The 144179-nt window shown below is 40.9% G+C and overlaps 1 protein-coding gene across 7 annotated transcripts; it reads left to right on the top strand.

The window, feature by feature from the left end:
- The first annotated feature begins 34676 nt into the window (after positions 1–34676).
- On the top strand, positions 34677–137925 carry arid3a (AT rich interactive domain 3A (BRIGHT-like)). Of its 7 annotated transcripts, none has more exons than XM_041204628.1 (7): positions 34677–35527; positions 89419–89491; positions 93099–93282; positions 94597–94841; positions 104463–104744; positions 126347–126433; positions 131474–137925. In XM_041204628.1, exons 1-7 carry the CDS (start codon positions 34730–34732, stop codon positions 131626–131628), a joined length of 1824 nt encoding a protein of 607 aa, XP_041060562.1. In that variant the 5' UTR covers positions 34677–34729; the 3' UTR covers positions 131629–137925. The 7 variants fall into 7 exon arrangements, with proteins under 7 accessions (XP_041060562.1, XP_041060561.1, XP_041060563.1 ...); XM_041204627.1 differs by having other exon boundaries at positions 126344–126433; XM_041204629.1 differs by lacking the exons at positions 126347–126433; positions 131474–137925 and adding an exon at positions 115807–116978.
- Positions 137926–144179: the final 6254 nt, after the last annotated feature.

The raw sequence follows: 144179 nt of genomic DNA, 5'->3' as shown, positions 1-144179 counted from the left end.
GTCAAACTCTTTACTGGAAATATCTGCAAAACATGTTACTAACTTATACTCTTTACATGACAACATGGAGTTAGGTGTGCTCAGTAGCCTTGGAGGATTTTCTGTAATTGTTTCTCAAAATGAGAGGGCTGCCTTCATTGGTAGTGCCAAAGCATGATGGTCTCTCCAACTATGCACGTATCTCAGTGTCTGCTAAAAGTTTCTCATTAAGGTGATGGCGACTGCATCAAGTCCTTTGACACAGCATTTGCGCTGTTGTACCGACTTTCACTTCCCAGAGTGCACAGACACAGGGTTTGCTACTGACCTTTCTAAAGATTAGAGGCTGGTGAATCATGAGGGTTATAGGTGCAAGTCCGAATGCTGAACTTGCTCTCAGTGTCACTGATTCTAAAGGCCTTTCAGTGCATTGGCATGGCACTAAGGGACAGTAAAAATGTGGCTGTGTTCTGTTGCCTGCATTTTACTCTTCCTGGAATCTTGTGGCTATCAGCGTGGCATAGGCATGTCTTCACATCATGCTTCTTTGATGGCATCCTCATGTGAAAGCTGACCCTCATCTTCCAATTCGATTTCTTGCCCTTGTCATTCTTCATCGTTCAAGGGGCCTCCTCCATGTCCCCCTCTGGCAAGGGAGCCCTCTTTAAAGTGCCTGGTTGTGAAGGGCGCAACAGACCATGATCATGTAGGACACCCTCTGTGGAGAGCACTACATAACCCCATCTGAGCTGTCCAAACATTGGAAGTGCATCTTCAGGGTGTCAATGGTCTGCTCAATGATGGATTGTGTTGACCTATGCGCCACGTTGTATCTCTCCTCCAAGGCACTCAGAGGAAGATGCAGGAGTATCATGAGCTATCAATTGAGTAGGTACCCCTTAACTCCAATGTTATGATCCCAGCTGAGGTTACCCTTGGACAAACCTGATCCCAGAATTGAACCCAGATTGATAGATCCTTACTTTTACTTGTTTGTTTAGATTTGTGGAGAGTAGCTACTGATAAAAGTCACAGGAATCAGCTGATGAAATTTTAACAAAAGAATAAAACATTTATTAAACAAGAAAAGATGAACTATAATACAATACTCCTTCACATACAACTATACCTTTATAGATATATACGGATTTGTAAGGATAACACACGTTACAAAAGCAATCTTATACTCTAAGTACACAGTCTATGCACCAATTGGCACCCTGTGGTCAGGCACACCACTTTGAAACCAAGTGACAGATGCCACCTCAACCAGATGCTATGGATCTCTCCTCAACTCCCCCCAGATGCTTGCCACAAGATGAGCCAACCGATCCCACTATACTCTGCCTTTCATATGAGGGTTTCCAATCTCCACTCACCACCCTCCAAGACCTTGCCTTGGAATCTTTTCCTAAACTGACACTTTCTCTCAGACACCTTCCACAAGGGTTCACCTCCAAGGTTTCGAACTCTCCTTCTGATGTTCCTCTTCCCTGGGTCACCACATGCATTCAAGCTGTCTTCCACACACACTCTCTCACCGACTCAGCCATCAACAGTACCATTGCTTCACATGCCCATAGCAAAGAGTTACAGACCTTCAGTTGTTTCTTTGGACCTTCTTGCCTCTTGCAAGCTGTTCTCACTTTAAATCTGCTTTCAGCGGCTTTTGTCTCTTTAAATCTGAAGCTTGGAGCCTTCCTCTCTACCCCTCACTCTTAACTTCATTAACAGGACCTTTTCCAGGTTCCTGTCCTTCCCTTGACTAGAAGGTCTGCTTTGGACTTTCACCTTTTCTAATCCCCTGTTTTGGGAGTTTTTTCTTTAGTTTGGGACTGGATATCTGTCTCCTTTGCTCCAGTCTCTCTCTGGCAGCTACTTTCAAAACCAACTATAAGACCATGACTGAGTATGGAACGTCGTGGCTGAAAAGGGGGATCAATTTATATGCCAGGTTAACTTATACACCGTGATCTACAGTGATTTATTTTTTTGGTGAAAAGCAAGACTATATTGATAAAATGTGATATATATATATATGCATTTCAGAAAATGACAAGATAGGCAGCCTGTGGTCAGGCACACCACTCTGAAACCAAGTGACAGATGCCACCTCAACCAGATACTATGGATATCTCCTTAACTCCCCCATGATGCTTGTCACATCATGAGCCAACCGGTCTCACTACACTCTGTCTTTCACATGAGGGTTTCCAATCTCCACTCACCACCCTCCAAGATCTTGCCAAGACCTTTGACAAGATAGCACATTATGAAAATCAAGGCAATGGTTTTAAATGAAGTGTAGCCACATGGATAAGGGGTTGCCATAAGGATAAAAACAAAGTGTAGGGGTAAGCAGATGTTTGGATTAGTGGGCTGTGGATAGTAGTATGCCTCTGGAATTTGTATGGGGGCCTCTTTTCTTTCCACTTATATAAATGATTTCAGCATAGACACAAGAGGAGGAATTATATTAAGATGTGCTAATGATACAAAACGAAGGGCATAGCTAACTGTGAAGATGAATGTAAGATTGTTCAGATGGACACAGATTGGTGGGCTGGGCAGACAGGTGGCAGATGCAGTTCAATGCATTAGTACATTTTGGGGGGAATGGAACAATGAAAGGATTTTTTTATTAAATGATAAGACTTTTAACGGAATTGAAGAAGAGATATCTAATGATGCAGATGTGTAAAGGTAGAGTCACAAGAAGTTATGGAATAAAATCAACTGAGATGCTGGTTTTCACATGTAGGGTATTGATCATAAAAGTAAGAAAATTATATTTAATTTGTGTGAGACATTAGTTAGACAGTTAGGGTATCACAGAGTTCTGGCCATTCAATTCTAAGAAGGACATTAGAGTCATGGAGAGTGAAGTTTGATCAGAATGATATCAGAAATGAGAGATTAGAATTCTGAAAAAAAGATAAATAATGATTAAATGTTTCTTCCAATATAAAATAAAATAAGGGGTCGTGAAATTTGAGTGAAATTGTTTTAAGCAACAAGCAAATTGTTATAGACTGATAATTTTCCCTTAAAAAATGAAGACGGATGTTGTTAAAAAAAATCACACAAGCTATTGGAACTGGAATGCTTTATCATGCAACTAAGACAGAGATGATGATCTAATTTAAAAAGGAACTGGATAATACTTAAAAAAGAATAAGATAAAGGATACAGCAAGGGGCGAGGAAATATGATTTAAGTGGGCAATTTCAATTGAAAAGATAGCATCAGGGGGACCTAATAGCATGTTTCTATGATAGTGATGTGATTACCCTGAATCTAGCTTGTAGTGGTTACAATAATTAAAGCTTACAATCTACATATGATAAAATGCCATGTACCATGGGCTGGATTATACTGAGGGTGAACTTCCTGCACACCAGTGTAAATTTTGGGGATAACCCTGCCTCTACACATGGCCAGCACACCCCACTTTAATTTTCTGGGTGACGGCCCTTTTATTAGTATGAGGCAAGGCTTGCCTCTATCTCCAGGAAGGAGTCCTGCTTCATAGAACTGCTGGCCAATTGAATGTGTCACGCCAGGATTGGTGGCCACTGCTTGAACGAGACTTGAAAGAGATCCAGGAGGAATAGAAACCATGGATGCCCCCAAACCCGGCTAAGCCCGGGATCTCGCTGGGGCTAGGTTGGCAGGCCCTGGCGAGTGGAGTAGGGAGGCATGCTGGACTGGGCAGGGGAGGGAAAGTGGACACTGGGAGGCAAAAGTATGTGTGCGGTGGGAGGTCCTCTGATTGGCACAGGAAGGAGGCACCCACCTATTCACTGACCAACAGCCCGCAGGGTGAAGTGAGCTGGGTTACACATTGGACTCAGGCTTCTCCAGCTGTCCATTAAATCAGGGCGATGGCAGGATGAGGACTTTAATTGGGCATTAATTGCACACTTTAAGGACCTCAACTGGGCCACGGGTGGGTGGCCCAGCCGACACCTCCAGCACCGCCTCCCTGCTGCCCATAAAATCATGGCGGTGGGCGGGCCAGCAACGGACATGCTGCTGATGGCACAGCACCCTAATTTACAGATCCACCAACCTGTTTTCCTGCCCGTGGGTGGCTCGTAAATTTCAGCCCCATGTTACTGTGATATAAGAGTAGATTGTGATATCTAAACTCTATGATAATCACATAGTCTTTGTCCCAGAATTGTATTTCCAGATTTAATCATGATAGTTGAACAGAAAAGGGTTTAGAGATAATTGTAGGAAGGTTTTATCATTTAAGGAAAGAAAATATATTACCAGGAAAGTTTAACAGAATTAATAACATTAAGAACTAGTAAGAAAAATAGATAACTTTTTAAAACATAATTATAGTAACAATTTATATTGCATGTTCCTACTGGCAGTTAACCACTGGAACTGGAGTTTTATCTACATTTACAGACAGTTATCTAACCACAAAACTACAATTTGCTTATCAGAGGAGAAGGCTTACAAAATGCCAGATAGCACTTAGGTGATTTCATCATATTACATGAAGATATTATAACGACTAGAAGGATTTGGCAGGTCATTTGTCTGCAATAAAATCAACCTAATCAACCTAACTTAATCATAGGGACCACTTGTCTGTGAGATTAATTTTTAAGTAATCGTTTTGGTGACTATACATAGAAACACATTACTGCATTTACAGCAGATTCTTGCCTCTTTGGATATTGTGCTAATTAACTGGTTTTTATTTACTGCAATAATCTATTGTTCACAGTCACTTTGTGATTCTGCTTCATGATAACTTGTTTTCGAAGGCAAATAACATGTCCTAGTAACAATCAACTGACTCCACTATCACATATAAATTCATTACCTTTTTAACTGACGTAGTTGCAGAGAGAAGTGGCATGAATAACGATACTGTATCTCATTCCAGTTAGTTTATTTGTTTTAATTCAATTATCTGTTTGAAATTCATTCCAAATATTCATTTAGATATGACAGCATCTGCGGAGAGGAACACAGTTAACGTTTCGAGTCCGTATGACTCTTCAACAGAACTAAGGAAAAATAGAAAAGAGGTGAAATATAAACTGGTTTAAGGGGGGGTAGGACAAGTAGAGCTGGAAAGAGGGCCAGTGGTAGGTGGAGATAACCAGAAGATGTCATAGACAAAAGGACAAAGAGGTGTTGAAGCTGGTGATATTATCTAAGGAATGTGATAATAAAGGTACAGATAGCCCTAGTGGGGGTGGGGTGGGGGGAAGGGATCGAAATAGGCTAAAAGGCAAAGATAAAACAATGGATGGAAATACATCTAAAAATAATGGAAATAGGTGTGAAAAGAAAAACCTATATAAATTATTGGAAAAAAGGGGGATCAGAAAGGGGATTTCTCCTGTACATCGATGATTGCTTCGGCGCTGCTTCATGCTCTCAACTGGACCTGGAAAAATTTATTAATTTTGCTTCCAATTTCCACCCCTCCATCATTTTCACATGGTCTATCCCTGACACTTCCCTTCCCTTCCTTGACCTCTCTGTCTCAATTTCTGGTGATAGACTGTCCACCAATATTCATTACAAGTCTACTGACTCCCACAGCTACCTCGACTACAGCTCCTCACACCCCGCTTCCTGTAAGGACTCCATCCCATTCTCTCAGTTTCTTCGCCTCCGTCGCATCTGTTCTGATGATGCCACTTTCAAAAACAGTTCCTCTGACATGTCTTCCTTCTTCCTTAACCGAGGTTTTCCATCCACGGTGGTGGACAGGACCCTCAACCGTGTCCGGCCCATCTCCTGTGCATCTGCCCTCACACCTTCCTCTCTCTCTCAGAACCATGATAGGGTCCCCCTTGTCCTCAATTATCACCCCACCAGCCTCCGCATTCAAAGGATCATCCTCCGCCATTTCTGCCAATTCCAGCATGATGCCATCACCAAACACATCTTCCTTTCACCCCCCCCCCCGGTGGCATTCCGCAGGGATCGTTCCCTCTGGGACACCCTGGTCCACTCCTCCATCACCCCCTACACCTCAACCCCCCCCCATGGCACCTTCCCATGCAACCACAGAAGGTGCAACACCTGCCCCTTTACTTCCCCTCTCCTCATCGTCCAAGGGCCCAAACACTCTTTTCAAGTGAAGCAACATTTCACTTGCACTTCCCTCAATTTAGTCTACTGCATTCGCTGCTCCCAATGCGTTTTCCTCTACGTTGGAGAGACCAAATGCAGACTGAGTGACCACTTTGCTGAACACATTCGGTCTGTCCACAAGCATGACCCAGACCTCCCTGTCGCTTGCCATTTCAACACTCCACCCTGCTCTCATGTCTACATGTCCGTCCTTGACCTGCTGCATTGTTCCAGTGAAGCTCAACGCAAACTGGAGGAACAGCACCTCATCTTCCGACTAGGCACTTTACAGCCTTTGGGACTGAATATTGAGTTCAACAATTTTAGATCAGGAACTCTCTCCTCCATCCCCATGCCCTTTTTCCCAATAATTTATATAGATTTTTCTTTTCCCATCTATTTCCATTATTTTTAGATGTATTTCCATTATTGTTTTATCTTTGCCTTTTAGCCTATTTCGATCCCTTCCCCCCACCCCACCCCCACTAGGGCTATCTGTACCTTTAGTATCACATTTCTTAGATACTATCACCAGCTTCAACACCTCTTTGTCCTTTTATCTATGACATCTTTTGGTTATCTCCACCTATCACTGGCCCTCTTTCCAGCTCTACTTGTCCCACCCCCCTTAAACTAGCTTATATTTCATCTTTTTTCTATTTTTCCTTAGTTCTGTTGAAGAGTCATACGGACTCGAAACATTAACTGTGTTCCTCTCCGCAGATGCTGTCAGACCTACTGAGTTTTTCCAGGTATTTTTGTTTTTATTTTGGATTTCCAGCATCCGCAGTTTTTTGCTTTTATTCATTTAGATATGTTTATCTAATTTATCAGCATGTTCTTGATAAAGCTGCTTCATGTTTGTGACACTGTGCATCATAAACTGTTGTCCCAGGTCATGCGATGTGAAAGTCTTTGAAACAATCATACCAAGGATTTGTGGGAGAAACCTAGACAAATAATAGTGATTAAACACCATTTGCCAGATTTTGCAGTGGCAGGTCATCTCATGATATCTGCCATTAGTAATGTTGCAGAGGGAAATAAGGCATCTGAGGCCTGAGTGAACAGGGCAAGCAACTTTGTATCTCATTACCTATCAGACTGAAGGATTGGGACATAAACAGTGCAAGGGCAGAGAAGGAAGAGTGAATTAGAGTGGGTTAATTCAGTGTCAAATCAGGTATGTAAAGAGAAATAAAGAAAAGGAAGGAAGAATTAGCTTAAGAGAAAGAGAGACAGAAAGGAATAGTTAAAAAACGTTAATTTAATTTTTTTAAACGCCAACAACAATTAAAACCAGAAAGAATGAGGCTTCATGCTTATAAACAAAAAGACTGATATTTATGTAGCACTTTTCAAGACCATGGCATGTCCCAAAATGCTTTACAACCAATTAAGTAATTTTGAAGTGTAGTCCCTATTGCAATAGAAAATGCGACAGTCAATTTGCACACAACAAGCTCCCATAAACAGTAATGTGATAATGATCAGATAATCTGTTTTTGTGATGTTGATTATGGGATAAATATTGACCAGGACATTAAGGTCCCCTGCTCTTCTTAAAAATGGTTCTGTGGGATCTTTTACATCTACATAAGAGGGTAGGCAGAGCCTCGGTTTAAAGCGTCATCTGAAAGACAGCACCTCTGCCAATATAGCACTCCTTCAGTACCGCACTAGATTGTCAGCTTTTTGATTTTTGTGCTTAAGTCTTGGAGTGAGATTTAAACCTACAACCTCCTAATTCAGAGGCAAGAGTGCTATCAACTGAGCCATAGCTGAAGAATAGTTAACGTTTAATGCCTGAGAGGTTGATTGGCAGTAATTAATACTTATCACATTTTTAAAGGGTACTAACACTTCAAATAACTAGGCTTAACTTTCTATGGGGAGGTTACTTTATATCTACCATGCAATTACAGCAATTACATGCCATTAAAAGCAATTCAATGATGAGGCAGGCACTATGGTGCTATTTTTGTGAAGTTAATGGCAGAGCTCTAACCGGACATCTATCCCTCACATGAAATTGCTGTACCATTTGTACATAAATAACAGTAGGTGCCATTAGTCTCACCTTATTTTGACAGCAAATTCCGAAACCATTATAGCTTCCTTTCATCTTCACTTTTGCAATAATGTATTTAACAGTGATGTAATAGTATAGCCAAGTGTAATAAATATGTTGTGGAATTTTTGTTTGATTACTTATGTGGATCAGGAAGAAATAATGCAGCATGTTCCCTCGTGTGATTAAATAAGTAGTGTGGAGGTCATGATAGGGTCCATTATAAAAAAATAAAGTGCCGCGGATGCTGGAAATACTCAGCATTCTGACAGCATCTGGGGAGAGAAAAAAAGAGTTACTGTTTCAGGTCGATTACGCTTCATTGTAGAGTTAGGAGGAGAGGGTTAATGTTTCAGGTTTGATAAGGCTTCTGCAAAATGTCATGTTATTTAAATAAAATCAAAATGCTGCAGATGCTGGAAATCTGAAATAAAACAGAAAATGCTGGAAAAACTCAGCAGGTCTGGCAGCATCTGTGGAGAGAGAAACAGAGTTAACATTTCAAGTACCATATGATTTTTCTTCAGAACTGAAAAGAGGTAGGAATGTGATGGATTTTATACTGTGGAAGAGGTGGAGCAATATAGAAGGTCAGGGATAGGCGGGAGCTCAGAAGAAATTTGACAAAGATATCATGGACACAAGACAAAGGGAGTGCTAATGATAGACAAAAACAAAAATTGCTGGAAAAACTCAGCAAGTCTGACAGCATCTGTGGAGAGAAAGACAGAGTTAATGTTTCGAGACCGAATGACTTTTCTTCAGTGCTCATGATAGTGTTAATGACTAAGGGAGGTGCTAATAGTGGCCTAAAGGTCAGATGGCAGAATGTATTAATAGCAGAACAAGGGTCAGTGCTCTCTGAAACCAAAACATAAGAACAAGTTACAGGCTGGCCCTGGGGAGGTGGGGGGAGGGGTGTTGGGGGGAAAAAAGAAAAACATTTTTTTTAAATGATCAAAATGGAGGATAGAGCTCATGGTTTAAAGTTATAGAACTCAATGTTAAGGCCAGAAGGCTGTAAAATGCCTAATTGGAAGATGAGGTGCTGTTTGAGTTGGGCTTCACTGGAGCATTGCAGCAGGCCAAGGACAGATATGTGAGCATGAGAGCAAGATGGTGAATTGAAATGGCAAGCCAACAGGAAGGTCAGGGGCTTGCTTGCGACTGAGCAAAGGTGTTCTGCAAAGCAATCACCCAGTCTGTGTTTAGTCTCCCCGATGATATCTAACCCCATCTTGCCATGAATGTTGTCTATTCTGTTCAGATTTCCATCTTTTTATGTTTTTACAATAAAAATAGATAAAAGAAAGTTTGGAGATCTCAAACAGCTTGATTTCATATTTAGATAGCACAGAGCTCTGCATATGATGCATGTTAAAACAACATTTCAAAGTAGACTAATTGGTTCAGTAATTTGAAATTTAGTACTTCACTTCTAAGAAATGGGCTCAGATACTGCTGATGGAATGAAATTCTTCTGTTTCTACTGGCTATAGAGTTAAATGAAATAGCTTCAACCTAACATGTTCCCCATAATTGGTAGAAAATTGGAAGTCAATCTCAGAGAAGTCACAAGGATGTCTGAAAAGCAAACCATATAAATGCTATTAGCATTGTTCTGAAGACCTGTTCAGTCATCTTATCATGTATGCCAAGGTAGGAAACCCCACCCTAATTGAGGTGCATAGAGCATGACTTGTATCCTTGCCTTCACACGTTCTAAAAGTATCTTGAAATTATTTAATTTTTTACCACTATAAAGCAAGTCCTTTGCTGTCTTTTCTGTCCTTTTCTTTTGCATTAAAGCATCTTCTTCTGACATTGCTCTTCCTCCTGACAATTCTTCAATCTACTGGAAGACCGGTGAATTTTGAATTTTTGAAATACTGATGACATTAGTCCGCTTGCTACAGGAGTTGGTGGATCGTCTTGACCAAGTTAACACAGTCTTTTGACAAGAGAAAGGTGATGGGGATGGGTGGAAAGACCTAAAAGATTCTGATCAACAGTTCAGCTTGAACAGTTTGATACCTGCCGCTATCTTGGGTCATTCATTACACAAGATGCAGAATCTACCAAAAAAATTCGAGCTAAAATTATCAAGGGTCATGGCATTGTGAACTTAGTTAAAAGCTACACATCTTGATTAAAATGAAAACTTGTCTTTTGAAAGCCCTTGTGTGGCCAATGACAATGCATAGCTGTGAAGGCTGGATCATCAGGAAGAGCAATGAGTCTCAAATAAGAGCACTTGAAATGAAATGAATCAAATGGACGGTCAAATGGACAAATGGATGGGTGCTTGAGAAAGCTGGTGTTAAGAGGAACTTGTCTGAGGCAGTGATATCAGGGAAGCTCACATATTTGGATATGTGATGCAAGCAGAGTGGGGTATTTGGAAAAAAGGGGTAATGCTGGGCAAAACACCTGGGAAGCGTGCACAAGGAAGACCCAAGATAGCATAGTTGGATAATATCAGAACGTGGACTAGCCTCTCTATGGGAGAGGCAGTGAGGGAAGTGGAGAATAGAAAGCAGTGGCAAAAGATAGTTAATAGTGCAGTCAACCCTTGGACCCTTGGAATGACGATGGATGAAAGACAAGGCAGGACAAGACTTGAACAGCATTTTACTTATTCCTGTAATCATATAATCTGTAGACAACAAGCAAACACATAGATATGATTAAACACCCCTTTGTCAAGTCAATAATTGAACTTCTTGCAGGAGGAGACTGCTCATGATAAGAGGCAGACAACTGAACAGGAGGACCACCCTCAAACTCCAACCTCTGACACTTATCAAGATGTTCAAGACAGAGGATTGAATTAGCAGGAAATAACTGCATGTGTAAGAAAATGTATAGTGCTAGGTTGGGTCCTACCTGCAGTTGTGTTGTCTTAGCTCAAGCTTATGAAGATTATTGAATATCGCCGTCACAAATTTCTTTGACACTGAGAATGTTGAGCAAGCACTAGCTTAGGAGTAGAGTGCAACAGTTAGACTGTAGAAGGAAATACTGGGATGATAAATAGTGGTGAAAAACAAACCCAGGGAAATAAAACTACAGCATTTCATCTGCATTACATCCAGGGTGTTTCTATAATGTTATTGCATATTGCAATATCAGGTGAGGAAAATGATCTGCTTGACAGTTGGTAAGCAACAGGTCCATGGAGACTACAAATAATATCCTGTTTCTTTCAATTGTATTAAATATTACATAAAATTAACTAATTGAATTATCAACGGAACAGGTAAATTCCAATCAGTGATGCTATTTATTCAGATTTGCCTCCTTCTTTAACTTAATTACCTTTTTTTGCTTACTTTACCTCATCTGTTCCAATATACATATACATATTTTTATCCTATATTGCTATCCTGCCACGATGGTTCGTTCTTAACAAGCAGAATGAGATGTAATGAGCTCCAGAGATATCAGCGATGATACTTAAAAAATCTATTGATAAGTTAATTTTGTAGCAAAGGATTAGAAGCCCAGCATTTTACAGCTGGGAACACCTGATAATCCCAGAATAGTTTTCACTTAATAAAAATATGGGGCAGAATCGTCCCAGATTTGCACTAAGTGCAGTAGCAGGCAGGTAAAATGATGTTTTACCCACAATGGCGGCTTCTCATGCCATATCATCCCAAACCTGCCGCATTAATAATGCATTTCTAGGAAACACGCCGTTTCCATGGTGTCACGTCACCGCTTCATCACGCCGGGCACCACATTTAAAGTACATCTGCGTGCACACCTCTCAGTGCCTGCAGCCCAGGACTGCTGCAAATACGACATAGCCCCGAAAGCCAAGAAGACTGCAATCCCGAGGTTTATTGATACCACCGTGATGTCCTCTAACCCCGCTCTGGCTGCAGGAGGGGCAATAGCAGTGGTGATCAGTGCCAATGCTGCACAGAAGAGGTTGGCCATCCAATGCAGATAGAGAATGATCTCATCCATGCAGCCAGGGTAAGACAACAATCTTATCACTCTAAACTCACACACTCAAGCCCATCACACATTCACTGGCATCTCACTCACTGCCAGCTCAAGGGACATCACCACTCACTCTTTCACACACACCCTCACATCTCCATCTGCTCTGAAGACTGCCTCCTTAGCCCTCACCATCTGATAACTGTGAGTCTGCCTGAAGCAAGATAGGCAAACAAACCTCGAAGTTCCGAGCAAAGTGCGGCTCACCAGGTGCACATCACTTATCTGCAGTTGTGAAACACATCGGCGTGGCAGACGATCCAGCGTGGGAGGATGAGTGTGGCAGGCTGGTCTTATAAATATAAGTAGATGTATTACAATGAGGTTCCCGAAGTCTGATGGTGGGAAACGCAGCCCACCATCGATGGGTTGAGCGGATGATCACAAACTGGTTTCACGAGATCATGAAACCAATTTTTAGTCTTCTCGTCATATTGTCCACCCACGCTGCCGAGCACGGCCAACGCCAGCGGGCACAGACAATTCTGTCCATAGGCTTTGACATGTAATATGATCAACCACAAAATAATGTACAATTGTCATGCTGTATTACTAATTTACATATTTCTTTTATAAAAATAATGCAGCAGATAATTGTCATTCGATAATGGTGATAAAGCATCAGGAGATTATGTTATCTAAGGTTTTTTCCTTTGATTAATTGTGAACTTTGATAAAATCATGGTTGATAGTTAGGAAAGGACTTAAGGCTTGCCTTAATTAATCATTTGCCACAAAGAAACTTATATTTTGAGGGCAATTCAGCAATATCATGATTAACAATATGACTCGGTAAGTTTTATGATTATATCTACATTTGCTAATGTGACACTATTAGCAGCTAACTACAGTGCCCAGGCCTTTATCAGAATTTATAGGCAGTTATCTCTTATCTAACCACCAAACATTTTGCATATCCAATGATAAAATTTATGAAATATCAGTGATATCTTTTGATCCAAACACCAGAGGCTATGTCATCATCCTTGGTAGACCTTTTATGTTTACCAGTTCCATGCAAATTCTTTGTAAATAAGAAAATGAATTCCTAAGGTTAATATTTGGATGAATTGGTCTTACATTTTAATTTTGGTATCATATTTATTGCATTTGCAAAAGACCTTGTCATCTATATTGTTTTTTATATTTACCACATAACCTGCTCTTAACTGTCATCTGCGATTTCAGTAATCAGGTAATATTTTTGTCGTAATATGTTATTAAATGCATCAACAAATCTCATTTCCACTTTAAAGTCATAAACCTTGGCAAATGAAACTTACAAGAAATGACTTGGTAATTTGGAAATTTTATGTAATTAAGACCATAGAGTCATGAAATCACAATTAATGGCGCAGGAGACTACTTGGACCATTGAGTCCATGCCAGTTCCTGGGGAGCAATCCAGTTAGTTCCACTTCCCCATTTGATCCTCATAGTTTTGCAGGTTTATTCCTTCAAGTGCCATTCAATTCCCTTTTGAAATCATTCATTGTTTCTGCTTCCATCACCCTTGTGAGCAGCGAATTCCAGGTCATTACCAATTGCTATATAAAAAGTTCTTCCTTACGTTCTCCTTGCATCTCTTGCCCAAAATTTTAAACCTGTGTCCCCTAGTCCTTGTACAATCAGCTAATGGGAAGAGTTTTTTTTCTTGTTTACCTTATCTAAGCCTGTCATAATCATGGACACCTTTATCAAATTTCCTCTCAGTATCCTTTACTCCAACAAGAACAAGGCTTTCCAACCTAACCTTGTAACTAAAATCCCCCATTCCTTGAACCATTCTGGTAAAACTCCTCTGCACCCTCTTGAAATCTTCACATCTTTCATAAAGTGTGGTGACTTGAACTGGATGTAGTACTCTAGTTGGGGCCTAACCAGAGCTTTACAAAGGTTCAGCAAGTTATGCCTGTTTTTGCACTCAATGGCCAGGATTTTCTGCACCTGATCGAGATGGGCATGTTTGGTGGCAAGATCGAAGAATCTTGCGAGAAGGCCTTACCTGTCTTTCCCGGCAACGTAAATCCAGGACACGGCTGTCCCAGCCCCCACCCCCCTTCAATGGCGGATGGTGTTTCCTGCCATTGAATGTCGGGAATTTAATTTTAATAAATTTACATTTCACTATGGTGGTCACTCACCAGAATCATACCCTCATGTCAAATTTAAATCCCACGACGGTGTGATTTCATAACGGTGTGAGTTACAACTGCCTTTAAAAGGCATGCACCTGGTGACTTCAACTGCGAAGGGAATTCAGAGCTGAGTGCGCAGAACTTTGCACGGTGCTCACGATGACCCCAGCAGCTCCGCGGATTCAGAGGAGTCACAGGTAAGCTCTCCAAAGCGGCTTCTTTGTGGCTGGCTTGTGGGGCCGAGGCAAGGGTGACAGTGCAAGGAGGGAAGGGGGAGAAGGCAACCGCAGGGCAAGGGCAACAGTGCAAGAGGAGAAGGGGGAGAAAGCAACCGCAGGGCAAGAGCAATAATACTGGGGGAGTCATGGCAGCAGTGACTGAAGTTTAAACACAAACACGCATGAGGGGTGGGGCCGGAGGTAGAAAACTGCAGCGCTAATGGCAAAACATGTCAGAGATGAGCACTCCGTTGCAGCCGAGAGTGTTTAGCTTGAGCTCAATTGACATGTTTGGAGTCAGCCTAGTCAATTAATTGTGCCCACTCAACCAGCACTAATTCCTCACAATGCCAGTGATTGCTCCTCTGCTGTCAACATCTCGCGTGCAGTTCAAACTCAAATGAGTGCTATGGTGCTGCAGAACCATTGCACGACTGGGCAAGCCTGATGATCCTGTTGGGAAAGGTGGCCATCAAACACTGATGCACTCCTAGTCCCTTGCATTATGTTTCAGTTGACATTGAAAAGTCACTGTCATGGTACAAGGAAACCAGAAAGCCTTGGAGTCCAGTTAGGAAAATGCCTGCGCCTGAGATGAGAGTTCAGGATGCAGTCAAGTGGCTGAAGCCACCGCTATCGGTTATGTGGTGTGGGCATGGTGAGCCATCATGTGCATTATACGCTAAGCATTCGTTTGATGGCCTGGACTCTCTGGCATGCGTTAAGGGGCCTTGAGAGGCAGCTACAGGCGATGATTTGACCAACAATGGTCCTTAGGAGACAATTGTGACCCTTGCATCTCTTTGATACTGCAGTGAGGAGACCATCAGGAACATGGAATCTGGTGATCTCGCTGTCTGCCTGATTGCTTATAGGCAGGAGAGAAGGAGAAGAATGCAATGGAGGCGTCTGGCTTGCCAAAGGGAGGAGCAGAACGCTGAAGACCAATCGGCAGCACGGCCTCCTTCGCATACAAAGAATGAATCCCACAGAGCCGTCGTTCATAGGCATATCGCTAGACCAAGGGTCTACAGACGGCACTACCTGCAGATGAGAACCGGGTGCCTGTGCATGTCAAAGGGACTGGTCATGCACATATTCCACCTTCTGCAGGATTTGGCACCACAGGGATTCGGAGGGCATCCACTGCCAATGGCAGTTAAATTTACCACCGTGCACAATATCTCACAAATGTGTCCGGGAGGACACGGGCACCCTTTTTGTTGAGGCACACAACTTTGTCAATTTTGACAGGGATCAAACAAGCCAGGAAGCAAGATGCTGGGATTTGCTGAGATTTTCAGATCCCCATGGGTGCAGGTTGCCATCAATCGCACCATGTACCTTTTAAATTTCCCTGGCAACAAGCAGTTCAGTATGTGAACCGCAAAGGCTTCCACCCACTTACTGTTCAGCTGGTCTGTGACCAGAACAAATGGATTATGCAGGTGTGTACAAGATACGCCAGAAGTGTCCAAGACTCGTACATTCTCTGCAGGTCTCAGATCCCTGAAATCTTCCAGAGACCACATAGGATGCAGGGTTGGCTCCTTGTGGACAAGGACTAACCTCAAAGGATGTGGCTGATGACACTCGTGCGGTGGCCTTGGACTTCTGGTGAGAGAAGGTATAACCAGGCTCATGCCGCAACCCAGAGTTTGGTTAAGCACGCCATTGGCATCCTGAAGATCAGTACACTCCCCCAGGGGGTGTCACGCATCATAGTGGCTTGCTGCGTGCTATACAGCTTGCTGATGCAAAGCGGGGAGGACCTAGATGATGAGGAGATACAAGAGCTGCACGTTTCCTCTGATGAGGATGAAGTCGAAGAGGATAAGCCTGATGAGGTCCTGGAAGGCGAGGATGTAGGCGGTAACGCCTTTGCACTGGCCAGAGGAGGCAGGCCCAGAAGTCAAAAACAGTTTGGTCCTGTACACTTATTTCCCAGTTTTTACTGGTATTCCATATTAAGGTTTACAAGACCAGTTGGGACTAGTACTCTTATTTCCCAGTTTTTACTGTTTTTTCCTTCTGGGGCATAGCCATGAGGCCCTCATTGCCACGAGATTCCAGGTGGATGATGATGAGATACCGTGAGGACACTCCTGAGATCTTCACATTGCATCTGAGAACATCTGACACCTGTCTGGCTGAGGGCAGTGCCTATATGCTCTGTGAAGAGGCTCATTTCATCGAGATGCTGCTGAGAAACAGTGGCCACATGGTCTTTAAGACAACTTGATCCTTTGGCAGGCTTCATCACCTGTTCCCTTCAGCACACCTTCGCCTGTCAGGAATGGTGTCGTGGTGGGGGGATGGGGCAGACCGCCTTAAAGGTGCAGATAGCACACAGAGAACATCACGGAACTCAGTGATGCTTGGGTATGAGATTCTTGCAGCAAATACAAGCCACATGGAGGAGTGCACGCATCACTCATTGACTTTGAAGCCGGACAATCACTGTGCTCTGTACAGGGGCGATGCCCTGGACTGTGACAGTAGCCTTCGTTTTGTGCAGGAAGCAAATTTTTGCATCTGATTGATACAAACACTGCTCAACATAACAAGGAACCATAGACAAGGTATAACTGAGTCCAGAGGCTCATTATCCAATTCAGACTCAGTAGATTTCTGGCCTCCAGCGGCCCCCCAAGTCCCTGCCTCAGCCAGTTGTGGATCAGACATTGCAATACACTCACCAGATTGTGACCCGAGACTACTCTAGAAGTAGGTCCCACTAAGGTGTGTGTCTCTGTGCTGGTGGAGGGCGTGATGAGTCTTCAATGTTGGTGTCTGAGGATTCCTCTTCTGTGGTGTCCTCAGGGTTGGAGTTGAGGACCTGGCTTGTGGAAACCCTTGGCTGCTTCCCAGATGTGCCTGTGAAAGTAAGGAGAGATAATTAGTGCATGGCAGGGGACAGTGGAACAGGGTCCTCACTCACAGCATGGTTGGCCGATGGGTGTTGCACTGTTGAATCCTCACTTGGTTGAGTGCCACCGACCTCAGTCAGCACAGGAGCTTTCCAGATTGTCGCCAGCCAGCAGGATTGCTCTATTTTCAAAGTCTAAGAAGACCTTAATGTTGGACATTCCTCCACCAGTCTGAGACATCTCCCTTTTGTTGCGTGCCAGCTTGTCCTTCATGAATACAGATGGAGAGGATGCTTGGCATGTGTGGGTGCTGACTGGTGCTATGGATAGGATGAGGACATGATCCGAAGGGCAGATGAAGATCTGTGTGGGAGAGTGAATGGCAATGTCCCTTGAATTGGTAGTGAGTGAGATCTTTGCGGATGTGTGATGGGTTTGTGAGTGTGCGAGTTAAGAGTGATGAGAAGAGTGGCTTACCCTGGTGGAACGGAGGAGATCATTCATCCTCTTTCAACACTTGGTGGCTGTCCTCTTTTGTAGGGTGTTGGTGCTGACCACTGCCTCCCATGCTGGATTGGTGGCCTTGCTTGCTGGTCTTTGCCCAGAGTGGGGATAGAGGACATCGTGGCGGGCCTCCACGTCCAGTAAGCGCTTGAGGGAGGCATTGCTAAACTTGGGGGTAGTATCTTTCCTCCCTTTGGCAGTAATGACTTTCCAGCAGCTTTCCCTTATAGAGTGTTAGCTTTGTGCAGGGGTGGTCTTTAAACATGGCACCTGGATTACTAAAGCCCTGAGGCTATGGTGGGGTGGGTGAATCAGAGGCTACCCCACCAGTGATTCGATGTGAAACCCACGCCTCTGCATTTTTTCAATAAAATGCCACACGATATGGTGGAAAAAGCCTCATTGCTGTAAGCAGGCCGAATGCTGCTTTCCTCGCCCGATATTGGACTTTGCTGATTTCTGGGACGATTCTGCCCAACGCCTCTATTTATGAAGCCCAAGGTCATATATGCTTTGCTAGCCACCCTCTTAATGTGTCCTACCACCTTCAAAGATTGATATATTATGCACCCATTAATTGTATAAAATATGGTTAAGTGTCAACAGATGGGGGTACTCATTGGATAATTATTTGTGCATTTATAAAGGGACCCTCCTGAAACACCTTTTAAATTTCATTTTGATAAATTTCCTTTGTAGCTTTGTTTTAGTTACAGTACCCCTCTAAGGGCTGTTCGTTTGGTTATTTATTCATTTGTTTCTCATTTACTGGAGCCCAAGTGGCTCACTTGCTAGCTCTCCTGCCTTGAATCAGAAGGTTCTATGTTCAAGTCCTACTCCTGGTGTTATTGACCATGGACAGCAATGTTCCCGTGGCTCAGTGAAGGCTGTTAAGCAGCCTGGAAACTGCTTCCAACATTCTATACCATGTGTCAAGGGTGAACAGTATGTGAAGTTAGGTATAAAAAGACACTTATTGACACTGATGGTGGGTTGTAGAGCTGGGTGCTATACATTTATAAAGGACCATTTTGTGAATAAATCTAAAACCGAGGCGCAGATTTTCACTCCTGGGTATGGTGCGCAGTGACAAGAGAATTCCCGGCACTGCAAACCTGACTTCTAAAAATAACTGCCCAAATTTCTGATTTTAGGTCCAGGAGAGCGGGCCAGAATAGGGTCGGTTCGGGGTGGGTGACCCCTGAAGTAATGAGTGGTCAGAGGCGAGCCCGGGACAACTCGAGCACAGATAAAAGGCCTTCTGAAAGGCTCATTTGAGAGGTAAGTTGTCAATGGTGCAGTCCCTGTGCCTCAGAGGAATGTCATTTCCTCGTCAGGTGAGTGTCCAAGCTGTAAATGTTGTCCAACTGTTAATTGACCTTGAAATGGCTGTCCCATTATGGGCTTCCCCTATGGGAAAATTGTCATCATTGCTGCCTAATCAAAGTGTACTCTAGTGAACCACTGAAAGCATGGAGTAGATTCTCAACACACCTTGGAGATGGCATCATCTTGACACCACTATTTGGTATAGTCATGTAGTTAGCTGCCAAGACTCAGTTGGTAGATGAATGATGAACAGTGCCATGCTCATTATTCCACCTGCTTGTCCTCTTGCTACCTATCTGTCAGCATGTGCCCACTGTTAAGTAATGGGAACTTAACTGGTTCTGGATGGACGCCGAGGACTCCATTTCCCAGCAGGATCAAGAGTTCCAGGCATGCACGGAGTGCAGCAGGGTGACAGGCTGCACGTGCTCCAATCTATTTTGTATTTTTTTTTAGTTAAAGGTCTCGGCCATCCGGGACATTGGGAGTGCACCTACATAGCTTGAAAATAACGATCACAAGACCCACTTTTGGTGTGATAACTAGGGGAATCCCAGGACCGAGAGAGAGAGAACGCAGGGGGTGAACCCAGGGAGAGGTCCCAGAGAGGAGAGAGGACCCAGGAGACCACTAGGGAAGGAGCCATCATGAGGAGACCACCGGGAAAAGACCATCAGGGAGATAAACCACTGTGGAGAGAAGCAAGGAAAGAGGCTCCAAGCAACAAAAGTGCTACTGCCAGCAGGCTCCAGGTAATGAGGGCTCAGGAGAAACCCTGGAGAGCTGAAGGCAACAGAATGTTGTTGACTCTGTGCTGCAGGATGTTGGGGCAAAGGTAGCCCTTCGGAGATGTGGTGGTTTGTTCTACGTGGCTAAAGAGTTGGAGTTTTGCCCATGAGTCAGTGCTGGTGTGCAGCCTTGGGAACATTGTTTCAGGAAAAAAGATTAAACCATCAGGAGGTGAGCGTCGTTGAGGCAGTCCAAGTCAGAGAAATTTTTGGAGTGAATTCAGAGGTTAGATCTTCGAAAGACCTTGTGAGGGAGACAGAGTTTTAATGAAATTGTGTAACTCACAGTAGACACTGATGTCTGGGTGGGCTGCTGAGACATCCATGGGATCTGCCTTGGTCGCATCTGCCATTTATGTGCAATGTAGTGTGTTCGACCACAGTTTGCCTGGTAATTCACATGTAGCTCATGTTAATTCTGAATGTTAGAGTATAAGACAGATATTGTAAATTGTTTTACTTTTCTGACTTTGTATAGTAAAGCTTATTTAGTTTCTTTAAAAACTGTGGAATCTTATGGCTTTATTCTCTTAGCAAGTACCTGGGATCTCAGAATTTGTCTACTTTAAAAAAGTTACTGCTTCCTAACAGGATTGTAACACCACACTGTCGACCCTAGGCCAGGTCCCTCACAGCTGCACATTGACAAGGCATAACAGTGCGACTAAGAGGAAGGAAACCAGTAGGGCTGTCAGTAGTCATGGAGCATAGCATGCTACCTTAAAGTCACAACTGCAACATACATGGCACCATACATTTGCACAGACCCAGTTTCTCCACCACGCTTTACCAGTAATCATTGATGATATGGTAAAAATGGTTAGTGCATGTAAGAATACAAAATTCAATGAGAGCATTGTAATCTGAAACAAACCTTTTCATCTTACATTTTTATTCACAGAATGTCACACAGAGGAGACATGGAGAAAAGGATGGGTTCAGTTGCCCCACGCTTTTCTGACCAGGACCTTCACGTTTTGGTGCAAGAGGAGGCCAGTCCTCTACTGAGTTGACCACCTTAATGCCCCTGCAGCAACCATGAAAGCCTGGACTCAAATAGCGGCTGTGGTGAACACAGCAGGAGACGATCAGCGCTCATGGATTCAATGCAGGAAAAGGTTCAATGACCTGCTGCGTTCCAGCAAGGTGAGTAGCTTGGCTCTCCCACACAGAACTCCAAGGGAATGGTCATGTCTGCATGCTGCAGTTAAGGTATGAGACATGGTACATACCTCTACTTCAGCACTGTGGCTTGTAACTCTTTCGAGTTAAAACCAATTAAACCAAATTAACAAAATTGGGATAAATCAGGCACAGCCCCTAATATAGGTCAGCTGTAAAACAAAGAGCAAAATTTAAAGGAAACTTACAAACATTAAACCAAAATGTGATTAAAGGGGTCAACAAAACACCCCAGTCCCCGCGGTGCCCGCCGGGCATGGAAGGCCTCGAGAGTGCCAGCAAACACCGCGTGCTCCCTCTCCAAAGACACCCGGCTGTGAACGTAGCCGCGGAAGAGGGACAAACAATCGGGCAGGACTCCCCCGTCGATCGCCCGCTGCCTAGACCTGTTAATAGCCAACTTGGCCAGGCCCAGGAGCAGGTTCACGAGGAGGTCCTCCTCCTTCCTGACCCCCTTCCGCACCGGGTGTCCATAGATCAGGAGCGTGGGGCTGAAGTGCAAACAAAATATTAATAACAGGTTCTTTAAATAACTGAAAAGGGAATGCAGCCTACCACACTCTATATATATGCATGGTCCACGGACTCCACAAGACCACAAAGAGGGCAGGTGTCCTGGGAGGCCGTGAACCTATGCATTCTACGATTATAGGGGACTGCCATATGCAACACCCTCCAACTCAGGTCCCCGATATAAAGGGGGAGGACACCTCCGTAGAGGGCCTCCCAACTTTTTTTTGTTGCAGTCAGAAAGGGTAAACAATGCCACGGACATGGCTCTGACAGGGGGCAAGTCAGCCTATCTTCATGTCCTCTGAGGCAATACAGGGGGCACTTCATAGGAGTGTGCAAGAGCCAAGGGGGCCGTCTCGTCTAGAGCACTATTGGGTTCACCGTGGTTAGACTTTCCCCGTTGTATATAGCACATTTAAGCATTTCTTGAATATATTTACACTACACTTGTACATGACTTGGTGTGTGTTTGTATGAAAGAATGGTAACATTATGAAGGTAGTTCTTACCAGTAATAACGTGGGAAGCGTGCTGAGGTCCATCTCGGCATATTGTCAACAGAATCAAGATTGTTGGCTGATTTTTTTTCCCCCTTTATTCTTTCATTGGCTATGGACATCGTTAGCAAGGGCCATCCCCGATTAACTTTGAGCTGAGTGGCTTACTAGGCCATTTCAGAGGGCAAGATAAGGATCAACAACATTGCTGTGGGCCTGGAGTCACAGGTAGGCCAGACCAGGTAAGGATGGCAGATTTCCTTCCCTCAAAGACATTAGCAAAGCACATAGGTTTTTGCAACAATTGACGATAGTGTTCATGACGCCTTAAAGAAACTGGCTTTATCTTCCAGATTTATTAACTGAATTTAAATTCCACCAGCTGCTGTGGTAGGATTTGAACCCATGTGCCCAGACCATTAGCCTGGCCCTGGATTACTAGTGTTCCCAGTGACATTAAAACTATGCCCCCATCTCTTCTTTGTAATGCTTTGCAAGGCTTCTTCCTGCCCTGCTGTATCACATAAGATTCCAGTGTTCAAAGGCTCAAGCACTGAAATGTTCCTTGTACCTTTCATTATCCATCCAAATTTGACTTTAAGGGAGGCTCAATGATCAGACTCCATGAATAGATGCAGGGAAGCAGGCGTATCCTAAGTATGGGTGCTGGGTACAAGGCATTTGCCTGCAGTGAAAGAGTGGTTTCAGTGCGGGAGAGGCAGTGAGGGTGCAGCTGCAACGAGGAAAGACAGTGAAGGAGTGGCTGCAAGGAGGGCGAGATGGTGAGGGAGTGGCGGCAGGGGGGAAAGATGGCAAGGAAGTGGCTGCAGGGGAGCGGAGAGGCAGTGAGGAAGCAGCTGCAGGGGAGCAGAGACGCAGCCCAGAAGTGGCTGCTGTGGGAGAGGAAACAAGGAAGTGGCTACGGGGTGGGGAGACAGAGTGAGTGGCTGCAACTGGGGAGAGGAGGCGAGGGGAAAGGTGCCTCTCAAAGTAGGTATGCCACAAACTGTACTCCTCTTTGTAATATCCATGAAAAGTGAGGTGTTTCATCAGATGACAGCTAAAGCTCCCAATCACTTGAACTGGTAAACTGGAAACAGAGCTGGAAAATTCTTGCAGCAAATCATTAAAATTGCTGAATTAATGAAGCAGTGTAGAACATATGATCTTGAAGGTAAACTTTTAAAAAAAGGAATGCAAATTTTTTGAGTACATTTTTCTGCAAAGGTCACAGTAACACACATGTGTGTTTACTTTTTAATGATCACATTTGGATGCCTTTTTGTGTGATATTGCACTGCAACAAGACATCTGAGAGTTGTGCTGCTCATATTTTGAGGTGGCTGCATCTTCACATCTGCCTTAATTGTTTCTGGCAATTTGTTAATGAAATCTAAGGATCAACATTATTGTCTATTAAGGAAGTTGGGCAATTCAGTTATTTAGTGGAATGGGTATGATCCAATTCAAGCACTATAGCCAGCAGATTTGGTTAAGTTTTTTTTGATTGTACAATTGTGTATTTCTTCAGAACTTAATCACCCTCCTGTTTATTTATTTGGCCCTTTAAGATTGGGGGTACCGCATTTTGATACTAATTGTCAACATCAAGGAGTTCCAAGCTTGGATACAATGGAGTGAAGAGTATTTTATGTTTTATGTGACATGAATGGAGTTCTAATGTGGCTAGTTTCACATACTGTGAATTACTTGAGGTGCAGCGACCATGTTAGAGACAAACATGTAACTATTTTGTGTATATTAAGATCCCAAACAGTAATGAACGACTTGCATTTTTGTAATGCTTTTTATGACCTTAGGATGTTCAAATGTGCTTGACAGTCAACAAAATATTTTGCAAGTGTAGTCACTTAATTGATGAAGGGAATGTAATGAGATAAATGATCAATTAATTTAGGGGAATCTAGGACTAGGAAGCATAATCTAAAAATAGGAACCAGATCTTCCAGGAGTGGAATTAAACAATACTTCTGTGTTGTGGTTTTAAGTTTAATGAAGGGGTGATGATTATTGAGGATCTTGATGAATTCTTCTAACCCTGTTTCTGTGCCAGATCAAATACCCCATGTTAATACAAATGCAGTAACGTAGTAACTGCATCATCTAATAAAGTAGTTAGAGAGATTAAAAAAGAAGCCCCAAAATCCAAAATGTAGCCCTAAAAGCCAAAAAGTAGCCCTCAAAAAAATTTCAATAGTGGCCCTCAAATATAAAGAAAACCTTGGCTCCTGCTTGTAGCACCCCAAAAAGAGGCACAAAAGACACAATCTTTTCAGTAGCAGTGCTCAAAATTGAAGAACAGCTACTTGGAAAAGGTATCAGTGGATTGTCATCAGCCACAGAGCTGTACACAAGCATAGGTCACTGACTTCAGAAGAGGAGTAAATGGAGAAAAATAGAGAATCATTACTACAGCCTAATACTGAGGACACCTTTGAGATGCAAGATTCTAGTAAATCTCCTCTGCACCCTCTCTAAAGATTTGGTGTCCTTCCCAAAGTGTGGTGCACAGAATACTCCAGCTGCAGCCCAACCATGATTAAAAAGATTTCGCATTACCTCCTTGCTTTTGTACTCTATGCCTCTGTTCATAAATCCAAGGATCCCTTATGCTAATTGTATAAATTAGGGTTAAGTGTGTACAGGTGGGAGGCACTCATTGGATAATTACTTGTGCAGATATAAAGAGACACTTAGTGACACTGGTGGAATTTATAGAGTTAGGACTAATACATTTGTAATGTCTCACTTAATGTATAAATCTAAAAAATTAATAAAGATTGACTTCTGGTCTCCTCCTTCATCAACTGGCTTTAAGAAACTTAACATGGTAACAGAGAATGGTTGCCTAAAGATGAAGGTTGGAAACTAGGGTTTTTTTTTCAAAGACAAAAGGTTACAATCAGAGTGGCTTTTGTGATGAATGGCAGAAAGCAAGGGTAAATTGTCAGGGTATGATTACTCACCAACGCTCTCAAAGTCTAAACCTTATGACTGGTGGAGGAAATGAAGTGGATATATGGTCATGGGTTATGTCTCTACCAAAGAGAAAACAAGGTATGGCTTTGGCATTGTCGCTTCCTAACAAAAGTAAAATCAGAAGCAAAGTGTTTTGTGAGCAAGATGTCCATCAGTTGATACTGAGGAAGGTTTAGCTCTTCTATTTGGTTTCATGAATGAAATTTACCAGAAAAATGATCTACTGGATGCCTACAAGGCATGGTCAGACTTTGATTTTGGAAGGTGGACGATCATTCCATGGAGGACTGTATAAAAAATTGCAGGAACTCAATTTGGAGATTCCTTGTTCAGTGCTCACATTTAAATTGCTGAATTATGCTAAGGTGTCACATATGGACAGGCTTTTAACTAGAGTTGTTCTCCGAAAGAAGCTTGTTTTTGGAGCAGATGTCTGTTACCTTAAATAAATTCCTGCGGAAGCAGTCCTTTGCAGCAGCCACGAATGCACAAATGGGACATTCCACATTGTCACAAAGGATGGAGAACTCGATGATTGTGGCATTTTGAGATCGTCCAGATATGGGACACAGGTGTCAGTACAAAGGAAGAGTTATTGATGGAAGGAATGAGAATGAAAGAACTTTTAGCAGATCTGGATACCGCATCAGATGACAGGATTAGGGCAGCAACAGTCAACGAATGAACTCCAGGAATGCCCAGGCAACAGTTAACAGGTGCTTCAGGTGTGACTCAAAATATCATTGTGATGAACTGTCCAAACTGGAGCAGCAGGGTTCTCGAAGTGACGCATGGATTCAGAGGTTGAAGATGATGATGATAATGATCAACCTGAACATTGGTAAAAAGAGAGACATGTTGTTGAAGCTTTTCATCTTCCGCTCATCAGGACGAACACAAGAATGTCAAATTTTGGCCAATCACCACATTTTATAACATAGGAGAAAGGGTGCTGATTGCTAATTGGCAATTAATCTCATGAACTTCATTTTGCTAATATATTTAAATGCCTTTTGAAAGTTCATAAACATTAATTGCACCACCCTCCTCAACGTTTCCAGTACTTTATCAAAGAACTCTTCTATCTTAACAAATCCCTTTATTATTTTTGACAACTCAGTTAGATCACCCCTCAATATTCAAAATTCAGGTGAATACAAACCAATTTTATGCAACTTGTCCTCATTATTTATTTCTTTAAGCCATGGTATAATTTTGGAAACATGTACTATACACTCCAAGGCCAATATATAGTTTTTGAGGTTCAATACTGTATTCTATATAGCTCTGACCTGGGTTCTGTACGATAGGAGCATCAATTTCTCACTTTTGTATTGCAACCCATTTGAAATAAAGACCTGGGATCTGTATTGGAGTCTTCACTTATTTTATATAGAATATATAAATAAAATATCATTGACTGGATTGTGAAATAGACTTGTATATTCAAGTTTGCAGATGACAGTGTTAGGAAACACAAGAAATTGTATAGATTAAATTACAAAGGGACATAGACGTTCCAAGTGATTGGGCAAAACTATGGCAGATGGATTTCAATGTGGAGAAATGTGAGATCATCCACTTTCAGTCAAACTTTTTCAGTTTTTTTGTGCCTGTTATGCTAGCTTTTAGCACTTTATGTACATGGATACCCCAATCTCTGGCTCCTCCACAGTGTCTGTTCTCTCACCATTAAGTAAATATTCCAATTGGTCTTTCTTGGATTCAGATTATATGATTTTACACTTTCCCACATTGAACTCCATCTGCCTGGTTATTAAATTAAATAGTAGTGATCAGAAGTTGCTTCATCTAAGTTTCACAAGCTCGGATATTTTAGAAGAGTATAATAAAAATAGATTTTTTTTCTTGGTGGCTTATATTTTTAAAAATTATTTGTTGATGGGATGTGGGTGTTATTGGCCAGGCGAGCGTTTATTGCCCATTCCTTCTACGTCTACATGAATATCTACATCTAAAAATCTATGTATGTATGTGCTTCCTGTCAATTTTTCCATTATAAATTCCAATAATTGCATTAATAATGGGAACTTTCAATGCACACTTGTCATGCTATAATTACATCCTCTCCCTCCTCTGGAAGTGTAGCAACGCCACCACTGACAGGAGATTGCATACACAGTGAAGGTTTACATTACCAGCCTCTAGTATAAATATAGAAGTAGCAATTTACAATGCAAATAAAAAATTAAGGATGAACTATATGATTTAAGGCTGCATATCCTGGTCCAAATCTCTGCTGGGTTTTAACCATGCTTCACCTGAATAATACACTTGGTCTTGTGCATGTATCTATTTAGTAACTCAAAAGTTTGCATTAAAAATATTTTAAACTAAAATGTATTAAAGTATCCAGAATTGGAGATAATGTGCTTAAAACAGAAAATGAAGATTGCAACATAACATCACCTAATTAATGTTTGCTCAACAGAGTTAAGATAGTGTTTAGAGTAAAGTGGCTTTATACATTAAGTTGTAATTATATAACAATGCAAAAGCATTTTACTTTAAAAAGTTCCCCTTTGGCTATCTATGAAAATTAGTCCTTTTTGTAATTTTATCCTTTAATAACAGTTAACTATTTAGAACTATTTAGCCCGTGTTATTGTCACATATCAAAATGACATTGTTAGTTTAATATTTGATTTAATGGGCAATTCTATCATCAAAGGGAAAAACATTCTTAAAGCAAGGCAGTCTCTTCTGAGTGTGTTGGAAGAATTCTATAATGAAAGTCTATATTAGGTACATCACGCATGGGAGATCTCATTAATCCAAGAGACATTGCTGGTTTTGAGATTAACAGATTGTTTGTTTCATTAATCTACAGAAGCGTGTTTCAACTGGAGGAAAAGTAGTGTTATGAGGCTATGATCCTTTATTTTTGAAAATATGATTTTTCAACTTTCAACTGACTGGGACTTTTGCAATTTGAACCGAGACAGAGCAAACTGCTTAAAAATGCAAGGCCACATTCCATGGTGGAGGTGAAGAACAAACAAATCACCTTCAGGGGAGTGTGAAGAGAAAGACATTTCCTATGATCCAGACACCCATTGACACTCATAACTGCCACAGACCCACCCAAAACCTCTTGGAAATACAAAATGGGTGAAGTATTTCAAGGCAAGGCTGCCAATCACTAGAGAGAAATTGTGAGTGACACAGGAGGTGTCCAGAAAGCCTCCTGCAAAGGAACCAGGTTGGGGGACTGCTTGCTCTTTCCCTCTCTCTCTCTTTTCAAATAAGTGTGTCGCCAGGTTCGAGAAGCCAACTCTATCAGAAGCTTACCAGTGAACCAAGATCTCGTAATAATTGCAACATCTTCTACATCCGACCTAACCTAAATCAGCTGCAATGTTTAAAATCTACACCTCAAGGACAATCAAAGGACATAACTGTATGTTCTTTTACCTTTGTTTTATTGGACTCTAACTCCCCTCATTTCTGATACCTGTGTGTGTTAGTCCTAACGTCTGCATGCTTGACATTGTGTTTTTATTATTTTTCTCAGGTTTAGAGGTTAATAAATTTGCTCTTTGACTCAAGAAAACCTTGTTTGATTGGTTCCTGTTGCTCAAGGCTTAAATAGTTATATGCATTCTGATTTGAAGAAGGGCATATCCTCATGAGGAAGAAACCTAAACCTTTGTTGTAACCAACTGAGGAGTTTGAATAGAGGAGAGCAGTTCACCCCTTCTCACCTGGTCACAACGGTAGTCAATGCTGATTAAATGGTCTACGTTTATATTATATATATTATGCCATGCATTTTGTTTTTCACAGTTACTACTGGTATTTGTGTAAATTAATAGTACAGTGATTTGGATGTAAATAGATATAATAGTTGGTCCAGAATGTGGTTTATCTGCAATCAATTCAATCTGGTTGGGGTCTTTTTTAAATTTCAATGCAGAATGTTATTCAAAATTAATGAAATTGTAAACCCTAAACCACAGGAACATAGAACAGGATAGGCTATTCAGCACATCAAGCCTGATCATGGATGATCATCCACTTCTATGCCTTTTTCCCACACTATTCCCATATCTCTTTGTCACTGGTATTTAGAAATCTGTCTATCTGTGCTTTAAATATACACAATGACTGAGCTTCCACAGCCCTCTGGGTAGGGAATTCCAAAAATTCCACAAACCTCTGAGTAAAAAATTATCTCCTCATTTCAGACCTAGGTGGCTTCCCCCTTAATTTGAAATTATGTCTCTTGGTTCTAGACTTCCCAACCAGGGGAAACCTAACCTGTGCACTTCAACATTACAAGGGATGTGCTTCATTTGTGGGATATTGGAGGTTGAAGGGCAAACAATATTAAAAAGTCTGAATAATAGCAGAAGGGAAGAACGAGAAACACAAGGGGACTTTAGTACCCGGTTCCCAATCCCACTGTTGGGGTGAAATGTAGTCAGGAACCCGGAAATGCTGGCGGTGGGAGCTTGAGGGAAATTTTGTAGCAGGCGGTCAATTAAGGACGGTGGTTTGGCTCCACAGTCAGGAGGGCCAATCAAAGCGGCCAAGGATCTGGGTGGCTGGCAGGCCTATTGGGAGAGGTGAACAGTGCCAATATAGTTGGGTGAATGAGAGGGCGCCTCAAAATGTGGCATCCTTTTGAAAGTTTTAGAAAGTTTAAAAATGAAATGTGGCCACAGCTGCCAGACTGCCATTGTGCAAGGGGAACTCCCACCGGGTACTTTTCCAAACTGGCCATTCTTCATTGATGAGATTAGATTGAATTTTAGTGGCATCACAGCTGATCTTGTGTCCTCATCTAATGCCCACACATGTGCACCTCATGGAACATCATTGGATAGCATTGATTAACTGCTCCCCCCCCCCAATCGCCACACCCTTCTTAAGTCATAGCTAGCACAAAGTAAGATGGTTGTGGTTGTTGGAGGCCAATTATCTCAGCCCCAGGACATTGCTGCAGGAGTTCCTCAGGGTAGTGTCCCAAGCCCAAACATCTTGAGCTGCTTCATCAATGACCTTCCCTCCATCATAAGTTCAGAACTGGGGATGTTCTCCAATGATTGCATAATGTTCAGAATGATTCACAACTCCTCAGATATTGAAGATGCCCACCACCAAAGCCAACAAGACGTAGACAACATTCAGGCTTGGGCTGATAAGTGGCAAATAACATTTGCACCACATAAGTGCCAAATAATAACCATCTCCACTTGACATCCAAAAGCATCCCCATCATCACTGAATCCCCTGCCATCAACATCCTGGGGATTACCATTGACTAAAAACTTAAGTGGGCTAGCCATATAAATACTGTGGCGACAAGAGCCGGTCAAAGACTGTGTCGGGTAACTCATCTCTTGACTTCCTGAAGTCTGTCTACCATCAACAAAGAACAAGTCAGGAGTGTGATGAAATACTCTCCATGTATTAAGAGTGCGGCTCCAATCAACATTCAAGAAGCTCGAACACAATCCAGGATAAAGTAGCCCACTTGATCAGCACCCCATTCACCACCTTAAACATTCACTGTCTCCACCAGCAATGCACATTAGTAGCAGTGAGTACCTTATACAAAATGTACAGCAGCAACAGATCAAGGCTTCTTAGCAGCACCTTCCAAATGAGCGACATCTACTATCTAGAAGGACAAGGGAACACCACTGCCTGCAAGTTTCCCTCCAAGTTACACAATATCTTGACTTGGAATTATAACGCCATTCCTTCACTGTCGCTGGGTCAAAATCCTGGAACTCTCTTTCTAACACCTGGGTTGATGTGCCCAAACAAGATGCAGCAGTTCAAGATGGTTCACCACCATCATTTTCTCAAGGACAATTAGGGGTGAGCAACAAATGCAGGCCTTGCCAGGAAGGCTTACATCCCATGAAAGGATTTAAAAAAAGGCGCACAGGTCCTTTGAGGCATCTCAGTTGCTGTCTCTGCTGAGATTAAATGCAGTCTGCCTATCAAATCAAAACTGCTTAATTCAAATTTTATAATGATTCAATGCTTTAAGCATTTAATACCCACTTGCTGTGTTATTTACATTGCTTAATATGAATTGTTGAATAATTCATTTTTTAATGCAAAATCATTTTTGCATTATCAGGAGTAGACTTAACTTAGCATAGACCAGGATTGGGGTAAATGGATACAGAACAGACACCTCAAGGAGGTCACTTTCTTGCAACTTCTACCCCATCATTCTATAAGAGCATTGTTGAACTCTGGGAGCAGTCTGACAGCTTGTTGTGTTGAGACCTAAAGATGGAATGTGAAACAATACAAAAGATCTTTTAACAAAAAGGAATATTATTGATCATTTAGTGATTGAATGAATATTATGATTGATTTCTGCCTTGCCTTATTTTTTTCCTCTTTAGTCCCTTTCCTTCACTGTTGTCACCTTTCCTTCACTGTTGTCACATTTATCTGGGAAGAGAGAACCATCTTTATCACTCAATAATTCTGTAGATCAGTCACAAAGCAATGTACTTCAGCACAATGCAGGTCTTTCACTTTGAGATCACAGTGGTCTGCTGCTGTGCAGTATGCCATCTAGTGGTCTAATTAAGAAGTGTTGCCATTTTCCCTTCAAGGGCTTCGGTCATGAACATGATAGAAATTCATGATTCTATGGGTGCCAGCCCTGTAGTCCTGTCATAGGAAGAATTAACCTAATTATTATTTATTGATGTTTCAATATTTAGCTTACTATCTCAAAGTATTAATTTTCTGTTGATAACTAAATGCTTCTGAAAAGGTAGAAAGTAAGGATCTGATCATTCTTGATAGTTCTTTCAGTTAATTCTCCCACTATTTTATGGTGCAAATTAAATTGTTGGTTTTATTGTGCCATAATATATCTGGCGCAACGTTAACATGTTATTTTGCAGAACACAAGTATTTTTCCCTACTCTCCCTGAAGGTGCTGACTGATGCAGCAGTATTGTTTTATTGGTGCTGATTGGCCTCTGATCTTTACCAAACTTTATCAAAATGCCCATTCTTCATGTGAAACCTGACCATGTGTTTTGGCAAATATTTGATCCTGGAAAGATTCCCAGCCTATAAGCGAAAGGGTGTAAACAAACTTACAAGTCAGCAATGTAAGGTCTATGGAAAATAAACAACGCATGAGTTACAAGTCCAGTGTCACTTCAGAGATTTGAGCCTTATAATCAAGGCTGACACTTACAGAGAACTATTGATGGAGTGCTGCATTGTCAAAGGTGACGTCTTATGGATGAAATTTTAAGTCAAGGACCCATCTGCCTTCTCGGTGGACATGAAAAAGAACTTTATGGAAAGGCTCTGCTCTATGAAAAGGTTAGAATAGCCAAAACATTATACGCTATTTATAAGGTCATTATGCCTGCTGGAAAGTTTATTCTATCTGATGTAATGGAATACTTTTCTGTGCTGTGCTTTTTTCAGCAAAACTTTTTTTAATCTTAACTGATTTTATGCTTGAAGTGGGATTATGGTGTCACTTTGCACTTGGTGATTTAATTGCATAGAGAACTGACAAAACGTAAAATTATGTTGCTTTTATTTTAAATAAGACAATCACACTCTTTTAATACATTATCTTCCGACGGTACACACAGTTAATGTTGAGAAGAATTGGAATTGAAATTGCTGTGATTAAAAATTTGTCATGTTAGTTCATACTTCATGAGCTTTATGCTCAGTGTTCCTAAGTAGTTGATTTTCTATAAACTATTTTCAATGACTAGCTTTTTACAAACCATTAGGTTCATTCATATTTCATGGGCCATGGACCAAAAATTATCAATTAACTCCTAAGAGGAACAGATGACTTTTGATACTTTAGATTGATCATTGCTTTTAGATGAGATAGCACAACCAAACTACTGAGGAAGAAACCTTATGGCTTTACTTAGTTGCCCAGATTTTACTTAGTTGCCCAGAATATTAACTCAGTTTAAAAACAAGATTGGCATTTATATATTGTTTTTCACAACCTCAGGGCATCCCAAAGCATTTTACAGCAAATTAAGTATTTTTGAATTGTAGTTACTATTATAATGTAGGAAATGCAGCAGCTGATTTATGGACAAGTTCCCAAAAACAACAATATGACAGTGACCAGATAATCTGGTTTTTTTAGTGATGTGATTGAGGGGTAGATATTGGCCAGGACACAGGGGATAACTCCCCTGCCCTTCTTTGAAATAGTGTCATGGGATCTTTCACATCCATCTGAGAGAACAGACCAGGCCTCAGTTTAACATCTCATCTGAAAAATGGCACCTCCAACTGATGTATCAATGGAGATTTTTGTGCTCAAGGCTCTACAGTGGGACATGAACCCACAACCTTCTGACTGAGAGATGAGAGTGCTACTCACTGAACCACAACTGACACAAATTTGGAGGCACAAAATTGGATTTACTAGTCCTGGGCAAACTTCTATTGTTTCTGACCCTGAATGCTCTCCAATCACCCACTCCCTGGGAACGTGTGCCAAAAGTACTGCAGATGCTGGAAATCTGAAATAAAAACAAAAAATGCAAGAAATACTCAGTAGGTCAGGCAGCATCTGTATAGAGAATGAGTTAATGTTTCAGGTCTAGGTGACTTTTTGTTTTCATATATAATAGAAACTGGTCTTTGCTTGTACCATCAAAACAGACAATAGCAAACTGATAGACCATTTTACACCATAACCAATTTTTTTTCAATGGATGGAGTTAAAGGAAAACAAAATCGGGCATAGTGGAAAATGGGTTGCAGATTCACTACCACCCACTGGCAAAGACCAATTTTACTCCCAATATCTTGCTCCATATAAGAGGAATGACCATTTGGGCAAAGCGTCAGTGATTGACAGTGGAACTCTTCATTGTTCCAACAAGAATCATCACAATAGTAGAAGGGAAAATGACCAAAAATAAAGAACTCAAGGTTTGGAGTAAAAACAGGAAATGCTAGAAATATGTAATCCTTGGAAATCCATAAAGGGAAGATGGGTTAGATATTCTTTGCTTTCCTTTCCCTGTTCTGATAAAGAATCTCTACTTGAAACATTAATTTATCTTTTCTGTTGACATACATGCTATGTTATTTCCTACACTTCTATTTTAATTTTATACTTCACCAGTTGCAGTTCTTTGTTCCTACTTCATTTTCTGTCATGTATAATTTGTTGTTTACTGCATTCAAGGTTATATGGTACAGGCAATCATCTCAAGAAGCAGAATATAATTACGTACCTTTTCCCAAGAGATTTTGAATTCCTTGCCACCCAGCCATTAAAAAAAATCGGTTAACATTTATCTCTACCACGGATGTGAAATGTTGTCTTACAACATTTCTTCTAACGGCTTTTTCCGCCTCAGGGACAGTTGAACACCTGAATGCCAATCTATATGAAAAGTTGCGGAATCTCTCTGACCTACCACCCCTCCCCCTTCCAGTTGTAGAGACTCTTAAGTAGTGACTTGAGTCTATTAGTCCCCGCTCGTTGATTGTTACTCCTTATGAACATCACCCCCTCAAACTGTTTGACAGAGCGAAAGCAAAGGATACTTAACAGCGGCCAGAGGAAGAGAGAGAGAGAGAGGGGGCGAAGGGCTGAGGGAGCCATGAAGTTGCAGGCGGTGATGGAAAACCTGCAGAGGCAGCAGCGTGCGCGGCTCGAGCTCGAGGCCCGGCAGCAACAGCACGAGCAGCATCATTACCACCACCAGCAGTCTCCGCGCGCGCGGCTCCAGGCCCAGCCACAGCAAATTCAAATGGAGCAACGCGAGCCCCGCAGACCAACGGCCGAGACTTCCAACGACAACAAAATCCTGGCAAATGCGCAGCAGCAAATCGCTGCACAACAAACCGCAGCACTGGCCGCCATGAGAGCAGCGGCAGCTGCCGCGGGGGCTGACGCTTCGGCCCAACGCGGCCACGACGAAGACGACGAAGAGGAACTGGGTATGGAACGAGGCGAGAGCCCGAGGCTTTCCGAGAGCAGCGAGGCCTTATCTGGGGGAGAAGAGATGGAGCGGGGAGAGGAAGAGGAGGAGGCGTCGGAGCAGCGTTATCCTGATCCTCTAGGGTCCGAGGAAGACATGGCTGCTGAGGAAGGGGAGGAGGAATTCGAGGACGAGATGGCCGAGGAAGAGGGGAGCGGAGTAAAGGAGGAGAGGGGGATGCACCACTGTACTGAGGTGCATCGTCTGCCCGGACAGCGGCGCCCTGTAACCGGGCTCCCTTACCAGCCACACCCGCAGATGCAGCAAGTCCAGGATCAGGCCGAGTGGACGTATGAGGAACAGTTTAAACAGGTATTTACATTTAGACTAACAAAATGTAAAATATTTTGAAAGTCATTGTATTTTGTTCGATTACCTCATGCGACTGAAGTCTTAAGTGCACATGCATTTAAAAAGAGCGAAGGAATGGATACCATCACATTTATTAAAATTATATTTTTGCATTTTGCAATAAAATGATCCAAAGATGAGTTCAATTTTGATTTCAACCATATAAACGTACTGTGGATCTTTAAATGTTGAAAGCGGGCGAAGGGAGATGAGAAGGAAGAGTTGCCCATTGATATTTGGCCCCAGACGATGTAACGTCTGTACAATAAATGCATGCACGACTACATCTAGAATGACATCCCTAGATGGCATTTGGTGATATGCTGGATGGTAAATGCTTTCTTCCCCTTGTTTGGATGAAATATTTCGGACACATAATCAGCGCAAATGATTTGGTTTGCAAGAAGTTATGATAGAAAATATTTAGTAGAAACTTGTGATAAATACGGGGTTGCTGAGGTGAAACTTGATATATTTACTGAGAACTATGTTTTAATGCTTCTCACACAGATAATGAGAAAAATGTTTGTGAAAGTAATTAGCAGGCGTACATGTAATTACTGCCACTTTTAAAATTATTAATTTTTCCCCAATTTTACATTTTCTCCAATTTATGTGTAAGTTCCATTAGATTGTGTAACTAGGGTAATTTGATTAATGTATTCCACTTGATTTGTGAAACCTGTTGTTGATTTATCCTCTTAACTAAACCAAAACAAACCTTTACTGAGGTGTATCTGATAAGTGCTATATATTGGTCAATTTTATCTTGGTTAATACTGTTAAAATCCATTTAATTGTAACATATATATGTTGAGAGTTGGGAATATTGTACCACTTTAGGTACTTAACGTATTGAAGCATAATATAATTTTAGCTTCTGCATACTATAGGAAATTTCAAATGCAGTTGGCTTTTGGCAAAAGATCAAAAGTGGAGTTTGCTGGGTTTTTTTGGAAACAGTCCAAACCATTTAGTGGTTTGTATGTTTGGCAGCATTTAAGCAAATGTTACGGAATAAATTTAAAGTTTAGGAGATTATTTTTATGACTGCGGCAAGAATGTAAATATAAGGTGGACCCTTGCCAAACATTCAAGACAGTTTGCACTGTTCTATAGCTAAAGTCATAAACCCAGTGTAGTTGAACTTAAGCCAAAAGATCTGAGTGATTCTGGTATGATTTCAAGAGCTTCCTGTGGACCTTAAGTTAAAATATGATATTTGTGTCTGTAACTCTGGGTAAACACTGCTAACCTAGGCAGTCTATGATTTGTACAATAGTGTGTTTTGTGATGTATACTTTTTCATATAACTATGATTGTGAATGGGCATTAGAATGTTGATCACAAACAGTTGTATAACTGCTGATAGGTTGAGAGGTTGAGATTTAAAAAGAGAATAGATGAATTGTGAGTTAATAATAAAACAATTGAATTATTGTCAAAATTCAAATCTTAACAACACTAGAAGTTTGAACTTTTGTATTTACTCAAATTTGCTTTGTTATTTCAGTTGGTTCTGTGTAAATTAAAACAGGAGTACACAGTTAAATTGTGACTGTCAATATGACAATATTGTGGAATGTTGTTTGTTTTTTTTCACTTAACTAATTTCCAGACTGGCTTAGAAACTTGTTCCCTGTCACTCCATTATTTAAGACCAGGGAGGAAGGAAAAAATCCAGAAACTACATTTCTTGGTCCATTTAATATCAGTTGTAGGCACGTTATTTGAATTTATCATTAGGGCTAGAGTAATTGAATATTTGAACAGGTATAAACTGATCAAAGAGAGACAGCGTGGATTTGTAACAGATAGTTCTTATATGTCAAATCTAGTTGAATTTTTTGAGGTCTGTCTCAAAGTCTATTGCCAGTCTATGGATGTTGCCTTTAAGGGCTTCCAGAAAACATTCTATGTGGGTCCATACTAGAAAATATTACAAAAATAAATGTGCATGGAATTGGTGGTAACCTTGAGATTGAGTGCTGAGAGACTAGAAACTATTGAAGAGTAAATTGAAATGACTTAACAGTTGAGCGCAGGTATATTTTTTAAAAAATCAAAAAGGCTAATAAAACTTTGGCCTTAATCTTAAGATTTAGAATGCAAAAGGGAGGAAATGACTCTTCAGTTATAAAGAGCCGTGGTCAGACCCCATCTGGAGTATTGTGTCCAGAACTGAACACTATCTCTGGATATATTGGCCTTAGAAGGGGATGCAGCATGAAATTATTACTTGAAATTATTTCAAAAGTTAAATAATTTTGACAGGCTTCATAAGGGTTGTATTTCCTTGAGCTTAGAAGGTTGAGGGGTGATCTCATTGCAGTGTTGAAATTATATATAAGGCACAGCGGCAGTATGGGATGTTGATGCAGGTATGACAAAATATTTAAGAGTGAGGACAGCCATTTAGTCCATCTTAACTAATTAACCCAGGAAGAGGTTACATGTCTCCTATCTAATCGTTTCTTAATTGTTTCTAGGGCTTTTGCTTCCACCACTGTTCAGAATGTTGATCATGCTTTGTGTGAAAGATGTCTTGATATTAGCCATACCTTTAGCTAGTTTGCATCTATGTCCTCTTGTCCTAATCTCAGTTGAATTTGTAGGATTCTAGTTTATCTTTTTTGTTCCTTTAACTGCCTTAGACAACTCTTTTAAAAAGTCACCACTTGGTGACTATTTTCCAATTTGTTAAGTCCAGGTGTCTCTAGTTTTTCCTCTTAGCTGAAATCCCTAATACTAGAGATTAATCTCTTCCCTAGTGCTTGGATCCTTCCCATGTTTCTTTGTGACCAGAGCTGCACACTATAGTCAAGGTACGGTCTGACCAGAGTGCTTTATATTTTGAACATAATTTCTTCTGACTTGTATTTTATTGTTTTAACTATAGTTCAGATTCTGTTAGCTTTGGTTGTATACAGTATAGTTATTTCAACACTTCATGAGTTGCTATTTCTCCTTCCTATGTAAGATACTTTCCATTTATTTTGCATTGTTTTACCCACTCGTACATTTTGTTTAAACTTCCATTGATTTGATTTTTGCATATTTGACCAGTTTATATTATGTTTGAGTCCAAGTCAATGATGTAAAGTAACAGTATTGATCCCCACACTGAGCCTTTGTGCATCCTATTCAGTCCTCCAGTCATCCAAACGTGACCCATCAGCCAATTTCTCATCCACTCCCAAATTTTATTCTTGAACCCCACAATTTGGAACTTAAATAGTAATCTTTCATGTGGAACTTAATCAAAGGCATTTTAGAAGTTTAAGCACACTATGTTGGAAGATAATCCACTTAGGTTGTTAATTCCTCAAAGAAATCAAGGAGGTTAGATAGGAAAGGTCTTCTAAAGTTTTATGCTGTTTGCTAGATTGTTCCATAGTCTTCAATTTCCTCCTGATAATTGATTTCATTAACTTTGCAAAATTAAAGTGAGAGAGAGTGTCTATTTTACAATTTCTGAATATGGGCACCATAGCATGCTTCCAGATTACAATTGGCTCCCCAGTGTTGACTCCTTCATAATTTAGCGATTCTGATGTCTCCCAGCACTCTGAATAAATACTATCAAACCCTGATACTTATTTGTTTTAAGTCCCTTCAGCTCTAGGACTTTTATCTCATTTGTGTTGAAGTTATGAATTTTGCCTTGGCAACTTTTTTGGGGAGGGCTATTGTTCAATTTTTCCCTTCTGAATACTTTGAAGAAGCAATCATTCAGAATATTTTGTGTTTCATGCTCACCATAAAGTTTCAGGTCTGTTTGCATCTCTTATTGCCCTTTTCTCTGACAACCCTTTACGCTATTGTAATTCGGAGGAAATATTATGTTTTAGCCCTGTAGCTATGCTTTTTTACTTGGTTTCCTTGCTCCTCTGATCAACCTTATGGCATGTTTCTGCATGCCCCTTTTGTACATCACATAAACCCATCTTCCCTGCAAGATTTGTGAGACCATTTTACCTCTATTTCATATTTAAATTGCTGGTTAATCCATATTTAGGATTAAGTTTACTGATCATAAGAATGTATTTATTCTAGATGCTCAGCATTATTCCTTTTTTAAAGGTGTTCCGTTTGTCCTTTTATTGGAGTGTTAGAAAGCATCCCCTCCAATCCATTTGCTTTAGTTGTTCTCTAATTTTATTTTAAATTCGGCCTTTTTAAACTGTTTCCCTGACTCCTGATCTTTGTTATATGTGAAGCAACGGATCACATTGTATTTGATCTTTGTGGTTGCTGTCCCCAGGGTTGCTACAACTTTCATTTCCTGTGGATTATTCGTCTTTGGACAGAGTGCCTGTACAAATTGGCTGTCACATTTCCTACATTATAATAGTGACTACACTTTTTAAAAGTACTTAATTGGCTTTGGTATGTCCTGAGTGATATAAAAGCAAGCCATCTTACTTCCCAAACCAAAGAAAGAATGAATTGTGCTACACCTTTCTCTTTCAGTCAGATTTAGAATTGCACCCTGGTTCAATCATGTCTATCTTTGTGCTGTATCATAAAATTACTATATAACCTGGCATCTTGATCAGTCTGAAGCATAATTTTTATCTCTACTTAAAACTTCTGTAAATCCACAATTAGATTTGCTAAACGTAACTTTGTCAAAAAGAAGCATAGGCTTCCATCTTTGTGCTGTTCCAGCATTTACTACTTGAACTGTCTCTGATGCCCCTGTGAATTTTCCTTTCCAATCTCTTCATCCCTAATAGCATACTTTCTAGCTCTCTTACAGAGAAAGATGAAATTTTTGGTTCACTTTCCTTTCACACTTCAAGATTGATACTGGTTATAAAAAAAATCTCTGCATTGTTCCATTTTGTTTAATTATTGAAATTGACATCTTACTCCTAACCATCATTCCTTCTCTTTGCAAATTGGTTGTGAATACCCAATTACTAGGAAAGATAGCCTCTCTCTTACACTTCCAACTGTGGTCCTGTTGGATTTACATCACTATTTCCTAAAGCATTGTAAGTGATACTCTCAAATTATCTATTGTTTTAAAAATTATGGCTTAACCTATGATTGCCAGTGATGGTTTAGTGGTTATAGTCGTTCCACTGGTTATCTTGTTACCTCTATTACTCTGCTCTTGAATATTTCAGGGAATCATTGGCGATCGTTGGATATTTTCAAAAATCTCTGACTTTGTATGACTGTGCATTTCTAAACAGATGGCCATCATTAACTAGTGAAATTAATATATGTTTGAAGCAAAGTTTCATTTATTCAAAGTATGATTTCTTAAACAATGTAAAGTACTTTCAATAAAGCAAACTTAGTCGGGTAAACTATATCTCTTGTTATAATTCTTCCTAGGTTGACTCCAAATGCCTGTTGCAGTATGCTTATCGTTGCATGCAAGTTTCTTATGAAAATATTCTTTTACGGCATATCCAGCATGATCTGATTATGCTTAGTGCACATGCATCTTTACGTTTTTTAGCTAGTGTACAAGATACAATGTTTCTATTCAAATGGATGAAGCTGACTCAACCTTCAGTTATCCAACTGTACACTTTTCAACTTGCTAAAGTAGGTTCTTTTTCCTTTTGAGGTCTCCAGACCATTCTTTACTTGCATTTTAATGAGGTTAGAAATGTGTAGTACCAAATGAGGATATTTTCAAAGTTCAGAAAATAAGGTGAAATTTGCCTTTCAATATTGATGATTGGGGAGAGAATTGAATCTTCTGACTACATTTGTCTGCTGTTTATTCTATCGGAGTCAGCATTCTACATTTTATCCCTCTTCACCCATGTCATCATACTAAAGCTATATTCGGGGCAATCTAATTCTTTAACCCTTTCTATTCACTTGGAAGCAGTTTTCTCTGACTCTCTACCTTTTTCAAATCAATGCCTTCCCCCAATAATCATCTAATCCGACCCACTTTTTCTGAAGTTGATTCTACTCTTGATTCATCAACTCCCTTCAGGTTGCTCCTCTGCCAAATTATCCAGCCCATTAAAAGTGCAATGGTTGAACCTTTACCTTTTGAACCTCTTCATTGCTTTTAATGGGCCTTTGAAAATCTTGTTCTCTAGTTGTTTAAAGATAGTTTCTTTGTGCCTCTTGTAATTCTGACATAGAGCTACCATTTCTTATCTTTGATTCTACCCTCAGTCTGTTTTTTATTTGCTCATGGCATGAGAGAGTCATTGGCAAGGCCAATATTTATTGCCCATTCATAATTGCGCTTGAGAAGGTGGTGGTGAGCTGCCTCCTTGAACAGCTGCAATCCACATAGCCCCTCTTAAGGTGCTATTAGGGAGGGATTTCCAAGATTTTGACCTAGACAGTGAAGGAGTGTCGTGGATGGTGTGTGAATTGGAGGGAAACTTGCAAGTAGTGGTGTTCCCAGGAGTCTGTTGTCCTTGTCCTTCTAGGTGGTAGGGTCACTGGTTTAGAAGGAGCCTTTGTGAGTTGCTGCATTGCATCTTGTAGATGGTACACACTGTTATGACTGTGTGCTGGTGATGGAGTGTATGAATGTTGAAGGTGGTGTATGAGATGCTGATTAAGCTGGTTGCTTTGTCCTGTTGACATTGAGCTTCTTGAGTGTTGTTGGAGCTGCACTTATCCAGGCAAGTGGGGAATGTTCCATCGCACTCCTGACCTGTGCCTTATAGATGGTGGGCAGGCTTTGAGAGTCAGTAGGTGAGTTACTCACTGCAGAATTCCCAGCCCCTGACCTGCTCTTGTAGCCACAGCATTTTATATAGCTGGTTGAATTAAATTTCTGGTCAATAGTAAGCCCCAGGATGTTGACAATGGGATTCCGCGATGATAATTTAATGTCATGGGGAGTTGGTTAGATTACCTCTTGTTGGAGATGGTCATTACCTGGCGCTTGTGTGGTATGAATGTTACCTGCCACTTATCAGCTCAAGCCTGTATGTTGTCCACTTCTTGATGCATATGGTCATGGATTGCTTCAGTATCTGAGGAGTCATGAATGGTACTGAACACTGCAATCGTTAGTGAAGATCCCCACTTCTGACCTTATGATGGAAAGAAGGCCTTTGAAGCAACTGAAGATGGTTGGCCCCAGGACACTACCTGAGGAACTCCTGCAGTGGTGTCCTGGGGCTGAGATGGTAGGATTCCTTTGTGCAATATATGAATCCAACCAGTGGAGAGCTTTACCCCTGGTTCCCATTGATTTCAGTTTCAAAAGTGTGACTCTGATGCTGTACTTCTACGAATGCTGTCTTGTAGTCAAGTGTAAGTTGTTCTCATTTCAGCTCTGGAATTCAGCTCATGGTTGGATCAAGGCTTTAATGAGATCTGGAATCAATGGCCCTGATGGAACCCAAACTGAACATCAATGAGAATTTTTTTTGCTGAATAAATGCAGCTTGATAGCACTGTCGACTCTCTTTATCTGCCATTTTTTATGGTCTCATTATCTCCTCTGGCATATTGAACTCCTTGAACCATATAGCTACAGCAGCTGCCAGTTATCTTGGTTTGTTATTTTAACAACTCTTAAAGCGCTTAAATTCTGGACAGGCTTCGGATTTAAAATATCATAACAGGGACCTATCATATTCCTGGTCAGGATAAAATTTTAAAAATCTGATAAACACCCCTTTTTATATCCATTTCACGGTTTTGCTTGAGGATGATCTATTTCTGTTAGGTTAGGGCATCAAAGTAAAGAACATCACATTGTGTGTTGAGCACTAAGGAGAAACTGTCTCCCTTTGATCACAAAAATTTTTTTTTCTTTCACGGGGTTTAGGCATCACTGGCTAGGCCAGCGTTTGTTGCCTATCCCTAATTGTCCACGAGAAAGTGGTGGTCAACCACCTTCTTGAACCACTGCGGTCCATGTGGTGTAGGTACAACCACAGTGCTGTTAGGAAGGGAGTTCTAGGATATTGACCCAGCGACAGTGAAGGAATGGCGATTTTTAGTCCAAGTCAGGATGGTGTGTGGCTTGGAAGGAACTTGCAGGTGGTGCAGTTCCCATGTGTCTGCTGCCCTTGTGCCTCTAGGTAGTACAGATTGCATATTTGGAAGGCGATATCAAAGGAACGAATGAAGTTGTCAAGATCAGAACCCAGATGTGATTTTTAAAAAATTCATTCTTGGGATGTGGGCTTCCCTGGCTTGGCCAGCATTTATTGCCCATCCCTAGTTGCCCTTCAGAAGGTGTAGTGGGCTGCCTTCTTGAACTGCTGCAGTCCGCAGGATGTAGATACAACCACAGTGCTGTTAGGAAGGGAGCTGCAGGATTTTGACCCGGTGACAATGAAGGAACGGTGATATATTCCCAATTCAGGATGGTGAGTGGTTTGGAGGGGAGCTTCCAGGAAGCAGTGTTCCCATCTATCTGCTGCCCTTCTGCTTCTGAATGGTAGTGGTCTGGGTTTGGAAGGTGCTGTTGAAGGACCCTTGGTGAATTCCTGCAGTGCATCTTGTAGATGGTACACACTGCGGTTACTGTGCGTCGGTGGTGGAGGGATTGAATGTTTGTGGATGTTTTGCCAATCAAGCGGGCTGCCTTGTCCTGAACGGTGTCAAGCTTCTTGACTGTTGCACTCATCCACGCAAGTGGAGCGTATTCCGTCACGCTCCTGGCTTGTGCCTTGTAGGTGGCAGACAGGCTTTAGGGAGTCAGGAAGTGAGTTACTCGTCGCAGGATTCCTAGCCTCTGACCTGCCCTTGTAGCCACAGTATTTATATGGCTCTTCCAGTTCAGTTTCTGGTCAATGGTACCTCAAGGATGTTGACAGTGGGGGATTCAGCAATAGTAATGCTATTGAACATCAAGGGACGATGGTTGGATTCTCTCTCGTTGGAGGTGATCATTGCCCAGCACTTGTGTGGTGCAAATGTTACTTGCCACTTGTCAGCCTGCTTGGATATTGTCCGGCTCTTGCTGCGTTTGGACATGGACTGCTTCAGTATCTGAGGAGTCGCGAATGGTGCTAAATATTGTGCAATCGTCAGTGAACGTCCCCACTTCTGACCTTAACGATGGAAGGAAGGTCATTGATGAAGCAGCTGAAGATGGTTGGGCTGAGGACACTACCCTGCGGAATTCCTGCAGTGATGTCCTGGATCTGAGAAGATTGACCTCCAACAACCACAACCATTTTCCTTTGTGCTAGGTATGACTCCAACCAGCGGGGAGTTTTCCCGCTGATTCCCATTGACTCCAGTTTTGCTAGGGCTCCTTGATGCCACACTCTGTCAAATGCTGCCTCAATGTCAAGGACAGTCACACTCACCTTGCCTCAGGAGTTCAGTTCTTTTGTCCATGTTTGAACCAAGGCTGTAATAGGGTCAGGAGCTGAGTGGCCCTGACGGAACCCAAACTGGGCGTCAGTGAAACAGGATAGTGTTAAGCAAGTGCCATTTGATAGCACAGTTGATGACCCCTTCTATTACTTTACTGATAATTGAGAGTAGACTGATGGGGCGGTAATTGGCTGGATTGGATTTGTCCGGCTTTTTGTGTACAGGACATACCTGGGCAATTTTCACACAGCCAGGTAGATGCCAGTGTTGTAGCTGTACTGGAACAGCTTGGCTAGGGGTGCAGCAAGTTCTGGAGCACATGTCTTCAGTACTATTGTTGGAATGTTGTCAGCGTCCATAGCCATTGCAGTATCCAGTGCTTCAGTCATTTCTTGATATCATTTGGAATGAATAGGATTGGCTGAAGACTGGCATTGGTGATGCTGGGGACCTCCAGAGGAGGCAGAGATGGATCATCCACTCAGCACTTCTGGCTGAAGATTGTAGCAAATGCGTCAGCCTTATCTTTTGCACTAATGTGCTGGGCTCCTCCATCATTGAGAATGGAGATTTTTGTGGATCCGCCTTCTCCAGTGAGTTGTTAATTGCCCACCACCGTTCACAACTGGATGTGGCAGGACTGCAGAGCTTAGATCTGATCTGTTGGTTGTGGAATCGCTTAGCCCTGCCTATCACTTGCTGTTTAACATGCAAGTAGTCCTGTGTAATAGCTTCACCAGGTTAACACCTCATTTTTATGTATGCCTGGTGTTGCTCCGGGCATGCCCTCCTGCACTTTTCATTAATGGTAATGGTAGAGTGGGGAATGTGTTGGGCCATGAGGTTACAGATTGTGTTTGAGTACAATGCTGCTGCTGGTGGCCCACAGCGCCTCATGGATGCCCAGACTTGAGTTGCTAGATCTGTTCAAAATCTATTCCATTTAGTACGGTGGTAGTGCCACACAACACTATGGAGGTATTCTCAGTGTGAAGGCAGGACTTTGTCTCCACAATGACGGGCACGCCTACCGATACTGTCATGGACAGATGCATCTGTAGCAGGCAGGTTGGTGAGGATGAGATCAAGTATGTTTTTCCTTCTTGGTTCCCTCACCACCTACTGCAGACCCAGTCCAGCAGCTATGTCATTTAGGGCTCAGTCACTGGTGGTGCTTCTGAGCCAATCTTGGTGATGGACATTGAAGTCCCCCACCCAGAGTACAGCCTGAGCACTTGCCACCCTCAGTGTTTCCTCCAAGTGGTGTTCAACGTGGAGGAACATTGGTTCATCAGCTGAGGGACATGGTAATCAGCAGGAGGCTTCATGGGATCCGGAGTCGATGTTGAGGACTCCCAGGGCAACTCCCTCCTGACTGTATACCACTGTTCCGCTACCACTGCTGGGCACAGGACATACCCAAGAATGGTGGTTGTGGTGTCTGGGACATTATCTGTAAAGTATGGTTCCCTGATGACTAGTCTGTGAAACAGCTCTCCCAATTTCACCAGCCCCCAGATGTTGATAAGGACTTTGCAGGGTTGAGATTGCTGTTGCCATTTCCAGGTCAATGCCAGGTGGTCTGTCTGGTTTCATTCCTTTTTTTGTGACCTTGTAGCAGTTTGTTACTGCTGAGTGGCTTGCTAGAGGGCATTTCAGTGGGCATTTAAGAGTCAACCACATTGCTGTGGGTCTGGAATCATGTGTAGACCAGACCAGTTAAGAACAACAGATTTCTTTCCTAAAGGACATTAGTGAACCAGATGGGATTTTATAACAATCGACAATGGTTCCATGGTCATCATTAGAATTTAAATTCCAGATTTTTATTGAATTCAAATTCCACTGTCTGCCATGGCAGGATTCGAACCCAGGTCCCCAGAGCATTACCCTGGGTCTCTGGATAGTCCAGTGACCATACCACTATGCCATTGCCTCCCCAAAGATAGGGTTTAAATATCTGTAGCTATTTAACCAGTCATTTGTATTGCCCACTGCCAGGGAAGTTGCCAAGAGGTTTGGGTGTCCCCAACAAAGCGTGAAGCGAAAATTTGCATTTATCACCTAAAGTAACAACACTAAGGAAGCTTGACACCATCCAGGGCAAAGCAGCCTACTTAATTGGCACCCTTTCCACAAACATTCACTCTTTCCATCACCAAACAGTGGCAGCAGTGTGTACCATCTACAAGATGCAATGCAGAAACTCAACAGGGGTCCATGAGCAGCACCTTCCAAACCCACATCTGCTACTATCTAGAAGGACAAGGGCAGCAGATACATGGGTACACCGCCTCCTGGAAGTTCCCCTCCAAGCCACTCACCATCCTGACTTGAAATATATTAATATATTACCATTCCTTCACTGTCGCTGGGTCAAAGTTGCTGGATCTCTTTCCCTAACAGCACTGTGGGTGTACCTACACCACAGGGACTGCAGTGGTTCAAGAAAGCAGCTCACACCACTTTCTCAAGGGGGAAGTGGTAGCGTAGTGGTATTGTCGCTGGACTATCCAGAGACCCAGGTAATGCTGTGGGGACCAGGGTTCAAATCTCACCATGGCAGATGGTGGAATTTGAATTCAACAAAAACCTGGAATTAAAACTCTAATGGTGACATAAAAAAAACCCCATTGTCGATCTGGTTCACTTTAGGGAAATCTACCGCCTTTTCCTTGCTGTGGGTCTGACTCCAGTGGTTAATTCTTAAATGGCATTTAAGGATGGGCAATAAATGCCTAGCCCAAACACTTTTGAACAAATAAAAAGAAACTAGGGATGGGCAATAAATGCAGGCCTAGCAACTGCAAATGAATAAAAAAATGAATCATATAATAGTTGCTACACCCACAGGCCATTTGGCCATTAAGTCTACACCAGCTTTTTTGAAGAACAATCCAGTTAGTTTCAGTCGCCTACTATTTTCCCTCATCCAATTTCCTTTTGAAGGCTCCTGTTGCATTCATATCCACCATTCTAAATCCCAGCCACTTGTACTAAAGGAAAGTATTTCCTCATATCATGGACACAATACTTCAACTGGGCTGAACAAATTTTTAGCATAACTTCATGGCTTTTATATTTTGTGTTTCTATTTTATAAAACCTTTATTAATCTCTCCTTATTACTTCAAGATTTGTGATGTAGTTGAGGCCCCAGAAGTAAAATAGCAAGAAAGAAAATTCTAATTGCTGCAGAAAATGTAAAGAAATATCCAAAATTCTATCAAATTAATCAGAACTTCAGATTACCTTTTAACCATTTCAACCTTTTTCAACATTCCCTGGCATTTATTTTAATGGATATCATGTCGTATATCAGCTATATGTATGTAACTGCTGATTTTTAGTGAAGAATTTTAAGCCGCCTCCTTTCATTTTTTTCATCTTCTATAGCTGAGGCCCTGATAAGTACAAATCCTTTTCCTCACTCAATTTCAATGAACCTATTATTGGATAGGAGCAATCCTCCAAACAGTACTAAACAGGAGTAAATAACCCTTTAGCATATTCTATGGGAAGTGCAGCCTCAATAGTATGACCCTTTTATGTTAGTTTGAGTACTAAGTAAGTTTCCTACTTTAAAATGCAATGTAATATAAATTTATAATTTCAAATTCATCACACACTGTAACATACTTTTTAAAAGCATGGGAAAATAAAGAATAGAACCATAAAATCCATTCCTGGTTAGAAAAAACACTTCTAAGACCAAATGGCCATAAAAATAACATTAATAGTTCATAGTCGTTTGGTAGCTGAAACAGGCACAGGGTATGTACATGTTCTTTCTGTCTGCAAAGAACAAGGCCCTGTGTATTAATATATGTAGCTTCCAGTACACGCAAACGCGCCACATTTTGAGCCCAACTGACCATCTTCAATCGGTTGTCAGCGTAATTCTTAGCACATTGAGGATTATTTAGTAAATGTTGTCCAATCACGGAATCACATCTAATGTTGGACACTGTTTTGAGTTTTGCAGCATGGGCTAGTTGGTACAGTGTGTACCCTGGCCGTTACAAACAGCCACTGGCAGTCTTTGGAATGTACGGCCTACATACCTAGCATCACACTGAAATTCATATACATATTACTCATTTGTGTGATAGTCAGAACATCTTTTTGGCTCGATGGCAGCATCCTGTTAGTGGCAAATACCACTCATGTTGCTACTGCATAGTAGCAGCGTGAAACAGCAAGCTTCATCTGTTGCTCAAATATTTGAGATACCTTGCCCTTGCAGGATAATCTGCAGTAGACTGGGCACTTTTCAGGGCCAAAAGTGACGGCCTTAGGCCCATTCATGAGTTTGCATGGTATATAGTGTGAAATGATCTGATCGGGGTAGGGTAACCATTATCCTGCAGCATGCCTTTGATGCGCCCTATTTCAGCATCAAGCTTGCATGGTTTGCTCAGGGCCTTATCTCCAAGGTTTCCAATAAGATCAATCTTATGGCATGTGGAACTGTAAGAACCCCAACGTGCATATTGGCCAGTCAAGGTAGGCTTGCAGTAGACTGGTAGAGAATCCCCTGGCAGATTTCTCGACTAGTATGTCAAGGAAGGGGAGTTCATTTGACTGCTCCATTTGGAAGGTGAATTTGAGCATAGGATGGAGCCTATTAAGACATGTAAGGAAATTGTTACATGCAGCTTTGGATGTAAATATAGCAAACTTATTATCCATGTATTGGAAATATGCGAGGGGTAGGAGGTTAGGTGTCATTCCGTCGAAGACCCGTGTCTCATGGGACCAAAGATGTTTGAGAGTTGGGCCTAGAGGGGATCCCATGGCAACTCCAACTATTTTCTATTATGAATTGTCAATGACTTATGCATGGATTTGGGATACAGCCTGTACAAACTATTATAATTTTCATATGAGCAATTTGCACATTTAAATTGAATATGTTCAAAGAAGCTTAAACTCCTCTTGTATAGAAGTAAGTTCCTGCATCCCACTGAGGAAAATCATTTTTAGGGATTTTCTGATTTGGTAGTGCTTGATTATGGGAGCCAAATTAAATGGGCAAAGTAAGTGTACCATTGCTCATATAATCAAAATGTACCATTTAAGCAATTTTGATGTACATAAAATTTCCCAACATTTATGTTTGTGTTACATTGCTCAAAATGTCATTTTTCTGCAATAACTACACACAGTTTTTATTAGATAATGAATTTCCAGTGGTACTGGTCATGATAAGGACAGATACACTTTAATGATATATTGTGTTTTTTATACAATAATGTATGCATCCCTTTAAGTCTGTATGTAAACACTCCTGAGTTTGCTCAGGTACCAGTAAGAATGCAGACATCCCATGCTGGCTTGGGCATTTGGCGTTCTGTAGAGTTTCTTTATTTCTTTACGACATTCTTTGTATGATAAGAAATTGAGTGTGATGGATAGGAAATTTGTGACGCATCATTTTAATAATCATAGATATGGTTTTATCTCTTTTTTAAAAAAAAAATCTGTAAACCCATTATTACTACTCCTGAAATTTTCACTATTTTTGTTCTGAGCTTGAAATTTTCTGTTTTATTTCCTCTTCATTGCATAACCCTATGTTAAAATCAAGAGCCTATATCATTTGCTTCCCAGAACCCCTATGTAATTCTTTACCGTACTTATTATTTCCTTATTCCATTCAAATTGTTAATAACTATTGAGCATCAGTGATTTATTTCATGGATAACTGTCCTTGCTCAAAGATCTCACAGAACCGACTGTCTGTTTTGACTCAATCACATTAGCTAAAAATGCTTTAAGATATTTTCAGGCTTATACCAGCAATCTTCAGTGATGCCTCTCAGCATTTTCTCCGTCATTTTCCACTAGATAAATATAGGCACGCTTCAGAAGTATGTAGATGAGCCTTAATTTAAAAACTTGTATTTATATAGCACCTTTCATGATTCATGGACATCCTAAACTGCTTTACAGCCAATTAAGCATTTTTGACGTGTAGTAGCTGTTGTAATATAAGAAATGTGGCAGCCAATTTGTGCACAGAAAGCTCTCACAGCCAGCAATGTGACTATGATTGGACAACATGTTTTTTGTGATTGAGGAATAACTATTAATCAGGACACCAGAGATAATTCTCCCCCCCCCCCCCCCCGACATCCTTCTTTGAATTAGTATCATGGGACCCTTTACATTTGCCATTACAGGGAAGAAAGGCCCTTGATTTAACATCTCATCTGGTTGGCAGCATCTCTGACACAGCAGCATTCCGTCAGTACTGCACCAGAATGTCAGCATAGATTTTTGTGCTCAGGTCTATTGGGACTTGAACCCACAACCTTCTGACTTAGTACTATGAATTGAGCCACGACTGAAGAAGAAATTTCTTTTTCCTCATCATTGAACAAAAGAAGGGGAAAAAAACTGCAGAAAAAAGACTTGAGTGCCCAATTAATTATGACATTCAAATTAAATACCAGCATTAAAAATGACAACTCAGTGAACTTTATTACCATGCTATCATTTACAATCTAGTAGTTTGCAAAAAGTGTCAAGTGTTCTACGAGTAGATGGTATTACTCCTATTACTCTTTTTTTTCTCTCATTTTTAAACAATTTCCTGCTGGCATTTGCAATTAAGTGCTAAATATCTGGCTTTCTGTCAGCGCTGTATGATGCCCAGACTCTTTTGAGCATTTGTTTAAGCTGACATTGTTTTATAACATAAATGTTCACTACTCTATTTGCATACAGTGGATGAAGTTAATACAGCCTTGCACATTGAAACATGTTAAGGCTTTGCTTCAACCGCTGGTCATTTATTCTATCCAGTCACATAGAGAAAATAAAAAGAACTAAACTCACTCCAGACAAATGTAACAGACTTGAGATCTACTTGCTGGTGACTTCAAGCAAACTTTCATGATGCAAAGTGTGCATAAATCAACATCCCTTTGGATGCACATAGTTGAACTTTTTTTTTTGTCTTTCTGGGGCACTTGGCTATGGAACCTAGAACACCATATATATTAAGTTTAAATCAGTGACCCCCATTAATTTTAATTTTTAAGTTTCATTGGTGTCTTCTACCTGGTTTATAACTATATTCTAATATAGGATGAATTCAGCAATAAGGGAACATAACTAAAAACAGCTGGTTTCAAACCTCCAGGTTTGTGAAAATAAAACATAACAGACCAGTGGGAAAGAAACATAAACATAAGTTGAACTGAATTGCTCGGGCTTTGTCGTAGTCATTGGGGTGCAGAAGCAGGCCATTTGGACCATCACGTCTAAATCGACTCTCTGCAGAGCAGGCTTGTCCAACATAGTGCCCAAGGTCCACAATCCAGCCTGTGGACTCACTGTTCAAAGCATGGGTAAGTTAATTGAAAGACTCGCAAGTATCTGCTCCTTCAGTCACAGGCCACTGGTGAGTCTATCAGCAGCAAATTCAGGAGAGAAGCATGTCTCTAATTAGAGAAGCAGCGAGCAACATGAAAGTGAGTGGCTTCTCTCGCTGTCTTTCTCTCTCGCCCTCTCGCCGTCTGTGTCTCTCGCCCTCTCGCCGTCTGTGTCTCTCGCCCTCTCGCCGTCTGTGTCTCTCGCCCTCTCGCCGTCTGTGTCTCTCGCCCTCTCGCCGTCTGTGTCTCTCGCCCTCTCGCCGTCTGTGTCTCTCGCCCTCTCGCCGTCTGTGTCTCTCGCCCTCTCGCCGTCTGTGTCTCTCGCCCTCTCGCCGTCTGTGTCTCTCGCCCTCTCGCCGTCTGTGTCTCTCGCCCTCTCGCCGTCTGTGTCTCTCGCCCTCTCGCCGTCTGTGTCTCTCGCCCTCTCGCCGTCTGTGTCTCTCGCCCTCTCGCCGTCTGTGTCTCTCGCCCTCTCGCCGTCTGTGTCTCTCGCCCTCTCGCCGTCTGTGTCTCTCGCCCTCTCGCCGTCTGTGTCTCTCGCCCTCTCGCCGTCTGTGTCTCTCGCCCTCTCGCCGTCTGTGTCTCTCGCCCTCTCGCCGTCTGTGTCTCTCGCCCTCTCGCCGTCTGTGTCTCTCGCCCTCTCGCCGTCTGTGTCTCTCGCCCTCTCGCCGTCTGTGTCTCTCGCCCTCTCGCCGTCTGTGTCTCTCGCCCTCTCGCCGTCTGTGTCTCTCGCCCTCTCGCCGTCTGTGTCTCTCGCCCTCTCGCCGTCTGTGTCTCTCGCCCTCTCGCCGTCTGTGTCTCTCGCCCTCTCGCCGTCTGTGTCTCTCGCCCTCTCGCCGTCTGTGTCTCTCGCCCTCTCGCCGTCTGTGTCTCTCGCCCTCTCGCCGTCTGTGTCTCTCGCCCTCTCGCCGTCTGTGTCTCTCGCCCTCTCGCCGTCTGTGTCTCTCGCCCTCTCGCCGTCTGTGTCTCTCGCCCTCTCGCCGTCTGTGTCTCTCGCCGTCTGTGTCTCTCGCCCCGAAGCCCATAGCAATAACACCCACCTCTGGGCCGAGTGAGGAATTGCATCTCCTCACAGTGTGGTGAATACCTCCTCAATGGTAAGATGTCCAAACCCCCCCAAGGCTCTTGTGGGTAGTGAGTGAGTTGGTATGGGTGAGCGTGAGAACCTTGAGACTGGGAGAGAGCTGGATGTGCACACACCCTTACCATCCTCCTCACCTCTCCCCAAAAACCTATTCGTAGGAGAGGAGGAAAACCCAGGTTGAAAGCAGCACACTTTCGGCTTCCATTTTTGTATGAATTCTGCCAAGGCTAGCACGGAGTGTGCGCCATCAGAGGTGAACACAAAGTGAACTCTTTTCTTCTCCGCCGATGCTGCCAGACCTGCTGAGTTTTTCCAGGTAATTCTGTTTTTGTTTTGGATTTCCAGCATCCGCAGTTTTTTTGTTTTTATATTTTTTTGTTTTTAACACAAAGTGAGTGTTAGTCACACTCAACTCCTTAACACAGCCTCAGTCCCTATCTCTTCCTTGGTGCCCAGAACACAGGGCCTAGTTAGTGTCTTTAGCTCTGCTTCTTAAACAGAGAGGCAAAAAAAATGTTTTATTGGCTAGCTGTGCTACTTGGTGTTTTTTAATAGTCATTTTTTTAATTACTCCTTTAAAAAAATCTATCTCTTGCTTTAATATTGTTTTTGTTGTGAAATTCATGTTTTATATTATGCCTTATCTTGCCAAAATTTGCTCATCAGCCCCTTGAGTGAGTAAAAAGATGAAATGTGCCCCCCCCCCCCCGCCATGTGAAAAGGTTGGACAGTCCTGCTGTAGAGCAATCCTGTCATTTCCATTCACTTGTTCTATCCTGTAGCCCTGCGAGTTTATTTCCTCAGGTTTCAATCTCTGTTTGGAATCATTGATTATCTCCAGTTCCATTACCTTCGTAGGCAGTGACCTCTTGAGTATTATCACCCACTGTGTAAAGACAGTTGTTCCTCACATCCTCCCTGTTATTACTTGTCTAAAATCTCCAATTGGTGTCCCCTAATCCTTGCACCATGAGCTAATGGGAGCAGCTTTCCTTTGTCTGCCTTATCTGTCATAATCTTGTACACCTCTATGAAATCTCCTTTGCATGGAGAACATTCCCAACTTCTCCAACCTAACCTTATACCTAAAATGGCTCATCCCCGGAGCCATTCTGGTAGATCTCCTCTGCACCCCCTAAAAGCTTGAGGCCAAACATGGCTCATGGCATGTAGTTAGACACATGCTTTGCACAGCTTGCATTGTTTTTTTTAAGTGTACTGGTGACTGAAAATCAACTACTGTATTGTTGAACAAAGTAAGATACAGGGCCAAGTCACATAATTAAGGACACCAGTAATAGATAAGTCAGAAAACGGTGATTAGGTGATGCTGTATTTAATTTCAAAAACTTGAAGATTGTTAAAAGAAGAAAAAACTGTAGAAAAACTTGCAATTTAATTTTGGATAATCTAGGTTTGCTCAGCAAGCAGGAATTTACAAATCTTGCAGACCATGGTTGAACCATGCTGCCTGCTCAATTTGAAGAACTTTCCAGATGTACCAAACCTAATAGGAACCTTCACGTTCTGATCTATTGTAGCAACATTTGTTACTACTGAAAAGCTTGGTGCAAGAGCACAGACCTGCTTAATCCTATTGTCCAGAGGAAGTGTGCACTTCTGGGCAATTGTCGTGAAAACCCTTACCTGGGAACTTCCCACAGGGATTCTCCAGTGCATCTTTGGGGTACCCCCCATATCAGATGCTGGGGAGCTCAGAGGTTAAAGTGGTTTTACTGTGTCACAAATATATTGACAAAACATTAAAATACTCGGTTTAAATGTTATTTCTATTATGTTGGTAGCCCTTTGCTTAATGAGCCTTGTGATAATCTTGATCAATAATAGATTGACGGGAACGTGAGCTTTATGGTATGTCTTTGTGCCTGAGAGAATCTGGTTTTGTGATTAAAATCAAGACAAGCAGCTGTTTCTCCCTTCAGCATATTCATACAAACAGTATGGATAGCAATCAACCTTCATTTAAACTTTTATATTTGTGACCTAATAAATATTATTATTGGAATGCTTGAGAAAATGCTGCAAGCTGTGAAGAGTATTTTTATGACTGGGTGAGCTGAGCAAGAAAACAGCTGGTACCTTCTACTGCAGAAGCCAGCAGAAAAATGTTGACGTATAATTTACTGCATGGATAGACAGAAGCATGTTAAAGCAGGGGGGATTGTGTTTCCAGAGTTCACAGTACTTGTTTGCGAGGCACTTGGAGAAAATCTGTCTTTGTTCTCTATCAATGTGCAAACATGCTTAAGTTCCTCTCTTCAAAGAATTATAATGATGGATAAAAACAATTATAATGATGGGTTAGCTGTGAAGAATGATAGACTTTCTTCTTCCTTATCATATTGAGTAAAGTTGAATGAGGAAATTGACTGCTGGCTAGTATACAATTAAATTCCTTTCATTTTTAAAAAAACTTTTCCATGACTCATATGGAGTAATTTGAACAAAATTATGATATTACTATTAGCTATTTGTATAATAAGGATTTTTTAGTTGATATTGCAGTAAAGATCATGTGATATAGGTCAATGATTTGTTTCCCTGCCTCCATTAGTATTTTAAGTGATCAGTTTGAAGAAAGGAACAAGCGTGGCTGAGAATGTTGCATGGGAGTTGCAGAATTTAAGGATACTATATTGGAAACTGGGCTGGCTAATTTATTCAGATCTTTAGTACCCTGAATGGAAATATTTCTTAATTATATTTTTCATGCTGCAGGAGTATACATAGCAGGACTAATCATGTTTGGATAGGGAATTGGTGTTCTGGGGAACAAAGCTTGAGGGCCTGGTTAGACTATAGTCAATAGATCTTGCATAGTTATTGAGAAACTCTGTAGTGATCTGAAGTCACAGAACAAGTGTTGATATCAGGATTATTATGCTGAGTTGAGGGTTATTCATGTTAGTCAGATCACATTACGCTGAATTAAGTTATACACTGAAAGAGGTAACGAGGGTTTGAGATCAAACAAGTTGGAAAATTGTTGCTACAGGGCTAGTTTAAAGATAATTCTAGTCACTCAATTAATTCACTAAAATAATCTAAAGCAATTAGGTAATTCATTTTTGTCACTAATTACAATTTATTTTTATGGTGATGTCACTGTTGCTCCTCCCTTGAAAAATAATTTTTATTTTTTATAGTTGCTTATATCAGTTTGCTAAGCTGTTTTATGGGGGATTAAGAGTAAATCATGTTTTGGTATGTGACTGGAATCATAAAGGCTGGACCTTTATTTCACTAATTTTTTTCTCTTTCTGAGAATAAATAAATAATTTTACTGTTCGTCTTTTAATAGTAACTGCATGCACAGTAAAATTTAGTTAAAGTTAAAATGTAATTTTTCATATCAATATGTAAATCTGTTAATCCTATTTTCTCAAGTTCCTAAATTCATATTTGACCTATTGGCGTTTAGTCAACTTTCACAAAACTTTACAGATCTCCAGAAAAGATAAATCATCCTAAACTACACAATATTTGAAATTGGATAATGTGCCCTATGGTATAAGAATAAATATGCTTAAAACAATGAAGAAAAGCAGTACAATTTGTGAAGAGGGCACTTGTGTGTACTAAAACGTTAACTTGTAGATTTAGCCTTTAAAGTTCCTGCTATGGGCTTTATTACCTATTTCTGAATTTTGTTTTCCTTTGCAATCTTGTTGATATTAAAGGGAGGGCAGCTGGTAGAGGACAGTTGTGGGTCAGGATAGGTTAAATACAAATTAATTCTTGCATTGATTTGTCTCTTGTGAAGTGCATTAGCATCATCTTTACAACGTAGATATTAAGTTTGTGTTTATAATATTACAGAAAAAACAATTCATTCTTTAGTTTAAGTTCGCCCCTCATGCTTTTCTACTGTAAGATTTTCCCCTAAACGACTGACCAGTAAGTAGAATATATTAAAATGCTGACCATTGCCGTAGCCTTAGCAGATCGCACACCAACTAGGAGTTTTTTGTCAGTGATTTTTCACAGCTAGTTTCTAGGATATACATAAGAACAATTAGAGACGAATTATCTTCTGATTACCCGAACAGTAATTGATGCTTCAATACACAATGCCAAATACAGTTTCAAATAATACATCATGTCAGTGAAATTGCAGATTCTTTAAGGGCACGTACCATATGGTAAATTCTAATGAAATCTAAATTTGTTCACTTAAAAATATTTAAATTGAAATGGGTCTACCATGGAAAATCATGGAGTAAGTGTTGCATTTAACCCTTGTCTGTGTGACCATCACTTTCAATATAAACATTAACACGCTTGAGTAAGCTTAATATCAATCCTTATTAAAGGCAATTGAATAGAAAGAGGTAGGGCAAATGTTGCCTTTTGTAAGCACACAATTTGTAGAATTGTTTGGAGTTATCTAGAATATAATGTGTGAAGCATACAGTTCCAAGTCTTAGAGCGCTTCAGGTGCAGGGTCGACAGGGCCGAGATTGCTGTTGTCGTTTCCAGTGCCTAGGTCGACGCCAAGTGGTCCATCCGGTTTCATTCTTTTTTTGTAACTTTCCCTAAAGTACATTAGTGAACCAGATGGGTTTTCACAACAATCAACAATGATTTCATGGTCATCATCAGACTTTTAATTCAATTCCAGATTTTTACTGAATTCAAATTCCACCATCTGCCATGGCGAGATTCAAACCTGGGTCCCCAGAGCATTACCCTGGGTCTCTGGATTACTAGTCCAGCGACAATACACTATGCCATCGCCTCCCCACCTGTCTCATTGGAATGTATATATTCTGTGTATTCTGAAATATCCCTTTAACTGTCTGCCACTGAACCTCTATTAGCCTATCCCTTAACCTCATTTGCCAGTTTACTTTAGCTATGTCCACTTTTGTGCCCTCACAATTGCCCTTAAGTTTAAAATACTAGTCTTGGACACACTCATTTCTCACTGCCCCATCAGCAATGGAAGGGGTCATCAACAGTGCTATCAAGTGGCACTTTTTTGTAATAATCTGCTCACTGACCCCCAGTTTGGGTTCCACCAGGGCTGCTCCGCTCCTGACCTCATGACAGCCTTGGTTCAAACATGGACAAAAGAGCTGAACTCCCAAGGTGAGGTGAGAGTGACTGTGCTTGACATAAAGGCCACGTTTGATGTAGCATCAAGGAACCCTAGCAAAACTGGAGAATTGGGGAAAAGTCTCTGCTGGTTGGAGTTATACCTAGCACAAAGGAAGATGGTTGTGGTTATTGGAGGTCAGTCATCTCAGCTCCAGGACATCACTGCAGGGGTTCCTCAGGGTAGTGTCCTCAGCCCAACCACCTTCAGCTGCTTCATTAGTGACCTTCCATCATAAGGTCAGAAGTGGGGTTGTTTGCTGATGATTGCACGATATTCAGTACCATTCACAACTCCTCAGATACTGAAGCAGTCCATGTCCAAATGCAGCAAGACTTGGACAATATCCAGGCTTGGGCTTACAATTGGCAAGTAACCTTCACGCCACACGTGTTAGGCAATGACCATCTCCAACGAGAGAGAATCCAACCATCGTCCCTTGTGGTTCAGTGGCATTACCATCACTGAATCCCCCACTATCAACATCCTTGGGGTTACCATTGACCAGAAACTGAACTGGAATAGCCATATAAATACTGTGGCTACAAGAACTGTCAGAGGCTAGGAATTGTGCGACGAGTTACCCACGTCCTGACTCCCCAAAGCCTGTCCACCACCTACAAGGCACAAGTCAGGAGTGTGATGGAATACTCCCCACTTGCCTGGATGAGTGCAGCTCCCACAATAGTCAAGAAGCTTAACACCGTTCAAACCAAAGCAGTCCCCTTTATTGGCACCACATCCACAAACATTCACACTCATCATCACCACCATCACCAACACACAGTAGCAGCAGAGTGTACCATCTACAAGATTCATTGCAGGAATTCACCAAGGCTCCTTCTACAGCACCTTCCAAACCCATGACCACTACCATCTAGAAGGACAAAGGCAGCAGACAGATCAGAGCACCACCACCTGGAAGTTCCCCTTCTAACCACTCCCCATCCTGACTTGGAAATATATCACCGTTCCTTCACTGTTGCTGGGTCAAAATCCTGGAACTCCCTTCCTAACAGCACTGTGGGTGTACTTTCACCACAGGGACTGCAGTGGTTCAAGAAGGCAGCTCACCACCATCTTCTCCAGGGCACCTAGGGATGGGCAATAAATGCCCACATCCCATGAATGAATTTTAAAAAAAAAAGAAAATTACAAAAGCCCAACATCCTTGGTTAACCTAATAAAAAAGGTAAACACGGTATCAGATATAAAGAAAAAGCATATAATTGCACAAAGACGGGTGGCAGGTTAGAAAATTGGAAAGGATATAAAGAACAGCAAAGAATCACAAAAAAGATTAATAAGATGGGGGGGGGGGGAATTAGAGTATGAGAGAAAGCTAGCTAGTAATATAAAGGCGGATAGTAAGAGTTTCTTTAGATATTTAAATAAGAGTTAACAGAGTGAGTGTTGGTCTTATAGAAAGTGGGTCTGAGGTATTGACAATGGAAAGTAGGGAGATGGTGGATGAATTAAACGGGTATTTTGCTCAGGTTTTCACTATAGAGGACACAAGTAACAATCCAGAAATAGCTGTAAATCAGGAAATGGAAGGGAGGGAGGAACTCAGAGAAAATTATAATCACCACAGAAGTGGTCTTGAGTAAATTGTTGGGGCTGTGGGCTAGCTTCACTCTGAGGTCTTGGCTAATGAGATAGTTGATGCATTGGTTTTAATTTTCCAAAATTCCCTAGATTCCGGGAAGGTTCCAATAGATTGGAAAGTAGCAAATGTAACTCCTTTATTCAAAAAGGGAGACAGAAAGCAGGAAGCTAAAGGCTTAACACCTATAATTGGGAAAATTTTAGAAGCTATTATTAAAAATATTATAGCAGGGCACAGAAAAATTCAAGGCACTCAGGCAGAGTCAGCATGGTTTTGTGAAAGGGAAATCATATTTAACCAATTTATTAGAGTTCTTTGAAGAAGTCACATTTGCTGTGGATAAAGGAAAACCAATGGATGTAGAGTACTTTGATTTCCAGAAGGCATTTGATAAAGTGCCACATTGAGAGATTATTGTGGATAATGAAAGCTCATGGTTTAGGGGTTAATATATTGGCATGGATGGAAGATTGGCTAGCTAACAGTATGCAGAGAGTTGGTCTTTTTCTGGTTGGCAGGGTGTGCCGAGTATGTTGCCACAGGGATCAGTGCTGGGGCCTCAACTTTTTACAATTTATATAAATGACTTGGATAAAGGGACTGAAGAAATGGTTGCTAAATTTGCTGATGACACAGAGAGGTAGGAAAGTAAATTGTGAAGCGGATATAAGGAGGCTACAAAATGACAGGTTAAGTGTCTGGGCAAAGATTGGGAAAATGTGAAATTGTCAATTTTGGCAAGAAGAATATAAAAGAAGCTTTTTATCTAAATGGTGAGAGATTGCAGAGCTCTGAGATTAAGAGGGATCTGGGTGAACTCGTGCATGAATTACAAAAGGCTAGTATGCAGATACAGCAAGTAATTAGAAATCTAATAGAATGTTATTTATTGTGAGGGGAATTGATTACAAAAATAGGGAGGTTATGCTTCATTTGTAGAAGGCACTGGTGAGACCACATCAGGAATATTGTGTACAGTACTAGTCTCCTTATTTAAGGAAAGATGTAAATGCATTAAAAGCAGTTGAGAAAGAAAGACTAATACCAGGAATGGGCGGGTTGTCTTATGAGGAAAAGTTGGAGAGGTTAGGCTTGTATCCACTGGAATTTAGAAGAGTAAGAGGTGACTTGATTGAAACATATAAGATCCTGAGGGGTCTTGACAGGATGGATGTGGAGAGGATGTTCCCTCCTGTGGGAGAATCTAGAACTAGGGGTCATTGTTTAAGAATAAGGGGTAGCTCATTTAAGACACAGATGAGGAGAATTTTTTTCTGAGGGTGGTGAGTCTTTTCGAACTCCTTCTCAAAAGGCTGTGGAAGCAGAGTCTTTGAATATTTTTAATGCAGAGCTAGATAGATTCTTGATTAACAAGGGAGTGAAAGGTTATTGGGGGTAGGCAGGAATGTGGGGTTGAGGTTACATTCGGATCAGCCATGATCTTATTGAATGGCGGAGCAAGTCCGAGGGACCGGTGGCTTGCTCCTGCTCGTAATTCGTATGTTCATATGTTATGAGTTGAAATCCATCTGCTACAGTTTAGCCTATTCATTTACCTTATCGGTGGCCTTTTTTAAACACTTCTTCATCAACACTAACTTCACTGCACTACATCTCCAATCTTTGTGCCATTGGCAAACTTGGATAGATGGCTCTCTATTGTGTTACCTAAGCCATTAATAAATGTTATGAATCGTTGAGGCCCCAGCACAGGTGCTTGTGTGATACCATTAGTCGCTTCCTTCTAATTCTCTACTGTTTTCTACCACCTAACCAGGTCACTAATTTGCCTTCAATTCCATGAATTTTAATTTTAGTTAAGTCTTTTATTTAGAACCCTATTGAAGGTAAAATTAAGGCTGCTACAAGTCACCTGATCACAGGGTTGACCCTCTGTTTGGGAGTTATCCCCAGGAGTTTCCAGGACAAAATTCTTTTTCAGTTTCTCAAATGTCACACCTTGTTATGTTTAGAGAGCTGCTAATGGATTCCTATCCCACCTGGGACTGTTCAGACCAATTTTAAAGAAAATTACAGGCATGTCATTTGCATTTGATAAGCTAACCTTGCTACCAGAGTCATTAGGTCTGCCCAGACAGTGGGTTCCCAAATGCCAGACCCTCAACATAGATGGCACCCCTTTCAACAACTAATGACTGAGACATTATCAGTTCTGAAACTAAAGCCAATTCCAGGCACTGGATAAACATTCCTTTTGAAGTCATTGTGGAGAAGGAAAGTCACATAATCCAAACCATTTGGACAGTTTAATGTTACATCTTCAGTCTTCACAGCCAGACTGCTGTTCTAACATCAACTGGACAGAATTCTAGCAGCCAGGCTGGGTAAGCAGTTGCAACTGCTCAAAGTCTGCTTGATTCTAAAAATCTCTAATCAATGCCTGCCAAGTGATCTAAACACAGAAAATCCAGCCGTGCAGCAGCACCGTTTGTTTCAAAGATTTTCATGTCATCGTTTAACCAACCTGACACTCATCTGGCTTTGGACTCTTGAACTTACATAAACTAACATTTTTTTTGTGGTCTTGATACTGTAAAACTCCTTTGCCCTATCCCCCACACTGTCCCCCCCCCGCCCTTACTGTGTGAATGTGTGGATTGGGAAGTGGCGAACACTTTTTTGGGTTGTTTTGAATTTGTAAAATAAACTAACTTGAGTTTGTTGTGGATTATTACTAAAATTGGATCACAGAAACTGTGAGATTGGGAAAACATGCCTATCCTTATAAAAGCTAATTCAAAAAACCAAAACAAAAACAGAATTACCTGGAAAAACTCAGCAGGTCTGGCAGCATCGGCGGAGAAGAAGAGTTGACTTTTCGAGTCCTCATGACTCTTTTTCCAGGTAATTCTGTTTTTGTTTTGGATTTCCAGCATCCGCAGTTTTTTGTTTTTATATTTTAATTCAAAAAACCACCTGTTTATAGGCAGGTGTAAGAGAGAATCACTGCAGTTTGAACTGCCCCTCTCCTGTCCGTAACATCTCTCTCCATTTTTAAGTATTGCAGTTGCATTTGCTCAGCTTAATGCAGTTGCTTTTGATTTCAAGTGAAGCCTGTGATTTAGAATTGTTCCATGAACTATCCTGATTAGCCTGTTTTTCATCTTTTCACTGGTCTTTTTTTAAATTTAGATGATTGAGTTGATGTAGAATGATATTGAGCCTTAGAGACCAGAAGCTTTCTGGGTTGATTCTCAGTCTACATACACCAAGTAAAGTGACCTCCGTGCAGCATTTGGGCTCTTGCAATAAGTCTCAGTGCCCCAGAGTTTAGAAAGGAAGAATCAATTCCATACTTAAATATGTGACTGGGTCTAAAGAGGTGAGGCAAAGCTATTTGGAATTGTCAAGGGTTGCTTTCTCCAACATGTTGCTGGGAAAAATAACCAGAAAAAATATTATTATTGGATTTAGTTTTTTAGTTCTGTGTAACCCTGAGATGATAACTGGTCTCTCATCTGGGAATCAGTGATTATTGTGTCATCAGATTTCAGTTTGTTAGTTAAATTACTACTGAAGAATGTTAGTACTAGATTTCAGGAAGGCCGAATTTTTCAAATGTAAGGGAAGATTTGGAAAAGGTATTTTGGGATGTGCTGTTAGGTGGAAGTACCGAAGTAGAAGGAGAATAAAATAGAAAATATTTAATTCTATATTTATGAGCATAGAAGTTGTTTATATTCCACCAAAGGAAAGGAAGTTGCATGGTCAAGTGGAACCTAAATGACTTCACTACAAACATCCCTGTTAAGAAATATTTCATCAGATATTACAGAATAACCATAGAGACTTGTAACAGTATAAGATATGCTTGAGGATGCCTAAATTCACTATTAGAAATTACATAAAGGCTAGGAAAAAATATTGCAGACATGGATGTTAATATGCTAAACCTTTTTTCCACTTATATCAAAAGCCAGAAATTGCTTAAGTACTGGAGTGGGCCTTCGATCCTCAAAACTAATCTTCCCTGTTAAATCTCTCAGGGTATGGCTGAATTGCTATCTGTTTGAGCCTGTTAGATATGAAGCCATTTACCCTAAATTGTTGAAGGAAGTGGGAACTGTATTGTGTAAGTCATCAGGCTCAAATGTTTAATGGCTCTTTGAGGTCTGGAATAGCTCCAGTAGACTGAAGGGAAGTTCAAGTGAGTCAACAATTTAAGAAAAGGGGAAGTGGAGAACTTTTCGCCTGCTAATTTGATGTTGATTTAAGGAAGGCACTGGAAGACATTTTAAGGCATGAGATTTACAGCCACCTGGAAAGGCCTGAAGTTTTTAAAGAATTCTAGCATGCCTTAGAAACCGGAGATCTTGCTTTATCAACCTAACTGAGTTCTTTAAAGAAGTGCCTAAATTAGTTGGAGGCAACTGTCTATAGATGACTAGCACCTAGATTTTCAGAAAGGTCTTGATATAGTGCTATGTCTTTATCAAATCTAGGGTAAGATATCATTTTGTGAGATTGGTGGTCAGATATTATTGATTTTCTGAACATAGCCTTTTAGTGGAAAAAATGTGTTATCTTGGAGTTCGGGTGCATGATAAAAATCAAAACTTTCTTTTTTAGTTGGTACCTATAAACTTAATTTTTGTAAGAAATGATCAAGAAGCTACTGCTAAGTTTTTTGAGGTTTTTTTGCATGTATTTTACATGTGTACAGGTCTTGAAATGATACATCTGAATTGCTGTCCTCAAATAATTTATGCAGCTCCTCTCCTGCCTCATTGTTGTCTTTCTGATCATCGTAAATGTCTTTACCACAGATATTGTCTGCATCGTAGCTATCCACCTCGGCAGCATCATCTTTCCAGAGGATGTAGTCATCTGAATTGGCCATGGCATTTGTGAAACAACACTTGCCGCCATGCTGGGTCAGGGATGGACCAATGGCATCCGAGATTTCTTTGATCCTTTGGTTGACTAATGGTGTAAATGGATGTGCTTCAGAGGGGAGCCATTCATTTCATTTTTTCCATATCTGTTTAAATGGTTGCAACTGATACCTGTCACTTCTTCCAAATGGCTTGTCATGCCCCCCCCCCCCCCCCCCCCCCCCGCCCCCAAACGGAATAATGACAGAACCTCTGCGATTATCATCTAGGATTTCTTTGATGTATGATATTTCATTGGACCAAAAACTGTCCAGGATCAGCATGCAACATTTCCAAGAGGGCCCTCTGCACCATACGCAATGCTACCAGTTTTGGTTAAACCTTCATCCATCCAATCTTTTTCATGTTCATGGATTATCACAGCTTGAACTTGGGAGAGGTTTTGCATTTGAAGGTAATATATGGCAGCATTTTGTCCCATCTCCATATGGTCTGAGCATGATGGTGAAACTATGCTTTTCATCACTTCAAGATCAACTAGCAATCTTTCTTCTTTAATAGCCATGATTTAACTGAATGGAATGCCAAATGTAAGGGGTGTCTCGTCTGCCATAGGTGGTATTCCTTTTGCAGCCTTATATAAAGTACTCTCATAGTTTGTCTTCAAAATCATCATGCATGCTTAGTGTGGTTGAAGTGCACTGACGTGTATGTCAAGAGGAAGCATCATTTTGGGGATGTTTTAAAGATGTTCTTGGCATCCAAAGCGCTTGTGATATGAATTCCTTTCAAGCTAATTTCTATAGTGCTGACTGCACATCCACTTGCTCGACATTAATGAATGTATTACAGAAGTTGTTACTTGAGCTTTGCATGTTGAACCTTTTACCACATCCAGAGATATTGGTTTGCTTGCCTTGGGTCTTTAGCTTGTCCTTTGAGTTTCGCCAGTCTTAACGTTAAATTCCCATGCTGCTGCTCTGTTACCTTGGTTTTCAACAACTTTTATCACTTAAGTCTGAAAGCTGCAGTGTAACTTGCTCTTTTCTCTGCATATTAACAGTTAATATGAAGAATCCAGCCTTATGCATGTCACACGCTATGCTCAGTTGATCGATAAACAACTGGGAGCCAGCTGCTCAGCAAACCAGAGTGGTAATGGACCCTTGTGTTACGGTTGTAATTCTACCTACTGGATATTCATATTTCAATTTGGAGCAGTTTACTTTACCTTATTACTGTATTTGATTGCAGGGCGAACATAGAACTCTCTTGTATAGACACTGACACTGGCCATTATGATGAAGCACATCTGCCAGGAATTCTTTTTTAAAAATAAGAAAGCAAAAGGCAGAGGAAGCGGGAGGACAATTTTAGCTAAAAATTATACTACATTTTACATTTTTTTAATTGTCTCTTTATATTGATGCAAAAGTGTTCTGCGCTAATTTAGGATCAATCCCTTCAGTCTAGTCGGGTTTGCTCATTTGCTTTTGTCAATAAATGGTCACTTTGACCAGAACATTGCAAAAGTCTAGTTACGTATTATACATAACTATGAACATGAAGCTAGTTTCAGTGTTTGTGACCATGAAACTATCATCGATTGTTGCAAAAACCTATCTGGTTCACTGATGTCCTTTAGGGAAGGAAACATGCCATCCTTACCTGGTCTGGCCTGTATATGACTCTAGACCCACAGCAACGTGGTTGACTCTTAACTGCCCTCTGAAATGACCTAGCAAGTTTAGTTCAAGGGCAGTTAGGGATGGGCAACAAATGCTGGCCTTGCCAGTGACACCCACATCCCATGAAGGAATTTAAAAAAACATGGTAATAAGGCAATTTAAAGCCCTCTATACCTTCCCGATGGCTTCACTATGATCCAGGTTCCTCTTCTGCTTGGCAACCTTTACCTGGTACCCTTGCTTTACATTCACTGTATGGAGATTCCTAGACGCAGAATGCATATTCCTAGACTTTTCATCCATGAAGGATTGTTATATTTGGGAATATATTATATTTGGGAAATTATGGTATCCTGGATTGGAAGTTGTTTACACTCTGCTGGACAGAGAAAGTTGTCATTAATAGGAGTAGATCTCCATAGAGAAAATTATAAATAGAGTCCTGCCTGCAAGGCTTCATTTCAACACCATTGCTCTATTTATGAAAAATAATTTTAGTGAGTTAATGGGGCCACTCAAGTTTTTAAATAATGCAAAAATATACATGAGTAGGGAATTAAGATCAGAGAGATTACAGGTTGATTTTAGGCCAATTAGTTAGTGTAATGGTTCCTTGAATGGCAAATGTCCTTCAATGTTGATATGCAATTTGAGTCTAGGAATCTCCATACAGTGAATGTAAAGCAAGGGTACCAGGTAAAGGTTGCAGAGCAGAAGAGGAACCTGGATCATAATGGTGAAGCCATCGGGAAGGTATATAAGGCTTTAAATCATGTTACTGCTTTAGTAAAATTAAGACTTTGTATGAAGCTTTGGCACGTTGTTTCCAGTCTTGATCCCCATACATGGTACATGATGAGCGGCCTTGGAGAAAGTGGAGAGATGGGCAACCAAAATTATACTGGTTCTTAGTTATGATGAGTTGGGTAATTTCAATGAAGGAGCTAGATTCTGTCTGGTTGGGATGGGGATCTGAGAACTCCAGGGCATGTGTATCAAACAATAAATCAATGAACTTAAAATCAGTGATGGGGAAATCGATGGGAGGCATTTTTATGGATGCTATCCATAATCATCTGGAACATGTTGGGAACCCAGTAAAGCTTTCAAAAGCAGAGGCTGTCCTTGACAAACTTAATTGAGTTAACTTTGAAGATGTCGCTAGAACAGTGGGTCAGGACAATCCAGTAGGTATCATCTATTTGGTTTTCCAAAAAGCCTGTGATAAGGTGCATCATGAAGGACTTTTATCCGTGACCTGAAGAGTGCGATGACGATATGGGCCCCAAATTTCTAATGGTTATAATTAGAAATTAGAATTTGTAAGCAGAGTTAGGTTAGACATAAAGGAAGTCTTTTCACAAAATGCATTGCCCTCTTTAACAGTTTAAAGAAGCATGCAGGCTTCGACGATCCTTAAAGTTCTTGACAGAAAAGGGCATAATTTATAAAAAGTCATGCTTGATTTGCCTTTAGTGGACTTTCCCCAGAGTTTTCTTCATGCCTAGTGTGCTTTCTCTTATTTTTGCAGTGTTTATTGACACCACTGTCCCTACAAATTAGTTGCACTATCAGCCAAAGAGTTGGAGGAAGGGTGGGACTCTTGACAGGTCTCACAACAACAGTCTATTTTACAGTAAAGAAAGTTATTTACTCAGCAAACAGAGACTATTTAAACAGTGCACTACAGCAAATTGTCTACACAGTCTATTTAAAAAGGGTCTTCACATGACAGACTATAGCAAAGTGCTGCTGTAAAAGCAAAATTATTTCTGCAGCAAAGTGTAGTGAGGGAGGATGGTTACATACAAATTGTGTGTAAACTCACTCCAGACATTTGCAGCAGTGCAATCTCTAGGTGTGATTGATAGGGGAATTAACCAATCGTCTCCATTCTGGCTGGAAATTGTGATGTCATTTTATGCAGACCTTTTTGTCATTCCCTGTTGTATTCCATTAGTAAGACAGATTGTGTTGATGGTATATGAGGCTGCAATGTGCCTGGATGGTATTTGCTTGATAGACCTGATGGTGTTTTGCACATGTGTCTGTGTTGATGTTTGGCGAGGAGAGGTGTAGACACTTGATGTCTATTTGGGAGAATAACTTGTTAACACTAGTAAGTCAGCTGTAAGTAAAGGCAATAAGTGGTGAAACTATCCCAACATAAGATCATCAATAAATTTCTTTAATTTTGTCCATCCGCTTAAAGGTTTTTTTATTCATTCATTCACAGGACGTGGCTATTGCTGGCAAAGCTAGCATTTGCCCATTCTAGTTGCCCCTGAGATGGTGGTGGTGACCCATCATCTTGAATCACTGCAGTCTCTTTGTTGAAGGTGCTCCCATAGTGCTGTTAGGTAGGGAGTAGAAATGGTAATATATTATTTCCAAGCCAGGTTGATTTTTTTTCTTAATCCTTTTGCAGAATGTGGGCATTGCTGGCTAGGCCAGCATTTGTTGCCCACCCCTAATTGCCCTTGTAGGTGGTAGCGAGCTACCTTCTTGAACCACTGCAGTCTTTGCGGTGTAACTGCACAGACAGTGCTGTTACACAGGGAGTTCCAGGATTTTGACCCAGGAACAGAGAGTGAGTTCGAAGTCAGTATGATATGTGATGGAAGGGAACTTGGAGCAGCATTCCCATGTGCCTGCTATGTTTGCCCTTCTAGGTGGTAGATATCATGGGTTTGGGCAATGCTGTCAAAGAAGCCTTGGCAAGTTGCTGCTGTATACCTTTATAGATGGTAGACACTACAGGCCTGTTGCACTTTTGGTGGAGGGAGTGAATATTTGAGGTAGTGTTCGGGGCGCTGATCAAGCGGGCTGCTTTGTCCTGACTAGTGTTGAGCTTCTTGAATGTTGTTGGAATTACACTCATCCATGCTAGCGAGAGTATTCTGCCATATTCCTAACTTGTGCCTTGCAGATCATGGAAAGACTTCAGGGAGTCGGGAGGTAAATCACAACACCCAATCACCTTTTTTAAAAGCCACAGTTTTTATGTGGCTGGTGCAATTAAGTTTTCGGGTCATTGGTGATTCCTAGGATGATGATGGTGGGGGCTCATCAATGGTAATGTTGAGGTGAGTTGATTACCTCTTGTTGGAGATGATCATTCCCTCCACTTGTGTGGCATGCATCATCAGCACATGCCTGGGTGGTGTTCAGGTTTTGCTGCATGTGAACGGGATTGATTATTTGAGGAATTGTGAATGGAACTGACTCTTGCAATCATCACTTCTGACCTAATGGAGGGACAGTTATTGATGAAGCAGCTGAAGATTGTTTTACTGTGTTACTTACAGAGATTAAAGATTGCTTCAATCAAATTAAAAATTTTCATTGTGACATAAAGTATCGTTAGTACATAGAAATACATATTTACTGCTTTGAAATCTTTACATGTTTGTCTGCAGAATTAAGTATTTCTGCAGCATTGCTTCATGCATTGCCAATCCTGCTGAAATGAGTATGCCGTGTTGTGTTGCACAACTGAGGCGAATGAGAGCAAAGTAGTCGCTGTATTTCTAAAAGAATGCAATAGTTCCAGTGGCGTTGACCAAGGCTGGCAATAACGCAACATTTTTTCCCTAGTGCTCAGCAACTGAGACATTGGAAAGATGCTTAATTAAATAAAAGGAATATTTTAAATACGGTGGTTACTCCAGCTATTAAGCATGCCTTTAGTAATGCTAATAGAGAATTGAGAGCAAAAGCACAGCAGGTTGCTTACTGTTCTTTATGGATGACTGCTGTGGGTGAAGGGAGAAAATCATGCTTTATGAGAGATAATGAGAGATCAACTTGAGTTCTTTAGTTTTGTGCCCATTAGAATTTATATGCTAATCAATTCATTTTAGTTTTTGATGTAAATACTATTGGCAGATGACATCTGTTGGGTATTTTTAGAACTAAAATTTTCATCTTTTGCGTTATGATCATATTATCTGGTCAGGGGGTTTTGGACAATGTAAAAATAGCAGAAAAACCTGATTTTAAGATCTTTTTACAAAATGAGTATCATTCTGTGGATAATAATTGTGCTTGGTGTTTTGTAACTGACTAATTTGTGTTTTTTATTTGTTTTGTTTGTTTCTAAACATTAATTATGTTCTACTTTTAGAAGTCAACTTAATGAATCTTTTTCCACAGTGAGCTCAGTATGAATAAAAATTCAGATTTTATAGGAAGACATTTTAAAAATTCTTTTGTAAAGCATAACTTTAATTTTTTTTGAAAAAATGCCTGAAATATATATTCACATTGCAAATTGTTGATATTCTCCAAAATGAAGTTGAACTGACAGGGAACGTTAGCAATTCACAGGGCTCTCTGCTACTTTCTTTTTCACAAGGTGCCAACTCCTCTGAAGAAGCAGAGCTAGACAGATTAGGCCCAAGTCCTGGTCACCAAGGAAGGGTTGGGGATGAGGGCTGAGCTAAGGAGCTGGGTTTATCTAACACTGACCTTGAATTTACCTCTGGTGGTGCACATTGAGAGCTGGCCTCAGTGGAATTCAGTTGGAGGCAGATTGCCTTTTAGCCTGGGTTTTCCTCTTCTCCTGGCCTGCTTTCTGGATAGGTTTTTGGGGAGGGAGGAGGGGAAGGCTGTGTGTTTGCAGTTCACTCCCAGCCTCAGGGTTCTCTGGCTCACAAATTCTTTTGCGCTCACTTGCATACTCATGCATCCTGTCTCGTGCACCCTATTTCGCATGCCCTCCCCACCTGTGACATTGGACATCTTACCATCAGATAGGAATTTGGGACAACTGTGAAGGTTCCAAGGCAAGCTTCCTCACTCCGCCCTGTCAGAGACTGCAGCTGCCCAGGGTGGGCGCTGCTCCTCGTGGCCTCCCTGGCCCGCTCCACCATCTTGACCCCTGTGCTCCTTTAGAGAGCCAGCGTGGGAAGTTGAGAGAGAAATTGCACCATGGCGACTCACCTTCATGCTGCTCTTCCAATCACAGACTTCAGCTACTTGCAGATCTTTCACTTGAACTCACCTGAATTTTGAACAGAGAGCCCGGGTGCTGGATAAAGAGGTATGCAGGCTGAATTTTGTTGGACAACCATGATTTAGGACATATGCTATACATACCGTTAGAGTACCTGTAGAAGGCTTTTCAAAATGACACATCCTGGATGATATTTTTTCTTGGGATTGACAGGTAGATTCTCTCAACTGCACACTGTTGCAAGCATGGCTTAGTGACTAGGCATGTTTACCCTTTTAATTGCCAAATTGCAGAGTAACTGATCTCTGTTGGACTGCTGGGACAGCACCAAGTGGAGATAACATAACATTTAGAAATAGGGTGAATAGAAAGGGGGAAGAATATTGAAAGGTTAGTCAATTAAAAGCCTCTTGCACATTCCCTGCCAAATGTCAGCTTTACTTGTTTGGTAGCATTCTTACCTCCAATTCAGAGGCTTTATATTCAAGCCACCCTTTCAGGATTTGAATACACAATTTAAGCTGGCACTTAAAGCTGTATTGAAGACGCACTGCAGTGTTGGAGATGTTGGACAATAGGTGATTGAATAGTGCCTGCCATTCAGTACACTTATACTTGCCCACAGACTTTGTATGGAATTTTTGCATTAGAATTTGCTGTAATTGAAAACTATACAGCATGCTCTATAGATGATCTCAACCTATGTGAACAGGGAAAGCAGCTGTTTATCTCTTTAACAATCTGATTGAAGAATTGTTAACTGAGATAGTGTAGAGTCTGAACCAGGAAGTGTCAGTTAAAATATTTAATTCAATGACAAGTCATGCATAGAAAATGGTATAGCAATTTGGTTAAGAGTGAGAGCAATAGAGGCAAAAAGTGAAAATCATTTAGATTCTTTTAAATTTAAACATTAATTAAAATTTAAAGGCATAAGACTCTACACATGTTAATTTTCAGTGCTAGAGAGGTTGTTTGGCACCAATATAGATACAGTCACGCCGTTAAAAATTACTTTACGCTGGAATGGACAAGCCCTTTTTTTCCTGATATGTTTAGTGGGTATATGTCACAAGTACAGCAACTTCATGCCATTCTGTTTGATTCAGTTTCGAGTCTGTCAGCAAGGTACTGGTATGGCAACGCTTCTGGGGGAGCAGGCCAACTCTGACAGTTGCTACTTTTTTTGGCTTCTCCCATTTTACTTGAGATCACCACAATACTGGTTGATCACTTTCTCTATCTCTTCCCGTCAGTCACCTATTCCTCATCCATTCCCACTGTGTGTAGGTCTCTCCCCACTGCATCTTTCTATCTGGTCTTACACTTTCCACTTCTTCTTCCTGGCAGTTCCATCTCCATCCTTGCCTCACCACAATTCCTTTCTCTGCAACAGATGGCCGTACCATTTCAATTTCTTGGCTACTTCCTTTGATGCTCCCACACTCTTCACTGACCCCTGATGTACCGATTCCTGATTTTGTCCTTTCTCACATTCCACACATCCGTCTCAGCATCTGCATCTCATTAGTCTTGTTCCCCCTTCTTGATGTTGCTCAAGTTTCTGCATTTAAGGGGAGGCAACAGTGGCATGGTATTGTCGCTGGACTAGTGATCCAGAGACTCAGGATAATGCTCAGGGGACCCGGGTTCAAATCCCACCATGGCAAATGGTGGAATTTGAATTCAATAAAAATCTGGAATTAAAAGTCTAATGATGACCATGAAACCATTGTTGACTGTTGTAAAACCCTATCTGGTTTGCTAATGTTCTTTAGGGAAGGAAATCTGTCGTCCTTACCTGGTCCAGCCTACACATGACTCCAGACTCACAGCAATGCGGTTGACTTTTAAATGCCCTCTGAAATGGGTGGTGGGATAAGCCCATTTGTAACAAACTGCTACAAAATCACATGAATGAATGAAACTGGATGGACCACCCTGCATCAATCTAGGCACCGGAAACCACAACAGCAATCTCAGCCCCTGTCACCCATGCAAAGTCCTCAGCACTAGCCCCTAGATATTAGTGAGGTCTCACAGACTAGTCAAGCAACAGCCTGACATAGTCATCCTCACGGAATCATACCTTACGGATAATGTCCCAGACGCCACCATCACCATCCCTGAATTTGTCCTGTCCCACAGGACAGGCAGGACAGACCCAGCAGAGATGGCGGCACAGTCAGGAAGTAGTTGTCCTGGGAATCCTCAACATCGACTCCGGACCCCATGAAGTCTCATGGCATCAGGTCAAACATGGAAACCTCCTGCTGATTACCACATACCGCCCTCCCTCAGCTGATGAATCAGTGTTCCTCCATGTTGAACACCACTTGGAGGAAGCACTGAGGGTGGCAAGGGTGCAGAATGTACTATGTCCATCAAGGGTGGCTCGGTAGCACCACTATTGACCGAGCAGGCCAAGTCCTAAATGACATAACTGCTGGACTAGGTCTGCAGCAGGTGGTGTGAGAATCAACAAGGGAAAAACATACTTGACCTCATACTCACCAACTGACCTGCCGCAGATGCATCTGTCCATGACTGACAGTATCGGTAGGAGTGACCACCGCACAGTCATTGTGGAGATGAAGTCCCGGCTTCACATTTGAGGATACCCTCCATCGTGTTGTGTGGCACTACCACTGTGCTAAATGGGACAGATTTAGAACAGATCTAGCAACTCAAGATTGGGCATCCATGAGGCACTGTGGGCCATCAGCAGCAGCAGAATTGTACTCAAACACAATCTGTAACCTCATGGCCCAGCATATCCCCCACCCTACCATTACCAAGAAGCCAGGGGCTCAATCCTGGTTCAATGAAGAGTGCAGGAGGGCATTCCAGGAGCAGCACCAGGCATATCTAAAAATGAGATGTCAACCTGGTGAAGCTATAACACAGGATTACTTGCATGTCAAACAACATAAGCAGCAAATGATAGACAGGGCTAAGCGATCGCACAACCAACGGATCAGATCTAAGGTATGCAGTCCTGCCACATCCAGTCGTGAATGGTGGTGGGAAATTAAACAACTCACTGGAGGAGCAGGTTCCACAAACCTCCTCAATGATGGAGGAGCCCAACACATCAATGCAAAAGTTAAGACTGAAGCATTTGCTACAATCTTCAGCCAAAAGTGCCGAGTGGATGGTCCATCTCGGCCTCCTCCAGAGGTCCCCAGCATCACGGATGCCAGTCTTCAGCCAATTTGATTCACCCCACATGATATCAAGAAACTTCTGACCTTATTACTGCCTTGGTTCAAACATGGACAAAAGAGCTGAACTCCAGTGTTGAGGTGAGAGTGACTGCCCTTGACGTCAAGGCAGCATTTCACCGACTGTGGCATCAAGGAGCTCTAGCAAAACTGGAGTCAATGGGAAACATGGGGAAAACTCTGCTGGCTGGAGTCATACCTAGCACAAGGAAAGATGATTGTTGTTGGAGGTCAGTCATCTCAACTCCAGGACATCACTGCAGGAATTTCTCAGGGTAGTGTCCTGGGCCCAACCATCTTCATTCAGCTGCTTCATCAATGACCTTCCTTCCATCATATGGTCAGAAGTGGGGATCTTCACTGTACAATCATCAATGTTCAGCACCTTTCGTGACTCCTCAGATACTGAGGCAGTCTACGTCCAAATGCAGCAAGACCTGGTCGATATCCAGGCTTGTTCTGAAAAGTGGCAAGTAACATTCACATCACAGTCCGGCAATGACCATCTCCAACAAGAGAGAATCTAACCATCACCCCTTGATGTTCAGTGGCATTACCATCACTGAATCCTCCACTATCAACATTCTGGGGGTTACCATTGACCAGAAACTGAACTGGAATAGCAACATAAATACTGTGGCTACAAGAGCAGAAGCTAGGAATAGTGCGATAAGTAATCCAAATGTGCCAGAGGTTTTAAAAAAACCTTAAAATTTTCTTTCTTTCCACAAATTCTGTACAGCACTAACTGCACCCCAGCCTTTCAAAAGGATCCAAATTTCAACAGATGACTGATGAAAATATTAATTCCTTGTTATCGTTTTAATTATACTGATGCCAACACAAGATTTCATTTGCTGTCCTGCTACACTGTGGCATCAATTTCATTTTTTGACTTCAAGCTATACACAAAAATGTGTCAGTATTTGCCGTACAAAAGCTATCAAACATTAAAAGTATAAATTCTTTGCTGCAAAATTGATAGCAAAGAAAGAACTCAAATCACGATTATCTTCATAAGAACACAAGAAATAGGAGCAGGAGTAGACCATATGGCCCATCGAGACTGCCCAGCCATTCAATATGATCATGGCTGATCTTAAGCTTCAACTGCACTTCCCTGTTGTTCTCCATATCGCTTGTTCCTTGAGAGACCAAAAATCTGTCTTTCCCAGCTTAACTGTACTCCATGGAGCATCCACAACTCTCTCGGGCAGAGAGTGCCAAAGATTCACAACCCTTTGAGTGAAGTAATGTCCCCTCATCTCAGCCCTAAATGATTGACCCTTTATCCTGAGACTGTGCCCCCGTATTTTAGGTTCCCTGATCAGCAGAAACAATTTTTCATTGTCTACCTTATGAAACCCTTTCAGAATGTTTACATTTTGTAAAGGAAATATAATTTTTTTTCCTAATAGTATCACTATAGGATATTGAAATAGACTTGTGGGGTTGTGTGCATGTGACTAATTAAACTGAGAACAGTCAGACTGCAAGGTTTAAATCATCAAAGGGGTTAGGTGTAAAAGCATTTTCAAATGAAATGAATGAGCTAACATTTGTAGATAAGTTGAGAGGTGATTTGAATTTCAAAGGAAAATTTTAAGGTGACAATGAAAATTGTTGCATCTTGCAGGAGTTCATAGGTAAACAAGCAGTGTGGATATCATGTTTTATTGACCCAAAAGCAAAGGCAAGATGGAAACATGAAAGACCTTATATTGGGAAAAGTTTGAGTTTCAAAGAAATTTTAAGACAATAGATTTAAAGAATAAAAGGAGAGAAAATATATTTAAGGAAAGATTAAAAGCTGTATGAGGAATGGCCATGTGAGATCTGGAAGAGTGTACTGTGAAGTATCAGCACCTAGCCATCTCAGAAGTGCTTGCATGTTCCAGAAAGCAAGGCTTTGTTAAAAGCCTTGGAATTCCATCGAGTGAAAGTGAGAGAGAAATTATGAAGTACCTTCCTTATAGCAGTAGTTGGTGTCTTGAGGTAATAGTACTGGATGTTTTATAGAATCTATTCAAACTGGTGCCCGGAAAAGGGTGTTTATTTTGGGAGTCTAGTTAAGTAGAAGTCTTTTGGGAAATGTTGTAAGACTAAATTTAACTGTGTAACTGTAATCTTGTGTGTTTAAGTTTTCTTTTGTTAACAAATGTTTTAGTTTAATATTTAAGATCTCAATAAGTGGTGGTAGATTCTACTTCTTACCTTCTCATAATACAAATACAAATTACAGATCATTGTGATAGCTTGGCCAAGTTTTCCTTTGGGATTTGGTCAGTCTGGCAATTACCACCTGCCGCCACATAACAATTTCAATGAGATCGCCTCTCATTCTTCTAAACTTCAAAGAAAATAGAGCCAATTTGCTCACCCTCTCATCATAGGACAAGCCCCATACCCCACAGACTAATTTAGTGAACCTTTGCTGTACTGCCTCCAATGTAAGTATATTCTTTCTTAAATGTGAAGACAAAAACTGCACACTCCAGATGTGGTCTCAACAAAACCCTGTGCAACTCTAGCAAGACTAATTTATTCCTGTACCCCAATCCCTTGCAATAAAGGCCAACATGCCATTTGCTTTCTTAATTGCTTACTGCACCTGCATACTAACTTTCTGTAATCCTTGTACAAGCACACCCAAGTCTCTTTGGACATCAATGCTTACAAGTTTTACACCTTAAGAATAGAAGAGCAGATTTTTTTATGACCAAAATGAATAACTTCACACTTCCCAACGTTTAACTCCATCTGCCATCTCGTTGCCCACTCAGTTAATCTGCCTATATCTCTTGCAGCCTCTGTGTCCTCCCCACAGCTTACCTTTCCTAAAAGCTTTGTGTCACCAGCAAGCTTGTATACATCACTCTGTATCTTCATCTAAGTCATTAATATGGATTGTAAATAACTGACGTCTCAACAGTGACCCTTGTGGAACTCCATTATTCACTATCTGCTGAGTTGTAAAAAGTCCCATTTATGCCCACTCTCTGCTCCCTATCTGTTAACCAATCCTCGAACAATGCTAATATATTACCAGCAACTCTATGTGCACTTAATTTGTCTATTATCCTTTTGTGTAACACTTTATTGAAATCCTTTTGGAAATCCAGGTATACTACACCTACTGGTTCCCCTTTATCTTTGTTTTATTCATTCACAGGATGTGGACTTTACTGGCTAGGCCAACATTTATTGCCCAAGCCTAGTTGCTTACTTAGTTACCTTACTAGTTACATCCTCAAAAAAAAAACTCCAATAAATTTGTTAAACAGGATTTTCCCTTGGTAAAACCGTGTTGACTTCTAATCATACTGTGCTTTTCTAAGTGCATTGTTAACACTCCCTTAATAATAAATTTCAGCATTTTCCCAACAACTGATGTTGGGCTAACTGGCATGTAGTTCCCTGTATTCTCTTGCCTTCCTTTCTTGAAAAGCAGAGTAACATTTGTCAACTCCCAAACTGATAGGACCGTTGCCAAAACGAATGAATTCTGGAAAATCACAGCCAGCGCATCCACTATCTCTGCAGCTATCTCCTTTAGAACCCTAGGGGTGTAGGCTATCAGGCCCAAGGGATTTATCACATTTTAGTTCCTTGAGTTTCTCCAATACTTTTTCTCTATTGATATCAATTTCCCTAATTTGCTCACTTATTAGCCCTTAGTTTACCATCTATTTCTGGAATGAAACTTGTTTTCTACTCTGAAGATAGACACACAATATTTGTTCAGTGGCTCTGCCATTTCCTCATTCCCCATGATAGTTTCTCCTGTCTCCTCTTCCTTTTTATATACTTGCAAAAGCTCTTACAATATGTTTTTATATTACTGGCTAGATTGCTCTCATTCTATTTTTTTTCCCTTTTTTATCAACTTTTTGGTTGCCCTTTGGTTTCTAAATCACTCCCAATCCCTTGACTCATTACTGTTATTTGCAATATTGTAAGCCTCTTCTTTTAATCTGATATTATCCCCAATTTCCTAAGTAAGCCAAGGATGGGCCTTTCTTGCTGAGTTTTGTTTCTCATGGAATGTATTTTTGATGGCATTTAAAGAAACAACGTACAATGTCTCCCATTGTTCATTTACAGCCATACCTTTTCACCTATTTACCCAATTTACCTTAGTTAGTTCTCCCCCTCATAGCTATGTAATTGGCTTTGTTTAAGTTTAAGATATTTGTTTTTGATTGGAGTATCTTACTTTCAAATTTAACCTGGAATTCAATGGTATTATGATCGCTATTTCCCAGTGAATCTTTTACTACAACATTTCTAATTAACCCTGCTTTATTACACTAGATCTAAGATAACTTCAGCCCTATTTGATTCCAAAACGTATTGGTTCAAGAAACTCACAAAAACGTCCCACAAATTCATTTTCTGGACCACTCTTGCCAATTTAATTACCCCAATCTATATGAAGGTTAAAGTCCCCCTTTGTAACAAGCTCCAAGGATTCCTGAATAATGCTCTGTCTGACATTATAACCACTGTTAGGAGGCCTATAAACTACTCCCACTAGTGCCTTCTGATTTTTGCTATTTCTAATTTCTACCCATACTGATTCTACTTCATGATTTTCTGAGGCTAGATTCCTTCTCTCTAAAGTCTTTAAGTCATCCTTTACTATCAGGGCTACCACTCCTCCTTTACCATTTCGTTTGTCTTTCTGAAATATTGTGTGCCGTGGAATATTTATTTTCCAACCTTGATCATCTTGTAACCATGTTTGTCTAATGGCAATCATCTACCTCTATTTGTATCACTAGTTCATCTAGCTTATTGGGAGATGCTTCATGCATTCAGGTAAAAAGCTTCTAATTTTTTAAAAAACTTTTATTCCCAGCAATGACCTTATTCATTGATGGGCAATTTTTGTTAAATTCAGTCCTTTCTTGTCCCATTCTGCTTGTTTTTACCCACATTGCTCCAATGTTTCAACCTTTCTTTTTGGATTTCTAAATCTCCCCTCACCCAAACCCCCGCACATCCTTCCCCACCCAATTGTTAGTTTAAAGCTCTGGCCACAGTAATAGTTATACAATTCACAGGGACACTGGTCCCAGCCCAGTTAAATTGTAGCCCATCCCAACGGAATAACTCACTCTTCCTCGAGTACTGATGCCAGTGCCCCATGAATCAAAATCCCTTCTTCCCATACCACTCTTCGAGCCACTTGTTTATTTCTCTATTCTGCTTGACCTTATGCCAATTAGAGTGCTGCTCAGGCAACAATCCAGAGATTATTACCTTTTTGATGTTCTGCATTTCAATTTGGATCCCAGCTCCTCAAATTCTCTTAGCAGAACATCATTCCTGGTTTTGCCTACGTCATTGGTTCTCAGGTGGACCATGATAACTGGATCCTCCCCCTCCAAATTCCTCTTCAGCCACAAGGAGATGTCCTTAACCCAGGTCGGTAACACAACCTTCGGAGCACCTGGTCATGGATGCAGAGAACATATACTATAACTGACTATACTATCTCTTATTACTACCATGTTCCTCTTCTCTTCCCCAACTTGAATGGCATCTTTCACAATAGTGCTATTGCCAGTAGGCTCATCCACCTTGTAGTCCTTCTCATCCACACAGATAGCAAGCGTCTTGCACCTGTTGGACAAAGTCAGGGGCTGAGGCTCCTTTATCACTACCTGCTGGATCCCCTGCCTGACTTGCCATGTCACCCTCCTGTCCTTGACCAATGACCAACTCTAAAGATCTGTCTAGCCTAAAGGGTGTGACTGTCTCCTGGTACAAAGTGTCCAGGTAACTTTCCCCCTCCCTGATGCATCAGTGTCTGCAGCTCTGCCTCCAGTTCAATAACTATGAGCTGAAGCTCCTCAAGCTGCTGACACTTGCAGACTTGTTTGCTCTGGATCACACTGGTGTCCAGGAAACCCCACATTCCACAGCCACAACACATCACCTCCCCTGCCATCTTTATTATGTATTAATTTATTACTTTTTAAAAATTAATTAATTTTAATAAATCCTACTACAGGTCAAGTATCCATTATCTGAAATGCTTGGGGCCGATTGCTTTTCAGATTTCAGATAATTTTGGCTTTCTAATACTGCATGTAGAAGTGGGCCTACTTAGGTTATAAGCCTAAGCTTAGGCTAGCTATAGTCTAAAGTAAATAAAATTGCTAGAAAAGTAAGACATATCATTTGAATAATAAATACAGGTACCTGAAATAATTCCTATCTGTGGTGCCATCTGTGATTCTGCTTGTAGAGGAGGTTTCCGTGTTGATATGCAGACAAACAACTAGACTTCCCACGCTAAAGGTCAGGTGCGGTTGGCGAGGATCATGTTGCCTTGGGTCAGGGATTTCTCATGCTGAAGGTTTGGTGCAGTTAGCGAGGTTTGTGTTGGCTTGGGTCAGGGATTTTCTGTGCTAAAAGTCGATGAAGTTTAAAAAAAAAATGCAGTTTTTGGATATGCTCGGTTTTCGGATTTACGAACAAAGGATACTCGACCCGTACTCCCAATGAGCTTTGCTACCGCTACTACAAAACCTTACTACTAATAAAACCTTATAGTTAACGATAATTTGTACCAGTTCTTAAAAGATAAATGAGCAAAATACTCACCAACCAATGACTTACCTGTTTCTCTGTGATATCATGCCCCATCACCAGCAGCACTGGATTGCTCTGTCTTGCTTCCTCTCGTGCTCTTTTAAGACTCTGGACCCTGAAACCTCATGGTTTCTTATTACTGAAGACAGTGATATTTTGTTGAGCTGAAAGAACATGTACACACATTGTGCCTGTTTCAGCTAAGCAGATGAAGTGATAGCCATTCGCTGTTTCATTCCTCAGGGCAATGGCTTGACCAATCAGAGTCAAGCTGCTGGGTCTAAATTTCAAACAATGCTTGGCAGTTAACTGTCAGTCACCGTTAACTGGGACACAGTCCATGGCAACGCCTGTACCAATCAGCCCACTTGACAACCAATTAGCACTCCCTTTTCATACAGTATAAAGTTGTTGTTTCCCCTGACATTGGTATTCTTGTGATTGCCCTGTTGAGTGCAAGACGAAAAGCTTCAATTAAAAAGCCTTTTTTCAGTAATACTCAAATCTTATATTTGTGGAATGTTGTTAACGGAGACACTTAAGAGTAATTACTATATTCTTTTTAAACTAGATTTTTTTTTAAAGAAAAATTAACATTCATATTCTTTTAGCTTCTACCTTAATCCTATGTATTTGTCCCAATCTTTATTTCGTTCTGTGTAAAATTTTACGAAATTGAACCAATTATTAGTGCTTTTCATTTCCTGGATGGCTAGCTGTGAGAATTCTTTAATGTGATTGGTTGATTGGACAGTATTAAAACATCATTCCAGGTTGATGCTGGTTGTCATGAAACTGTAAATGTATATAATATTATTGGAAAATATTTTTCTTTTAAAATAGAGGTTTAGTCTGAGAGTGTGTCTTAATTGGATTAAAGCCAGCAAGTCTGGGTGCTTTGATATGTACTAGTTTTGAAATGTAAGAGAGGTAGAGTGCATTTGTATTTTTAAATAGAGCATTCAAGAAGGCGAGTGAAATCTGGCACCTAGCTAGCAGAGACCAAGCAATGTGTTTATATTGCTAATAAAATTGGTACTGTCAAAGGGGTTATACTGTTAGAAAAGGCTGGTGATACAATGAGAATTTATATTCAATGAGCTATGCTAGGTATAAGGATAGCAGTTTTGTGTTTGTGGGGCAGAGGCAATGTAAGATCAAAGCTGTAAGCCTACAACTGCCTCCACAGGAACCAAAGTGAAAGGAACCTAATTTTGAATTCGTAAGTTGAAAATGCTTTGCCTGGTGTTTGGTTAAGTCTTTGGATTGCTGTTGTCTTAATGGAGATTAGTTTGGGAATTTGTTAAAAGCTATGATAGTAGTAATTTGCAGCCATGTGTATAATTAATAAAATGTTTCATTTAGTTTAATATAAAACCTCTTGAGAACTGGTGGTCTGATTTCTGAATCTAGAGTTGCATTTCAAACACCACTGTAAACAGCTGTCATAACCTATATTTTTAAGTTTCCCTCTGGGATTTTTAAAGAACTCAGCTTTACCAAAAGGTTGTCTCAAAACACCTCACAATGAGGTAATCCTCATTAAATACGCCACAATTAATTGCCTGTCCACCATCTACAAGGCACAAGTCAGGAGAGTGATGGAATATTCTTCACTTGCCTGGATGAGTGCAGTTTCAACAACACTCAAGAAGCTTGTCACCATCCTGGACAAAGCAGCCCTTTGGCACTCTATCTGTACTTTAACCATTCACTCCCTCCACCACTGGCACACAGTGGCAGCAGTGTGTACCATCTGTGAGGTGCATTACAGCAACTCGTCAAGCCGCTTCCTTCACCAACAGCTTCCAAACCCATGACTTCTACGACCTAGAAGGACAAAGACAACGGATGCATGGGAACACTATGACCCGCAAGTTCCCCTCTGCGCTCCCCCGAAAAGCCACACACCATCCTGACTTGGAACTGTGTTGTCAATCCTTCAATGTTGCTGGGTCAAGATCCTGGAACCTCCTTCCTGAAAGTACTGTGGGTGTACCCACACCACATGGACTGCAGTGCTTCAGGAAGGTGGTTCAGCACCATCTCCTGAAGGCATTTGGGAATGGGCAACAAATGCTGGCCTAGCTAACAACGCCCACATCCTGTGAAAGAATTTTTAAAAAGTTGAGGTTGTTAAAGTTCTTGCCACAGATCTTGCTAGATCTGTCAACACAGCTTTCTTTTGATGTCATTGGCAAGTGCCCTTGCTTCGCTGCTGACTGACAACAAAATCCAAACCGTTATTGTGGCTCTCTTTGCACCCCTGGAAAGAAACAATACAGTCGGCAAAATTAGGTTCATGGAGTACATTTCTACTTTCTCTGCATTTGACCGATGAAAAACACGGGTTAATTAAAAACTATCAACACAAATTATATATAGGCAGGTCATGCTTGACATAATTAATAAAGCTCTTTGAGGAAATAGTGAAGTTTATTAATAAAGAAAATGTAGATGTTTTATATTTGGACTGTTGAAAGGTATTTGGCGAGAGCCTGTGGGGAATTTCTGATAAACTTTAGGCACATGGTGATAGGGAATCTGATAGCATATATACGATAGGAACAGAGTAGCAGTTATTGGATATTTTCTAGACAAAAGGGATGCAAACAGGTGTCCATAACTCTTCAGGATTAAATATAAATTTTGTACACCTCCCGTTTAAGAAGCTTAACTTCCTGTTACCAGAATGCTGTCAACACGATGCGAATTTTATAGATATGTGATGTCAATAATGGACTATCGTGATTCAGACCTCCATCCAGTGAATGGTAAATCTTCCCCCTATCTTTTTTAAGTTTTAGTATCAACATCTGTGAATAACTCCCGAAACTTAATTTTTGGAGCCGATTTTCCAGCATTTTTGCCTTTCTGTTTTCCATCCTTATTTTTAACTAGAACTCCAATCTTCATCTGGGCCTGATCCTCAACTACTGTGGGCATTGCCACAGAGGAGGTGTCTCTGTGTATGTTTGTGTGTGTGTCTCTATGATATAAATGATGTAATTTAGACTTGGGACTAGGAGGTAGGATATTCAAATTTGCTCTTTACCCTAAAAATGGAAGTTTGGTTAACTGAAGAGGACTGATTGATTTAAAGAGAAAACACAGTTAAGTAAATTGCACAAATAGATATCAGATGAAACAATGTGGAGAAATGAGGTGATGCATTCTGGAAGGGCATGTACAATTGAAAATAAATCTTACGGGTGGAGTAGCAGAGAGGCTTGAAGGTTCAGGGAAACATAGTTTTCCAATACACAAATCTTTATAAATGGGAGAAAGCATTGAGGTTTTAAGCAACATAGAGGATGCTAGGCTTTATAAATAGGGGCACAAGAGTGCAAGAGCAAATGTGTAGTGCTAAATCCATACAAACAATTAATTAGTGTACATTTAGAATATTATATCCAGTTTTGGGTGCTTCTCTCTCGCTCGCGCGCTCTGTCTCTCGCGCGCTCTGTCTCTCGCGCGCTCTGTCTCTCGCGCGCTCTGTCTCTCGCGCGCTCTGTCTCTCGCGCGCTCTGTCTCTCGCGCGCTCTGTCTCTCGCGCGCTCTGTCTCTCGCGCGCTCTGTCTCTCGCGCGCTCTGTCTCTCGCGCGCTCTGTCTCTCGCGCGCTCTGTCTCTCGCGCGCTCTGTCTCTCGCGCGCTCTGTCTCTCGCGCGCTCTGTCTCTCGCGCGCTCTGTCTCTCGCGCGCTCTGTCTCTCGCGCGCTCTGTCTCTCGCGCGCTCTGTCTCTCGCGCGCTCTGTCTCTCGCGCGCTCTGTCTCTCGCGCGCTCTGTCTCTCGCGCGCTCTGTCTCTCGCGCGCTCTGTCTCTCGCGCGCTCTGTCTCTCGCGCGCTCTGTCTCTCGCGCGCTGCCCGTCTCGCTCGCGCGCTGCCCGTCTCGCTCGCGCGCTGCCCGTCTCGCTCGCGCTCGCTCTCGCTCGCGCTCGCTCTCTCTCGCGCTCGCTCTCTCTCGCGCTCGCTCTCTCTCGCGCTCGCTCTCTCTCGCGCTCGCTCTCTCTCGCGCTCGCTCTCTCTCGCGCTCGCTCTCTCTCGCGCTCGCTCTCTCTCGCGCTCGCTCTCTCTCGCGCTCGCTCTCTCTCGCGCTCGCTCTCTCTCGCGCGCGCTCGCTCTCGCGCGCGCTCTCTCTCGCGCGCGCTCGCTCTCGCGCGCGCTCTCTCTCGCGCGCGCTCGCTCTCGCGCGCGCTCTCTCTCGCGCGCGCTCGCTCTCGCGCGCGCTCGCTCTCGCGCGCGCTCGCTCTCGCGCGCGCTCGCTCTCGCGCGCGCTCGCTCTCGCGCGCGCTCGCTCTCTCTCCCCCCCCGGCGCGCGCTCGCTCTCTCTCCCCCCCCGGCGCGCGCTCGCTCTCTCTCCCCCCCCGGCGCGCGCTCGCTCTCTCTCCCCCCCCGGCGCGCGCTCGCTCTCTCTCCCCCCCCCGGCGCGCGCTCGCTCTCTCTCCCCCCCCCGGCGCGCGCTCGCTCTCTCTCCCCCCCCGGCGCGCGCTCGCTCTCTCTCCCCCCCCGGCGCGCGCTCGCTCTCTCTCCCCCCCCGGCGCGCGCTCGCTCTCTCTCCCCCCCCGGCGCGCGCTCGCTCTCTCGCACTCTCTCGCCAGCGCTCTCTCAGACCTTTCCCCCTCGTGGCCCTCATTTCCACTCCATTTAAGTCCAAAAAAGTGAGACCTGAAAGGATATGGTGGACAACTTGTTTAGCCACTCAAAAATCTGGCTGGATCACATAAAACATGATCAGGACCCATGGTCATCTGCTAAAACTGTTACTATTCCAGGATCATCCTGTAAACCCCTCTCTCCTGTCCCCTCCGCCTCGCCTTCAGTAATAGTGCAAGAAGTTCATGGACGACTTCGTCAATATGATCGAGACCATCTAATCAACTGCCTCTGCAAGGTCCCTCCCTCCCTCTAGCCCATCTGGCCAAAATTCCTCTAATGGCCTTTTCTCGGGCCCTGAACACTGATCTTTATCTAATTTCTCTCCTATCTCCCTTCATGCACTTTCTGAGAGAGCTTATTTTGTCCGTGAAACTCCCCTCATGCTCCTTCAATCCTATTCCTACTCAATTGCTGACCACCCAACTTCCCCTACCGGTTCCTCATGTTAGCTGATATTTTTAATGTTTCTCTCTCTTCAGGTGTTGTCCCTTACTTGTAATGGCTTCTCTTCCTGCTCCCACGTCATTACTTTTGGTGTCCGCCAAGGACCTATCCTTGGACTCCCTCCTATTTTTCATCTTGCTGTGTTTTGGCGGTATCACCCAAAAGCCCAGTGTTAGTTTTCACATGTATGCTGATGACACCCAGCTTTACCTCATTACCACTCTCTCAATTCTTCAGTGTTACTAAATTATCGGACTGTTTATCCAATATCTTGTATGAGATAAGCAGGAATTTCCTCCAATTAAACACTGGAAAGACTGAAGCATTGTTTTCTGTCCGCGCTTCAGACTCCATTCCCTAGCTACTGAGTTCACCTTTTTCTCTAGCAACAGTTGGAGTTTAAACCAGCCTGTAAGTAACGTTGGTATCTCATTTGACCCTGACATGACGTGTTCAAAATTGAGAGGTTTTGATCAGGTAAAAAGGGAAAAGGTATTTCCACTCGTGTTGGTAACTAGAGTAAAAATTTTAAATTGTCACCAAAAGCATGAAGGCAGAGTTTAGGAGACTTATTTGTAATTGGTTGTTAGAATGTGGAATCAGTATCAGTACCATCTACAAGATGCACTGCAGGACTTTACCAAGGCTCCTTCGACAACACCTTCCAAACCCATGACCATTACCATCTAGAAGGACAAGGGCAGCAGATACATGGGAACACTACCACCTGGAAGTTCCCCTCTGAGTCACTCACCATCCTGACTTGGAAATATATTGCTGTTCCTTCACTGTCGCTGGAACTCCCTTCCTAACAGCACTGTGGATGTACCCACACTACATGGACTGCAGTGGTTCAAGAAGGCAGCTCACCACCACCTTCTCAAGGGCAACTAGGGATGGGCCATAAATGCTGGCCCAACCAATGAAGCCCAAATACCCTGAATGAATAAAAAAAAAATCACTAATAGCTTTTAAAGTGAAAATGGATAAATATTCAAAAAAAGAAAATTGGAAAGGTAAGATTTTAAGTGTGAATCAAAGTAGAAAGGCACCAAAAAGCAGATGGAGTCCTGGGCTTTTTTATATAGAACAGGGGTATTGAATTTAAAAGGCAGGAAAAGATGTGAAATTTATACAGTAGGCTTGGATTCTTGGGAATGTGTGCAGTTACACTGTGTACACGGGTGGAATTTCAACATGAAATTCTGCATCAAGGACAAATGGTTAATTCTCTTTTCCTTTGTTATCCCTATCAAAGCCCTGGTCACTTGTAATGGTTGTGGCTGAAATTGAGTCACACCCAAAGTAGGGATTGAACCAAGGTGTCATAGCTTTAAAGATGTCATCCAACTATTGATATCTAAAATATTTAACTTTAAAACCTGCATGGCATACTGCATAAAATGCTTCATCATGTATGCTTAATCAAATGATAAGAATTCCCAAATATTGTTTTTTGTCAGGTTTTTTTTTGTAGGATATTGAGCCGTCTAAAGTATATAGCAAAGAATCAGTTGGATGACATCTGGAATTGAGAGATTGTACTGTACTTGCAAGGTCCAAAAATTGGGCTTTTTTCACTGAAACAGATAGTTAAAGTGGTATCTAGTAGAGATATTCAAAATTATGAAATGTTTTGAAAGGATAAGTAGTGAAAGATTTTCTCCACTGGCTAACAAATGAGTATCAAGGAGGCAGAGGCCTTGAGTTTTTTGGGAGTGGGGCGATAACTACCTATGAAGTCCAGTAGCCTGCATGCATGCAAAGAGTTCAAGGAAGTGAAGGGCTCATTTAAATATTAGTTTCTGGACCAACCCTTGGTGAGATTCACTACCTCATCAGTGGGAGAGAGGGAGGTGGAATTTGGCCACAGGAGACTGCAGCGGGGACCCACAACATTGGAGATAGAGTTACAGGGCAGTTACAGTGCAAGGTTGTGCTCCTGTGCATTCAGTGGAAGGCTGGGGCTGTGGATTGTGTTGGATGGGGAAGCTCAGAGACTGCTTGCAGAGCCTAGTTTGGAGCACATGTACTCCTTCTGACCCACGAGGTGTTCTAAGAGGAAGATTTTTTTCAGACTGTTTTTGGCCTCTTCTAGCTATTCAGCACATCCTGCTGGATTGCAGAGTACAGGAATTCCAATTGCCTTCAAGTGAATATTATGTTGTGACATCACTGTTGTCACCAAACTGCAACTCTTGCATATAGACTATGTAGGTTTGTAGGTTCCAACCTCTCAGCAGGAAGCTTCCTGATGACTTGATTCACTCCAGTTAATATTGTGACAGTGGAGAACTGGCGTGTTGGTGTTAGCATTTTTATTATTTTAGCCCTTAACCTAACCCTTGCCAGTTCAGGTGTGTGTGAGGGGGTGGGGAATGTGGTGGGAGGTTAAGCTAAGGCCATGGTTTCAGAATTACCACTAGAAGTGTGAAATAAGAGGTTAAAAGAAATTGTTTTCAGAGAGTTACATGAATATACAATGCTTTACCCTGTGGCTATGGATAAAGGCGCTATAACATTATTTAAATTAGAACTGGATAAGCATTTAAAAAGAATATTATGTGAGAAAAAGATTAGATTAAATAATTGTAGTTGAGTTAGCACCAGTACAAGGGACAATGATGAAACAGCCTCCTGACTTGTAAATTTTGAGTCTATTTTACTGACCAGGCAGCTGGATGTAATTGCTTTTAAAGATCTGTTTCCATGGTATATGTGGAAAAATTCCATGTTCTTTTATTTATTTGGTGTATATACATGTTATTTTCTTTTACTTAATGACAAGTCCTTTTAAGAGATGGCTAGAGAACAATGAGTAAATTTGTGTTAAATATCCAAATGCATGCTAGAGGCTATCTTTACTCAATCCACTAGGACTTCGATCACATACACGAGGTAACTTGCCTGTTTGCTGTTTTCAAAAACTATATTGTGTTCTTTTTCAGCTCTATGAGCTAGACAATGATCCAAGAAGGAAGGAATTTTTGGATGACCTTTTCAGTTTCATGCAGAAGAGAGGTAAAGGTGTTAAGTTTTTCCCTGTTTTCTCTTTTCTTCTGACTTACTGGTTGGCACCTGGAAAATAACTTATTTCTTCATGTGAGAGCCTGCCCAGTAAGCACTGGCAGGATATTCAACTATAGCTGCGGGTGGGGGGGAGAAAAAAATTAGTTACACTGTGTACACGGGTGGAATTTCAACATGAAACTCTGCATCAAGGACAAATGGTTAGTTCTCTTTTCCTTTGTTATCCCCATCAAAGCCCTGGCCACTTGTAATGGTTGTGGCTGAAATTGAGTCACACCCAAAGTAGGGATTGAACCAAGGTGTCATAGCTTTAAAGATGTCATCCAACTATTGATATCTAAAATATTTAACTTTAAAACCTGCATGGCATACTGCATAAAATGCTTCATCATGTATGCTTAATCAAATGATAAGAATTCCCAAATATTGTTTGTTTTTGTCAGTTTTTTTTGTAAACAAGCTATTTGAGATGATTTTGGTGATTGTAATAAATGTCTTTAATGCAGATAATTTACATTGTCATATGATTGCAGTAGAATATATTTTGAAAAACAAACCCATGCTTAAATTAGTTTTATTTTCATCAGGTTGGTTATAAAATGCCAAAAGCCATCTCTTTATAAAGTAACCTTGTTCTGACAGTCTGTCCCTTCCAAGACTCAGAATCTTGGGCAGAGCTGCTTTTAAGGTTTTAGTATGGATTAGAGTCCTAATATCTTTGAGCCAATTTCTGATATTCATCCTGCTAAATTTGATTTTTGTAGCCTAGTGGCAGATTCATCAAACTCAGTTTTACTTGGGTGTCTACATGTACGCTTGTATGCAACAGCAGATGGGTTAACAACATAAACACCAACAAAATTCACAGACATCATGGAATTCAAATTAAAAGAATAAGTAGCTAGAGCCTGCTGGAAGGCCAAGGCTGGCAAAATATTAAAATACCATGAGTAGCCTGCTAAGAAGATAAAATTCCATTTTTTCAAAAGTTCTGTTGTAAAATCCTAGCAAATTGAATATTTCTATTTTAGTGTTACCCAATGCATCATGCTTCCAGTTTCAGAACTTGACCTAGCACATTTACTGTCCTCTACTCTTGAGATTAGAAATCTTTTCATAACTGCTTTTGTTACTAAAATGTCTCTGATGGGAAAATTTCTAATCAAAATCTAATTGATATGAAGACTTTGTAGCAGTATTGAATTCATAGTATTTGATGCAGCCTTAATAACATTCTTGTTTGTGGCAGAATTTGTTTTAACAGTAATTAATGAACTTTTTTTTGTAAAATATTTAATCTTGCTTTCCTCAGTTTGAAATTGTTATTTGTATATTCTACACCTGTTTATAGCCATTAGAAAATTTGATTAACAGTCTTTAATTTTGAATCCCAAAATGAACAGTGGGTCTTTCTGAATTAATGGAAACCAGCACATCTAAAACTGAAGAACTTGAATTCTGACTGCAAAGTAATTGAATCTCTTAGCAGTTGTAGCCCATAGTTGCCTTATAATTTTAATTGTCCTGATGTACAGATGGAATCAAACCATAGTTACTTCTTAGGGGAAATTATGTCCCATATGATTGGATATTATGACTTTAATTATGTGATTGTTGGTGTCTTTGGAAACTAACACCCCCATCGCCTGCCCTCAACCAGTAAGGGGGAATTATTTTTTAAGCAATCTGAAATATAGCAGCAAATATGTGGAAAAGCATAATAGTGGGAATTTGTATTGATAAAGATAATTTCTGATGCTTTGGGTATATGCTCTTCGTTGAAACTGAAGACTGAAAAATAACTGGAGTCTTTCTTTCATGAGGTGCAGTACTTTCTGATAATATGTAGATTGTCATTTACTCTAATCCATGGTTATTTAACATTTGCAAAGATTTCTACTCTTGATCCATGCCCAAAACCTTTTTGGAATTGTGAAAGAGTGGCAGTTGTCCGATAGGGTTTGTTTTAGATGATCAAATAGCTTGCCCACATTAACTGTCTAGGTTTACACATGAAAATATCCTCTTGGTTGAGGGAGTAGAGGCATGGTTGTACCCATGGGGCCATACTCCATAAAGATTCAACATTTTCAGAATTGAAAAGGAGGAAAAGTGCATGATCTATATCTTACTGCTTTGTTAACATTTAGAGTATAAGAAATGGATTTAAAGAAAAATGTTTCCATTGTTGATATTTTAAATTGTTTTGCTACACATCCGTGTTGAGATTATGCAATTCCATATCTAGCCCTAGAGCGTAATGAGGGGGAAGCATCCACTGGTTGGAATCACACCTAATATAAAGGAAGAGGGTTATGGCTGTTGGAGGCCAATCATCTCAGCCCAGGTCATTGCTGCAGGAGTTCCTCAGGTTAATAATCTAGGCCTAACCATCTTCAGCTCTTCAACAGTGACCTTCCCTCCATCATAAGATTAGAAGTGGGGATGTTCACTGATGTTTACTGTGATCAGTACCATTCATCGCTCCTCAGATACTGAAACAGCCCTTTCCTGCTGCAGCAAGACCTGGATGACATGCGGGCTTGGGCTAATGAGTGGCAAACAACATTCACCCCAGACAAGTGCTGGGCAATGGCTATCTCCAGTGAAGGAAATCTAACCATCTCCCCATGACACTAACAGACATTATCTTTGCTGAATCCTTCACCATTAACATCGTGGGGATCACAGTTGACCAGAACCTTAACTGGACAAGCCACATAAATCCTGTGACTACAGGAGCAGGTCAGAGGCTGGGAATTTTGCAGCGAGTGACCCACCTCTTGATCGTAACCCCCTACCCCACAAAAGTTTTTCCACCATCTACAAGGCACAAGATAGGAGTGTGATGGAATATTCTCCACTTGCCTGGATGAGTGCCACTCCAACAAGCCGGAAACCACCCAGGCAAAGCAGCCCACTTGATTTGAATCCCTTCCATTACCTTAAACTTTCATTCCCTCTAATACCATTGCATAATGGCAACAAGGCACACTGCAGCAACTCGCCAAGGTCCATCCAACAGCACCTCCCAAACCATGACTGCTACCACCATGACAACAAGGCCAGCAGGTATATAGGAACACCACCACCCAGAAGTTCTCCTCCAAGTTGCACAATATCCTGACTTGGAGCTATTTTTCCATTCCATCAATGTTATTGGGTTAAAAACCCGGTGAAACAACACTAAATGGACTGCAATGGTTTAATAAGGTGGCTTTTCACCACCTCTTTGAGGGCAGTTAGGAATGGGAAACAAATGCTGGCCTTGCCAGCGACACATCTCTTGAGCAAATTATTTTTTAAAAAAGGTCATAAAAAGTTGGGCAGCAAATCAGATTTAAAGTGAAAACTCAACTGAAAATACAATTCATTTCTTTATTAATATTTGAGATAAGGGGAAAATGCATATTACAGTAATCCAAATAGTGGTGAATTGGTAATACCCATTCAAATTAGAATGCCTGATGTATATGAATTGTGATGGCACAGTTTAATAATGTAAAATAAATAAACCTGAAAAATTAGGAAGATAATATTATGGATCATGTGATTTTTATTGCATTGAGCTTTTATTAAGTCTGCCTCTTGTTTCTAGGTACTCCAGTCAATCGGATTCCCATAATGGCTAAGCAGGTTCTGGACCTCTATATGCTCTATGCGTTGGTCACTGAGAAAGGGGGCCTAGTGGAGGTCATTAATAAGAAGCTTTGGAGGGAAATTACCAAAGGCCTCAACCTACCCACCTCTATCACAAGTGCCGCCTTTACACTCAGAACTCAGTGAGTTAAAAATGAAGGTTTAAAATGGTGAAATTTGCTGGAACAGCTAATTACAGTGGCACACAACTGGATTGTGTCAATTTGTAAATGGAAGTGTCTTGTATTGTTACATCGCAGTTCTCAAATAATCAATAATCTTTACCATAATGGCCTGCTCTCCAATGGCAACAGCAGGCAGATGACTTGGCTGCAGTCCTCCACTACCTCCTGGATAAGATGTTGAATTGAGGCCCTGTTTTCCCCCTTGGGTGGATATAAAAGTTCCATGACATTATTTGAAGAAGAACAGGGAGCTCTTTTTGTGTGCTGGCCACTAGCTCTCAGCAATTAATACTAACAGATTACCCTGGCTACTAATTCCATTGCTGTTTGTGGGATCTTTCTGTGCACTAATTGACTACAGCATTCTTCAACATTACAGAAGTGGCCATACTTTTTAAAAAGCAACTTAATTTCCTGTGAATTACTTGGGATTGGTCTTGAGTTGTGAAAGGCATTATATAAATGCTAGTTTGCTAGTTCTTTCTAAATTTTTATTTTTAAAATATTAACACATTATAAAATATTGGGTTGAAAGTGTTAATATTGTTCTATTTATTTGCTCTGTTTCAAGTTCTTCTTGAAGAGCACTATTATGATGAACTAGAATAGGAAAAATATGTTTGTGTCTCCTCCTTGAGGAAGCTCCACAAATATCCCCATCCTCAAATGATGGAGGAGCCCACCACATCAGTGCAAAAGATAAGGCTGAAGCATTTGCTACAATCTTCAGCCAGAAGTGCCGAGTGAATGATCCAACTTGGCCTCTTCCGGAGGTCTCCAGCATCACAGATGCCAGTCTTCAGCCAATTCAATTCACTCCACATAATATAAAGAAACTGCTGAAGGTACTGGATAGTGCAAAGGCTATCCTTCATTAGGAGTGACAAATCACATTTTAAAATATAAATACATTGTAAAGCTGGTTACTTTATTCTCATGGTCATTTGTTTCAAAATGAAGCCAGTGCAATGATATAATCTTTCCATCATGTAGATGCAATGCATAAAAATTTTAAAATATGTAAAATTTTTCCTAAGTTGCCCATGTACAAGTTTTGGTTCAATTTACTGTAATCTGTTTTAATGTCAATCAGTAATGAAAATAGGTTGATCACCATGCTTAAATCTGTTTGTAATTGGTATGACTGTTACTGACTATAATTGCTACTCCTTAGATTTGCCTGATATTGACCACTACCCATATTGTTCATTACCTTAGAATTGTGAATGTAATGTTCAGATACAACATAACTTGTGCCTACGTTTTTGGCAGATATATGAAATACCTGTACCCATATGAATGTGAGAAGAGAGGTCTGAGCTCTCCTAATGAACTGCAGGTTGCTATTGATAGCAATCGACGAGAGGGTCGAAGACATGGCTTTGGATCAACTCTTTATAGCTACTCTCCTAGTGGAACATCTTCAGTGCTATCCTCTCCAAAATTGCAAGTGCCTACACTAAGTCTAGCAACAACTAATGGCAGCCCTATAAGTCAGCTCGTAAAAATAAAGAAAGGTATTTAATTACATGTTATGTAAGATTGGACCCATTGCAAATCTGTCTTTAAATTAGTTTTTGAAAGATACTGTTATACTGATATGCTGCAGCTTCTTAGTTATTGCATGCACAGAATTATATAGACTGTATAGACCATTCACTTCCAACAGGTCTGTACCAATGTTTATGCTCCCACATAAGTTTATGATCAGCAAACTCTGTTTTCACCGATGGAAAGTGTTCCACCCTTTCAGTCATAAATGAAATTTACAGCTTCCTTTCAATATATGCAGTTCAATGGCATTTTTCTTCCAGTTACTGTTGTTTTTAATCCTTATTCCTCAGCTTTTTGCCTGTGGGCTCCTTACTGGAATATGTTTCCTCCAGCATTTGCCAACATTTTGTACCTCCTTATCAAGGTCGTTTTCTGTGTGTGAGCCCATCACAGCAAGTTCTGCAGGTTTTCCACACCTATCCTCCTCCAGTATCCCATCTCCATCCTCCAGCTGCATGGAAGTGACCTAGCTATTTTCCATTCTTATCTATTACATTGTAGGCAGAGAATCATCTGCATTGGCATTCATCCCATTCCTGTAGTTACCTCTGGAGTGATCTAAGGATCCAACCTTGGCTCCCTTCTGTTTCTCATCTACATAGACTCATAGACATTTATAGTACAGAAGGAGGCCATTTGGCTCATTGTGTCCACGCCAGTCAACAAAGATCTGACGACACTAATCCCATTTTCCGGCGCTTGGCCCATAGCCCTGGAGGCTATGGCAATACAAGTGAGTATCTAAATACTTAATAAATGATAGGAGAATTTCTGGCTCAACCACCCTTTCAGGCAGTGAGTTCCAGACTCCTACCCCTCTGGGTGAAAAAATTTCTCCTCAGCTCTCCTCTTAGCCTTCTACCTTTTACCTTAAATTTCTACATGTTACCCCTCAATGATATCTGCCGCAAACACATTAGGTGCCAACGACACAGCTGTATCTCACCACCACTTCTTTGGATAGCCCCACTGCCTCTGATAAGTCTCTTTGCTTTTCTGACATCTGGAAGTAATAGACAGACCTAAGTGATCCCACAACCAATGGACCAGATCTAAGCTCTTCAGTCCTGCCACATCCAGTAGTGAATACTGGAGGAGGCTCCATAAATATCTCCATCTTCAATGATGAGGGAGCCTAGCATCAGTGCAAAAGGTGAGGCTGAAGCAGTTGCGACTATCTTCAGCCAGAAGTGCTGAACGGATGAACCATATTAGCCTCCTCCTGATGGTCCCGGCATCACAGATACCAGTCTTCAGCCAATTCAATTCACTTCATGTGATATCACGAGACAGCTGAAGGCACTCAATACTGCAGAGGCTATGGGCCCTGACAACGTTCTGGCAGAATTATTGAAGACTTATGCTCCGGATCTAGACGCGGCCCTAGCCAAGCTGTTCCAGTACAGCTACAACACTGGTATCAACCTGGCAATGAGAAATATTGCCCAGGTATGTCCTGTCCACAAAAAGCATGACAAATCCAACCAAGCCAATTACTGATCCATCAGCAAAGTGATGGAACCACTGATTAGAGTCATAGCACAATGGAAGATGGTTGTGGTTGTTGGAAGTCAATCATCTCAATCCTAGGACATCACCACAGGAGTTTCCCAGGGTATTGTTCAAGGACCAACCATCATCTTCAACTGCTTCATCAATGATCTATCCTCCATCATAAAGGTAGAAGTGCGGATCATTACAGATGGTTGCAAAATGTTCGGTACCATTCACGACCTCTCAGATACTGAAGCAGTCGGTATGCATATGCAGCAAGATCCAACAGTAGGTAGGCTTGGGCTGATAAGTGGCAAGTAACATTTGCCAGAGAATGACCATCTCCAACAAGAGAGAATCTAATCATCTCCCCATGACATTCAACGGCATTACCATCACTGAATCGTCCACTATCATTACCATTGACCAGAAACTGAACTGGACTGCCATACTGGAACTGCCAGATAAATACTGTGGCTACAAGAGCAGTTCAGAGGCTGGGAATCCTGTGACGAGTAAGCCACCTCCTGACTCCCCAAAGCCTGTCCACCATCTGCAAGGCTTAAGGCAGGAGTGTGATGGAATGCTGTTCACTTGACTGGATGAGTGCAGCTCCAACAACACTCCAGCTTGATGCCATCCAGGCAAAAGCAGCCTGCTTGACTGGCACCCCATCCATCACCTTAAACGTTCACTGCCTTCATCACCGATGCACAGTGGCAGCAGTTTGTATTATCTACAAGATGCACTGCAGTAACTCAGCAAGGTTCCTTTGACAGCACTTTCCAAATGCATGACCTCTACCATCTAGGAGGACAAGGGCACCAGGTACATGGGAATGCCATCACCTTCGAGTTCTCCTTCAAGCCACACTTCATTCTCACTGGAACTATATCACTGTTCCTTTATTTTTGCTGGGTCAAAAACCTGGAACTCCATCCCTAAAGGGGCTGCGGGTGTACCTACACCACATGGGCTGCAGCAGTTCAAGAAGGTAGCTCACCGCCAACTTAAGGGTAATTAAGGATGAGCAACACATACATACGAACTTACATACATATGAATTTACTTACGAACATACGAAATAAGAACAGAAGTATGCCATTTGTCCCCTTGAGCCTGCTCTGCCATTCAATAAGATCATGACTGATCTGTTTGTGTTTAGAATTCCACATTCCCATCTACTCCTGAAAACCTTAGATTCTTGTTAGGCAAGGGAATCAATCCACCTCTGTCTTAAAAATATTCAGTGACCAACCCCCCCCCCCCCCACCCACCCACCCACACTGCCTTCTATGGCAAAGAGTTCCAATCGCACAGCCCTTGGCAGGGAAAAAAATTCTCCTCATCTGTTCTGAAAGGGCAACCCCTAATTTTAAAACAGTGCCCCTTTATTTTTGACTCACCCACAAGAGGAAACATCCTTTCCACATCCAGCTTGTCAATACCATTCATTGTCTTATATATTTCACCCCTCCCACTCTTCTATACTCCAGTAAAAATAAGCCCAGCCTGTTTAACATTTCCTCATCCAGGTATCAACCTAGTAAACCTCCTCTGAACCACCACCACCACCACCAATGTTTCCTTAAACAAGGAGACCAAAACTGCGCACACTATGCAAGAAGTGGTCTCACTAATGCCCTATATAACGGAAGCATAACATCCTTACCTTTATGTTCAATTCCTCTCAAAATAAAGGATGGCATTCCATTAGCCTTTTAATTACTTGCTGTACCTGCATACTAACGTTTTGTGACTCATGCAGTAAAACACCTAGATCCCTCTGCGCCTTGGAATTCTGCAGCTGTTCTCTATTTAACTAATAGTCTTTTTTATTATTCTTCCTGCCAAAGTGAACAACTTCACATTTTCCCACATTATATTCCATCTGCCAGATTTTGCCTACTCACTTGATCTCTATCTACATCCAACTGCAACCTCCTTATTTCCTCTTGACAACAAACTTTCCTACCTATCTTTGTGTCATCTGCAAATTTAGCTATCATTCCTTTGGTCCCTTCATCCAAGTCATTGATATAAATTGTAACAAGTTGAGGCCCCAGCACAAACCCCTGTGGGACACTACTCGTCACATCTTGCTAATCAGAAAAAGACCCATTTATGCATTCTCTGTTTTCTGCCAGTCAGTCAATTTTCTTTGCAATTTTCTAATATGTTGCCCCCTACACCATGAACTTTTATTTTCTGCAATCACCTGTGATGTGGTACCTTATCCAAGTGCAAGTACAGCATGTCTCCAGGCTTCCCTTTATCCACAGCACAAAGAACTCCAATAAGTTGCTTAAACACGATTTCCCTTTCACAAAACCGTGCTGACTCTTCCCGATTACCTTGAGCTATAACCTCCTTAATGATCACTTCTAACACCTTCTCCACGACAGACATCATGTTAACTGGCCTATAGTTTCGTGTTTCCTGCCTCCGCCTCTCCTTGAATAGAGGGGTTATATTTGCTACTTTCCAGTCTGATAGACCCTTTCCAGAATCTAGGCAATTTTGGAAAATTAACACCAACATATCTACTAACTCATTAGCCACCTCTTTAAGACCCTAGGCTGAAGTCCATTAGGACCCGGAGACTTGTCAGCTTGTAGCTCCATCAGTTTGCTCAGTAATGCTTCCTGAGTGACTGTAATTTCACCAAGTTCCCCTCTCCTTCCACCTCCTGATTTAAATGTTGGCCTAGCAATGATGCCCACATCCTGTGGAAGAATTTGTAAAAAAAAAATTGGATAAGCAGAATTTCTTCCAACTAAATATTTGAAAGACTGAAGCCATTCTCTTTGATCCCTGCCAAAAACTCTTGTTTCTTGGCCACTGTTTCCATCTCTGACAGTTACTTTGGGTGAATTGAAAGCATTTGCAACCTCGCTGTTGCATTTGACCTGAATTTCCGACCATGTATCCACCATCACCAAAATTGCCTATTGCCACTTCACTGATATTGCTTGTCCCTGACTCCACCTCGGCTCATCTGCTGAAACCTTCGTCCATGCCTTTTGTCACCTCTAGACTTGTGATGTAGGACAGTATTGGAATACCCGACAATGATTACACTTCAAAAGTACTTCATTAGCTGTAAAGTGTTTTGGGGCAGCTTGTGGTCATGACAGCTCATTTTTCATCCCACATAAACTTTCACGCATTCAAAACACTATTGTCCCTACCTTAACTTGCTCCAAATCTCACTGACGCCTCACCTGTGCCTGCTCACCTTATTGGTTCTCTGTCGGACAAGGCCTTGATTTTAAAATCCTCATCCTTGTTTGAAAAGCCCCCCGAGGCTTCGACCCTCCCTGCCTCCTCCAGCGTTACAAGCCTTCAAGATCTCTGCGCTCTTCCTATTCTGGCCTCTTGCACATCCTTGATTTTAATTGCTCTAGCACTGGCGGCTGTGCTTTCAGTTGCCTTAACTTCTCAGCCTCTCTACCCCTCTCTTCTTTAAGATGTTCCTTAAAACCTGCCTCTTTGTTCAAACTTTGTCTCAACTGTCCTGCTATCTCCTCCTGTGACTCACTTTTTTTAAAATTGTTCTTGGCTCACACCGTGGCAGCAAATATTGGTAGGAGTTATTTATATGCCACCAAACGGTAGTGGTAGTATGAGACATGGTATTAATCAGGAGATTAGAGAAGCATGTAGCATGGTAATACAATAATCATGGGTGATTTCAATCTGCATATAGACTAGGTAAACCTAATGAGCAATAATGCTGTGGAGAACAAGTTTCTGGAGTGGGTAAGGGATGGGTTTCTAGAACTGTATGCTGAGGAACTGATGAGAACAAGCTATTTTAGATCTAGTATTATGTTAGGAGAAAGGGCTAATTAATAATCTTGGAAAAGAACCTTCAGAGATGAGTGACCATAATATGATAAAATTTTACATGATGTTTGAAAGTGAGAAAGTTCAATCTGAACCCAGGGTGTTAAATTTGAACAAAGGAAATAATGAAGGTATGAGGGGCAAATTGGCTGATAGATTGAGAAAAAACATAAAAAAGGTATGATGGCATCATACATAGTTTACAGTAACTAGACAATTGGGTATTGCTGAAAAAATATATTTTGTCGAAGCTTTTCGTCTTGCTGTCTTCAGCACAATTGCAAGAATACCAATGTAAGGAAGCAACAACTTTATCCCGAATGAGAAGAGTGCTGATTGCTGAGAGTGCTGGTTGGCAAGTGGACTCTGGTAGAGGTGTTGCCATGGAAAATGTACCAGTTAATCGTGACTGACAGTTAACTGCCAAGTATTGTTTGAAATTTAAACCAGGCAGCTTGACTCTGCTCAAGGCATTTCCCTGAGGAGTGAACCAGCGAATGGCTATCACTTATTTTGTTAGTTGAAACAGGCGCAATGTGTGTACACACATTCTTTCTGTCTGCAAAGAACAGGGCCCTGTGTATTAATATATGTAGCTTTCAATACATGCTAATGTGCCACACTGCAAGTCCGACTGACAACCTTAAATTGGTTGTCGACGTATTTTTTAGCATACTGAGGATCATTTATCAAATGTTGTCCAACCTCGGAGATGTTCACTGATGATTGCACAATATTCAGCACTAGTCGCAACTCATCAGATACTGAAGCAATCCATGTCCAAATGCAGCAAGACCTGGACAACACCCAGGCTTGGGTTGACAGTTGGCAAGTAACATTCGTGCCAGGCAATGACCATCTCCAACAAGAGAGAATCTAACCATTACCCCATGACATTCAATCATTAGCACCACTGAATCCCCTGATAACAACATCCTGTGGTGTTATTATTGACCAGAAAAACTGAACTGGATTAACCGTATGAATACTGTGGCTACAAGAGCAGGTCAGAGGCTGGGAATCCTATAACTAGGAACTTGCCTCCTGACTCTCCAAAGCCTTTCCACCATCTACAAGGCACAAGTCAGGAGTGTGATGCAACTCCACTTGCCTGGATAAGTGCAGCTCCAGCAACACTGAAGAAGCTTGACACCATTCAGGTCACAGTAGCCTGCTTGATTGGCACACCATCCACAAATATTCACTCCTTCCACCACTCTCACACAGTGGCAGCAGTGTGTACCATGTATAAGATGCACTGCAGGAACTCACCAAGGCTCCTTAGACAGCACCTTTCAAACCTACGACCACTACCATCTAGAAGGGAAAGGGCAGCAGACACATGGGAATACCACCACCAGGAAGTTCCCCTACAAGCTCTGACTTAGAACTATATTGCCATTCTTTCACTATCTCTGGGTCAAAATCCTGGAACTCCCTCCCTAACAGCACTGTGGATGTATCTACACCACATGGACTGCAGCAGTTCAAGAAGGCAGCTCACCACCACCTTCTCGAGGGCAATTAGGGATGGACAATAAATGCTGGCCTAGCTAGCGTTGCCCACATTCCATAAAAATGAACAAAACAAAATCATGTTTGACGAACCTGTTAAAAGTTTTTTTTTGAGGATGTTACTAACAGAATTGATAAAGGGGAGTTGGTAGATGTAGTATACTTGGATTTTCAGAAGGTTTTTGATAGTCTCCCACTGGAGTTTGGTTAGCAAATTTAAAGCACATGGGATAGGAGGCAATATGTTGGCATGTGTTAAGGATTGGTTAATGGGCAGAAAACAAGGAATAAAGGGGCCATTCTCGCATTGACTGTCTGTGACTAGTGAGGTAATGCAAGGATCAATACTTGGGCCACAGTTGTTCACAATAATATTGAATGATTTGGATGTGCATGCTAAATGTAATATTCCAGAGTTTGAAGATGACACAAAGCTAGGTGGGAATGTGTGTTGTGAGGAAGATGCAAAATGGCTTCAAGGGGATTTGGATAGACTTAGTGAGTGGGCAAAAACATGGCAGCTGGAATATTGTGTGGCAAAATGTGAGGTAATCTACACTTCCTAATCTCTTGCCATTTAAGAAATACTCTGCACATCCGTTCCTCCTACCAGCGTAGATGTACAATGGGACCTGGGTGTCCTCATCATTACATCACTGAAAGCTAGCATGCAGATGCAGCAAGCAGTTAGGAAGGCTAATGGTGTGTTGGTCTTTATCACAAGAGGATTTGAGTGCAGGAGTAGCAAAGTCTTGCTTCAATTGTATAGAATCTTGGTTAGACCACACCTGGAGCGGTGTGTGCAACTTTTGGTCCCCTTATCTCAGGAACGATATTGTTACCATAAATGGAGTGCAACAAAGGTCCACAGACTTGTTCCCGGGATGGAGGGACTGTCCTATGAAGAGAGATTGGGAAAACTGTATTCGCTAGCATTTTGGAGAATGAGAGGTGATCTAACTGAAAGCTACAAAATACTTAAAAGCATTCGACAGGGCAGGTTCAGGTAAGATGTTTCTGCTGGTTGGGGAGTCAAGAACCAGAGGACACAGGTTCAAAATAAGGGGGAAGCCACTTAGAGCTGAGAAGGAGAAACGTTTTTGCTCAGGTTTGTGAATTTTTGGAATTCTCTATCCCAGAGGGCTGTGGAACCCTTGTCATTGAGCTTGTTTAAAGCAGAGATTGACAGATTTCTAAATATCAATGACAATATGGGAAATGAGGATAATGTTCGGAAAAAAGCATTGAAGTGGAAGATCAGCTATGATCATATTGAATGGTGGAGTAGGCTCAATGGGCTGAATGGCCTACTTCTGCTCCCGTGTTCCTATAGCCAATAATTTAATTCATTATGACAGTGGTTCCCAAAGTGGAGTCTGCATTTCTCTGGGGTTGTGGCAGATGTGTCATAGGGATACTTTTCTCTTAATTGTGTAATGGGAGATTTTCAGGGATGAGAATCTTTTTCCAACCCCAGCCTCACCCCACCCCTCCATAGTTCTAGGATTTCCCAATGCAAGTGTCCCTGGTGCTCAGGCTAATGCGCCACCACTCAGATTCCCATTGCTTGCTGCTCCACCAATCAAAGATTATTTCTCTCCCATGATTGTTGCTGATGGGCACATTGTTGCTGAGATGCAGTTGTGCCTATTAGCTGCAAGCACGGGAGAGAGGGAACCTGTGATTGGAGGAGCAGTGTATAGGTGAGTGGCAGCATATGAGCTTGAGCACCGACATGGCAGTGGTGTAAGAGCAGCAGCTGCTGGTCCAAATACTCTTAGTGAAAGAGGTGCCTACTTGACCCATAGGTCTGTGGACTGCTGGGCAGACACAGCCTGCTTAGCCCAATTCACCACCGTGGTGCAACCATCTTATAAAGGTACAAAGGAGTGCGAGGAGGTGGTGAGGTTTGGGAAGAGGGGCTACTGAATAACAGTTAGCTGAAGGGGTTTTGGGAAGAGAGGCTGCCGAGTAAATGAGTAGTGGGGAGGGGTTTGGGAAGAGGCGTTGCTTAGTGAGTGAGAGACGAGGGGTTGGGAAGAGGGTGAGTTGGGAAGAAGGGCTACTGAGTGAGGGGAGGGATATTGCAACACGGGGCTGCTGAGTGTGTGGGTGGGGGGAGTGGTTGGGAAGAGGAGCTACTGATTGGGTGACTCTGGGTGGGGGTGGGAATTTACAAAACGTGTAGTTATTAGAGGAGTAAATAAATTATTATTAATACAGTCATATGTACCTGTAACTATAATGACTTCTGAAACATGTAGTCATTAAAGGGGCAGTTAGAAAAGAAACTGCCTTGCCTGTAAAGGGTACTCAAAAGGTTGGTAAATCTGAATAGTGATACACAACTAATAAAGCTTGAGAACCACTGCATTATGACCAGAGTCTAAGGCCATGACATTGTTGTTTGTGCAACGCTGTTACCCACTAGATAAACCTATCGGTTCATCAAGGAGCCCTGATATGGTTGGATTTTGACTAAACTGTAAATGACTTTTGATCATCAAACACTGGATTTTTGTTCTTTGTTTTTAAATGATACAAAATTTGCACTGTGAAGAAAATGGTGGACTATTAGCACTGCTGAAAAAGTAATGGGCACAACAAAAAGGCGTTATTTGAAATTGCTTCCCTTAGAGGCCTCATAAACACTTCTCATACATTTTAATATTTTTAGACCTTTTATCAATGTTTGTGAATGTTGGTGGTCTCATTTTGTTTTGCAGAGGAGGATTCAATTATTCCATTATCTTTGGGAGGTAGACTCCCTATCTCACTGACTGGTCACCAGGTAGCGGCAGCACAGGCTGCTGCAGCTCAGGCTGCAGTAGCTGCACAAGCTTCGGCATTAGATCAACTGAGAGAGAAACTGGAGTCTGGAGAGCCTCCGGAGAAGAAGATGGTAGTTGGGGTGGATGAACAGCAGCGGCTGATGCAGCGTGCTATTCAGCAGAATCTACTCGCCATGACAGCCCAGATACCGATGAGCATCAGAATCAACAGTCAAGGTATAATGAGCAACATGAGGTATTCTTATTGCTGAGTCAAAAAATTCACTCTTAAAGTTGCTATCTGTTGCAGTCATTGGAACACTCAGTGTAGAGCTAAGCTTTACTTCAAGGAAAACAAACTGGCGGGAAAGTAATTTTATGTTCAGAGTACTTATAGAGAGTGAAAAGATCGGCTTGCCAGAAGAATTTTCATTTTATTTTTAAATCATAATGTCTTGAATTGGTAGGAAGTGCATCAGAATGGCTGTCCTTTCTTGTTGGCCTATGCCTGGATGGTACTGATACTTTACACCTTGGAGTGGTAGCATTGCAAACATTACTTTAAATCAGTCTTTGCTTATTTGTTGGACGCTGAATTCTCTGCATTTTTAGCTGGTAACATTGTTTTCTGGTTTGAGGTGCTTCTGAATTAGGGCTTGGGATGACCAAAAATTGCAGCCTTGTTGTTTCCAGTGGAAATACTCTAGAATGCATGAATGCATTTTTTTTGTTGGGATGTTGCTGAGAAGCCTCGTGGGGTAGGAAACTTGACTGGTATGTTTCCCAAAGCTCAGAGTTTGGACGTTTTCAAAATTCTTTTAAGTATATCTTTTTCTTTCCTCCAATTGTGGATTGCTTTGAACAATAACCAGTTTCATTTAGACTTTCTTTCCTCTAATGAATGAGAAGATTGTGAATTTTTTGTGATGATGGCAGTAGTTATTATCTTGCCTCTTTGATGTTTGAAATAGCAAAGTTTTGCTTGTATTTATTTTGTAACACTCTGTGATAATGTTCTCACCTGAGTCAAAAGGGTGGGATTCAAACCTCATTCCAGAACATGGGCACAGCATCTTTGCTAATATTGTGGCACTGCAATAATGGTGAATTGTCAGCGGTGCTTTATTTTGTTAAACTTAAATCCTACAGTTGGATGGGTTACGAATGTGAGGTTATAAAATGGTTATGTTTAAATTGTCTCTTTAAGGAAAAACAGAATGCCCTGGAAAAGGGGGATGGTGTGAAGTAGTATTGGACTTTGCCTGGCTAAACACCGGGTGATGGTTACCATAGGTGTGCTGGGGGAGCCCAGGTTAAGACTTATTGAACCAACATGCATTATTTCACACCTGAACACAGAGAGGCTGCTGTCTTGCCTGGTGCTGATTTCTTTCAGGCAGTCGGATTAAAAAGGCCCTGAACGTAGAGCGAACAAGACAGAAACAGCATATGCTGCAGTCTGCAGAGAGAAAAGGTTGTTTTCCCTTTTAGCTACCAGACAGAATGCTGGGGAAAATTTGTCCACTGGTCCAAGAGAAGGAACCCACAGCGATTTAAGGACACTGGAAGATTTGCCCTGGCGAGGTTGAGAGAAGAAATCATCTGCGTGGGCCCTGCTGCTGAAAGTTGGATGGGAATTTTAAGAGAGAGGACCTTCGATTGCTGGACATTATGACTTCGGCAAAGCTGGGGGCGTGAACCTATTGGAAGCTGAGAGTAACTTTAGACAGTTTCCTAAACAAACTGCAATTCTGTGGAAAGCATGCTGTAAAGTATATATGTGACAGGGGTTATGGATTGCATTAAGACATTAAGGGTTATCTTTTCAGTAGTTTAGAGTATTGGTTGCCTACTAAGTAATATGTAGTTGATATTAATTTTAGCTTGTTACAGTAAAAGTCTTAAAACTTGAAATCTTGTTATGCGATTCATTTAAGTTGGTAACTGGGAATTCAAATATCTTTCTAACAGTTATTGGTCTCATTGGGGATTGTAACAAATTGGGGGTTCTTGTGGTATTCGGTTCCAGAGGCTGGGATCAAGTACATCGAATTTGCCAGTTTAAACAAACAAGATTTCACAGTTACTTTTGCTGAATTCATTGAACAGTCAACATGGCTACATCTATTGCTCAAATGTTTCTAGAAGGGGAGGATCTATTTGTGAATTGAAAGAGAAATGTAAAAACTCCAATTAGAATTAGAGCACGAGAAAGGGAAAACCCTGACTCCCAGAGAGAAAATGAAGCGAGGAAATTTGATCTCAAGAAAGAAGAGTTTAGATTATACAAACTGGTTAACCAGCAAACTTGACAAGTCAGATTTAACTCCAGGTTTTAATTTGGCAAGGAATATTACCTAGTGCCTAAATTCAGTGAGGAAGGGGTTGAAATGTATTTTGTCATTTGAGAAAATTGTTGCAAAGTTACAATGACAACAAGAAAGTTGGACAGTCTTATTGAAAAGCACTCAATGCATATGAGTTAGTGCCAGAAACTTAGACAATGGGTGGTGGCGTAGCGATATTGTCACTGGGCTAGTAATCCCAGAGACCCAGGGTAACGCTCTGGGGACCCGGATTCGAATCCAATTCAATAAAAATCTGGAAATTAAAAGTCTAATGATGACCATGAAGTCATTAGAAAAACCCATCTGGTTCACAAATGTCCTTTAGGGAAGGAAATCTGTCACCCTTACCTGGTCTGGCCTACATGTGACTCCAGATCCACAGCAATGTGGTTGACATGTTCTAGCAAGCCACTCAGTTGTGTCCAAAGAAAGTCAGTAAGGAATGAAACCAGACGGACCATCCGGCATTGACCAAGCACTGCCTAAGACAACGGCGAGCCCAGCCCTGTTGACCCTGCAAAGTGCTCCTTACCAACATCTGGGGGCTTGTGCCAAAATTGGAAGAGCTGCCTCACAGAATAGTCAAGCAACAGCCTGACATAGTCATACTCAGGAATCATATCTTACAGATAATGTCCCAAACACCACCATCACCATTCCTGGGTATACCAGCACAGGTGGCAGCCCAGTAGTATACAGTTGGGAGGGTGTTACTCTCAGAGTCCTCGATATTGACTCCGTGAAGTCTTACAGCATGGGCAAGGAAATCTCCTGCTGATTACTACACACTGCCCCCATCTCCATTGATTAATCTGTACTCCTCCAAGTTGAACAGCACTTGGAGGAAGCACTGAAGGTGGCAGAATGCATTTTGGGTAGGGGACTTCAATGCCCATCACGAAGAGTGGCTCAGTAGCACCACCACAGATTGAGGTGACTGAGTCTGAAAGGACATAGCTGCTAGACTGGGTCTGCGGCAAGTGCTGAGGGAAGCGATGAGGGAAAAACATACTTGACTTCATTCTCACCAATCTGCCTGCTGCGGATGCGTGGCAGTGTGAGTAGGAGTGATCACGCACTGTCCTTGTGAAGATACATTGAGGATACCCTCCATTGTGTTGTGTGGCACTACCATCATGCTAAATGAGGTAGATTTCAAACAGATCTTGCAGTTCAACACTGGGGAACCATGAGGTGCTGTGGGCCAACAGCAGCAGCTGAATTGTACTCTACCACAATCTATAACCTCATGGCTCAGCATATCCCCCATTTTACCATTAATACCACACCAAACCAGAAGAGTGCTGGAGGGCATGCCAGGAGCGGCACCAGGCATACAAAAAATGAGCTGTCAACCTGGTGAAGCTAGAACACAGAACTACTTGCATGCAAATAGCATAAGCAGCAAGTGATAGAGTTCAATGATCGCAGAACCAACGGATCAGGTATAAGCTCTGCGGTCTTGCCACATCCAGTTGTGAATGGTGGTGGACAATTAAACAATTTACTAAAGGAGGTGGCTCTACAAATATCCCCATCCTCACTGATGGTGGAACCCAGCACATCAGTGCAAAAGAAAAGGCTGAAGCATTTGCTACAATCTTCAGCCAGAAGTGCTGAGTGGACGATCCACCTCTGTCTCCTCCGGAGGTCCTCAGCATCAAAGATGCCAGTCTTCAGCCAATTTGGTACACTCCACGTGATGTCAAGAAACGGCTGAAGGCACTGGATAATGCAAAGGTGGGCCCTGACAATATTCTGACAATAGTACTGAAGACTTGTGCTCCAGAACTTGCTGCATTCTTAGCCAAGCTGTTCCAGTACAACTACAACACTGGCATCTCCCTGGCAATGTGGAAAATGTCCTACACACACAAAGATGGACAAATCCAACCCGGCCAATTACCGCCCCATCAGCCTATTCTCGATCATCAGAAAAGTGATGGAAGGGGTCATCAACATTGCTATCATGCAGCACTTACTTAGCAATAACTATCTCACTGATGCTCACTTTGCCAGGGTCACTCAGCTTCTGACCTCATTGCAGCCTTGGTTCAAACATGGACAAAAGAGCTATACTCCAAAGGTGAGGAGAGAGTGACTGTCCTTGACATCAAAGCAGCATTTGACTGAGTGTGGCATCAAGAAGCCCTAGCACAACTGGAGTCAATGGGAATAAGGGGGGAAACTCTCCACTAGTTGGAGTCATACCTAGCATAAAGGATAATGGTTGTTGGAAATCAATCATCTCAATTCCAGGGCATCACTGCAGGAGTTCCTCAGCGTAGTGTCCTAGGCCCAACCATCTTCAGCTGTTTCATCAATGACCTTCCCTCCATCACAAGGTCAGAAGTGGGGACATTCCCTGATGATTGCACAATGTTCAGCACAATGCATGACTCCTCAGATACTGAAGCAGTCCACGTCCAAATGCAGCAAGACCTGGACAATATCCAGGCTTGGGCTGGCAAGTAACATTCGTGCCACACAAGTGCCAGGCAATGACCATCTCCAACAAGAGAGAATCTAACCATCACCCTTGACATTCAATGGCATTAGCATCGCTGACTTCCCCACTATCAACATTTTGCAGTGAGTAGCTCACCACCTGACTCCCTCTTTCCACCATCTACAAGGCACAAGTGAGGAATGTGCTGGAATACTTTCCACTTGCCTGGATGAGTGCAGCTCCAACAACACTCAAGAAGCTTGACGCCATCCAGAACACAGCAGCCTGCATGATTGGCACCCCATCCACAAACATTCACTCCCTCCACCACTGATGCACAGTGGCAGCAGTGTGTACCATCTACAAGATACACTGCAGGAATTCACCACCCTCTGACTGAAGAAGTTTCTCCACATTGCAGTGCTAAGTGGCCTACCCCATATGCTGAGATTGTGACCCCTTGTTCTAGGCCCCGTAGCCAGAGGAAACATCTTCCCTGTATCCATTTTGTCAAGCCCTGTCAGAATTTTATACGCTTCAATTAAATCCCCCTTCATTCTTCTAAACACCAGCGAATACAGGACTAGTTGACCCAATCTCTCATGTGACAATCCTGTCATCCCAGGAATCAGTCTGGTGAACCTTTGCTGACTCCCTCAATGGCAAGTATATCCTTTCCTTAGGTAAGGAGACCAAAACTGTACACAATACTCCAGGTGTGGTCTCACCAAGGCCCTGTATAGCTGAAGTAAGACATCCTTGCTCCTGTACCCAAATCCTCTCTCAATGAAGGCCATCATACCATTTGCCGCCTTAACTGCATGCTGCACCTGGATGCATGCTTTCAGTGATTGGTGTATAAGGCCACCCAGGTTCCTTTGTACATAAACATTTCCCAATTTGTCACCATTTAAATAATACTTTGCCATTCTGGTTTTCCTACCATGAAATCAAAGGAAGGAGCAGAATCGGACTTCTGTGGAATTCTCTAGAGAAAAGAAAATTATATTTGATAGATGATATAGGGCTATGAAGATTGGGTCAGATTTTGAAAACCTTAGAGAGATAATGTCAATGGAAATGTTAAAAATAGTGTCCCTTTAGGAATAAGGTTCCATCTAAAAGAGTATAAAGTTTCTAAATATGGTTAGCTGCGATAATGGCTGACTACGAATTGTCTTTCAAATATGAGTAGCAGCAGACGTTGTTTGCAAACCCACACAGAAACTGGAGAGATAAGAGATCTGAGAATGAACAGAACACTGCTTACAGTGAGGAAAATAGAAATGATACGCAGATACTCAGAATAATGATAAAGACAGAATAGAGTATAAGTATGATCCAAGGTGTTATTTTTGTCATAATCAGAAGGCAGGTTGTTTAATATGAAAAGCCAAAAATGTATTATTTGTGGGCATGCATAGTGTGACTGCAGAAAATGTACACTAAGTGGTGCTTATGACAAATCATTAGCTTTGACTGTATTTACTATTGGAAAAGATCAGACCATAGAGGATTAAAAGAATTTTGTGTTCAAGTGTGAAGTCTGCACATTCTTCTCCTGTAAAGTGGGAAAACAAATTAATACTCTTAGATACGAAGTCATCTCAATCGCTGACGGTAGTAGGTGAAGGGAGCTCTCTCTCTCGAAGATACACTATTTAAAAATGTATTCATTAAAGGTATTAATGGAGGTTGTTTAACCACTCTGCATAAAGTTAATTTAAAGTATGGTTTAATTTCCAGTTATATAGTTTTGGGAAGTGTACATAAGTTGCCTATTAATGGTGTCAATTTAATATCAGGAAATGACCTCACTGGGGATAAAATCCTGCCATCTCCAATGATGTCTCACAGGTCCAGCGAAGCCATTGAAGTTGAAAATGTACAGGAGAATCAAATGACATACAGAAATTCAGGAATCTCTGTAAGCCTGCTGTGAAAATTACTGTTTCAACTAAAGTTGTGTCCAAAGGAACATTGGAGCATTAGACTGACAATGAGTTAATAGCAGTGAGAAATTTAAGCTGCCTGATTTAAACCTGCAGGCAGACCCCAAGCAAGAGGTGTCAAAACAGGCAGCAGGAGCACTCAGCTGATGATGAAATAAAGGAAAGCAGTACTTCATAACCAAGTAACTCTGCTGTAACTAATTCTGATACCATGAAGCTTCCAGGAAGGATTCATGTTTTTGAAAGTAAATTAAAACTTCAAAATGACTAAGTGATCACTCTTGTGAAAGCAGAATTAGAATAAGTTCATGCTGAGTGGGAAAACGTAAAACAAAAGAATTTAGAAGAAATTCTGAACTGACTAAAAAGGAACGTCAAGATTTTTTTTATCTGATCATTGACAAAACCTTAACAAGGTTCTTAAAGCAGCTATGGTGGCTGATTTAAACCTGCATCTCCTCGAGTAGGATACTGAAAGTTTAAATCATAGGGATGGACTTGAAAGATAAAAGTAATCCTGCATTTGTTCAGGAAGAGAACAATTCAACTGTATGGCTGGGTGAGTATTTCTTTACACACTTGGATATTAAAAAACCTGCAGCCATGGAAGAAAATGGCAATCCAGACTTTAAAACCTAAACACGGTATTTCAACTGTTCAAAGGTGAACACCCTGATGACAATGTTTTAAAGAACAACAAAATGAATTGCTGAATCCACAGGGTAAGAATTTCTTCTGGACTTATGGTTCAGACCTTCTGATACCAGAAAACCAGAGGGATTATCAGAAATTAGCAATGCTTTTCTTGTCAAAGTTAACTAGACCAGACCAAGTATAGAATTTTCTGACTTGGGATATGGAAAAGCAGTAAAACCTATTCGAAATGAGAGAGGAGATTTGCTATGACAAATGGCAGAAGTGAAGCTACCAGTAGTAAGATGAACTCTCATTTGGAAGAAAGTTGGAATTCCAAGAACTCTTATAAATTGAACTTTAAATCCTAATTGTCTTGTGCGATTTGGTGTGACAGGTTAAACCTTATAATGCTGCCAAGACGGATTGTTTAACGGTGAATTGTGATAACAGAAGAGAACATTACCAGTACTCCATGTAGTAAGTTACTTGTTAGTGTTTACAGTGTTATATTTTGATACCATTGTAGAAAAACTATTGTTACGATTGTGAAGTTATTAAATGCTTATGTTTAAATTATCTTTCAATTTAAGAAAAAACAGAATGCCCTGGAAAGGGCAGTGGTGTGACTGACATTGTATTGGTTTTAACCTGGGCCTCCTGTTCCAGTGGTAACCACCGCCTGCCCTGATGCCAGGTGAAGACTTAGAGAATCTATATTTTACAACTGAACACACAGAGCAAGACAGCCATCTTGCCTTGTGCTGACTTAGACTCCCAGGCAGTTGGATTTGTCATGATCAAAAGACAGGAAGGAAAATATATATATCAATATCATTTTGGTTACTTTATAAACCATAGAACCATAGAAAAGTTACAGCACAGAAGGAGGCCATTCGGCCCATCTTGTCCATGCAGCCCGGGGACACCCAGGTGCCCTTCCTAATCCCACCTTCCTGCACCTGGTCCATAGCCCTGCAGCTTACAGCACTTTAGTGCAGATCCAGGTACTTTTTAAAAGAGTTTAAAGTTTCTGCCTCTACCACCAACTTGGGCAGCGAATTCCAGACACCTAATACCCTCTGCGTAAAAAAAGTTCTTCCTCATGTACCCCCTACACCTTCTGCCACTTATCTTGAATATTTGTCCCCTGGTTCTAGAATTCTCCACCAAGGGAAACAATTTTATCCTGTTCACTCTATCTATTCTCATAATTTTGTACACCTCAATCAAGTCACCTCTCAGCCTTCTTTGTTCTAAGGAAAATAACCCTAACCTATCCAATCTTTCCTCATAGCTACACTTTTCTAACCCTGGCAACATTCTTGTAAACCTCCTTTGCACTCTCTCCAGAGCTATTACGTCCTTCCTGTAATGTGGTGACCAGAACTGCACACAAAACTCCAGTTGTGGCCTCACCAGTGTTTTATACAATTCCAACATTATATCCTTACTTTTATATTCTATATCTCTGCCAATGAAGGAGAGCATTTCATAAGTCTTCTTTGCAACCTTGTCTACTTGAACTGGGAACTGCTGCCTTTAGGGACCTGTGTACTTATACGCCAAGATCTCTCACTTCATCTACCCCTCTTAGTATATTTCCATTTATTATGTAATCCTGGTAACTGTTTGACCACCCTAAATGTATGACCTCACACTTCTCTATGTTAAAATCCATTTGCCACTTTACCACCCACTCCACCAACCTATCTATATTGTTTTGGAGATTATGGATATCCTCTACACTATCCACTACTCGGCCAATCTTTGTGTCATCTGCAAATTTCCCAATCGTGCCCCCCACATTCATGTCCAAGTTGTTAATATATAACACAAACAACAAGGGCCAACACTGAGCTCTGTGGAACACCACTTGAGACAACTTTCCATTCGCAAGGGCATCCATCGAATGTATTACTTTTGATCCAAACATATTACGTTTTTAAAAAATGAACCAATGGCTAAAATGATAAAATAGCTGCAACTGACCGCATGCTCACTGCATGCTTGTTGTTCTGAAAGGTTCTAGGCTGTTCCAATGGACAAAAGTTACCTTGTCATCCCCCTGGAATGCGACTTGTATAAACATTCCAGCCAAGTCAACATACAGGATTTGTGGACAATACATCTGCACCAACCAGCTCTGAACAAAGACAGAGCGATTTGTGGCTCGTCATCTCCAACGTCACACTAACGGTTCTTCAGTTACCTACTCAAAACACAAAGGGTTTTAACAAGGGTGTCTCACTAACTGAAAAGCACGACCTGAAACCACCCTGCCATATGACGGAGACTTGAGCTGTTTGAATTCCTTTAATTATACAGCTTTTGAATTTTAGCTTCTGTTGCGGTTTAACCTCAAGAGAAAACCAGACTCCAGGCTAGCAGCCTGTGTCTGACCTCCATCTCTGAGTCTGATCTCCAGAAAGGAACCTGTATTTCACCTACAGAGTGAACTAATACCCAGGATACAAGAATACTTTGCATCTTCAAAGGATTCACCCTGCAACAGAAAAAACAACCTGAAAGAACCTTCCTTGAACATTGGCTCTGGATCCTGGGCTCATATGCAACCATAATTCTTATTTTTATCATGGTTTTTGCCCTGAGCCATTTTCTTTCCCTTCCTCCTTTTTTGTTGTCTGAATGCAGAATGGACAGATGTTGTGAAACCCCCTTCCCACATTTTGTGTGTGAAATAAACTATCCCTTTTATTTGACCTTATCTTGAGTTTCCTGAGAGATTATTAATAGAGGATTGGATAACTCCAAAACTGAAGGGTTGGGGAAAATACGCCACCACTTATAAAAGGGAGAAGTCAGGGCTGTTTGGGGAAAAAAAAACCCTCCTGTCTGTAACAGATTGAAAAAGCCCTGGACATACAGCAAGGGAGACAGGAACAGCATATGCTGCAGGCTGCAGAGAGAAAAGGCTGTTTTCTCTGTTAGCTACCAGGCAAAATTCTGGGGAAGTCTTGTCCACTGATTGAAGACAAGGAACCCATAGTGATTTGAGGGTACTAAAAAGTTTTCCTTGGTGAGGCTGGGAGAAGAAATCACTAAAGTAGGCCTTACAGTTGAAAGTTGTCTGGGAATTCAGAGAACTAAGGAAGAGGACCTTCAGTTGCTGGACATTACAATTTGGAAAAGCAGGGAAACATGAACCCTTTAGACTGTTTCATGAATAGACTTCAATTCTGTAGAGAGCCTCCTGTGAAGTATATATGCACAAGGATTTTTTGTATGCATTAAGACATTCATAGCAGTTATCTTTTCTGTAGTTTAGAGTATTAATTGTCTACTAAGTAATGTTTACTCTGTGTTAATTTTAATTTGTTGATTACGGTAAAGGTTTTAAAACTTGAAGCCTTGCTGTGTGATTCCTTGAAGGTCACTGGAAATTCAAATCTCTGTCTCTGGGGATCATGGCAGATGTAAAAGATACAATGGTACAACTCAAAGAAGACCTGGGATTGATTTTTTTCTATTTCTTAGTCAAAATTCATCCCTTAACTAATACCAAAAAGGGATTAAATGCTAAATATTATTTGCCATTTGTAGGACCTTGCTGTTTACACACCTGCTGCCACACTTGCCTACAAACAACAGTTCCAACTTGGCAGGAAAAGTGTATTTCTTTGGCCTCAATGGCGGTAAAACGTATTATATAAGTTCACGTTCTTAGTAAATAATTAAAATATATTTAGTTCAATTTTTGGATAAAGATAAGTGAATTAATCTTGTGTTTTAATGAATAATGTGATGATCTTTGGCCTGGAACCAGTAGAGTAAGCAAAATTAGTGATTTCTTTAAAATGCTTGTATAATCTGTAATTATTTTTAATAATGTTTGAAAAAGACTTTTAAGAGTTTGCATTAATTGTGAAGAGATCAATTATAATTTCTTGGATAAGAAGAAATACTGGTCCCTTATCCTGGAAGCGGAATTGACAAGAAGGAAGTGAAGACCAGAAGCCGTGTGGCTGGCAGACGCAAAGAGATGCAGCAGTGGCGAGAACAGAGGAGGCACGTTTATAAGGGTGTGTGTAAGTAATACAGTTAAACAGAACAGAAGGCAGGGTTCAAACAGGAATTGCAAATGGACAATTTTACTGCTGCTCCTTCAATTTTGTCGGAGATGACCAGACCATTTATCAGGGTTTATTAAAGGAGTAAGATAAAGGAATGTCTGGGGGGGATCTGAGCCATCAAGACTGTCACGAACCCAGTTAAGGAGGTCCTGTGGGAATGTTCTGTTCTGGTGACGACTATCTCTGGGGACTTCAGATGGAATATGGCTGTCGGCAGACGCAACTTGAGGGCTAATCGATTGAATGGGAGAGTGAGATCCTACATACCAGAGGTCGAGTTAGGGAACTTGAGAACTGAACATGGTTCCTCTGTCTGCAAAAACTAGTGTGAGTGCTTGTGGTTTTGTAAGATGTACCTTTGTTGTTTTGACTATTTAAAGTGAAACCTACCTTTTTATTTGAAGCATAATTTACCTTTTAATGTTTAATTGGTTTTGGTTCTGATTAATGTCAAAGTAAAAGTTAGAAAAAGTGAAAAATCTCTTTATTTGGGGTTGTTTGGTAAATTTGATTATTTGCATTTACAGTACCACGGGGATTATAACAAAATGCATGGTCTGAATTCTGCACATAGTGTGTTTTGCACATTAAACACAGAATTTTCTTTAAGTGAAATGGGCTGCAGTACTGACAATGCAGATAAATTCTTCATGTGATACAAACAAATCAGGATACTTTAAGTTTCGAACCTTGGTCTGTGATAAGTTAGCTGATCTGAACTGGGTTGGTAGCGGCTTGTAGGAGAAGAATTAGCCAGCTCTCTTAACCCTATTTACTAGCCAGTGAGTGCCCACCCCAGCACAATTCTAATATTATAGATTTCCAGCATTTCTCTTTTTAATGTGTCTTTGGATGATTGTAAATAGATTTGTTTTACTTGAGTATCTTTACATTTGTTTGAACATCTAACAGAGAATTAGTATATTTTTAACCATTGATTTTTCAGTATAGCAGTGGAGGAGTACATTTCCTTTGGACTTTTCTGAAGTTTTCTATTTTTTGAAAGTCGTTTCCCACATCTGTTGTCATGTACTGTAATTTTTTGTTATAAATAGTTTACTTTTTTTGGGCCAAATCTAATCTTATTAAAGCTCTTTCACAACAGACACCAGGGGATTCTTGTTTATTTTCATCTGGAAATGCTAATATAGTAAGAATATTTATTGCTTCAATTCGTTAGTTGTACTAGGGTGATGCAGTGGTATTTGTCCATGAGCATTTGAAAGCTCAGTCACAGAAGCTGTGTATACAATTAATGCTCACACTACTGATTCCTAATCTGAGTCAAGATGGTTGTAAAGCTATGTTACTTCCTTCTACACAAAGAGAAAATTAGTTATGGTTGAAAGCCCTTAACTATCTACTGGTGAATAGAGGCATGTGAAAGCAGCCTTCTGGCTACTTCATTGGCAACTGAGATGTTGAGGCCACAAGGATCAAAGATGGAGATAGCTTACAAGATGCCAATTTACATAAAGCATGAAAAGAGAGATTATAATGATGTGCATGGAATCATCCAGTCATCACAACAAATTGCACTTATATAATGTCTTTGATATAAAACATTCCAAAGTACTTGAGGTGAAAATGCTTGGACACCATGGAGTGCTGGGAGAAGGTTTCATTTTGGTGACTAGAGGTAGGTTTTTAGGGAAGTTTTGAGTTAGGATTGAGAGAAGCTAGGTTAAAACTTAGAGAAGAGAGTGGTTTAGTCGTGGCATAGGGTTAATAGTGGAGGGATAGGGTAATGCAGAGAAATCCATAGAATATAGGGTGTATGCTGGAACAGAGGCCTAAAAGAGATTGCTGAATTTAGAAAAGGTGAGAAGGGACTTGCGATAAAAGTAAAGATTTTTGCATTGGTGGTTAAGGAGGTAGTGAAGGTTTAATTCAGATGGATTGAAGGTTAGAAGGTGCACAATGGAGTTTTGAATGAGTTGCAAATTGTGACGTGTAGAACTCAAAGTGGAATGTTGGCATATTCAAGTCTGGAGGTAATAAAGGTAAAGATAAAGGCTGTAGAGGTAAGAAGAAGGTTTGAAATTTAAACTGGTGGTCAAACTGGACAGTGAGGTTGGACTGACTCAGTCTGACTGGCAGCAAACAAGAATGAGGAAGTCAGGAACCAAGATGTGGAGTTTTTGGCATGAGTCAAAACATAATTACTTTTTAAATGTGTTGAATTGAATTTTTGCTTATCCAGAAATTGATGTCATTTGTACAATTTGACATAATGGTGGTGATTGAAGAGTCAAAGGTGACGTTTGAGAAGTTAGTGCTAGGGACTTGTGAAAGATGATTCTACATATGAATAATGCCTGTTGAGGGTCTATAGATGTTGCCTTTCATTCCTGCAGATGACTGAGAACCAGTATCGCAGAAGACTGCAGATGTCTATGGAACTGGTCGGTCACACCTGCCAGCTGCTGCAGGATTTGGCGCCCTGGGGACGTGGAGAGCATCCACTGTTAGTGGCCGTGAAAGTGACCGCGGCACTCAATTTCTACGCCAGTGGCCCCTTTCAGGGCTTCACAAGTGACCTCTGTGGGATGTTACAAGCTTGCGCCCACAAATGCATTAATGAGGTCATGGATGCCATCTTCGCGAGGCACACAACTTTGCACATTTTGCCCAGGACCAGGACCCATGCGGCAACCTCAGACTGCAGCAGAGCGAAGGTATAATGAGGCTCACACTGCAACTTGCAACTTGGTGGAGCAGACCATCGGGATGCTGAAATTGAGGTTCCGGTGCCTGGACCGGTTTGCTGAAGCCCTGCAATACAGTCCACAGAGGGTGTCATGCATTGTCGTTGTTTGTTGCGCTCTTTGCAATGCCAGGTTTTAACAGGGAGAGGGGTTGGCTGAGGAGGAGCTGGAGGTCTCCTCCAATGAGGCTGTCACCGGGGATGAGGGTGAGGAGGTCCTTAAAGACAATGATGACTAGGATGAGGCCTTTGCACTGGCCAGACAAGGCAGGTGTGCTCAAGAGGCCCTCATAGCTGCTAGATTTGTGGATGATGATGACAATATGCAGTGAGGAGACACCATTAGATCCTCATTACATCTATGAATGTTTGACCCCAGTCTGGCTTACGGCAATACACACGCCCTCTGTGATAATTCTTCTGTCATGGAGATGCAGTGGAGACTCCAATAGTTGCACGATTGCAGGAGGATGATGTCAACATGCAGTGAAGACACTCCATAGATCTTCACATAGTCTCTGAGAATATTTGATTCCTGCCTGGTCAAGGGCAACTCACTTGCACTTTGTGATTAGGGTCGTATCACAGAGATGCAGCCATGAAACTTTAAAAGCATCTGATCCTTTGTCTACCTTCAGCACCTGACCCCTTCAGGAGCACCGTGTCACTGGTCACAGATGCTGAAGAGATGGGGGCCAGCCCCACCTTAATGGTGCTGAGAGCACATAGAGAGAATAACAGTACTCTGTGACACCTGGCCACGACATTCTGGCAGCAATGATGAGCACTGTTGAGGTGCAGGCATCAGTAATGTGTCCAAGGAGTGTGAGGCTGGACCATCACTTTGGCCTGAAGCCTGCACAAAGCACAGGGAAGAGACGCTGGATTGAGACACCTGGCTTTAGCTTATGCAGAAAGGTGTCACATCTGGGTGACACAAACACTGCTCATCAGAACAAGGGGCCATTGGCAGGGAGACATTCTTCAACAACTGAGCCCACGCAGTGCAACATCATCATCTTAACCTTCCTAACCTTGCCACTACATCTTGGTGCTCCCTGTACATCCCCAGTGGAGGCGGAGGCAGCCTGCTGAGCGCTACGCCCTGTCTGAGATGATCTTGGCGGGCGTCCGCTGGAGGGCCGAGACCTGGAGGGCCCAGGCCTGCTATTGGGGTCCTACTGTGTAGCAGTGGCACCCTCCTTGGCTTGTGGAGCAGAAGCTGCTGAGGCCACAAGAAGAGGGGATTCAGATGGGCATAGAGTCACCTGGATGGATGGCCCAGGTGGTACACCTGCTGATCCTCTGCCCTATGAATTCCTAAGGGCCCCAGACTAATTCCTTGAGAAGGGGTAGCTGGGTGTGATTGAGCTGTCCCGCACGCACCTCGCTCACACACTGTTGGAGGCCAAGTTTGGCATCAGCGATGGAATTGAGCCCACGGAGCAGTGCAGAAGCGACGTCCTGGACCAAGGTCTCCATGGCAGCTGCCATCCTACCAGTGGTGACCATGGTGCATTGGCATACCGGCGCTATAGCTCAGCCTGAAGGCGGACGGGCTCCTGCATTGTGCCTTGCAATCTGAGGAGACAACCCTTCCTGATGTTCCCGAGCTTGCCTTTGCAACTCCAGCAACTGTGACATGACTGAATCCAAAGGCTCGTCATTTGACTCGGACTTAGCAAATTTCTGGCCTCAGACACCTGGGAAGTCCCTGCCACCGCCTGCTGCGGATCAGAGTGCGATGTGCTCACCAGATTATGATCCCGAGGCTACTCTAAAGCCAGTTTCCATCGAGGTTTGTGTCTCTGCGCTGGTGGAAGGTGTGGGTGAGTGCTGTGATGGGACTTCAAGGAGGGGGCCTTAAGATTCCTCCAGAGGTTTCTTCAGGGCTTGATTGGAGGCCCTGGGATGTGGACTCCGTCGACTGTTTCCCAGATGTGTCTGCGGAAGCAAGGAGAGATAATTAGTGCATGGCAGTGGCCTGTGAAACAGGACACCTCAGTCACAGTATGGTTGTCTGATGGATGTTGCACTGCTGGATCCTCACTTAGTTGAGGTTGGCGGTGCTCGACCATCAACACAGGAATGGTCCAGGTCCTCGCCGGCCAGCTGGATGGCTCTGTTTTCAAAGTCCCTGAGGACCTTGATTTCAGTCATTTCCCCCACTGGGATGCAACCCTCTCCTGTTGTGTGCCAGCTTGTGGATGAATAGAGATGGAGTGTGTAAGCATGATGCTTGCCAGGCCAGATGATAAGCATGCCTGGCATGTGTGGGTGGTGAGAGGGGTCCAGTGGATGGGATGAGGACAGTGATTGTCTGTGAGAGAGTGTGAATGGTAATGTCCCTTGAACTGGTAGTGAGTGAGGGTTCTGTTGGTCTTGTGTGATGAGTTTGTGAGTGTGAGAGTTGAGTGATGAAAAGAGTGAATTACTTTGGCGGAATGGATGAGACCATTCATCCTGTAGCGGCACTGGGTGGCTGTTCTCTTTTGAAAGGCATTGGCGCTGGCCATTGCTGCCACCACCTCTCAAGCTGGATTAGTTATGTTGTTGCCCATCCTACGGCCAGAGCAGGGGTAGAGGACATCGTGGCGAGCCTCCACTGTGTCCGATAGGTGCTTGAGAGATGTGTCATTTAATCTGGGGGCTGCAGCCTTTTTGCCTTTCAGGGCCATGTCTTCTGTGTAGCAGTCGTGGCTGGAAGCACTGAGGGGTGTCCCCGCAGCTGGACTTTAAATATGGTGCAGGGTGTGCTTAAATGGCGAGGTGGTGGTTTCCTGTGAATGCATAATTAATGCGATGGATTTGGGATGATATGGCGTGAAAAGCCGCCATTGCAGTTGGTGAGTAAGATGTCATTTTATCAGCCTGCTACCACATCTAATGCAAATCTGGGACAATTCCGCCCTGAGGTTGTTGGATTAGGAAGTCCAGGTTTTGTAATGTGTATCTCTAAGCGAAAGCTTATAAAAGCATGTAGAGTTGGCACAAATTCTATCCTTCGCCACTGGGCTATCTGGAACAGAATGGTAACTCCGCTTGTCTTTGAAATACTACAATGGGATCCTTTACATCAGCTTTAGAGGGTGAATGGGGCCTCAGGTCCCAACATATCATCCAAAAGACAACACCTCTGACAGTGTAGCACCGGAGTGGCAACATAGATTTTTGTGTTCAAATCCAGGAGTGTGACTTGAACCACACAACCTTCTGATTCAGAGGCAATAGTGCTATTTACTAAGCCGTAGCTGATACAAAGACAGAAGATTGCAAAGGAGGTTGGAGTTATTATGTTCAACACTGGAGAGCTATCCAAGGAGGACCGAATGATAGCTCATCACAGTCACTAAAAGGAAGGAGGGAACATGCATTTATATAGCATCTTTCATGTTAGGACGTTCCAAAGTGCTTCAGCTAATGTGTTACTTTTTAAGTGTAGTCCCCAAACAGCAAATAATTAATCTGTTCGTGGCTGTGTTGATTGAGGGATAAATATTGGCCAGGACAAGAGAAGAGCTCCACTTCTTTTCAAATAGTACAATGGCATCTTTCCTCCTCCTTGTTCATCCTTTGAGATGAAGATAACCATGTTCTTCATCTGGGGTGTTTGATTGATAGAATTCTAGTGGGTGTCTGCTAAAGCCGATCTGTGCAGGGAAGGTTCTGGGTTTATGATTTGTTTTATTGAAAAAAAATCATGTGGTAGGTTCTGAATTGTAATAATGATATAAATAAAACAAAATCATAGTTATAGATGGTCATTAAAATAAAGTATAAAATAATATAAGGATTGCTCAATTATAAACATTTCAGTGCATACATAATTACAATGTGTTGCAAAATGCAGTTGTCCTGAATTTACAGAATAACAATGAAAGGTCTCCTGCACTCTGCATTTTGTATTAAAGTCCATAGATCATATATAATAAAAACAGAAAATGCTGGGAAAACGCAGGTCTGACGGCATCTTTGGAGAGAGAAACAGAAGTTAACCTTTCGAGTCCGTATGACTCTTCTTCAGACCCATAAATCTCCATAGGTCATATGTTGTCAGGTTGTGTTCATTATTCATTTACATACTATTTATGATTTTATGAAGTAAGGGATTAGGCTGTCTTGTAGTCTGTTCGTTCTATATCTTATTTGCAGAATGATGTCTCGTCTCTTAATTCTATCACACATGGAATTGAGTTTTCTGGCGAAGTTCAGTCATAGCCTTTTCCGCCTTTTAGCAAGAAAAGACATTCAGTTTTTTTGATTGTAAGAAAGTAGCTTTGGTACAGGTCACCTAGGATCATTTTCAATGCTCATTTCTGAACACTTTTGAGTTTGTTCACATGCTCTGCTGCCTATAGGACAGGATACCACAGATTGGATGCGTTGTCGGCTCAGGATTTCTTCTTGCTTTTTCTCTCTGCCTCTGATATGCGCTTGCTTTTGAAAGAGGCCGCCCCATTTTTTTTTTTAGGCTGCGCAGTGATCCTGAGCAAGCTTCTCCCAGGACTCAGTCGATACCAGAACTCCTAAGTGAAGCCTTCAGAGTATCCTTGTATCACTTCCTTTAACCAGCATGGGAGTGCACCCCAGATTCAAGCTCTCCATAGAAGATTTGCTTTGGTAAGTGAGTATCAACCATTATTGCTACATGACCAGGCCAACTCAGTTGTTACTGTCACATAATGGCATGGATGCTTGGCATGCCAGCTCAGGTAAGCATCTCAGTGTCTGGCATTTTGTTCTGCCATCTGATATTCAGAAGCTTCTGAAGGCAGCTCAAGGAAAAGTGGTTGAGATTCTTGGCATGACTATGGTACAGTCCAAGTATCTCGCATGCTTAGAGGAGAGTGAGCAAGACTATTGCTCTATAGACTTTCTGTTCCTTGGGCAGACTTATTCCTCTTCCTTCCCAGACTAATGATCGAAGTCTGTCGAAGGCTACGCCTGCGTTGGCAATTCTTGCATGTGTCTTGTCAATATGGGCAGCTCAAGAGAGAGAGTGTGCTGCTGAGATAAGTTAACTTATCCACTACTGATGGGTTCAAGTTGTGGACTGAAACCCTGGGCACAAAATAGAGCTTTCCTGGATCAGGCTGGTACATTACTTCAGTTTTCTTCATTTGCTGATTGTAAGGCTGAAGTTGTTGCCAAATGCTTGCAACAAATCCATGCTACATGGCATGTCCAGCTCTATGCAGACAGGAAATTGCAAGGTTTGTCCTTGGAGATGTTGGTCTTTGTCTGGTGTTATGGCACAGCAGATGGTAAATGCTAAGCTGCTCAAATCCCAGAGGGAAACTTGAAACAACTGCCACAACTGTTTTGTAATTTGTATTTTTATTTTGAGATGCATGCCTTGAATTCAGTAGTAATAAGTCCACTGAATCTGAGGGTTTTTTTTACAAATTAAACAAAAATAATTTTAAGCACATAGGTCTACAAATTACTACTGTAATTACTCCTAGCTCCCCTAACTAATCTGACTCCCAGTTACACCCACATTAAGGCAACAGTAAAAACAAAATCGATTTTTACAGACCCAGACAAAGCACACTATACCCTTGACATGGATATTCACAGTAAATTTTCTTATCTTCGGTTCCTGTCGGCAGCACCTTGGTATGTAGAGGCTGGAGACTTTTCACACTTGTTAGATCTTAGAATGCCTTTCTCTTACACATAGCCTCCTCCTTTTATACGTATTTTCCCCTTTGAATGCAAATTTCATTGTTTCAGCATGTTTTTGGACTTAATCTTTCACAGTGCCAATTTTATTAGAAAGGTAATCAGTAAGCTTTGGGAAAAATAAGGAAGCTTTGGCTTCTTCTGGCTAAGTGTAACATTTCACCCTCTCCTTTGAAATTCAAACTACTCTGGTTTATTTAAAAATGCAAATTTTCCTTTACATCTCAAATGCTAAAACTTCAGCCATGTTTACTTATTTAGCATTTCAAACCTAGCTTCTCTTATGCATCAAAGCCTTCAGACCAGCTGTCTTAAATTAAATCTCTCTCACATGCATGCGCGCGCGCACACACAATCCAGAACCCACTATTCATACTTTACAATAAATCATAATGATAATATTTTCATGACATTGGAGTTGTCTCAAGTTGAGCAGCTTCCTGTCCATGTGATACCTCATTTTGATGCCAGGATTGGAGGCAATGGAGAGGCATGGTAGAGAAAAACACTTTGGAGGGTTGACACCAGCACAAAGCCCTGTTTAACTCCCATAGTGACTGTGAATGGGTCAGAAGACTCACCATCATCCAGGACATGCACAAGCATGCTGTCATCAAACTGTTGAACCATTGTGATGAATTTTTCAGGGCAGTCGAATTTCCAAATCACCGTCTAAAGGCCCTCTGGCTGACTGTATCAAAGATCTTGGTCGGGTCAACAAACCTGGTGTAGAGGTCCATATTCTTGGCATTTCTCCTGGAGTTGTCTAACTGCAAACAGCATATAAATGGTTCCTCGACCTTTCCTGAAATACTGACTTTCTGGGAGCAGATCCTGGTCTCAGTTGCACTAAGCAGTTCAGAAGGATTCTGCCAAACATTTTGTGGTGATGGAAAGGAGTGAGATTACTCTGATTTCAAGATTGTCGAGCTCCTTTCCACTTGCACAGATGTACAATGGAGACATATTTATATTCTTGTAGGATGGTTTCTTTCTCTCTCTTAAACTGAGTTCAGTGACCAGGCCTTTAGCCTTGTAGACCTCCACTGGGAAAACATCAGCTCCTGGAGCTTTGCCATGGACAGAAGTTTGATTACATTTGTCATTTCTAACCGTGTGGGTGGGTCATCAAGAGAGTAGTTGATGGCAACCTGTGGCAGCCTGTTGATTGCTTCTTCAATGATGAATGAAGACTGATTGTGGGTGTGGTTAAAGTGCTCTGCCCATCTTTCTGGAATTTTCTTTGAGCAATGTTGACTGTCAATCCTGAGAATTGATGTTGAACGAATAAACTGGGGCCTGTAGTCAGATTTCAGAGCATCATGAATCTCTTGTTGCCTTTGTGGTCTGCATATGACTGAAATTCGTCTGCTTTCTGATTTAGCCAAGTGTGTTGTCTGAGCTTGCATTGGACAGTCCTGCAGATGTTTCGGTAAGCATCATGCTTCGATAACGATGACTTGTCATTTGAGGTAAACCCTGTGGAGGTGATGTTTCTCCTCGAATCTTTCACGTTCACCTGAACAAGCAGATATGGTCTCTGTTTAATGTTTAATCTGAAAGACAGCATGTCTACCAATGCAGCACTCCTTGTGTCACAACTCAGATAACCACGCTGTGAAGGATAGAACTGGAGACAGAACTGGTCTTTATACACTTAGAAGCTTTTCTTTACAGGGACACATACAGCGTGCACCTCCAACCAACAATCCCTCTTTAAACTTGCTCCTATATTTAAGAGCAAAGGTGAGTTGCCAATTAATGCCCATCACCTGAATACAATTAAACACCCAACTGATAAATAAGTAACTCTTTGTACCGCACTGAGTGTTCACGTAGGTCTTGTACTGACGTCCTGGAGTGGGGCATGAATGAATTTTGATCCAGGATCATTTTCAAACATTTCAGGTCATTTCTTGTATCCATTTTCCATGGTGAGTTGTTAACGTTACTCTGTTTGTTTCCCAGCAGACCGCCAGGAATCGGCATTGAACCTTACCACAAATGGCATGAGCAGTATCAGTATGTCAGTGGAGATCAATGGGGTTGTTTACACAGGTGAATCTGAAGTTTCATGTCAAACAAATGGGGTACTACAAATGCAATTTATGAAAATAGTGTAGAAAAAACGTCTTATTGATCCATCACTATTAAATGCAATGCTGGATTTCTTTTCTATTTCAACCTGTCTATGCCAGTGTTAATGCTCCACTTGAGCTTCCTCCCATCTTTTCCTCTATTCTAATCATCTCTTTCCTTCTCCCTCAAATGCTTATCTAGCTTCTCCTTAAGTGCTTTTGTGCTATTTGCTTCACCACTCCCTGTAGTAGCAAGTTCCACGTTCTTACTATGGGTGAAGAAGTTTCTTCTGAATTCCCTATTGGATTTCCTACTATCCTATATTGATGTCGTCTAGTTATGCTCCTCCCCACAAGAGGAAACCATGTGTCCAAATTATCAAAACCTTTCATAATTTTAAAGACCTCTTAGATGCCCACTCAACCTTCTTTAATCAAAAGAGACCCAGGCTGTTAATTCTTTCCTGATATGCATCCTTCTAAATCTTTTCTGCACCTTCTCCAGTGCTTCTATATCCTATTTAAAATATGGCGACAAGAACTGCACTTTTAAGTTTATCTAACCAAGGTCCGTTACAGGTTTAGCATCACTTCACAACTTCTTAATTCTGTCCCTTTTAGAAATAAAGCCTTTTGCTTGGTTTGCCTTTTCTATGATCTTTGTAACTCGTGGACAACTTTTAGTGATCAGCATATTTGTATTCCAAGATCCCATTGTTCCTCTACCTCCATTTAGACTTGCACCTTCCAAGTGTCATGGACAAAATGTTTGTGTTACCTTACTGCCCGTGAGCAGTGTGTTTTGTGATGAAAGAAGTGTATTTTCTTACCTTCAGAGTATGGTTCCCAATTGAATAATTCCAGCAGCAAGTTTTTTGTGAAAAGGAAAAGGTTATTTATTCTCTCTCACTTTGAATTAAACACACGTGCAAAGATTAGATACAGGTGTAAAGTTATATGCTGTCACAGTTTATAATTACTTCAGTCTCTGGTTTACCATCTCCTGCTTTCACGTGGCAGGCCTGTTGTTTCTTAGATGGTTTCTGATGCTTTAACGTTGAAGTGTGTGTCTTGTAAAGCAAAGGATTCTCTACAGGTGGTGAGGTTTCTTGTAATCAAATTTCTAGGTGGTTGAAGCTGGAACAGCTTGTTCTCTTTGGGATTTCCTGCTTACATGGTATTGCTGTTAATTACCTTGGTTCTTTGAATTCTTGTAGCTAGTTTGGTTTTGGTGGAACTGTCTGCAAACAGCTCGTGCTGATTTTTTTTTAAAATGCAGACAACAAACATGGCTGTCTTGTGACTTTCTACAATTCCAAGTCTTTTCCAAATAAGGATGGTGTCCATGTCGATTCCAGCATCCTGTGTTGTGGATAATACCTTGAGGGCTTGAGACAGTCAATGTCCTTGTGTTTGACCCATTTAATTTGACAATACACTTCTGGATTGGTTTCAGGAAAGAGTATTGACTCACATCGATCTCGAATGTTCCTTTTGTTCCCTCTTGAGACGGGAGTGGTTTCAATCCATAAAATAAGTCCGGTGACTCTCGGGCGGCCATCTTTTCAGCCTTTTGTGCCCAATTTTAAAATGTAAAAATTAGTTTGAAGCTCAGAATAGGACATGCCGGTATTGGACATGGCACCAGTGATAAGCAACCTCCCAACTTCACCTATCAAAATGTACTACCTCACACTTATCTGTATTGAACTTCATTAACCAATTATTTGCTCATTCTGCAAGTATAAAAATGTGCTCCTGTAATTTGTTGCAGTCCTTCTCTGTATTGACTATCTCTCTTTCCACCTGCCTCCATTTGATATCATCTTCAAATTTAAAAATTGTATTTTTGATTCCAAAGTTCAAATCACTAATGTAAATTGGGAACAGCAGTGGTCCCAGCACTGATTCTTGTGGAACACCACTTCCCACTTTCTACCACTTGTCCCCTGATTCAACATTGTCTAACCTTATTTATGTTAAGTTTATTATGGGACGCCTTATTGAAGGCCTTTTGAAAATCCAGATAAATTACTGCATTTCCATTGTCTACTCCCTCTGTTACCTTTCCAAAAAATTCAATAAGGTTAGCCAAGCAAGATTTTCTCACTTGAAATCTATGCTGACTATTCCTTATTGTATTTCTCACTTCTACATGTTTTTCTATTCTGTCTTTTAATAGGGGTTCCATTATTTTTCCTAATACTTATCTACTATTTCCTGGACATGTTCTGTTCACCTTCTTACATTAGCTATCTCCCAGTCTTCTAGGAGATATTTAATAATTTGTCAGAAAACGATATGAGTAGTAATGCCTCTCCTATCCCTCCCCTAGATTCTTTTAAAACACATGGATGCAATCTATTCGAACCAGGAGCTTTGTCCTCTTTTTAAGTTTGTTCAATACATCCCTTTTTAAAAAATTTTGAATGCACTTATCTCATTATTCATCTCAGCATTCAATTTCACATCTGTATGTTCTATCTCCCTGGTATTTACCAAAGGCAAATAATTATTTAATATTTCTGCCATCTGTCTATCATTAACCTGAGATATGATCTTGCCTATCATTTAATGGTCATATTCCCATCCCAGCCTTTATTCATCTGCCTGTAAGATATTTTATTATTTTGTTTGTATTGCTTGATAATTTAATTTCATAGTTCCTCTTTGCCTTCCTTCTTTATTTGTCTTCTCTCCTCATCCCTTTTGTATTCTCTCTTATCCTGCACTCCTCTGCTGTCTGTATACGCCTCTTTCCTAACCCTCAATTGTTGCCTTATGTCTTTATTCATCCGTTATGTCTCACTAGTCACTATTGCCTAGGTGTTCTCTTACTTTTACTTCTCTTATCTGCTCTGGTTCATTTCCCATTGCTAGATCCAATAGAAAGTTTACCCTTGTTGGGTTTTTACATAATCGGTTAGAAAGGGGTCCTTTACACATTGTAGCAACTCCGTTCCCTCATCCCCTTTACCTACCTCTAGAGTCCAATTAATATCAGGGTACTGGTAGTTGAAATCCCCCATTATTAATTCCCTAAATTGTTTGCATATTTCTTCCTCCACCTCCTTCAGTTCTCAATAACTTTGAAACAAAGTATTTTCTCAGGGAATAAAGGTCAGAAATCAAGTCAACCAGCGTCTTCTACATTTCCTGACTGTCAAGGACAGAGTTCAGGGGCCTGATAACTGATCTTTGAGTTGGGAAAGCTGCAATATGACTTCCCCTCAGAGCTACCGTTATGTCCTATTTGTTGAATGTGTAATTTTCACAATTATCAACTCTCAAAAGAATTCCTTCCTGATTTATTTTTGATGCTAAACATTCTTCCTTTATTTGGAAGAGTTTTGTCTTTTCGTTAAAACTGAGTTCACTGAGGATAGCATAGAAGTTAGTGTTAGCTGTTGAGCGTCAAAAAATGCTACAATTTCATCTGCCTAAGATTGGTTGTTTTGCTCTTTGTATTGCAAAGGCTGCTAAATAGATTTACATTGAGCTCATAGCACATAATTTGGCCCACCATCTAAGGCAGTGTTAATGCTCCACATGAGGCACCTCCCACTTTTTTTACTTCATCACACCCTTTTGTCATATTCTATTCGTTTTCTTCCTGGTACTTACCTAACTTCCTATAAATGCATTTATGTCATTCACATCAAAACCACTGCGTGTGGTAACAAGTTTCACATTCTCAACACTGAGTACAGTTTCTTCAAAATTTCTTACTGGATTTATATTGCTATCTAGTATTTATGGACCCTTGGTTTGGATACCTTCACAAGTGTCTACTCCATCAAATTCCTTCATAATTTTCAAGACCTCCTCTCTGTCTTCTCTTTTCTAGAGAAAGGAGCACTAACCTGTTCAGACTCTCCTTGTAGTTGTATCTTCTCAGTTCTAGTATCGTTTGTACATTCTCCAGTGCTTCCATATCCTTTTATAAGACCAGAACTGTGTACATAAGTATTGTCTAACCATGGATTTATACAAGTTTAACATAAAACTCACTGCCTTTATATTTCTCTTTCTCTAGAAATGAATCCAGTGTTTTGTTTGCACATTGTATAGCTTTGTTTAACCTACATTACCACTTTTAATTACCTGTACCCCAGATCCTTTGTGTTTCTACCCTTTTGGGAGCCTAATTTTCCAAGAAGTAAATGGCCTCCTTATTCCTTCTACCAAAATTCACTGCCTCACATTTGTCCACATTGAAAGTAATTTGCCACTTACACTCCAATTCTGCAAGTTTATGTCGTCTTGCATTTTGTCTCAGTTTCATCATTAACTGTACCCCGCAATTTGGTGTTATTTTGATTTCGATATTGTGCTCCTGATTCCATAGTCCAAATCATTTATGTTAACAATGAACAATAGTGGTTTCAGCACCAATCCCTGTGGAACACTACTTCATACCCTCGAACAGTCTGAGTATCTAGTTTTAATCCCTACTCTCTTCTTTTTAGCAAGTTAGCCAATCATTTTCCTATTTGTCCTCTGATTCCACATAGCCCCCTGTCTATGGTCATGAGAATGCCTTATCAAAGGATTTTTGAAAGTTCATTTATAATCACATCCTTTTTCACATCCTTCTCTACGCTTTCAATTACTTCCAGAAATTTGTTCCAAAACTACCAAATAAATTGTATATTTGCTATTTGAAGATTTGTTTTATATTCCAAACATTGTTTTTAAGCAAAGTGTTTTATAAAGTTATCTGCAGTTACAGCAATGGTTCTCAAGATGTTGGAACTTCTTCCCTTTCCTGGACTTGTTGCATTAGAATTAATTGTAACCAGATAAGTTAATGTTTCCAGCTTTTCTTCTATGGTGTTGAGACACCCACTAGAATGTGTGTATGGCTGGGAGGGGGGGGTGGTCTGATGATGATTGCTTCTCTGAAATACTTATTTTACCTGACTGAAATGTTCATTGCAATCAAGTTACAAACTTGATGGCAATTTCCAGCATTTAAATGGCATTTTAAATTAAACATGTATTTTACCTTTTTAATTAGGTGTTCTGTTTGGTCAAGGACCTGGCGTATCTGGTGTATCCAGCACCAAAGGAAATAGCAGCAAAAATAACAGTTCCCAAGGCACACCTGGTCTGCCTGTACCTCGTACACCTACCTCCTCATCATCACATACTTCAAACAACTCTTCACCGTGAGACTGCAGCTGTAACAATGCCAACTTCTTGAGCATAGTGCATCACCGCCAAACACTTTAAAAGGCATTCTCAGGCTTTTAACTCTCAAGGAAAATAACTTTTTTGATCACAAGAGATTTTAATAGAATGGTCAAAACTGAGAGCAAACAGTTAAGCATAATCCAACTCTGCTTATAAACTTTCTTGGGTCACTGAATGAGATCCAGGAGCAGCTATATACTACTAATACCTCAAATATCTACTTAATCTTTAATCAAGACTTATCATTGGTTACATTTTTCTTTTCAGCCAAATTCAGCATTTAAAGAATATATATGCATTTCCATGATGTGCTTTGAAATTTATAAGTGAATATTGATATTTTTTGAAGGAAAAGAAAATTTCAACTACATCTATGATATTCTTATTACTTTTGGTATGTTCAGTTACTGCCGAACAAGAAAGGGATAAGCTATTTCAGCGTATATCCATTTATATAGATCATTCTTATACATGTAGCAATACACAGACTTTTACAGCTGTTCAGCATATTTATTATATACAATACTTTTTAATATATTTTAATTTCACATCACAGGACTCTAATACAGTGGAGCAATCTTGAGGTCATTTTTTTCTGGCAAATATAATTAAGATCTTAAAGGAGCATTCCATTCTAATCAAAGCCTGGACCATTGTAAATAGCAATTTGGGGGGAAAAATGATAAATTTTAAAAGTGCTGCTCATGTAATCTTTCCTTTAGTTCTGATGGTATATGTTTGCACAAACCTCCAATGTGCATACATTTCTCTCTTAAATGCACCATTTTGAGTATTAATTTAGCAGGGCTGGGACTGCAAATTACTTCATAATATGTGCTAAGAGCTGGTGCATTACCCATTAAGTTTTCTGGAAATGACAAAAGAACTAATCTCACGTTTTTAGCCTGACGTTCTTCAGAAATATTAGTGCCAGTTTTTAATAACTTTAAGGCAGCATGGAATTCTGCTGGCTAATCTCCCTAAAGTTTTGCTATGACAATGAAGGGAAAATCTCATTCAAATTTACCGTCTGTCACTAAATATATGTGGTTTTATTTAGTAAATGCAATGTTGTAGAGTAGATTATTTTCAAAATTTGCTAAGGACATCTAACATAAGGTATTATTAGTTATTAAATCACTGTTGATTGCAAAACATACCTCAGCTAAAGCATTAGCAGAGCAATAAATATAACATTAGAAATTTATAAAGACTTGTAGTTACAAAAGCTTTGTGCAGACATTGATTTTATAAGTTGGATCTTAAGTGTTCATGAATGGTATTGGATTTGCTAGTCATTGATCTTTCGTGAGCTCCACTGCATTTACTGTAGTATTTAATGGGGCATTTGAAGTAAAACATTTTATACAGAAATCAGCTTTGTGTTCATACTGTGAAAATATACATTTTTAGAGCGTAAGCCAGTGCATCACCATTGAACCAGATATTGTATGGAAAAACTATTCTGCCTGAAGTTATAAAAAATGTATATCTATATCTATCCTACAATTCTGAGGTTATTGTTGCAAAGAGAGTGAAAACCTGCCTTATGAAAGTGTTATATGTTCTTTGAGAGGATGCAGTTAACAAGTTCAGTATTTTATTTGTAGATTTTCAATCAAGTGCTTTTATTCCACTCCGTGAAAGCAATTGTTTATTGAACAGCAAATTTTCCTTTTTCATTTATTTACACTTACACTACAGTTTATGTAGCCAAATGTGATGATGTACTGCCTTCATCATGCCTTCAGTGTGCTTAACATAGCATGCCAACATGCTGAAATTAATTTTGTACCATCGCATTGAAATTAATGAAAAGCAAATATTGCTGGAGACAATATCTTTACTTCTGATACATGTTATTGGGTTTTACTGGATGTAATCAGTGGGTTGGGTGTGATGGGGTGAAGTCCTAATCTGGAATTATTGAAAGCTGGTATCAGCTTCTTGAAGAAACTATTCCCATTGAAATAAATAGAAAAGTAATTAGTTGTAACATACTGCCATTGCTGATAGATTTACTTATATGGTTTTTTAGAGGTGGTATTCAATTATATTGTCCTATCTCTGAATATTAGAAGTCAAATATAATTTACTTTTCTAAAGTGTGATGCAAGTGAGGGTTTTTGTTTTTGCAGTCATTGGTGATGGTTATATTGTGCAAATACTTTAAATCAATTGGGTTTAAATCAATTTAAAAGATTTGAAAAAAAGAATATACAATGGCTTTACAATAAGACTGTTTTGAGGTTGCTGCATAATATATAAATATTTAGACAAACCATGTCACCTGAGGCATTTTTAAGCTACAAGTATAATTAATCCTACACATGGAGTATGCTTTTTTATTTTTTCCCCTACTTTCTGCCGATTTTTCTCCTCTTCTGAAGGCCTTATCTCTTATTAGATATGATTCCATAGGTAAGCATTTTCCTGCGGCACCAATATATAGCCAGTATTGACAGGCTATTTGACTGTAGTGAGTAACATAGCGAAACCCAAGCTTATCCAATTGGCACACATGGGTTTCCAGCTTCCAGGAGTTGCTGGCTAGTGATCAGTGGTTAATCCTAACTGAAAACACTGAAGCCAGTTGTAATTGAGCAGGTTTTAACAGTACCTTCTTGGATTTTTACTTTGGAATTTTGTTTTTAAAGACTAATGTCTCTTGACTTAATGTATCTACAAGACTGGGACCTGCTAAGTAAAGAAAGAACGTGTATTTATATAGATTGTTTCACATCCCTGGGTTGTCCAGAGCACTTCTTTGTCAACATTTTTTTAAACGTGGTTACTGTTCTATAGTTAAATGTGACAGCTAATTTATACATAAGATCTTGCAAACAGGAAAAAAATTGCATTAAATCATGGGATGCGGACCTCACTGACAAGGCCAGCAATTATTGCCCAGCCCTAATTGCCCTTGGTGATGAATGGGTGGAAATTTACCTTGACTACAACTGAGTGGCTTGCAAGGCCATTTAAGAGCAATTAAGAGTCAACCACAATGTCATGGGTCTGGAGTCACATACAGGCCAGCCCGATTTAGGAGAGCAGATTTCCTTCCCTAAAGGACATTATTGAACCAGATAGGTTTTTACAACAATCCGGTTGTTTTATAGTCACCATTATTGATACTCAACATTTTTCCCCTAGATTTATTTAATTAACTAAATTTAAATTCCTCATCTCAGGATGATTAGTCCTGGCCTCTGGATTATTAGTCCACTAATGTAACCACTATGCTACTGTACCCCTAAGATGAATGATCAGTTAATCTTTTTTTAGTGGTGTTAGTTAAAGGAAGAATGTTGGCTGGGACAATGGGAGAACTCTTTGCTGTTGAAATAGTGCTATGTTTTTAAAAAATTCTTTTGAACAAATGGACAGGGCCTTCGTTTAATAACCTACCAATAAACAACAACCTTTAATAATGCAACACCCCTTCAGGACTGCACAGAAATGTCAGTTAAATTGTTTGCTCAAGTCCTAAATTGGAGTTTTGAAGCAGATCCTTCTAATTATTCAACTATTCAGTATTTCAGTCAAGACTTGTTTGTTTCTAGGTACCACTTTTGCAGCTGGATAATGTCAGATGTTTATGGAAGAAGGAAATACTGAACATTGGGCACAGTGGTGATGCTTAAATTAGTGTTTGGAAGATAGTTGTCTAATTTTCTTTTACCCTAAATGTTTCCAACATTCAGTATGCACACTTAAAGCAGGTTATAATACGCCATAAAAGTGTTAGATTATTTTATTTCCTGTAACACTTTCTCCAGGTTTACATAATTAAACTAATAATGCAGTTAAATTTAGAGATAATGCTATTGATTCTGAGATGTAAAGGTATGTATCTTCATAAATTCTGGCTTTTTACTCTGGCACTAAAATGAGTTGCAGATAACTACCTCATCATCCTTCTATGATTATCAGATTCTATCCGGGAGTAAAAAGAATTCACTGAATGCATTACCAGCTTGCCAGAAAGGATGAATCTGGGCAATTGTTTTGGCCCAGTGGAGCTGCTTTTGGGTTTATTGGGGTGAGGGGGGAGGGGGGGTAAAGTATTGCAATGAGGCTAGGACCTGTCTGCCCTTGGGATCTTGACCTTTTTACATTGCAGCAAGATAGCGGTAGGAAATAATCTATTAAATATGCAATTTCCTGTCCCTCATAATAAAGCTTTGCTACTCTCAGCTTTTATTGCTGTGATAAAATGATAATTTATGTTCAGAGATAATAGTGCAGGGAGGTTATATTGGCTTTTAAAAAAAATCAATATGTTGTTGTAGTTGACCCAATGACCTAAGCCTTTTGGGGATGGGATGGATACTCAGTTGTTGCTGGCAAATGTGGTTCTTTTGTATGGCGACAAGTTGTGCCAGATTGATTTCCTTTATGTAATCTATTGCTTGTACAGCACTCGGAAATAGTGATAAATTAGTAAACTGAATTGTATCTCTATCTTTGCCTAGTTGGTATTTGTAGTGAGCTGCACTTTTGACATTTTAGACCTGATTCTGCTATTGGGTTTAATAAATATTGTAGAATTACAAAGAATATACAGCACAAATTGTATCTCTGTCTTTGCCTAGTTGGTATGTGCAGTGAGCTGTAGTTTCAACATTTTTAGACATGATTCTGCTTTTGGGTTTAATAGATTTATGCTGATTTAGTTCTACCATTTCAGGGAACAGAACTTAATTCAGTGTCTATCTGCTTGTTAGTTGGTGGCCAATTTTCAATATTTGCCCCAACTGTTTTTTTAATAAGACGACCTTTCTGATCTTTTGTTATGTTTACTTTTTCCAACACTAGAATAAAAAAAATCTTAAACTGCATATCTTGAGGAAGGTTTGTTGTGGTTCCTGTGTGCTAGTGACATTGTAAATGTAATGGAAAAAATTCTGATTGCTATATCTAATGAAATTTCTCTCATTTTTTTGATAGAAAGAGTAGTTAGAGAGAACTTCTGTTTATAATGTCAACAGTGATTAGAGGAAAGCTTTGATATCGGAAACTAGCTGCTTGTACACTGTGCAACTAATAATTAAAAAGAATGAAAGATGCATAAGGGACTCTGTGCCTTACACAAAATATACCTCCACTTTTTTAACAGGAATATTGCCATTTAAGTATTGAGATACCAATAAACATCAGCAGGCTTCAGATTTGGGATTTGATGCTATGAAGAATTTTAGGTTGAAAATTAGCATTTAAATATGGTTGTGGCTAACAGCTGTCAATCTCAAGCCCAAAACCAATAGCTGCTACTTGGTCAAGAGCTTTAAACATCATAGTGGATTAAGTAGTGAGCTGTATTGTGAAAACTGCATCCGCTGTGTTGAAGTAATGCAAAAAAAAGTCTCAAATGTGCAAATTAGTTAAGTTGAGCTTAGTGATAATGAAAATACATATTCTGCAAAACAAATCAAAATATGAGGCATTGACTTTTGAGTAATAGACCTAAAATGAGAGGGCAGATTTCAAATTGTCCCTTTTTTGGTGAAATATGATTACAACCATTTTAATACAACATACTACAAGCACTTTCATCTGTACCCTTCTTTTGTTCCTGATATTTCCTTTTGTTCAAATGTGCCCTGCACTGCATGTTCACAGGACAGAATTTATATTGTGTTCAAACATTCAAGAACATAATATGGTATTAGAACTATGTTACTGAGATTCCTTGATGAGAATGTGCACTATGTGTTGTGGTACCAAGCTATAGACAGCAGAAGGTTAGTTCTGCCAATTTGGGGTGCTACAGTTTGGTCATGCTGACCCTGGTGGGAGAAAATCAGAAAATGCTACTGTTGAAATGGGTAGAAGGGAGGAAAATGATTTTTAGAAACTTATTAGTATGTATACTTCTGAGTAAACCAAAGGAAATTGCTAATTGCTGCACCACTTAAATTGCTGTACAATATGGACCCAGTAATCAACATAAACCTTAGAAATTAAAAATCTTTTTAGGCTTTAGAAATGGAAGCATTTGCTGTAAGCAAAATCCTACCAGTTTCTGGAGCTACCTGGTTAAAAATCTATGGTATGCCCAAATCTGAACTAGTAAATGGTATTACCAGGGAAGTTCAGACCAAAAAGTTTTCAGTAACAAGTAACTTAGAATTTTTGAACTGTTGTTAGAAATGCTTTTTGAAACCCAATGCAAACTGGAGGAACAGCACCTCAGCTTCCTATTAGGCACTTTACAGCCTTCCTGACTTAACATTGAGCTCAACAACTTCAGAACATGGACTCTCCTCTATCCTCGCCCCTTTTTTCAATATTCATTTATTTATTTTCATTTTTATTCATTGTTTTATTCCAATCTTCTTTCCTATTTTCGATCTTTTATCCCAACACTGTCCTCTCTCTCTCTCTCCCTGCCACACTCTCTCTCTCTCTCTTCCCCCCCCCCCCACCCCGGCCATCTGTCACTTGTTCATGTTGATCTGTCTTTTCAGAGTGCTTACCCTTGTCCTGCTATTAACACATTCTGCTTTCTTACCAAAATGCCACCATCAGCACCCCCTTTAGTCCATACCACCACCATTAACACCCCCTTTGCCCTTTTTTTCATGACATATTTGTCAATCTCTCCTTTGTCCCCATCTATCGCTGGCCTTCTATCCAGCTTCACCTGCTCCATCCCCCTTAAATTTCATCACATTTTTACTTCTCTTTAGCTCTGAAGAAGTCATACAGACTTGAAGTGATAACTGTTTTTCTCTCCACAGATACTGTCAGACCTACTGAGTTTTTCCAGCATTTTCTGTTTTTGTGCCTTTTGAGGAATTAGTCTATTAGTTAAGGGCACCACCTAGTTATTGTACTAGGCCATAAAGACCTATAGGCCCATGTTTGTGTTAAGTTGCCTGATCTCATTTGGCACAGATTGGGGGTACTACAAGTGGCATGAGCATGAGGTAGGAAGGAAAAAAATGACAAAGATTTCTGCTTCTGATTGTGCTTGATTTCATTTGGGAAGTGCATGTCTTTTTACATTAGTAAAAGATAGGATTGGGATACCAAAAGGTTGGCAATGCCTCTGAAACCATATCCCAGTGAGAAACGGTAGGAGGAAGGAAGGTCAATTTTTAACTATTGCATTTTTTCATATATTTTGCATTTTATTTGTAACTGATCGCTTTAGACTTAAGGATGATTAGCTACTGGTGTATAGCTTTTAAACCCAGTGATTTGAGAGACCAATCGCAAGCCATTGCTTATTGGAATATACCCAAGCATAAAATTGCTATGTAAAGAGCTTCAGAGGGAACTAATGCACATTGCAGATCGTCTGCATTAATTTAGACAGAAACTTTCAGAATAAATAGCTCCAAGTTTAAAATTATACTTTCCAGTGATTGATTTCAGGCTTCTCCAACCACACTTTTAGTTCACCCTTCAGGGGTTCATAGGCATGTTAGCACATGAGGAATCATAATCTAATTAAGTACAGCTTGCATAACACATTTGAATATTCTTACTGGATGTATTTTTACTGCAAGTCATTTTCTGCTTTCAAAATATGAACCACATATTTGTTAACCTTTTTTACTGATTTATAAATCATAAACTCTTTTTGAAAATGATAATCTTGGGCAAAGCCAACAGTTCCAGCAAATTCTCAAAACCATATTGCAAGTAATTGACATCCAAAGAAAAGTGCTCAGGGTTTAGGTGTGTAATTGTCTTGTATATGGTTTTACAAGACAATTGTCTGTGCACACTTGTGCACCGGTAGTTAGTAAACTCTACTCCCAAAAGTTGGCAACAGAAACATCTTATTTATTTATGTATTTTTATTTAAGTAACCTTAAAGCCCAGTGCATTGGAATCCTGAATCTTGCACATTGTTGACTTAAGTGGCAACGGAAAGTTAATTGTTGAACAGTGTGACGGAGATTAATGTATCAGTTCCTTTTACCATTAGCACATTATATTCTGTGGACATCAGCTGTTTTAAAATGGACACATTTTGTTTTAAATGACATGGCAGTTTTGTAATCCACAATTATGTGAATGGAAATATGAATATCAGCCTTACAGATTGAAGGTTGCTATTGATTTTTTTCCATTTAAACTTTGCACAGTAATGGTGAATTAAGTGTTTTTACTTGCAGATCATTGCAATCTTAAAGGGGGATGATCCTGGACTGGGTATCTATTTTGGCTTTTAAAGGAACGTTTGACTGGGACAACTTAAACATGAATTTGCACTTCCAGTCTAATGAGCATTTGATAATGAAATTATGCTCTGAACCTAACACTTGTTTCTCTAAAATTGGTAATCTGTAATTGGCTGATCCACTATGGGTCAAAAAATTCAGATTTAGTTAAATTGTTTATATCAGTAAATTTGGTACCTACAATCTGTAAGCAGATTGATTTATAACCCTGTAATGCATGACTACTGTAGTGATATGAAGCAGGTACCAATAAAAATATGTTGGCATTTAGGCTAATTGTAGCCTCAATTACACTGGCAGTACATAGAGACTTAAATTGCAAGATGTGTTAGGGCCTCTTAAAGTTCAAATCACTGAGCCAGACAGCCTAACATTTTTTTTCTTGCTTTATTTATAATGCTTTATTGAATGTTGTTACAAACCTCTGAATATATATGAATCCTAATCTGTTTTTTGTATGAAATATGTTTAATATTGAGTTACAGGTACTGTTTAACATACCTCACCGATAAAGTGATCAATATGATCTTGCCAAACAGTTGCAGTTACTTTCCTTTCTGTACTTGTCCTTTATGTGAATAGTTATAAAATCTTTGCTTACTAATTCTTCAGATTCACTTACTGGAAATATAATGATGGTTCCTAGGACTTAAAGTATTGGCAACAAACTGTGGAAAACTGGTGCAGGGTTTTAGTGGAGGTATTAAATGGACAGCAGGGATGCACCACTTTGGTTTCAGTTGGCATTAGAAAATACCTAAAGACAGGGATTAATTGTAGAAGATGTAGTCAAAAGTACATTCACTGCATTAGACTTTTGACTTCAAATCAGTCTGAAGCAAAATTAGTATAGTAAACTAACTTGTAGTGATTAGTGTCCAGTCTTATAAGTGGCCTTAAACAGGTGTTTAAAAGCCAAATTTTAATGATTTTTTAGAAATAATTTTAATTTTAAACCCTTTGGCATTAGCTACTACCCATTAATAAGAACTACAAAGATAAGAAAAAACTGCAAGTGCTATAAATCTGAAATCCGTGAAATACAAAGGTCTATCAATGAAAGGCTAATATGTTTAGTGTATGCTGTCTATCAGTGAAGTCTGAGAAAGGGTGGAAAGTTGAAACATACGTGCGTGTGTGTGTGTGTATTTTCCTCTCTACAGATATTGTGTATTTCCAGCATTTTTTCATTTTTTTTCTTTTCTATCCATTTACATAGGTTGTACATGTATAGCCTTCAATGTACAGCAATGGCTGTGTATAGTAAGTCGACACAAGTTCTTTATATAGTTACTATATTCAACCCTGAACATCAAATTAGTAAACAAAAGCCTATCTGTCCATAAAGATTACTTTTGGCCAATCTCCAGAGTTGGTCACCATAGGCTTTTTGGGAATCTGGATACATCTAAACCTGCTCTGGTAGAACTGCCATCAAATTATGCTTGAAATATTTACCTGTACTGTATTAAGCAGTTTTACATCTTTTGAGCTATAGTATAATTGAATCATGATTGAATTATTTTAATTGCTATCAAAATATAAACCCAGTTGCTTGAATGGTTTCTTCCACCCTGTGAAGGAATGCCATTACTCCAATTTTAATGGTTTCTTAGAAATTTCTATTATTTTAATCATTAGGTTCAAATATTGAATTATAGTTTTTGATTTTCATAATTTCTCCATTTGTAGCATTTTTTTTGTGAAAAATTCTATCATCTGCTATGAGTTTCTTTAAGGATAAGGATTGCTGTATACCAAAGACGTAAATGAACACACTTTAAAGAAAGCAAAAGCACTATGGAACGTACTGCTTTGATATTGTCAACTTGTACTTGCTGTGTAAAGGCTAATAATTATGCTGTGCTGATAGAATTAGAATGAATAATGACTAATAAATATATACTTTTGTCTCAATGTGCTGTTTACAATCTAGTACTATCTATTAGAGGCTAGATTGTGATTCTCAGGGGTTTTGAAAACATTAACTGCTGTATATCTTCCAGTGATTGTAGAAATCAAATATTTACTCTAACTTGTAACTATTGTGAAGACCTATCTTACCTTGTGCCCTTTTTTCCTGTTTTTGTTTCATGTATTGCCCTGTTTGTGGGAGTCTTATTTGAGCAATTGACTAGGAAAATGAGAAATGCCAGTAGTTAAATTAATTGACTGACAGTCTTTAAACTGGTGTGGAAGAAGAATTGGAGTAAACATCTCCAGTTGATGTGCTACAAGTGAAATGAGCTCTGATGAAAGGTCATCAACCGGAAACATTACATTCTGTTGCTGTTTCCACAGATGCTGCCAGACTTGCTAAATAATTGCAGAATTTTCTGTTTTTAATAAAAGGGTCTGTTCCATCTTACAAATTAAGGAGTGATGAAAAATAATAGTACCGTAATAAAGGGGATCTTTTATTAATGTAGATCTTTTATTTCCTGTGATGAAGACATGAAGAAAGAAATTAAAAATAAGCTCCCACAAATAAAGCTTCCAGGTTTTCTTTGTTCTGGGGTAGTTTCTTTGGCTTTTATTTCAAATGTTGACAAATACTGAATATTATGTATCTTTTAAAATATCACTTATTCTAACGAGTTCGAACAGGAAAATATATGTCTCAACTCAGGAAGACCACTTCAACTTATGCAAAGCTTCAATTATAAAAATGTGATTTATTCCACCTCCTTGTTTTGAGTTCACTTTTCTCAATTGTACTGGTGTTATGTGACGGATCACTAATGGTTTACATTTTATAACAACTTGTATTTAACCCTCTGTACATTTAAAAGGATAAAAATGAGAACGTAAGATTTGACAATATTGATAATAAACAAAGTTCTGACTTTTTCCGATTTCATCTTCTGCCTTTTTTTTAATCAATGTGTCACAGTGTAGCATAATGAAGTGTAGTCTGAGATATTGACAATCTGAAGTAGCTGGTCTCAGCATTAAACTGTCAATGGTAACTGTAAATATGTTCTAGACCATGCACCCACTTGAATTTTACCACAACTATTTTTTAATTTTGTTCCTTCTTTGGTAGTAAATTCATGCGATAACATTATTTTGATTCTGTTTTCATGAGGCTATTTTTGACCATCATGCATATATCATCCTATTGCTTTTCTCCAATGAAAACTCCAGACTAAACATGAGCAAAAATAATTTTTAACAGAGATACACCAATAACTAAAAATGATGTGAAATGTTTTTGGCCCTTTTTCTCTTTGACAGGATTGGTTATAGAATCATAGAATGGTTACAGCACAGGAGGTCAGTCAGCTCGTTGTGTCTGTGCTGGCCCTCCGAAGGAGCATTTCATCTAGTGCCATTCTCTTGCCTTTTCCCCGTAGCCTTGTAATTTTTTCCTTTTCAGATCATGATCCAGTCCCCTTTTGAAAGTCTCAATTGACCCTGCCTCCACCACGACTCTATGCATTCCAGATCCCAACTACTCACTGTGTGAAAAAGTTTTTCCTCCTGTTGCCATGCACCTTTTGGCATTACCTTAAATCTGTGCCCTCTGTTTCTTGAGTCTTTCATCAATGGGAACAGTTTCTATCTATCTGTTCAGACCCCTCGTGATTTTGTATCCCTCTACAAAATCTCCCCTCGACCTTCTCTTCTCCAAGGAGAACAGTCAATTTTTCCAAGCAACTGGTTGAATCTTTTCTGCACCTCTCTAATGCCTTCACATCATCCCTAAAGTGTGGTTCCCAATACTGGACACACTACTTCAGTTGAGGCGAAATCAGTGTTTTAAAATATCTACCTTGCTTTTGTACTCTATGCCCCTATTGATAAAACCTAGGATATTGTATGCTTTATGGCCCGTGCTCTCAACCTGTCCTGCCAATTTCAATGGTTTATGCATATAAACACCCAGGTTCCTCTGCTCCTGCATCCCATTTAGAATTGTAACCTTTATTTTATATTGTATTTCCATGTTGTTTCTACAAAAATGAATCACTTCACATTTCTCTGCATTAAATTTCATCAGCCATTTGTGCACCTATCCCACTAACCTGTCCATGTCTTTTTGAAGATCTACATAATCCTTCTCATGGTTCACAATACAAGTTTCGTATCATCCACAAATTTTGAAATTATGCCCTGTACACCATGGTCTAGGTCATTCATATTTTTCAGGAAGAGCAGGTGTCCTAACACTGATCCCTGAGAAACTCCACAATAAACCTCCCAATCCAAAAAACAGCATGACTTTTTGTTTCCTGTCATTCAGCCAATTTCGTATCCATGTTGCTAATGTCTCTTTTATTCATGAGCTCTAACTTTGTTCACAAGTCTGTTAAATAGCATTTTATC

Source organism: Carcharodon carcharias, chromosome 14 (genome assembly GCF_017639515.1).
Source record: "Carcharodon carcharias isolate sCarCar2 chromosome 14, sCarCar2.pri, whole genome shotgun sequence".
Taxonomy (NCBI): domain Eukaryota; kingdom Metazoa; phylum Chordata; class Chondrichthyes; order Lamniformes; family Lamnidae; genus Carcharodon; species Carcharodon carcharias.
Note: the sequence above shows the minus strand (reverse complement) of the source record. Positions and strands in the feature narration are given on the sequence as shown.

What these genes read in the sequence shown, in the direction of transcription:
- arid3a (XM_041204627.1), top strand. Translation starts at nt 34,730, where the DNA reads ATGAACATCACCCCCTCAAACTGTTTGACAGAGCGAAAGCAAAGGATA. An exon ending in GCCTTTACACTCAGAACTCA is followed by an intron (nt 93,283 to 94,596) that starts GTGAGTTAAAAA and finishes CGTTTTTGGCAG; the next exon opens with ATATATGAAATACCTGTACC. An exon ending in GCTCGTAAAAATAAAGAAAG is followed by an intron (nt 94,842 to 104,462) that starts GTATTTAATTAC and finishes TTTGTTTTGCAG; the next exon opens with AGGAGGATTCAATTATTCCA.